The sequence below is a fragment of the Periplaneta americana genome, chromosome 14 (assembly GCF_040183065.1).
Source record: "Periplaneta americana isolate PAMFEO1 chromosome 14, P.americana_PAMFEO1_priV1, whole genome shotgun sequence".
Lineage (NCBI taxonomy): Eukaryota > Metazoa > Arthropoda > Insecta > Blattodea > Blattidae > Periplaneta > Periplaneta americana.
Window position 1 is genome coordinate 8,079,741 of NC_091130.1, and position 144,179 is coordinate 8,223,919.

Consider the following 144,179-nt stretch of genomic DNA (forward strand, 5'->3'; position numbering starts at 1 on the left):
GCCCATAGAAATTGTGGGGCTTCCCCACAAAATTTTGTCAGGGCCTTTTCCCCACCCCCTCGCCAGTATTTTAATGAATGTTGAAATTCTATAATTTAAATACTCATACAGTACTAAGGCAACAAGTTAAAAAAAACTGTATTACAAAGTCTGGCAGCCTTGCTTGTCACTGAAATTAAAATATCACTTGGTCAAGATAAAAAAACTTCAGTTTATGAACATATTTAATAATAATCAGTCTTACAGTCACTAAAAAAATAAAATGTTATTTTAACAATAAATCAGGCATACTTTACTGAAATTAAAAATTAATATGCAGATACAGTGAGGTTAGTTGGGGACGCTCGAGTTTTCGTCCAGAGCCGGCCCGGCTATCAATGTGTTGGTTACAGCGCGTCTCCGGCACGTTTAGGCCTTCAATGCTACTGTTACAATGCTTTAGTTACAGTGCTTACCAAGCTGACATTTGTTGCTCAAAATGTCCTCCTTTTACTGCAACACACATCTGATATCTTTTTATGAAATTTGTAGTCAATCTAACAAGTTCTTCAGCACTGATAGAATTTATTGCATCTCTTATATTCTGTTTAAGTTTACTGCAAACTCTCGATTAACTGGGATGTTTATTATCCAGGACGATATGTAGTAAAAAAAACTATATAGGTCTATAAATAGTATAGTCTGTGTATAAAATAGGAAAATTAGGGGAACCTTGACTCTAAAAATCCATTTCTTGAATAATGCCTTTAATGTACACTTAGCGGCAAAAAGAATGAGCCGCTGACAATTTCTAAGTTCCCGAGACATAACATTGCGCATGCTCGTCTCGTCAAAGCCGTAGTTCACTAAATAACACATAATTAAACTATTTAAATTTACTTATTCCAGTTTCCTGCACTAAACGTCTGAGGAATTTTTGAGGGGTGTGTTCCAATCTTTCACCAATCTTGTCTAATTTCTCTTCCGATAGGACACGGCATTCTCTTTTTGGTTTTTCGTTTACCGAACCTGTCTGCATGAACTTCTTAAGTCTTGTTATTGTACTAGTAGCTGGAACAGGTTGCTCTGGAAACTTTTCCCGAAATTTGCAATTTGTCGAAGCACAGGATTTTTGTTTCCATACGTATGTATTGTATAAATAAGTGTGTTCACGTAATGAATAAGTCATTACAACAGTAGCGTACAAGAAGCACTTTAAACTTAACTTGAAACTTTTAAGATTACAACTTTCACCACCAACTTACTTAACACAACACAGCTAAAGCGAAACTGCAATACTCATTGCTTGCACGCACCGAGAATGCAGATGCACTATTCCCGGTGATCTCGGCAGGAAATGACTCCTGCAAAACCCGAGCATCCCCCAATTAACCTTACTGTATAACAACTCAGTGTAGTCTTAACCTTTCAATACCAACTACTTCTTAAAACTTGTTGAAAATATACTGTTTCAATAATATATGAAGACTACAGGAAGAAAAGGGGGAATGTCAAGATTTTCAGGAGAGCTAATTTAAAGTTCAAAGCTAATTTATTCAAGAAGTGTGTTACAAATGATAAATGCCTGGCCGCGAAACCAGGTGGCTCGGGTTCGAATCCCGGTAGGGGCAAGTTACCTGGTTGAGGTTTTTTCTGGGGTTTTTCCTCAACCCAAAATGCTGGGTAACTTTCGGTGTCGGACCCAGGACTCATTTCACCGCCATTATCACCTTCATTTCATTCAGACGCTAAATAACCTGAGATGTTGATACAGTGTCGTAAAATAACCCCAAAAAAAATCGTCTAACCATAAACTTCCAATTTTTACCATTACCTCAATTTTCACAAAAAAGTGACATTCCCCCTTTTATTCCTGTGGTCTTCATATGATTTAATAGAATTCTTTTTGCATGTACGAAAAATAACGTTTTATGAATATTTTGTGTCTCCTCTTCCTGTAAAATATCTCAAAACTGGACTGTCCCCCTTCCTCATCTCGCTCTACTGAAGGTCCTGCTAGGCAAATGATCTTCGGCATGTATGTTCTATTTATCGAACACAGTATATCAATTTATTACCACTTTAAAATTTAGAAATTTAGTTAGCATTATCTCAATAAATGGAGATTACTGAAAGGGGGAGATTTTATTTCAGAAACATTTAAAAATAAACCGGCTTTTGGTAAATTTTGTGCGATACTTATTTTATTTACAATTTTTTCAAGTAGTATTTTTACAGTGCCAAAGGTGTAACACAGTACATAAAAATATCTGAATAACTGAGATCTGAACAAGAACAGATGTTACAAGACTTAAAATACTCTTTCATTGCAATCTTTATAGAAATTTGAAGGTAATCACGACAGTAAACAAGAACTTGGAAAAAGAGCTGTATCAAAATCTGCTGTCTGACATTTCAGGGTTGCAAAATAGCTTACCTATTCGTAATATTTCGTTTACAAAGAAACAACTCATGTTCAGTTTTTCACACTCTGACAGCATGACAAGAATTAATAATTCGCTGCTTGCCCACAATGCACTGCTGTGTTCCTGCAGCTCCAGTAATCACGTACTGAAATGAAACAAAGAATCAAATCAATCTTCTTAATGTATCCAGCTGTTTGCCGACAACATAAAGTCCACTATAGTCCACTGTAGTCTATTCAGTTGTTGTTTTTCAAGAGAAATGAGGGGCATTTTGATCGGTGTTCATTATAGATGCCTGTTGCTAGTAGCCAGAGTTGGGGTGTAGTCAATATATACTGCAGGGCTGTGTCTTCTGCAACTGTACTGATGATTTTTATTTACTTCTTTTGTGGTTTATGGATGGACAGTATAGAAGAATGTGTTCCAGATCTTCATCAACCTCTCGTGGGTACTCACCCTGTCGTGGTGAGGGGGCTTAAACTTGTTGTTCAAGCTAACAAGTAACAAAGAGGAACCCACATAAGCTGCATTACCACCAACACAGTCCCACTATATTTTTCACTGTTTATATTCATGGAGTCCCTCAGTGTAAAATTCTCCGGAGGTAAAATAGTCCCTCAATTGGATCTCCGGGTAGGGGCTGCTCTGAGAGGTGCCAAGAACCGTACTAAAGTACTTATTTGGAACACCGAAAGTCACACCGTCCAGTCAGTCAGAGCCAAGTTTAATATTGAAACAAAGAATGAAAACTATACAGAATACTTTCATCTTTTCAAAATATTTCCTTCTTCTCTAATAAGTATCTTATTGAATTATTTTTATTAATAATACGATTAATGAATTAAGATATCTTTATAATGTTCAAGACATTATTAATATTTAGTTTCTTGTAGTTTGAAGGTCATTATGACCCTGGAAAAACCTGTTTCAACCAGGACTAGATCTCGGGCCTGCAAGTTTTGCAGTCAGCACTGGACTCCAGAATTTAATTAAAATACTTAAAAATATTTTTTATTGTGATTCTTTGAAAACATCACATCGTGTGTTTGCTTACTCCTGGGGTCTACGACCAAGTTAAAAATGCACTGAGACAGTAAAATTCAAAACATCACCAACTTCATTAAAGACAGAAGAAATTAATGGAAGAAACATATAGACAGAATGGAGGCAGACCGGATAGTTAGAAAAATCAAAGACAGACCGACCCTCAGATGAGAAGAGAGGAAGATCTCATAAAAGATGGACAGAGAGTGCATGCACATCTTCAGATTAAGGAGGAAACAAACAGGGCAAATCCCAACATCAGAAAAATAAAAAGTACGTTTACAGTAGGTTCTTGTTGATATATTTTTGCTCATAATAAATTTAAGGGAGGAGACGGGTGAAATTTTGGTTATTTTCAGTCAAAAATCGCTTCTTCGTTTTCTTGTGGAAAATGAATCAGCATTCTCTTATTTATGTGTATTCCCTGTGGCGTTCAAAAGCATAAAAATTACGCAGTGTATAAATGGCTGCACCCTTGAACTTAATTCCATGCAAATTTTACAAGCTGTTTTCTCACACTTTGTTTTTCAGCACATTTCCTCAGGTTCGAAGTGTAAAGTTTCTTACAATTTTGATGCTAGAAACATGAACTTTTTATTCAATGTTCTGTATACTATGGTTAACAAAATAGTGCATGGGTTCTATGATTAAATGAATACTTTTTGAAATAAAAAATGAAATATTTATAGTGGCAACAGAAAATTTTTATTTTTAGGTGTGCAGAGGTTATAAAAAATTGTTTCTCCTTTTGTAGTAAAAGATATAGAGAAACTAATGCGTGATGTTTTTCTAAATATGCCACTGGTCTTGCAAAAACAATTTCAGACATTTTACTGAAAAATGGAGCGACCCATTTCATTTTGAACTAGCTGTATCCATGCGCTCCGTTGCACCTGTTAGAAATATATTATTATGTATTATATTGTTATTTTAGAAGTCTTGTATATCCTTTAATCGATATTACTTCATACAAACACAGAAACACTCTCTGTAGGCTATGTTTAATAGCTTTCTTTTGTTGTTGTCCAAGGCCCCTTATAGACGTAGTCATTTGTTTTTTATTTCATTACAGTGCCTTAGATGGCGTTGTTATATAAATTTTAAAACTCATTTATCTCATTAAATATCAGTCCTATCAAAATTATGCATAGAATAAAACTTATCGGAAATAATTAAAAAAAAAAAACTTTTGTTATGTAACATTTTTCACGAAAATTAATAATAAGGGAGATATTTTTATTTATATAATTCAAGTTCCCTTATAACCCCCCTTTTAAATAAAGTATTTTGAATGTCATATAGCCTAAAATCTTAGTTACAACGAACTTAATTTATATTCCAATTTTCATATAAATCAGTTCAGCCATTATCGCGTGAAAAGGTAACAAACATCCAGACAGACAGACAGACATACAAACAAAAATTTTAAAAAAGCGATTTTCGGTTTCAGGATGGTTAATTATATACGTTAACACCAATTATTTTTGGAAAATCGAACATTACCAGAAAAATTAGGCTACGCATTTATTATTAGTATAGATTATGCAAATTTTTCAAAATATTTTTGTTAATAACTCGAAAACTAATTCACTCATAGAAATAAAACTTCACCACATCATTATCTATCACACCGTGATTATGTGTACAAAAATCAAGGACATAGCTTGAAAAATGTAGGAAGTAGAAATTTAACTCATTACCTCCCTTAATGGGTATTAAAAATATGTAAATATACCGGTAATATACACTGGTCAAAAAAAGTTAAGCATATTTAGGCATATAAAAGGTAAAGGTATCCCCGTAACATGCCATGAAGGCACTTGGGGGGCATGGAGGTAGAGCCCCATGCTTTCCATGACCTCAGCACTAGAATAAGGTGGTGTGGTCGGCACCACGCTCTGACCGCCTTTAACCCCCGGGAAAAACCCGGTACTCAATTTTATAGGAGGCTGAGTGAACCTCGGGGCCGTTCTGAAAGTTTGGCAACGAGAAAAAATCCTGCCACCACCTGGGATCGAACCCCGGACCTTCCAGTCCGTAGCCAGCTGCTCTACCAACTGAGCCACCCGGCCACCCATGCATATAACGGTTTTTATTAATTAAAATAAAATAGATAAATTATAATCGGGTTTCTTGGTTCCACAGAATGAACTTAACAGTAGAAATACACTATTTGTTAACAATGGACTCAATATGAAATGAAAAAGTTGCATTGTTTGGAAACAACGGAAAAGATAAGGGAAGTTGAAATTCGTACATCATCAAAGAAAAGCAAATGGTGCTTTCAGTACCCTGTTTAATAACGTGTTGGTCCTCTACGAACCCTGAGGCACTCTTGTATGTGACGGGGCATACTCAGTACCAACGCATCTAAGCTCTCCTGAGGCAAATTATCCCATTCTTCCAAGGCAGCATTCCTGAGTTCTTGAATCGTTAATGGGTGATGTGGACGATTGGAAATGGCTCTCCTGAGAAAGCTCCATGCATGCTCTATGCAGTTCATATCCGGTGAGCATGCTGGCCAATCCATTCTTCGGATCCCATGTTCTACCAGATACCGCTGCACACTATGAGCACGATGAGGCCGAGCATTATCGTCCTGTAGAGTGAACCCTTCTCCTACAGTCTCTGCAAAACCACTTACTATGGGTTGGAGGATGTCGTTCTCATACACGGCAGCAGTCATGTTTCCCTCTATTGAAACCAGTGGTGTGCGGCGGCCAAACATGACACCTGCCCAAAACAAGATTGAACCACCAAACTGTTGGTGACGTTCCACGGTCATTGAGGGATGATTTTGTTCCCCTGTTCGTCTCCATACGCGAATAGAGTTGTTGTCAGGGTGTAGGCCCATTCTCACTTCGTCTGAGAATAAAGTTCTGGTCCATTGGCCACGTGTCCAATTCTCATGTGCTCTAGCCCATCTTGCACGAGCACCCCTGTGATGTGGACGGAGTGCTGGAGTCTTGAGTGGTCTTCGAGCATACAACCCTATGTCATGAAGTCTATTGCGCACAGTTTGGCTACTTACAACAACACAGTGGCTTCGCGCAGGTCATGGCGCAGAGTTGTAGCTAAGGCTATAGGGTTCCCACGTGCAGATAACCTTACATACCGGTCCTGACCTGGTGTTGTTTTGCGTGGACGGCCTTCGCGAGGTCGATCTGCTATTGACTGGGTTTCCTGGAACTTTCTCCACAGTCTGGAGACAATACTCTGATTCACATGAAGGATGTTAGCAACATCAACTTGTCTCATATTTTGTTCTATCAAAGTGATGATTTTGATGCGGTCTGCCATTGTAAGGGTGTTCCGAGCCATTGTACTGCACTATGAAGCACTATGAAGCAAAACGACACTGATTGAACTTTGCTCGAATTACAGGCTTTTCTTTACTAGCCGTGATTTGGACGTTACCTAGTGATGCAGACTAAAACAAATGAAAGAGTTTGAATTGGTAAACATAACACATGCCACATAAAACCAAAAGAAACATAAATATCAGGTATTATTGGGTAAACTGGAAATATGCTTAACTTTTTTTGACCAGTGTATAATTAGTCCCCCAGAGATTCGTTAAAAAGGGATTTTACTGAATTTTTTAATAATTCAATGTGACTGAAATCAAGAGTTCAGAGATAAAAATGTTCATAAACCAAATGGGCACAAATTAATGTACAGTCAGATGTTTAAGAGAGAGATCAAGAGTGGGAATGCAAATTGGCAAGTTATCTTTAGTGCAATTTTATTTCTCAAGCGCAGAGTCTGTCAAAGAACTGCTACAGTCCACAATGAGATACATATAATCACAGTTGACAGATTGTTATGCATTCTACTTACTTCGCTGTGACTTCCTATGACTGTCATTTTTCAGAATCTCTCTGCATGGCTGCTGTGACTCTTTTCTCTTGTGCTCGTTTCTGCTGTGTCAGGAAATTGTGGAAGGATTCCCGTTCTTTTTCCTCTTCAATTTCTGGAACAAGAATAAAATTAAATGAAGACTAGCGATTAAATAATCGCGTGATTAATAAGTTGCCCTGGACCTCTAGCACAACACATCACTTTTTAATTGTTTACCTATGATTCACATACTTATATAAGGGCTACTGAGGCATTCTCTGGAACAAGAACTTCACTACAAAATCTCGAATTTGAGATACAGAGAATCAAGCATTTTAGATCAGGTATTACATAACTGGATAGATTTCAAAAAGGCATATGACTCGGTTAAGAGAGGTTTTATATAATATTCTTATTGAATTTGGTATTCCCAAGAAACTAGTTCGATTAATTAAAATGTGTCTCAGTGAAATGTACAGCAGAGTTCGTATAGGCCAGTTTCCATCTGATGTGTTTCCAATTCACTGCGGGCTAAAGCAGGGAGATGCACTATCACCTTTACTTTTTAACTTTGCTCCAGAATATGCCATTAGGAAAGTCCAGGATAACAGACAGGGTTCAGAATTGAACGGGTTATATCAGCTGCTTGTCTATGCGGATGACGTGAATATGTTACGAGAAATCCACAAACACCAGATCACATATAGATTGCTCGTTCCTTTGTTAAAATCGTTTGCACTTTGAAGAGAACAACCGCCAGGATTGCCACCCATCCGCCATAAACGAACATGAGATGGCAGTACAGTCACTAATGCAATTCAAATGGAAGTTATGATGTGACTCCTTATGTAACAATTAGATGGCAGCATAGTAAACCTGACAAAAGTTGTTAACTTCAAAACCTATAATGCGAAGCAACCTGGGTATATATGATCTAGGCACAAAGTATTAGGGAAAAGATGGAAATTTTACTTGAAGCAAGTAAAGAGATAGGTTTGGAAGTAAACTCCGAAAAACTTTAAGCAAGTAAAGAGATAGGTTCTGAAGTAAACCCCGAAAAACTTTAAGCAAGTAAAGAGATAGGTTTGAAAGTAAACCCCGAAAAACTTTAAGCAATTAAAAAGAGATAGGTTCTGAAGTAAACCCCGAAAAACTTTAAGCAAGTAAAGAGATAGGTTTATAAGTAAACCCCGAAAAAACAAAGTATATGATTATGTCTCATGATCAGAATATTGTATGAAATGGAAATATAAAAATTGAAAATTTATCCTTTGAAGAGGTGGAAAAATTCGAAAATTTTGGAGCAACACTAACAATATAAATCACACTTGGGAGGAGATTAAACTCAGAATAAATATGGGAAATGCGTGTATTCTCAACCAACAGAGTTAACTAAAATATTAAACAGAGTACATGCAACATGTTTACATTAAAAAACTTTGCAAGAAGAAGTAACGTTTTTCCACTTGAATTGAATTGAAAGAGGAGAATTGGGAGGACAAATTTAAAAGGTACGCAAAACATGTCCTGGCAAGGGGTTTGGGGCTGTAAGGAACTAAATATGTGAGCTCCAAGCCTGTTGGCCACTAGTCTCACTCCGGATTACGCTGCTCCACTGAAGGAGCTCTAGAAAATTTTGAAGGGGAAAACCGAAAATGGACGTAACCTCTTAGGTACCACACACACGAGGGGACGGAAATGTGATCACAGTGATCACGGGACAGGACGAGGAGGAGATGGCTGGTTTTCCATTTAGCTAGTCAATTACATATACAGTGCTGTCATACCTTCCTCTGTGAGGTGTGGCACATTTTCTTCGCCCTCTTCATCATCACTGCTCTCGTTGGCTGGGTGCTTCAGGTAGATGTCAGCCAGCTCTTGTCCCATAGATGCCTCTGTGATCAAGGACACAGGCTTACCCTCTCCCTCGACCAACAAATTCTGCATCTTTTCCTGCTGCTGTTTCTTCACATTGGCTTCCTTCTCTTTCTTAAGTTGTTCCCATTCTGTTCGGTAGTCTCTGCATGTGGGCAACAAATAAGCTGTTGTTTTCAGTAGGTTTGTTCCAGCACGATTCACAATCGATTCTGAACTGCCTGCTCGTGCACAGTACTCAATGTGCGTTCCAACAAGACTAGAACTGATTCTGAATCGATACTGAACTCCTAGTTCCCTGTTCCAACATGCTTTAGAATTCGTTCGGAATGAGTGAAATTAATTCTACATTAAAAGCAGGACCTGGAAATTCTGAACTGCTGACACATGCGCAGATGGTTTAATCTGAAGTTATGATTAAAATGCTGCGAGAGTAGGCAGGTTAAAATAATAATAATAATAATAATAATAATAATAATAATGGCTTTATTTAACCTGGCAGAGTTAAGGCCGTAAGGCCTTCTCTTACACTCAACCAGGATTAAAACTTGCTTACACAGTTGAAAATAAAACTGGATCGGAATTAAGTAATTACATACTGATACAATTTAGGTACATAATGAGATCAAAAGAGGTAGTTACATAAAAATTTACCTCATAAAATAAAAATAAACATAGTGGAATACATATTAATGTTGTTAGAATCAAATACGAATCACATAAAAACAGAAGCCGATAATTCAATAAAAAAATGTACACAGTAGAAATAAAAATAAACACATTAGTATACATATTAGTAATAGGTTACAATTAAGTAGGATTTACGTAATTAAACCAGAAACCGACAACTGAATAAAATGTACACAAAAAATAGATTAATAATAAAAAACAACAACATAGTGGGATACATATTGGCGTTAAGTGATAAATTACGGTTAAAATTTATAAGAGTGGGCAGGTTGAAATAAAAAGGTAGTCCATCATGAGTGATTTGGAAGGCGACAGCGATGTATTTTACTAATAATTAAGTTCGGAAGATAAATATAATTTTAATACGAGAAGAAATTCCGAAGGCCGTGAAAGAACAGTTCAGGAAATGTTCCAACGACGTAAAATCCCAAACTAGTTCTGACACCGTACTCAACTAGTGCATGCGTCAAAAGAATTTTGATATTTTGAACATATTCTGAATTGCTTGCTGGACCAAAGCTAGTATCTTGAGATGTAATAATTTATTTTATAATCAAATATACTTTAGGTTTCACAATTCTTGTAAAAGAAGAAAACACAAGACATTAAATGTTTGAAAACTAAAAGAATTTGTTGTTTCAGGCTACAGTCATTCACAAAATATGAATGCATGCAGATAGCCTCTACAAGAGAATTTTTTTTTTAATCCAATGCCACCAGGTTGTCTTTCGACATTTCTGGTCTTCTCTCCTGGCCGTGGCTTAGTTGTAACCCACTTCTGAGGTTGGGGCGCCTGGAAGGCGGAGTTACATTATCCCGATGATGTGATAGGATGATTATGATAATGTGGTGCTAGGAGAGGTCTTAAATCTAAACTTAACCTAAATTCCAGACCATGGACGAACACAGGAATAATCCCCTTTAAGGAAAAATTCCTGTGCTCTAACCGGGAATCGAACCTGGGACCTCATGAACTATAGCCAGAAGCTCTGACCACTAGACCATGAGGCTGGTCACAAGAGAAATTTAATGTGTGACAAATGTAAGTATTTGTAGTTTTGTGCTGCATATATTTAGAAAAGAGTGATGCATACAGATGGTCTCTATACAAAAACTTAATGTTTGGTAACTGAAGTATTTGTATATTTGGGCTCCATTTATGATGTACACAGATGGCCTCTACAAGGAAGTTAATATTTGACAACTACAAGTATCTGCAGTTGTTTAGAAAATAAGAATGCAGACAGATGGCCTCGTCGCAAGGAAGTTAATATTTGGCTATTATGAAGTGAATAATTTCAAGGTAAAAATTGTTTGAGGGCCGGGTATCGAACCCGGGTCCTTTGACTGAGTGCATCAATGCTCTACCAACTGATACGATGAAAGGGCGAGTAATGGAACGGAGAAAAAATTCTCTCCGGCACCGAGATTTGAACCCGGGTTTTCAGCTGTACGCGCTTATTCCATCGGACCCCGGCACATGTGCACCTCAGCACATGTGTGGACTTCAGTCCTATGTTCATAGACATCTATGACTAGTGCAGAGGGCGGCCACTAGAGGGAACCCAAGAGTTGGAACTTAAACTGAGACGATTCTGTCCGACACTGGGATGGGTATCCGGTGTGGCTTAGTGGATAAAGCATCAGCACGTAGAGCTGAAACCCCGGGTTCAAATCCCAGTGCTGGAGAGAATTTTTCTCCGTTCCATTACTCTTTCATCGTATGATGACGCAGAATATCTGCATGGAAATATCATATGTACTTCGGTACATTAAAATAATCTACCGACTGAGCTACCCAGGAACTGTACCCACCCCGGCTCAATTATTCCCCTTATATCCACATACCTCAAGTGAGTTGACAGAAAGTCAAGAGCCGCACATGTCACTTAAATTTGTGGTTTTCTGTTAATGAACAGTAAAATGTATATTATACAAATCTGGCTTTCAGGTCACGCAGAAAGTGTGCACTCAATGCTGGGCTGTCATTCCTTCAACCCACTTGAGGTATGTGGATATAAGGGGAATAATTGAGCTGAGATTGGATACAGTTCCTGGGTAGCTCAGTCGGTAGAGCGTTGGCGCGCTCAACCAAAGGTCCCAGGTTCGATACCCGGCCCTGGAACAATGTTTCCCTTCAAATTATTCACGTCAGTTTACGGGAGCTATACCTGAAAGCCAGATTTGTATACCATGAAGCGGTTCAAACAAATATCAAAGAAATAAATGAACACACAGAACTCCTACTTTTCATATTCGTCAGCTGCTTCATCAACCAGCTCAAGAAACTCCGGTATGCCGGTACCGGTCAGTGCTGACACACCAACGCAGCGCAAGTTGCTGTAGAACTCGTCCAGAGCGAGAGACATCGATCTCGTCAGGTTTGAGATGTACGATGTCTCTGATTCAAGTGCATCCTGGAATGCTTCAAAGTCGTGCATCCATTCGAGAGCATAGGTGTGTTCCACTACATCCACCTGACAACAAAATGCACGGCTAAAATAAGCACATCAGATAATGACGTCAACATGGGGATAGAGATTCCTTATTCTTCGGTGCCACAGCATAAACAGTTCAGTGGTAATCATGCTCCAGGTACATTTTAACCTCAAAGAGAGAACATCTTCCTATTCATTTTTAATTGCAAAGTGAAAAAAAAAAATCTTTGTTGATAAGGATTGAATCTCCATCCTCCTAGTCCAAAATTATCTCACAAGGAGAGGACACGCTCTGTGTATCACTGAATTATATCAGATTTTGTGACATGAAAGTACAAGACACACTGTTTAAAGTCATACCTGGTATGGGTGGCCAATGACCCCTCGTTTTGGAAATATTGGCTATTGTTTATGACATACTTCCGTTAGGTGCTTAATAAGGAAGCATTAGACTGTGTAACAGCGTAGCTCATGTGGTTGGATGCTGAGTTGTCATCCAGGCAACCCGACTTCGAATCCTAATGTCTTCTCATTTTTTTAAAGCTTGATATTATTATTATTATTATTATTATTATTATTATTATTATTATTATTATTTTAATTCACTTTCAGTTGTCAGCTCCTATATTCAAAGCCATGTTGAAATACGCGTGGTATGCATCAAAATTGATAAACGAACGAGAAGTGTTTGTGAATGTGAAGGATATCTGTTTCGAAGCAGAAGTGCGGAAAAATGTGTGTGACTGTGGACAACCTTCTTTCATTTGCTGTGCATGGTGCAAGAAATATGTATGTTTTGTGTGTTTTTATGACATCATAATGAACCGGGTACAAAATGAAATGGAATAGCTGCTACAGAAACAGAATAGACGCCAGTGACATATCTTACCTTCCTACGTGAGCAGTATTTCATTATTTATCCTTTAAAATACAATGTTAGTTAATTAGTAATTTGTTTAAAACATGATGAAGCATTCAATACATTGAGAAATATGATATAGGTATGTAAATAGATAACTGTGATTACAATATTAATCATTATTAAAAGAAAAAAATATAGGATCAGTTAAGATTCGAACTCAGGTTGCCTGGATAACAACTCAGCATTCAACCATACGGGCTACGCTGATATACAGTCTAATGCTTCCCTATTGAACACCTAACGGAAGTATGTCATAAACAATAGCCAATATTTCCAAAACGAGGGGTCATTGGCCACCCATACCAGGTATGACTTTAAACAGTACGTCTTGTACTTTCATCTCACACAATCTGATTTAATTCGGTGATATACATAGCGTGTCCTCTCCTTGTTAGCTCTGATAATAGATATTACTGTAGAGTTTTGACACAATCTGTGCATTCCAAAACTGTTATTGTGCGGGAGGGAAGGAGTATGAAAGATTGGGATGGAAGACTGTGGCTGTGTGAAAGTCCTCATTTCTATCCATTATGCACAAACAGCAGCAGTCAAAAGCACTAAGTGTCCTCACTGAACTTGCCCTAAGCCAACCAACATGTGATACCGCATACTCCCACGCCACTGACCGTTCAAAAACCATCCAACTCTGTATATTTTTAGTTAATACTCCTTTTCTTTTTTAATAAAGTGCACAATTAAGTACACACTCACCTTGTTGTTGTTTTCTAATGCCAGGGATTTGACAATAAAGTCATTTGACCTCTTGCACTCCAATATTTTTCAAAGATATTATCATGGCCAGCCACTGAAGCACAGATTTTGAGGTGTTCCGAATCCATTTCTTGGTTTGAGTTGCACAATGGGCAGTTAGGGGACTGATATATTCCAATTCTATGCAGGTGTTTGGCCAAACAATCATGGCCTGTTGCCAATCTAAATGCAGCTACAGACGATTTTCGTGGTAAATCGGGAATTAACTGTGGATTTTGATGCAGAGAGTTCCAACACAGAGTTTGGCTGCAAAAGGGTATCTGTCGGATACAGGGGGGAGAGCCATTAATCCTTCCCATTGAAGGCTTTAAGGAACCAACCTGGACAAATACCCAATATCCCATCCCTACCTTCCCGTGGTGCAGCTGTTAGTAAGCATAATTTTACGAGCTGAACTAAAGGGTGGGGCTACTCATCCATTAGCACTGGTCAGCTTGATGAGTTAATGACTGAATTTGGTATAATTTTCCTCTATCCAATACCTAATTCCCTCTTTACCCTTTCCTATCCAGTCCTCTGACTGAACTCTTACTTTCTTCGATCCCAACGGCATTAGAGCATTCGAGGCCTAGGGGTTCATTTCCCTTTCCTTCCTCCCCTTTCTACTTTTCTGTTCCTAGTGCTGACCTGCTATGGCACTAAAATCGTCCTCCAGTGGCTTAAGGAGGGAAAGCTGTTGATCAACAAGATCTCCCAGCTAGGTTCAATGGACCCGTCGACCAACAGAAGGTGTGGTCCTCCAGACATTCTGGGGGTTGTGTGTGAATGAAGTAGCCACCAAAACGTTAAAATATGGTGTTCACTTAAATCGGGTACAACTTGCCATTTAACTCCAATATGAATTATCCGGAGGTAAAATAGTCCCCCAATCGGATCTCCGGGCGGGAACTACTCTAATGGTACAGAATCAACTAAACATCTTACAATGGAATGCTGGTGGTATAACATCAGCCAAGAAGACTGAACTAGCCAATATACTCTCAGATAATAATATAGATATCTTCCTTATCCAAGAAGCAAATCTTAATATTGACCAATTAACATATTTTAATTTTAAAGGTTTTAATATGAAACTGTTACCCAAAGGTAGACAGATCAGTAGTGGAATTCTCGCAGGTACATCAAAGAAATTAATTACACTCACCTTGTTCATGACCACAATGAAGGGCAGCTTGGTCTTGTAGAGAATGGAACACGCATACAGCATATTGGACATGAAGGTGATGGGGCTGACACTGCGGACTGTGTCCATAACGTACACCACGACGGTGGGGAATGTGGAGGCCAGCGTCTCTGTCACAATGTTCCCCGATGCAGACCATGTGAATACCTCGATCTGGCCTGGAGTGTCAATGACAGCCAGCTTGTGTGTGGCGGAGGCCTTCTCCAGAAGTGCTATCACCTTGTCGAACTTGGTGGCGAACAGATTCAGTGACGTAACAATGGCGCCATTAGGGCCCAGTCCATACTGCTTCATCACCTCCTTGTAGTTCACTGTATCTCGTATGTCTGCAACATCAGTTGCCATTCATTTGGTGAGAAATTTACTTTCATCTGGTTGCATAGATGATGATGTCAAACATCTTTATCAGAAAAAAACGAGTCTAAAGATGATCAGCAGGAATATTATCACAATCTAATGGATTTATTTTAGTGGGTTATTTTACGATGCTTTATCAACATCTTTGGTTATTTCGCATCTGAATGAGATGGTGATAATGCCGGTGAAATGAGTCCGGGGTCCAGCACCGAAAGTTACCCAGCATTTGCTCATATTGGGTTGAGGGAAAACCCCGGAAAACACCTCAACCAGGTAACTTGCCCTGACCGGGAATCGAACCCGGGCCACCTGGTTTCGCGGCCAGACGCGCTGACCGTTACTCCACAGGTGTGGACAGTCTAATGGATTTTCTTAAACAAATGGATTGGTGGGAAATGAGGAAACTCATCACTTACAGTATCCAAAGAGAAGGAAAATTCCTACAAACAACCAAAATTGTATACATTAATAATAATGATGTGTGCACAATGTGCAAGTAAGTTAAATTAGACTTCCAAACTGTATGTGATCAATGACGCAGTTCTTTTGCTGCATTACATTAAGAATTTGGGTCTATATGACTATAGGATATCGGTAGTATGTTCATGAGGATATATGTTGGCTAGATTGGAGAATGGGGTGATGTCACAGTCTGGTATATACAGTCGCGAAGCTCAATACGTAGTAAATATGCAAACATTAGGTAGTTGCTCACCACTAGGATCGCTAATATCGCCTCATTACAGCCAATGCAAAATAGCACCGTCACAGTCTATTGTTTCTAGCACACTCAAAACTCAAGCTTCGTGACTGTATATAGTAGACTGTGATGATGTCATGTGGTCGACGTATGTGAGAAGGTTAGTGGGTTAGTTGAGGTGATATCTCAGTGACATGAGGTCGACGTATGTAAGAAGGTTAGTGGGTTAGTTGAGGTGATATCTCAGTGACATGAGGTCGACGTATGTAAGAAGGTTAGTGGGTTAGTTGAGGTGATATCTCAGTGACATGAGGTCGACTTATGTAAGAAGGTTAGTGGGTTAGTTGAGGTGATATCTCAGTGACATGAGGTCGACGTATGTAAGAAGGTTAGTGGGTTAGTTGAGGTGATATCTCAGTGACATGAGGTCGACGTATGTAAGAAGGTTAGTGGGTTAGTTGAGGTGATATCTCAGTGACATGAGGTCGACGTATGTAAGAAGGTTAGTGGGTTAGTTGAGGTGATATCTCAGTGAGTTTTATTTACCCGTCGTGTTGGTTTACGTCGGTCATGTTGTGACGTCAAAATCGTTTGTCAAACTTGACGAAAATTAAGCGATATTCTATAATAAAAGAATCCCAAGAATTTTATATATAGGCTTTTTATATATATAGGAAAGGAAAGAAAAGAAAAAATTGGAACTGATATAGGTCCACAAAACCACACTAACAACAAATCTGCAGTGCTCGGAAAAAGTGACGTAAGTCAGTTTCCACAAACCTTTTTTGATAATTTATTGACAACTTACACTGGTTTATGTCGATTTGATTTTTTCTGTATGAATTATTGTAATGGGAGAAATACTTATGTATTTTTTTCCAAGCGAGCAGATGTTCCGTAAGTTGTCAATAAAAAGGTTTGTGGAAACTGACTTATGTCACTTTTCCCGAGCACTTCAGAAATAACCTGGAACATCTGAGGAAGTCCCCAACAGAGCTGGAAAAATCGTCAAACAAATTAAAGAAAGAAGCTATTGTTGTAGCTATACTTCGTCATTTAAGAAGAAAACGAGAGAAGAGAAACAAAATAAAGAATGTAAAAAGATTTGCCTGACCATCTGATAAAAGTACATTTTCAAATACCTTCTAGATGTACTTCGAAAATACAAGCTACATATATTTGCAGACAGTAACGGAACATGGCAAATAAAAAAATACTTGCCTATATTTGCTGGATACGGAACTTCTAAGCATGCTGGATCCAAGTTAATCGAATATGGAAGGTTCTTTTGTCCATACAGATGTGACATTAATCTCTGAACAAAAGTAGTTTTCCCTGAACCAGCCATTCCCAGCACTATAAGGCAGACGGGATGTCGCTCTTCTTTCTTTGCTGCAGAGTCCGATGGACCCTCAGCAATCGTTCCTTCACTAGAAGACATATTCTGTAATATCCCAAAAGAAACATTTTCAAACCATCCAACTTATCTGAAGATATGCTGGTAGAGTCACAATTTATCATATTCAACGTCTTCACAAATAGTGACCAATGAAAACTGTCACAGGATTCAACCTGACCAACAGATTGGCGTTCATGGGCAGTGAATTTTGGGCGAAACTAGTGCACGAAAAGTTCAGGAAGTAAATATCGTTGAATTTAAGGAGTTATATTTCAGCGAACTACGGTAAAGAGTAAGGTATATCACTTGGGCCAAAAATACGATTTCAATCACCAAAATAACCTGAATTTCCCGTGCGTTTTCTCCCAAATTTGCTGAAAGCACCAATATATTATTGAAGGATCATGACAATTAACGTTTTTCAAAGGATTTGCTATACCTAACCTATACGTACGTTTGCCGATGTGAAAAACTCTCAATACTTCTACATAGCAGCGTAAGCCACAAATGTTTTTTGCTTAAAAAGCGTTACATATTAAGTGGCATAATATTAAAATCTCGTATGTAGCAGAATTCCTTGCCAACAATGTGCTTGATACACTTCAATCCAAACTTACATTCGTACCCAACAACCATTAAAGCACAGTTGCACCACTTGCAGGGTTTGCGCGGCTCGCATACTACCAACTGTAGAAATCAGGCACTAAATATCTTTCGCTTCCAAGAACAACGGTGTCAATTTTTGTTCCGATTACACAATATTACCGGTTATTACAAATAAGCACTGTATTGAAAATGAACTTAAATAAATAAATTTAAGGGTATTCTATAAGAAATTTAACGACGTCATTGCCCTCTGATGGCAAAAATTTTAATCGAGATTTTACTAGAAATATCTGGATTTTCCTTACCTGTAGTACGTACAATTCTTGAAGCTGAAAACCAATTGGCTAGAAAAAAAAACCCACATTTCTAGTCTAACTCATACATTAATGTTATGTAATCACTTATCTGTTAAAATTAATTTATTCACATTCAGGAGAATTACGCATGAAGAAAAATACAAATTGATACAATTAAATATACCAGCAAAATTGCAAAACAAATGATTAAATATTATCACCACCCGGTTTCATTTTAACAGCACTGCAAAGTATCCTTTGCTAAAGGCAAATTATGAAAGGAATTGTGTTCATACAATCACTGAACTAAGAGACAATGAATGAAAGAAAAATTAACATTCATAAACAATTGTTACGCTGGCTGTGTGAGTTGTTCAGCGCACAACATTCGACGTTAACAGTGCACAACTTGTGATGATGTTCAACAATTAAGTGTGCAACAAACAATGCATGTTTCCAGTTCTAAGTAAATAAACTCCCATGCATGTGACTGTTAATGTATCACACAACAAACTACAGTGCTCCATAGGTGAACTGAGCCTCACAACTTATCTCACTTCGAGTCGGCCGAATCTTGCTGGTAGTTCTATCATATAAATGCACATATTGGGAATTTATTTTGGGATTAAAATTAGTTCACAGGGCACGTCAAACCTCCTGAGTTGAAAAAACTCCCACGAAAAAAAAAATAGGAGTTCATTCATTCAAAATTTCCAAGCCCACAGTTTCCATTCATTAGGTTACGCCTGCTGGTATACTAAAACATTCTCCTCAGTATTAAAAATGCTGCGGTGAAAGTGATCGGTAGGTCCTTAGCTTTGACCCAGGCAGAATTAACTCTTGAGAAACGTATTTTCTTGCATCTTGATATCACAGTGCTACACGAGATCTTTTAGTCAGAAGGTCGTTTTTCGCTGTGTTTCTTCGTGAACTCTTCCGCATTTTTAACAAATTTCTTCCTGTCCTTAAGATATTCTTCTGCTAGATCGGCTCGTAGCGGATGTTCTGGTTCAGGATCATTGACTAGTGCCACTAAAGCTTGAATGACTGAAGGGGGAAAAAGTAAAACACATGTTAACAATGAAAGGAACAATCCCATCATACTAATTTTAATGCTAAACAACATTTTAAAAAATACCCAAATACCTTGGTCAGTCTTAGTTGCTGGCTTCCAGTTTTCTGCACTGATAATTGGTAAGCAGACTTGGCCTTTTTCATCAATGTTAGGATGGTAAATTTTAGTTTTGAAATTTATCTTTGGAGGTTTAAACGGATATTCAGCTGGAAAATTTATCTCGATACGAAAGGCACCTTTATTATATGGTGGATTATCCTGAAATATAAACAAAGTCATATTTTACGAATTGACCTATTACATAATAAAACTACTTAATATAATTAATTTCCTTTTCCTAACAATGGATCTGAAAATACTCACCGGAACAATGAGTCCTTGCCATGTCAAAATGTTGGACTCATCTACTTGAATATCTCGGAATGATTTCATCCCCGAAGTACGGATATCACCAAGCTCCTGAAAAACCGAAATTAATTCATTACTGGAAATTTCTGTGCAACAAGAACGAAATTTATCCAATACGGGGTCAAATTTATACGTGAGAAATGCAATAATTATGTTCTATTAAAATTTAATTCTTGAATTTAAATTTATAATCACGTGTGTGTTGGTGTGTTCAACTAATTTCACAATTTTTCACATTTATGGAATGTCATGGGTAGTAGTAGATCATCCAAATCAAATTACATAACATGCGGTACCATTTCTTTACACTGCGATAATTAATAAATCATATTTCGTATCTATTTGGTAAAACTAGTGCAATTTGAAATTCACATGCTATAAAAACACAAGAATATTATTTAAAAATATCTCGTCATACCTTCTGCAACCTCCGTGTAGCTGCCATTCTTACCAATTTCCGATTAGCGGAAGAACCATTCACAACGTAATACAATTGTATATCAAATTCTATTCCTGCTAAGATAATGGTGATTTATTTACATACAAAGAAAGTAATGTAATAAATAAAAGCTAAATAAATATAACATGTACGTATCAATAACCATAATTTAATATTGTAACATTAATTTGACTATGTTATACGAGGGAGAATCGAGATGTAATACGAAGATGGCGCGAAGATCGGTTGTTACGTGGTTTGCGTTATTAAAATATAACTCGAAAGATGTAAATAATGTCGGCATAGATTTTGCTTTGTAAAATTGACAAAAATAGATATATAATATAACGATCGACTATTATTCATACAAATCATTTATGAAGACTAAGCAATGATTTACGTCGCCTAAAGTGTCTCTACATATGAACTCTTGAGTCACGGTTTGCTACATTCTGTGCCGTGGTTGAGATCATTGAATATTTATAATAGCGTATTTACCCTGAAGTTTAATGTGCTAGATCAGCGATCATCAGCACACTGTACCCTCGGGCTAGCGTCTCTTACCCGCGAATAGGACATTGCACTATCGTGCATACGTGGCTACTGGCGGATATGCTTCTTGTCTCTCCCTTCTGCACGATGGTGCATATTCCGAGACACTCCTTACCTTTTACCCATTTCAGCGCATTCATTTCATAGAATTTTAAATGCAATGAGCAGGCAGATATTTATATGTAAACCCTGAACATTACAACTATAAAACAAAATTCTGGTAGATAATTGTAACTTATATCGTACTAAGTTAAAAATTATTACCGTATATCAACTATAATTTCCAAATAATTTTTAGAAGGTTATTGATTGGTATGTATGCATAGCTCTATTCCCATCAGATTTGTCTCATGACCACCTTATTCTGTGATACATAGTTTGCTTTTTGTTATACTTTTAAAAGGCGGAAGCAATAATTATGATTTGTCATTAATATTTCGACTAAACCTATCATTGTCTTCATAAGTCAAAGCGTTTTGTCGAGTTTTGGGTACTTAGATTTCTTTCGTTATGGTACCAAATTTTAAGTACAATTTCTTTGTGTGTTAAGGCAGACACAAAACTTTTCATTAAACAGCAGTAAAAAGATTTTAGAGTATATATTCATTGTATTTACTTTTTTTGCACGATCATGCTTCCCCCCCCCCCACTTACCATTGTTGTTTACATGTTTCGTAAGTTGACAATACCGTAGGTTCTGGTTGCTATGCAAACAAAAAAAAATTACAGTGCTGTTATAACTACTTACCTACTACACTTGTATGCTATAAGTAGAAACAAATGGAGCCTTTATTAAGAAACATACACATTTTCTTATCTTCTTTTAGACTTTTCTGGTATTAACTTAGCACAACCGATCCTCCGTGCTTCTTCAATCTATTTTCATTAAATCCTCAACTAATTCTTCTGCCATAATCATTAAATGATTACAAAACTTCTAATTAAACTCAAATATTGATCAAATTCATACAAATTTCATATTTATTTAAATGACGATCGTCCAAAAAATAGTATGCAATACACATGCGTTAAGTGCATAACAGAATTTCAGAAAAAAAAAAAAACTCTCTTTTCCTCCTTCCTTTGTCTATGCTTATGATCCACATACCTTAATGCTCTCTATCATCTGATATGTTCTTCTGTCCGGAACTTTTACCCTATTAACTATTCCTTTCAATGCATCCTTCAGTCAGTGACCCAGACAATATTTCTTTTTCTCTTCCTGATAGTTTCAGCATTATTCCTTCTTCACCCACTCTTTCTAGAACAGTTTCATTTCTAATAATGTACATTTCACATGCTCCATTCTTCTCCCTATCCACATCTCAAATGCTTCTATGCTTCTCTTCACTTCGTTGTTAATGTCCATGTTTGTGCCCCATATAATGCCACACTCCACACAGAGCACTTCAGTAGTTTCTTTGTTACTTTACCAAAGGTCTCAGAAAATGTCCCTTTTTCTATTAAAGCGTCCTCTTGAGTTCGAACCCGTGAATCTCCAACCTAATATATCAAGTATGGTAACTGCTTGAGCATCAAGGACGATTTATAAACATTATTAATCTTACCACTTCGCAGTATCGTCCAGCACAATAAGCTTTCTGGCTGTAATGTACCCAGAAAAGAAAGAAACAATATTGTCACATTTTTTCACCCAGTTCAGGCAAGGAACAATACTCTCAGGTGTGAAGCAGTCTTGAAAGGAATGGAAAAGTTTTGCACAATGGGGAGGGGGGGGGGGAAGTTGTATAATATTGCACAAGAGGTTAAATAGCAGATTCGACGCCAGTTAATGAATTATGTAATATTGCTATTTATTTTATTTATGATATGTTTCAGTAAGGTCAACTAACTGCCTCTGAGATACATAAATGATAATGATAATAATTTACAATATTTACATTATGAATATGCAGCGAGCACAGCCCAAGCTTTCCCCAGTACCAATATTAACAATAAAACTTTCTCTAAAAATGCAGGGTGCATCACAAAAAATTCTCTCACACTAATCAAAGCCTGCTGGCAATTTCTTTCAATATAAATCATATTGGAATTATTCGTATTAAAATAGAGAACATGTGTTCTGGCAATCAGCTTTATCACCTTCCCTACAATATACTGCCTTCTTATGGCATAGTCACATATGTATGCACAAAGAGATTTTTTTATAAAACTGCTTACCTCAGCATTAAATTGCGTAATTATAAAAATTATACAAAGATGGATTTATCAAGGTCGACCAAAATTATTCTACTTACAACTTCAGTTCGTAAATTCTTATGAACATCATGCCATAGCAAAGGAAAGCATACATTTTTCTCAATTTTCTTTTCCGTGAAATGTGATTAACTTATGTTATCAGCTACTGGAATATCGAACCAACCAACTTCTTTTCTTGTTACTATACAGAGTAAATGGTAACCTCTGCACCAAAATTTAAGGGGAGAGGATGGTATTTTTTAAAACTTTTTTCCTATTTGGTGTAAAATATTAATTTTTTGTATATAGAGAGCTCATAGCTGTAGGAACTCAACTAAAAATAAATATTTTGAAAAAAAAAAAATTATTTGGGGGGCCCAGATTTGAAAAAAAAATATACCCAATGCAGGATTTTACTAAAACTGATATATCTAAACCATTTTTAAAGATAGATTCAAACAGTTTTTTTTGCAATGTACTTGCAAAAGCATGTTCTACAAACTGTCTGTAACAGAATTTTGATATTAGTCCCTACGTTTGTAAAATAAACAATTAAAATTTAATAACACTTTTCTGAATTTCTTTCTTGCAAACAAACGGACGTATTTTTAAAACGAAATCAATTAACAAAATTCTGTTACAGAGAAAAGCTTCCTAATAGTCTAAAGAATGTGTATTCTAAATTTCATGCATGTATCTTTAATAGTTCAGAAATTATATCCATTTTTGTCTGGCAATGTAACAAAAAAATGAAGTTACTGGAAACCGATAAAAGGGGGGGGGGAGCGATTTAAAAACCCATAGCGCAGGAAGTTTAAAAATGGCGTCTCAACATCCGATAAGGGCACAAATACCCACTAAATGTTATGAAATGCATTCCACACATACCAAAGAGTATTTTAAGGGGAGAGGATGGTATTTTTTTTAACTTTTTTCCTATTTGGTGTAAAATGTTAATTTTTTGTATGTAGAGAGCTCATAGCTGTGGCAACTCAACCAAATAAAAAAATTTTGAAAAAAATTATTTGGCGGCCCAAATTTGAAAAAAAAAATACACCCAATGCAGGATTGTACTAAAACCGATATATCTAAACTGTTTTTAAAGATAGATTCAAACAGTGTTTTGCAATGTATTTACAAAATAAAGTTTTACAAACAGTCTGCAACAGAATTGTGATATTAGTCCCTACGTATGTAAAATAAACAATTAAAATTTAATAACAATTTTCTTAATTTCTTTCTTGCAAACAAACGGACGTATTTTTTAAATGAAATCAATTACCAAATTCTGTTAAAGAGAAAAATTTCCTAATAGTCTAAAGAATGCGTGTTCTAAATTTCATGCATGTATCTTTAATAGTTCAGAAATTATTTCCATTTTTGTCTGGCAATGTAGCAAAAAAAATGAAGTTACTGGAAACCGATAAAAGCGGGCGTGTGATTTAAAAATCCATAGCGCAGGAAGTTTAAAAATGACGTCTCAACATCCGATAAGGGCACAAATACCCACAAAATGTTATGCAATGCATTCCACACATATCAAAGGGTATTTTAAAGGAAAAAAATTATTTTCTTTGAAAATTTAATTTACCGGAAACAGCAATAAAATTGGGCGAGTGATTTAAAAATCCATAACGCAGGAAGTTTAAAAATGGCGACTCAACATCTCATAGGGACACAAATACCCACAAAATGTTATGCTATGCATTCCACACATATCACAGAGTATTTTAAAGAATTTTTTTTTTTTTTTGTTTTTGAAAATTTACTCATTTTTCACCAAAAAATACCATCCTCTCCCCTTAAAGAAAAAATTTTTTTTTTTGAAAATTCAATTTACCGGAAACAACAATAAAAGTGGGTGAGTGATTTAAAAACTCTAAACGCAGGAAGTTTAAAAATGGTGTCTCAACATCTGATAAGGGCACAAATATCCACAAAATATTATGCTATGCATTCCACATATATCACAGAGTATTTAAAAAACATTTTTTTTTTAATTTACTCATTTTTCACCAAAAAATATCATCCTCTCCCCTTAAGAGGTGATTCTACATGTTAAATATAACAAAATTTTTATTACTCTTTTCCTTTGGTGAAGCACGTTAAGCAGGAAAAAAAATAGTCTTTGCCCAATGTTTGCAGTGCTCTATTACAGCAATGACCCAAAAGAAATGGCTGATTGCGATACAAGCAGATATGTAAAAATAATCTGAAAGTTAATGTCTTGAATCTTTTTTTTTTTTGCAAATTAAACCGTTTAGCCATGAATTTAAATTCAACAATAGCAAAAATCATTTAAATAAATCCTGCAACACAGCGCTTGTCGCGTGTTACCAACCGAGTACAGCAGAGGGGGAGGGGAAGGTAAGGAGTGCAGGCCGCGCTTGCTTAGAGTTATTGCAGTAGCCGTGATGTTGCCAAATGTTTCATAGAAACATAACAATTTTCTCTAAAACGGTGGTTTTGTTCTCTTTATCAGCCGATGAATTTATTATCATAGCCTTTTTATTGTGAATTTTATTTAATATTCGTATTTCTTTTTTTTATTATTATTATTTTATTACATTCCATTTTGTTATATTCTACCTTACGTTTTCCATATTAACCATTTGTACTAAATGAATTGCTTTTACTATATTCCAATGTATTTTACTTTCTTTTTTCTATTATTGTATTATTTTCATGTTGTTTATTGTCGATTTTATTATGCTATTATTATTATTTTTTATATGTTAATATTTAAGGGTGTTTGAGAATAGGGTTCTTAGGAAAATATTTGGGGCTAAGAGGGATGAAGTTACAGGAAAATGGAGAAAGTTACACAACGCAGAGCTGCACGCATTGTATTCTTCACCTGACATAATTAGGAACCTTAAATCCAGACTTTTGAGATGGGCAGGGCATGTAGCATGTATGGGCGAATCCAGAAATGCATATAGTGTTAGTTAGGAGGCCGGCGGGAAAAAGACCTTTGGGGAGGCTGAGACGTAGATGGGAAGATAATATTAAAATGGACTTGAGGGAGGTGGGATATGATGGTAGAGACTGGATTAATCTTGCTCAGGATAGGGACCAATGGCGGGCTTATGTGAGGGCGGCAATGAATCTCCGGGTTCCTTAAAAGCCAGTAAGTAAGTATATGTTAGTATTCTGTTCTTTAACTTTTTGTTAAATTTTAACTGCTTGTATACTTTGTGACCTGGTAGAATGTAAGAGAAGGCCCTATGGCCTTAATTCTGCCAGTATAAATAAAGAATTATTATTATTACTATTATTATTATTATTATTATTATTATTATTACAGAAAAAACTTATTTCGATTTTTCAGATCTCTTCTCATGATCTATTACCTGTTTCATTTTGGTGCAGAGGTTCCATCTACCCTGACTATATTTGTCTGTGGATAAATCAGTAGGTTTTCAACACCAAATTTAAATTATTTTATTTGTTTATGAGCATGTCTCACTATAGCCTATATAATTTACTCGTGTTCTTGAATTACCAGTAATAATAACACATCAATCACACTTATTAATGCACAAAAATAAACATATATATTTTCATACAAATGATTTCCTGTTACATAAATATAACAGGGTTCAATAAGCTTCATGAGCTGAACACATGTTAAGAAAAAGAGAAATACTACAATTATTTCAATGCACTGAACCTCAAAAGCTGATCTGTGAGTTTAGTTCTCAATGATCACTTTATTATTATTATTATTGTTATTATTATTATTATTATAATTATAATATTATATTATTATTATTATTATCATCATCATCATCATCTGCTTTTCTTCTCGAGAAAAAGGTAATAGACCTCGGTGTAGAATTTAAAGCTCCAACTTTAAGACTTTCGAAGCCTAAGCAGAATTAAAAGAAAAATTATGTTAAAACATAATTATTAATACATTTCTCGGTTCCATGATGAAAAATATAACAATGGTGCAGGAACATCACTCCGGCGTGTTTCACCAGAAAAAAAGCACTGATTATTATTATTATTATTATTATTATTATTATTATTATTATTATTGCTTAGTCAGTGAACAAAATAAAGGATAAGAAATATTCCGATTTTATTGGCTCCAGCATCATTCGAATGAAAACTGAAAAGATTTGCTCATCATCTAAGTTTTCCTACAGTACTCGTAAATTCATAACATTTTTGAGATACTGTTTTTTTTAACTTTAATTCAATAATGAGAGGATCTTTGGAAGCACCTCTGCATCAGAGTCGTACATAATACATTCCAACATACTGTGACTACATAACAGGTGTGATAACAGTAATGTGTTGTGTGGACTTACAAGAGCTTGCCACAGTATTGTTCAGGTTTTACACTCGTGTACAAAAAAATATTCAGAAAGTGCAATATAAACTGCCGAAACAATACAGCATTATAATGAAGGTAGTATTGTATAAAAATGATCGTATTTTATATGTAGGCCTTTCAACATTTTAAGAAAATCAAGACAGAATTCCTTGATGTAAAGGGCAATAATTTGAAAGCACAAAGCATTATATTGCCTTTAAATGATATAGAAACCCACTTTGCTGTATTTAACATGCCAGTAAACTCCCTTTCATTGTAAGCTGGAACAATAAATCTCTGAAACGCAGGAACAACAAGATAAAGTGTAAACGTAAGCACTTCTCTTGTAGATAAAATGTTTCCTGTCTAGTTTTGTTTCTGCAGGAAGTTTTGAATCGTATTATTAGCGCTAACCCCACAACTTTATCACTTATCTGAGGAAAATGATGTGCCTTCTAGCGCATATACCAGTGATCATACGACTATATAGTATTAACTTTATAATTATTATATAACTTCATACCCCTCTATTTGTTTTGTGCCTATAATTAATGTTGATGGACAAAAAAATTTCGGATGTATTTTCTGAAAAATACTGCCACTTCTCTTACCGTTATTTCCCCAATCTTCATTGTATCATACATATCGATCCGTAAGGTCATTGATTGGCAGCCATAGCAGCAATACATAATGGGGCTTTGTGTTTGATGAAGTACTAGATTTGGATAGAGATTAATAGGTAATAAAGCTCACAAGCAAATGTTCTGATGGGGGCAGATAAAAAAGTTAATTTTTTTTCTTCCACCATGTTAATAATGTCAAAAGAAGTGCTTACACAAATTTTGGCCACTCGACTGCAATTACGAGGGTCGTAAAAAAATAAGTTCGCCAGGGGCCGCTAACAGAAAAAAAACACAACTTCATCGGACAAATTTATTGGAATGGATACAGCAATTGTTGAGCTGTTTCTCAACATATTTTCCATCGGAATTGAGACATCCTCATATCATTGGATCGACAGAGAGAGATGCAGACACAGTCAAACGCTGGTTCCAATCTGAGGCGGATGACTTCGACACAAAAATTGACCCCATGGCATGACAAATGTTTCAGTTCCAGTGGGGGATATGTTGACAAATAGCGCAACAATTGCTGTATCTGTTTCAATAAATATTTCCATGCAATTGTGCTTTTTTTTCTATAAACGGCCCCAGGGAAAATCACTTTCTGGACGGCCTCGTAATTGCGGTTGAGTGGCCAAAATTTGTACAAGCACTTCTTTTGACATTATTAACATGGTGGAAGAAAAAAAATTAACTTTTTATCTGCCCCCATCAAAACGTTTGCTTGTCAGTCTTTCTGAAGATGTATATCTTAGGGCAGAAAAAATTTTCACAATTTAATATCTATCAGCAGAGGGGAGAAATTAACACTTAACTTTTGTTCTTCAGTGTATAAAGCACAAACATTTATTCTCAGTTATATCCATGTGAAATTATGATTCCATACCTTACCAATTCTCAAATTTTACGAAGAAAGAAGTATCATATTCATTCTATGTCTTTACTGTTTGTTCCTGGTCAGTGTCGATTTCCTATTCATTTGATCTTCAGCTCATACAATGAACAAAGTTCAAAAACTGGCGCAAGAGGTAGTATAGTCCATTTCAGGCGTTATAAATATTGCCTTGTTTAAATGACACAAATGATTAGAAGATGGCATTTCAACATAATAACTATTAAAATAAATTTATGTTTCAGTTCTATAGACCAGAGTAAGCCTTGAAGTAATTTCATATCTGGAATTTTTCTCGACTTCACACAGCAGTAACAATAATTACACACTAGAAAGAAACATTTTTTTTAGTTTCATTTTCTTGAGAATTTTTCCAAGCTATTAATACAGATACATCTTCTATCCAATGAGATAAAGCAGTAAGCATACCTGCATTATAAGATTTAACACTGAGATGCATATCTTGTTGGTCAGTTTAATTCTGTTCGCTCATACAATACAAACGTTATAAACGCTTTTATTTTCATTATAACCAAATCACATTATATTTAATTGTACTGAAGAACTGAAAGCGAGTTCATAGCAATATATGTTTTGAGCAAAAATAAGACACTGCCACTCTTTCTGTTCGCATACAAAAATAATCTTGTGTAAGTTATCAAAACTAAAATACCATATATACATAAAACGTCTATAAAAATTAAAAACACCCACACATGTAACAGAGAGCAGCACAGGTCTTATAAGTTTTGAGCAATAAGTTGAGAAGCAGTAAGAAAAACACTTTCATACCTCTCTGTTTTAGCTTAATGTAATATTTTCTTTGTCCATTTTTGTATCAGCAAACAGAATAAAATTAAATCTGTAAATCACAAAGCAGTCCATATAAAACTTGGCACAGACTTATAAAAGAATCAAACGTATACTTTTCGACTACTAAATTGGGTGTGACTAAAATAAACACATTAGCTTTCAGAAGTGATTTCACTTTCTGCTGAAAGAAAGAGAAGATGTTAATATCAATTCTAATTAACAAGCTGAAAAACGAAATTGTACGCAATATCTAAATTCTACGAGCTCAGACAATTTAAAAACGGGACTGGTTTAAAAAATGTGGTTAATTTCCAAAAACTTGCAATTTAACTCTTGTCCCCTTCAATATACAGACGTAGACAAATTATTAGCAAAATTGAAGATTTGTATTATATATTTTTACAAAACATGATTCTTCAATTCAGACTACAGTTGACATTTTTGCGTATTTCCAAATTATTAGCAAAATTGAAAATTTGTATTCTATATTTTTAGAAAATTTGACTCTTCAATTTGGACTACATTTGATATTTTTGCATATTTACAAATTATTAGCAAAACTGAAGATTTTTATTATATATTTTTACCAAATTCAACTCTTCAATTTGAACTACAGTTCACATTTTGGATATTTCCAAATTATTAGCAAAACTGAAGATTTTTATTTTATATTTTTACAAAATTTGACTCTTCAATTTTGACTGCAGTTGACATTTTTGCATATTTATAAATTTTTAGCAAAATTAAAGATTTTTATTATGTATTTTTACAAAATTTGGCTCTTCAATTTAAACTACAGTTGACATTTTTGCATATTTCTGTCTACTATAATGATGGAAATATGCAAAATTGTCAACTGTAGTCTAAATCGAAAAGTCAAATTTTGTAAACAGAATTATCATAAAAATCTGTCTACACAGCGCTAAATACATGTCTTCCATTGTTCATAACAATGCTGCAGCTCATCAACCTCCAGCCCTTCCAGTAGTTGTGCTATTTTTGTCTTCGCCTCTTTGATGGATGGAAAATGGGTTGCCTTCAGGGCACTTTTCACTCTGGGGAAGAGGGGGCTAAATCTGGCGAGTATGGAGGATGTTCAATCACTGGAATGTGTTTATTGGCTAGAAACTTCTTCACCGAAAGAGCGTTGTGTGTGGGTGCATTGTCCTGAAGCAGCATCCATGTGTTGTTCTTCCAAAGATCCGATCGCTTCTCCTTCACTCGTTCTCTCAGCCTTGTCAAAACCTCAAAATAATAATGCTGGTTTACAGTCTGAACCTCAGTCACATGTTCAACCATGACATTATTGAATAAAACAATTAGCACTGCCTTGAATTTTGACTCCGATGTTCATCTTTCACTTCCTCCCGACCCTCACTAGAACTTTTGTGTCATTCGTGAATGTGACATTAAATTAGCCCCATACATCTGCTTTAATAAATAACTGAATGCACTTCGTTGGGGATTTTCCCGGTTTCACAAGAAATTTGAGTCTAACACGTTGTTCAAACTTTTCACTAGACATCATTCCGGCAAGTTAACAATGCAGCGTCCACTTCAAACAACTCTCAAAGAAAAACTAAGTTGAATAGTGAGGTGAACCAACCCCTGCTGCATTGCAGAACCTTCAAGGTTCACAACTTTCACTAGCAATTCGCACCCCTCCTTTCACCCTCGATGGGAGTGGAGCAGTCCCGTTTTTAAATTGTCTGACCTTGTATTACGAAATAGTCATTGAGAAACTGTGATTATATTTGAGAAAATGTTATCTGAAGCTTATAACATCAATATATTTGTTATATTCTCATAAATAGGGTCATTTTCACGTATTTTAATTACAATTAGTCGTAAATGTACTATTTATTTAATAAAAATAGAGGAAAGACTTTCCAAAAGGACATGATAGGAGGAAAAGATGATGATGATGATAAAACAGCCTTCGTAAAACAGTGTCTGCAATACGAATTCTGTTACAGTGATTCTGCATTAACAGGGAAGCAAAACAGATGACTCCAATAGGTTATATCGATAATCATGCAACTGCATTTCACTACTATAGTCGCGACGCTGTTATTCCCGGCGTGACTCCTCCTCTTTGCTTACTCTTAGGAAGTGAAGGCTCTATAAAGTCTAGGTAGGTATTATCGTTCGCCATTTTTGTTCTTTCATTGCCGAGCTACCATACGAGGAATCTATTTGCCACACCATTAAACATTATCATGTCGTAACTTCTATGATCATAAATCAAACGCACTGTAATTCAGCAAATAATTGAGCGGCAAATAACGTCTTCGTGTGCTTTCTGCGAACGCCAACGAAAGAGCCAAAATGGCGGGCGATTATATTAAGTATTTATCGAGCCTTAAGAAATGAATAACGTCTTCCTCAGCGAATCACAAGACGCACATGTTTAAATGTAGCCGACCTGCAACGCGATTGGCTGCCGGAAATTAGAGCGATGGGACTATAATTGGCAGTGTTATGAGAGTGGGCAATAGAATTCTTAAAAAATTACATTCAAGAGTTACCCAATAGTGTAGGAAAACAATTTTTTTTTTTAGCCAGTGGTGTGTACTTAATGTCAATTGCCCAGGTGTCCTGATCTATGAGCGATGTATCAAAGCTTTACTTATTTTTGTCGCTATAGGCATTGTTCTTGGTGCACCATGGCAGGCGAATTACGCATCACCACATGATGATGACTGAATGCCAGTTGAGGAAATGGGAGTAACCCGCAAGAACCTATTACCAGGCACTATGTTTATCCATTACAAATTAAACTTGGACCTGCTGGGATTCGAATTTGGATTATCAGAATAGAAAGCCGAGCTCATTCAGATAAGTATGCCATAGGAAAAGAATTTTTATAGTTATTTTTGTCTGTTAAAACAGAAATTTATTATTACATTCTAAAATAAAAGCACTAATATTCCCTTTCACTGTGGACTTGGTAGGCGTACATCACGTTTGTAATATATATAAAGGCGTACTTAGTAAAATTCCAACATATGTCAGTCTTTCAGAGTTATTCAACAAATTCTAAATTCTGAAATATGTCTACATTAACGAAAGAAAAAAAAAATGAATGCCTCTTCCTTTAATAAGAGGGTTGTTACTGCTAGGAGCAAAAGAGCGAAATCAATATACATACAGGATTTCTTGAACTGATTACTGAAAATGAAGTATGTTAGTTACTCCAAACTAAAAGAAGTTAATACACCTCATTAACAGAGTTAAAATACTGATTAGCTTCTTGCCGCAGATATTAGAGCCTTTATCTACAGGGTCACGTTCACAAGTACGGAAAAACGAAGTGCATAAATTATTATTCATTCCCTTAGCTCAGGGTCTACTTGGCTGATTCTATTTGTTGTCAACATTTGTCAGACTTTCAAAGCGAATGCAGTCAAGCAGTGTTATATGCAGTATAACAGAAATATCACTGTGCCAAATCAGATGAAATAACATTGGCAAATTCGCTCGCAACTGTAATCACTGCTACTATGATCGTCACGTTTTCAAATGTTGTTTTATAAACAATCCAACAGGCGTTGATTAAAAATTAAATCGTTTCGTCATATTCTCCAGTCTTCTGAAAACTATTGTTACACAAACATATGACAGTTTAAGAAACTAGTTACATGTATAGCTATACTAGTGGCTTGTGCAGCAAATGCTGCAAACTGAGTTCATTAGAAGTTCAAATTTATTTCCAATGAAGAATACCAGACATTTTGGAAGTTATTTGCTTCCATAATATTGAAACATACTCCCTCTGAATGCTTTTTATGCCAAATACTTTTTCTTGAACCTATCCATCTTCAGTTCTTGAGTTTCAATGCGAAAACGCAAGTAACAATATTAGGACGAACAGAGAATTTTTCACGTGGGAGTAATGCAGTAGCTATTTCAGGTCACTGCGGATTATAGGTGACAGTTAAGAAAATTTCATGTTCGATTAAACCAAAGAAATACGAAATTAATTTTGATTTAGTTTCAAGACGCAGCTAAAATAGGAAACATGAATCATTACTACCTAGGAAAATTAGAGAATCACACATATAAATATGTACATCACACTGCCATTAAATATATGACAAAGACCCACATCACTTGACTGATAATTATAAAAATATTTCATTTTTAATAACAATATTGTTACCTTACGTAAGTTTTATAGTTTTCAGTAACATTATATATAGCTGTTATTCAGTAAATTATAGAAATGAAGATCTAATTTAAAATATTCTTTCTCTGCGTCTACTTAGGCCTACATAAAACCTCAAAAGGTTTCACTTTCATATCATCAATATAGCATTAATGTATGTAATTAGTGGCAAATAGGTATACTCACATAATTGCATTCACTATAATAATATTTCATTTTTAATGGTAATAATCTCATTAAACATTCTTAAGTTTTGTAGTTCTTAATATCCAATACACAGCTGTACTCGGAAAACTACCTACAGACCAGAGAATCAGACCTATAAATTATTTTTTATACGCCATCTGAACTCTAAATATATCAGCAATCCTGCAGGCCATGGCCTTCATGTAATATTGTTTATTGTAGTGTGTGTTTTGTTTTATTCTAAAAGCCATTATTTCTCAAAACTGACAGATGGATTTTGGAAAATAGGGAAACAATGTAGGAAAATTGACATTTCACTGAAAACTACTATTTTTCTGAAAAACTTTGGGTTCCAAGCTTCAAAATGAGGAGTCACTTATTAAAATCTGTTCAGCCGTTTTCCCGTAATTTTCATTACCAGTTCAAATTATATATATAGATAATTCACAGTCTGGTTCTGAATTCTATGTTCTCCTCCTGCAGAGCTGGAATGTTTATAAAATTTAATTTCTTCACAATGAATATTTCGATTAATTATTTCGAGGTAATGTGAAACATTACTTACTAGGTATCAGAGGCAATATATATTTAAGGCATTTTTTACTGGATATTAAACTAATGATGTTGAATACTGGTATCTACAGCAAGGTTATCAAACATCCCTGTTTCCCGGGGACAGTCCCTGAATTTTGCTTTCTGTCCCTGGACAAAATTCATCCCCAGAATGTCTCCGGAGTTAATAATTTTTTCCCAGATATCCCCAGATTTTCTTTGTAATTATTAATATGGTTTAATGATTCTTGCACAGTGCTGTAATAAATTTTGCTAATGCAACTTTGCTACTTTTTCATGATGTCATAATTAAAACTGAAGTTGAGGACATAACTGCAGCTGAGTCTTCTGTTGTTATCGAAGATAATAGCAAAACTGAACTCGAGGAAAGAGGTTACATTATTTTATTTCACAATTAATTAAGTTACTTTTGTGCATCTTCAGGAGAATTGGCTCTTATTTCACAACAAAACCCTCAGTGTCTCTCATGAAATGCATGAAAATGCGGTTGAATATCCCAGTGATATCTACGAAATGTACTTATATTGCTGAGATCCCCTTTAGAAAGAGAAAAATTTGAAGAGACAATCCATTATTTTTCTTCAAAATATGTGAATGGATTTCACCTCAATGAAGATAATTTATTTGATGAAATTTATTGACACTTAATATTTATAATTCATTAATATTTATTTATATAAAATTTATTGCTTGAAGAATTATGACTTCAGAAAAAATGGCAAAGTGGAATGAAGAAAATGCTATTCATTGCTCAAAATGGAGTGGAATTTAAAATTTTTTCTGAGAAAATGTTTCCCTGTGCACAACTTCAAAGGTTCCTCAAATCTGTGCTTCAGTGGCTGACCATGACAATATCTTTGAAAAATATTGGAGTGCAAGAGGTCAAATGACTTTCTTGTCAAATGCCTGGCATTAGAAAACAACAACTTCAGAGGTTAATTGAACTGTGTCCTGCAAGTATTATTATTAATGGCTTTATTTTGCCATGAATTGAAAGTTGCAAGTACAATGCTGTGAATAAGATTACTGCTAATTAAGTGTGTGTATAACAATAATAATCACTAAATTTTCATGAAGTTAATGTCACATTTTTAGACAAAAATGCGATATTGCATTTATTTTTCACGAAACATTTGAAAAAGTTTCACAAAAAAAAAAAAACCCGCACCTAGATGATGATGGTGATGATAAAAAACGCAAAAACTGTTTACTGCATTTACAATAAGGGACAATGGCACAGATCACTAACTCCCACAAATAGCTGTTCACTGAGTCTGAAGCTGCATACTGATCAAATAAAGGATGCCATAAAGACAGCCATGTTTAAACACTCCACAATTAAGAAGTATCTGTGAATTATAACCTCAATAAAGGAACAAAACAATGGTTTGTAATTTTTCAAGAGCAAAAAGGAAATGGTTACTGAATCACAGTGCCAGTTTCGATTATTTCAAAAAATACTTATCATACTTAAAAGAATTAACATATTAGGTGCGAAGTTGCTGCAAACACAAATCAGAATGATAACTAAAAATGCGTTTCATAGATGGATTTTCCATATTATTTACAATACATTATATTATGAAATATTTTTATAATTATTATTCATCGTCATGAACTTCTTTGTTTTACACTATGTAATCTGTAACGATCTAAGAAAGATGGCCTTGATCCCTCCATCGATGTCTTGGTCTTCCTTGATCTCCTTGTTCTCTTGGTCTATATAGGCCTACTGAGGCTAATCTTGGAAGTCTCTCTTTTTCCATTCTTTGTACATGGTTCTTCCACTGTTACTGATATTGTTTAATTTATTCGGTTATACAAGGAACTTGTAATGTTTTTCGTATATCTATGTTTCTTTTATGGTCCAACCTTGTTATACCCAGTAACGGTCTTAAAAAACGCATCTCAGCTGCTTCAAGTTTCTGTGAAATTCGTTTATTCAATATCCAAATTTCACTTCCATAATTGAGTGCCGGTTTTGATGTTATGTTGTAGTCTTAACTTTGTATCCAAAATGTCTTCTAATAACTCCATTTTATTATGGTATATTTTTGTAATTTGATGTCTAGATCTGTCTTATGTTCTGCAAATTAATTTCCTAAGTATGTAAATTCAGAAACTTGTTCTATTATTTCCTCATTCATTTTAATTTTCACACGTTGGATGTTGCCACTGCCTTTGTCTTTGAGGTGGAAATTTTCATGTCATATTCGCTTGTTATTTTATATAATTGATGTGCTGCAATCTGCAGTCTATCTTCAGAATTTGATAAAAGTACCTCATCATTGGCATAGAGTATTATTGCAATGTACCAAAGTACATATGATATTTCCGTACAGGAATTCTGCATTATATTATGAAGAAAACAGTATTGTTTGGACTGATTTGTTCCTTGTTAGTTATATACCATTATTGACAATTTTATTCCATTCTTGAATTACTCTGACAATATATATTTTGAATAAAAGGGGAGATAAACCACAATCTTGTTGGACACCTTTTACTGGTGTAAATGGGTTCTGATATTTGACCATTTGTTAATTGTATTTGAACTTCTGAATTCTGATATAAGCTTTGTATTGCCTATATTAAATACTGATCTACATATTCTTCCTTTAATATGTTCTAAAGTTTGTCTCGATTTGAACTGTCATATGCCTTTTCAAAATCAATTATTATTATCCCTAAATACTGTAAAATTACTAGATATTTAATCAGAAAAATTTATTTAACAATTAATGAAAATAATGTCAAAATTCTCTCTTCACTGTAGTTCCTTTTGTCAGTAGCGCTCACAAAATCCAATACATAGAGAACCTTTAGTCGCATTTATAGGAATGACAAATGCTGGTTTGGCTAACATCACTTCTACTACATTATGGAGACCACAGACAATGGATATAATATTATAATACAAGTGTCTTTCTCAAATGCACAACAGCTGGTTTTGTTTACGTTATGTGGTAGTACTCCTATGTAAATTTCTGCTGTCACAACTGAAGTTAATTTAATGACACAGTAAAACGTTATGTTTTGTTATCGTATCACAAATTTGAAGTGATGTCCCCCCCCCCCTTTTCAAAAGAGGGCTCGCAGCCTTAGGCTTATTGTACAACCTCCCCGGTCACCTACAGTCTGCTTATTAAAGCCACTGCAGCTTCACTGGATATGTGCAGCTCCCGCAGACAGATGCCACTATAGGCAGACAATGGAACCACGTCTGCCATGCCCTTGTGGTCGATCTGTAAACTCTTGAGATGATTAATGGAAATGATACTAATGAAGGCAAAATGAGTCTGAGGTCCAATGCCAAAAGTTACCCAGCAATTCTGCTTCAAGTAGTTACGAAAAACATCAGAAAAACCCCAACCAGGATTTGAACCTAAGCCTGCTCGTTTCACAGCCAAGAAGGTTAACTGTTATGTTACTCCACAGCAGTGGACCCGAAGTGCTGTTAATATCATCTCTATTGTTGTTGTGAAGTTTTCTGTTTCTTTCTTCATAAGCATTGTTCCTTCTCAATTCTGCTTTTCTTTACAGATACTATAGTACAATGTAGTTTGGGAAAAATTTTACACTTCAGCTCAAAGAAACAGGAAACTTTCATCTGACATAAAAACCAAAACTTTTAATTTACCAAATCTCTTTCGTGTATTAGAATAAAAAACGTGACCAAGATAAAATCACTGATATTTTTTTTAACTTTTTCAAACTGTACTTGACAACTATGCGAGAAAAATTACCAACGACTTTTCATCAAGACTCAGGAAAAAAAACCTCTTGGTAACAAAATGCTGAAATTGTGACATACACGTTCGTTTTATGACTAGTACGAGGGGTAGTCATAAAGTTTTAATTATCACCTCGAAAAAATGAAGCTGCGACCATGAAACTTGGTGATGGTGTTAGTCCTTTTCTACATATTCACCCTTCATTGCGACACATTTTTCCCAATGATGGATGACTTGACGGAGGCCTTGGTTGTAGAAGTCTGCATTTTGGCTGTTCAGGAAACGTTCCACCTCAAAAATCACCTCGTCGTCATTCTGGAAATGCCTACCACGCAATGGTTTCTTCATCCGAGGAAAGAGGAAGAAGTCACTGGGTGCCATATCAGGAGAGGCAAAATTTGATAGCCTAAAGAAGCAGTATGTGTGACTGTGTCCTGTGCAGAATGAGCTGGAGCGTTGTCATAAAGCAAAAGGACCCCCTTGGACAGCTTCCCACGACGCTTCGTCTTGATAGCCTCCCGTAACCTCGTCAGAAGATTTCGGTAGTATGATCCTGTGATGGTTTGCCCCTTCTGAGCATAATCTGTCAGCACACCACCTTGGATGTCCCAAAAAACACTCAGCATCACCTTGCCCGATGATGGTTGGGTCTTCACCTTTTTCGGTGGTGGTGAATCCACGTGAATCAACCCTAATATTCTCCTGATATGGCACCCAGTGAATTCTTCCTCTTTCCTCGGATGAAGAAATCATTGTGTGGCAGGCATTTCCAGAATGACGACGAGGTGATTTTTGAGGTGGAACGTTTCCTGAACAGCCAAAATGCAGACTTCTACAACCAAGGCGTCCATCAAGTCATCCATCGTTGGGAAAATGTGTCGCGTTGAAGAGTGAATATGTAGAAAAGGACTAACACCATCACCAAATTTCATGGTCGCAGCTTCATTTTTTCGAGGTGATAATTAAAACTTTATGACTACCCCTCGTACTGCTAACCTCAAATGTCATAACTAGCAAAATCACAAGATCATGAAAGAAAATTCTGTCGAACAGATTTTAAAATTCGTGAACATACTTTCACTGAATGTGAAGTTTATGTATATCAAAGACAGAAATTAATTTTATGCGTTTTCAATGTATAGTCGATAAATAGACTGCAATTCGAAAGAAAGAATACCACAGAATACTAGTTTGCCTTTGCTTTTGCATGACTGTTCTAGCATTCAATATTTCGTAAAGATGGAAAAAACTGGCTATAAAACATAAATTACTCCTTATATTTACAATTAGCACCAAATAACCATATAAAAAATTTAAAACATGAACCGATAATAAACTTACAAAAATATTCATTTCTCAGCGTTAAATGATGAAAATCTTGAAATAACTACTGAAGCTTTCCTGGCGACGTGATAATTCGAAATTTTCTCGGGCTTCCAGCCAGGTCATAAGTTGGTGATCCACCGACGTTTCGAGGATGTTCATCTTCCTCATCTTCAGGGTTAAGTGATATCTGAGGGTACCTAGCTCCTTAATTTATAGTGCCAGAGGGAGTCAGCCGAGGAGCTGTGCGCCGATTGGCTGTTATTAGTGCGGACCGCGGCGAGAACGTTGCCAACGTGTCGTCTTGCTTTGTGCTTTCCGGCTGAATGACCTTGGGTCTCACGGTGGGCTCGGCGGACGAGTTCTCCGCTGATGACGGCCCGTCGTCCAGGCAGTGAGAAATTTAATAGCCGGTGACCAAGCCGCGCTTAGTTGGAGACCCGAGTCCCGGTTCAGGTTACCGCGTTCCGCCGCTATGGCCAGGGTTTCTTTTACTCTTCTATCCCAATAGCCCGCACACTTTACCAGGACCTCGGTGTTATTGAAATTAGCCCTATGGCTTTTTTCAATGCAATGTTCAGCCAATCCGGATTTTTCGGGCTGCATTAATCTGATGCTTCTTTGATGTTACGAAAGACGCGTCGCTATTGTGCCTCCAGTCTGTCCAATGTAAGCCGCATCACATTCACACGGGATGCGGTAGACCCCTGGTACTCTGAGGTCTAGATCGTCTGGCCATAGGGGGGGAATGCGGTAACCTGAACAGGGACTCGGGTCTCCAACTAAGCGCGGCTTGGTCACCGGCTATTAAATTTCTCACCGCCCGGACGACGGGCCGTCATCAGCGGAGAACTCGTCCGCCGAGCCCACCGTGAGACCCAAGGTCATTCAGCCGGAAAGCACAAAGCAAGACGACACGTCGGCAACGTTCTCGCCGCGGTCCGCACTAATAACAGCCAATCGGTGCACAGCTCCTCGGCTGACTCCCTCTGGCACTATAAATTAAGGAGCTAGGTACCCTCAGATATCACTTAACCCTGAAGATGAGGAAGATGAACATCCTCGATACGTCGGTGGATCACCAACTTATGACCTGGCGGGAAGCCCGAGAAAATTTCGAATGATGAAAATCTTATTTAACTTACTACCTCTCACGACTGAAACAATAATGACTGTGGCGGCGATTATTAACTATGAAAATATTAATATTCAGAATAGCCTTACGGTCTTTGTTCCTTCATTAATATCAAAGTGATAATAATCTTGTTCTCTGTAAGCCCACAGCAACTAGCACCAGATGAACATGAGGTAGAGTATTTGGGAAATTGGATTCATAAAATCACGTACAGAGTGTCCATTACCAATAAAAATACCTTTGTGCGAGATCGTGCATATTTGCTTGGTTTCTGCACAAAACCAATCCGCGGTAAGTCTAAAATTCCACATTCAGTATTCCCAACCTAACACACACAACAATTTCCCTCTTCTTACCGCTTAAGTGACATATTGATTTTACTGCTTTAGGCTTTTAACATATTATTTTTAGAGACGTTCAATATAGTAATAATTATAAATTGGAAACTCACCACTGCAATTTCACCTAAATTGCAATGTTAATTATTGTTTTTAAATATTTGCAAAAATTAAGTAAACTCTACAACTCCACTAAAGTTACTGCATTCGTGATGCAAGTAACATTAAGGAAGCCGTGAAAAAATCAACAAGATTCCAGACTCATCATAGACTGGGGGGAAAAAAAAGACAGACGTATATCACGGCCTGCTGGAGTATAGTAAACACAGAAAACATTTGTTGAAGATAGATATTTTTGTTTTGCAAATTTGCCATCATTGAACAGAAACCAAGATGGAGATTTCATTGCAACTAATTAGAAATTCCTTTTTCAGGTATGTAATAAACGATCTTCGCACAAAATAATGTACGATACACGAGCGGTATGTTTTCTTTCAATTCTCGGAAATTAAAAAAGCTCAACTACGTTTCGCTTTTTCAAACTTTTCCTCGAACATGAAAACTTCAACATACTGCTCTTGTAACCCATATTACTACCTCAATTACAGTAGATAATCCTGAAGAAAGCACTGTCTGGAATCTCTTATCTGAATGTAAAAGTTCAGTCCTTACACGAAACTATACTGGTATGGTTTTATGGACACTGTGTCTTGAACCAACTTTGCAAATAGGCACACTGAAATCACTAGAAAACTCTCTCAATTAACATACCCGATCAATAATATGGAATTCAGTAATTCTGAACACACCATGAAATTAACTTCGTTGTTAATTTAATTTAATCTTTAATTTCACAAGTGTTTCCATTTCTTTCTAAAGTAGAATAAAGAGGATAAATGGTAATAAATTAATTTCTAAACCTAGTCATGTCCCTATCATAAAATTGAGGATATTTAATAATTACTAGTTACAGTTAATCATACGTTAGTACAACATTCCCCTTTTTTTCATGTCAAATGGACGTATAAAATATTACGGCAAAATGGGACTTACATGAATTTATTAAAATGAAATAGTAAGAAGGACCCAAAGCTTTGATCATTCCCATTATCACATTGATTAAAAATATATTAACAAAAGTCGTGTATATTTTGTACGACTACGTACGTAATATAACATGTACGGCATTTAAAATTATGTAATTACAAATATAAATCCCCTCCCTTTGTGTGTATAAATCCCAAGTAGGACAACTTAAATTTCAGTAACTGTCTGAAGGGTTTGTGGGAAAATCAATTTTATACTATAATAAATACACAACAAACCACAACACTGAATTACAAGACATCTAAAATTTCTATGTAAATGAATTAAAATTGGCACATTATGTTTTAATTTACATAAATAATTCTTTTTGTATTACTGATTTACTATGGACCCAAATGGGTGAATTTACAACTACGTCGTAACAAATATTTACAGGAGAAATTGTAATAAATGCTGTCTTTGGTGGTCAAGTGGTTGTACTTTCCATTAATGCCACAGTCAGTGTCATTTTTTTCTACAGAGGGACCCGAAGGCTAGCACTGCAGTCTCTAGTGGACTTATTGTGCCTTACCTCTTCTATACTGGAAAGGATTTTTGACGTCCGAACAGTCGCACTTCTGTAGTTATTGTAACTCAGCTGTCGATTCAGCCTGGATGTCTTAAGTTTCCAATAGAGTGCCACTATGTACCCCTCTATCCCTACCACATCCCCAAAAACTGCCGTTAAAGATGCCGATTACAACACCTTTGAAGAAGTACATGGTCTCTCCGTCACTGGCAGTACACGGCGCATAGATATAATAGCTTTCAAGGAATCTACAAGATCTGGATTCATAATTGATCCCACTGTGCGTTTCGAAATGAATGAGGCACAGCCAGCAGAAGTGAATAAGGAAGAAAAGAATATCTACAATCCTACCATTCCATATTACCTCCAAAAGTACCAGCTAGAAGAGCTTGAAGTAATCGGACTTCTGATTGGAGCAAGAGGTACCGCTACTCTCTTCATGAAAGATGTGTTTAAGAGGCTTGGAATACCTACATCTATTATTCCAATTGTAACCTTAGCTGCATTGAAAGGATCAATTGCTCTCCTGAAGAATCACCTATATTCGAAATGAAACCAAGTTCATTAGCATTCTTTACTTTTTTGTAACACTTGCCTCTCTAAAACTAGGTATATTTCCACCAATCACAAAATGTATTTGCAGCTATGTACTTGCAGGAGTTTCATTGTCAAAACAAAATTAATGGTTCACTGAACTTGTAAATATTTATATGGTTAAGTACTCTTTGTCCCTTGTGGCAGCTCAGAATAGTGAGAAGATTTCTAAATTAAAATCTCTTCAGACTGATGCCATCTGTAGCCAATCACAATACTACATCACGTCACACCGTTTTGGGTAAATATTATGGAATTGCTGATAATGTATATAGAAATAAAGAGTGACAGTGGAATGATGGAGGCAGAAACCCTCAGAAAAAAACCTCAGGAACCTTGGCTCTGTCCATCCCAAATACGACTCTGCCACTGTCGGGATCTGAACCCACATTGCCATCATTGTAAGCCAGTGCTCTGCGAACTGCACTACCAAGTTGGCTAGAATTACGACACTTATAAAACCTTGTCTTTGAACGAAAAGATTCAAGTAAAAATTTACCAACCATTTCATCTCAGGTTATAATTCAACTGTGTTAATCATCAGCTTCACTCCTTGTCCCTTAATCAGAGATAATGAATTCTACCTCACTGGCATCTACAAGAAATGGAATTCAGCTTTCAGGCTAAGAGTCCAGCGTCTTATCCCATAAAAATATGGTATAATACACTACAAGTAAATTAACCTATAATTTGTTCAAATTTTAAAGACTATTTTCCAAAAAAATACGATGTACAATTGTACTTCAGTACTACATACTCACAAACTACAAGTGGAACTACTACTGTTCTGTTCCATAAAAGTATTAATATTAGTTTATATATTGTAACTGAAAAGTGCTTTTCTGCAAGTGTGATGATGTGCATTCGACAGAAACAGATAAATGTTTTTTTTTAAAGATAAATTGTTGGCAGTGAGTAAACCGTACATTAAAATTCTCCCTAATTTTATTAGCATTATATCAACATATTGATGGCTAAGAAGTGATACCTCGAATCTACAAAAACGTTCATCTAAGGACAATCCTTGGTGATATCTAAGACAACAGGAATTAGAAGTCCATGAAGAAGCGCATTGTGTCTCGGAAGATGATTCAACAAGACAAGCAGATAGTGTTGTAATTAATAAAAAAAAACCACACAGGAATGACACTAGACCCACTATCAGGTTTGAAAGAGATGCACAACAGCCAAAACTTACTGATGATGAAAAGAGAATCATCTATGAACCTTGCATTCCTTATTTTAGCAAGCAGTATAACATTATGGCTAATCGTTGGTCAGTACACGGACTTCTTTTTGGAGTTCGTGGTACCATCTCCAAATACACCTATAACCTTTTAAAATCAATGGGATTCACATTTAATAATATTGAACAAATCCTTAGAGAAATTTTGAAGGATTCAATTCAAATTTTGCAATTTCATCTCTATTTCAAGTAATATAATTTCACCTTCACTTTAATTTTCTTTTGAAATATATTGTATGTATTTTCATTGTAAACTTCTATATAATGTATTTGTTTTCTGGATGTTGAAGGGCAGATGGTTTTATTTTATAAATCCGATATTAAGTAGGTAGTTTATAGCTACAAACGTTCCTTATTAAAAGGTTACCACAAGGTCGAAGTATTATAATACAATCAAATTTTGAATAATTTCAAGGAAATAATTTTTCCTTGAAATTATTCAAACCTGCTTTACAGGGAGCTACTACCTGAAAGCCAGATTTGCACAATTAAATTTTGTTTGCAAACTAAAATAAGAGGTTTACAATTTTTAAATTATAACTACATTATTATTTAGAATAACTACGTTGTTATTATGTTCACAAAACTGTACAGTTAACTAATATTTTGTCATCGAGTAGAAAATCTTGCAAAGCAGAGAAATTGATTTTTAAAACAATTTTCTGAATGACCTGCAAATTCACAGACACGAGGAATCACTTCTTAGCCATCGATATAATTTATGAAATATGGGGTCTAGCAGCAGTGAAAGTGATGAGAATAATAATGAAAATCATACAATTTATAAAGGAAGAATAAATTTCCTATTTAAAACAAAATCTGAGTATGCAGAAAGTTTTAAGTTAAATGCTATAAAGGTAGAAGAACTAAAGACAGTTTCTGGAGCAATCTGTTGACTAAACTTGGTACTACTGCAACTCATATGGAGCCAAAAACTAGAATTGACATTATATTATTAAAAATGCATTATAAACTATTAGAATTGCAAGGTAATAATTGAGTCGTTCAGAGCTACAGTGGGTCAAGTCCATGAGACGTAGTTTTGAGATAACAGGACTTAAAGTTATCTCGCTCTAGTGGATTATCTAATTTCACTAGCAATAATTTCATTGCTCCATTCTCAAATTCTAGATTTATAAAATATAAACAATTGTGATGTTAATTGATCCAACACTTTGGTGACTTGATCCACTATGGCTCAGAACATCGTGAACAAATAATCTGAGCCAAAAGTGACTGGTGTCACCTACCGGTGAATGCTTGGAATTAAGACTTGATCCATTACTGCTAGGAAAAGATCCAACTTCAGATAATCAGAAAACGAATTAAACTCAATTTATGAAAATTTGTGACTTGATCCACTTTAGCTCTGAATGCCTCATATGATAGTTTAGAAAAGTACCTTAGTAGATAATATTAATTTTTGCCACAGTTCCTTAAATACGATATTAAAAGTAAGGGAGATGATCGTAAGCTTATTATGTGCATAAGACACTAATGCAAGCAACCTGTAGGCTTATATAAATTATTATTATGACATCACTTGTAAACATTTACTAAATTTATTGTTCTTTTCTTTTTTTTTTTTTTTTAAATTATGTTTTATTTAACTACGCTCACAAATCCTGAGGTTATATCAGAGTCGCTGGCGTGTGTCGAAATTTTGTTCCACAGGAGTTCTTTTGCATGCCAGTAAATTTACTGATATGAGCCTGTCGCATTAAGCACAGACCAGCACTATACCAACTGCGCCACCCAGGCCACACTTACTAATGATATAGACATAGTGTTATACTAGTACATTATGCAACGAACCTATAATGGTAGTAATTAAGTCGCAAACTCGTTTCATAATTTTCATACGAGCGTCTTAATTACCATTATAGTCAAGTTTCATACGACTTTTTATGCTCGACTATATTTCTAACTTGAAATTATTCAGAAGTATTCATTTTATTCTTATGTGACTGAAGAGCGGAACTGACCTTGTGCAATACCTCGTAAATTGTGAGATGTGCGCAGACGCGAAAGTATTGATTTTTTCCAAGGAACAGATGTCCACATTGACCTTGATATAATCTAGAGAGTAAACTAAATATTAATATTGATATAACATTGAAATTAAATTAGACATTGAAAAACGAGATGACAAATTGAATTTATTTGAATATTATTTACAATTAACGCTAATTATTATAGTAACAGAACATAACCTTCTGCGACAGTATTGGACTTCCAGCCTCCGTGACTTTTCGCTAATTGTCTTTCGATTGCATATCCGAGAATAATCGATACTAGCGGTTTTATAATGGTACAATCAGTACAATGGAGATTTCTCATTGGCTGAACAACTGAATTATAATGAATAGGTGTACTTTAATGAGGTCCATTAAAGGGCTACTACCAGGTGTATAATTACTACATTTCGGCATGGTCGAGCATAAATAATTTTATGGAACAGACAGATACAACTCCATACATTACAATAACTTTCATTTGTAATTTGTTATACCATGCTTTTGTGAAAGGGGACCCAGGAAGGTCTTTGTTGGAGGCAATGGAAACGAACCAACCAATGAACCACCAATTTCCCTAAATATCGTGTCTACGTTCATATAGCTGAATAAGTAAGTCACACTGAAATGGGCTAATCTTTTCAACTACCGAGTCATTTGAATTCAAGTAAACAGTCTACTTTAACTTCCTAATGGCAAAATATTATTTTTTCCCCGAAATTACAGGTAATGCCTACACATAAAACTAGTTAAACAGAGATTTTTCTGTAAGCTAATTAAAAGATTCAAACATTGACTGTTGTCTCATAATTCAGGTGCCTTATGCAAGATTCATAAAATGCACTCAAGCAGACCAACTAGCAATATAATCTCACCTGCAATAGGAACATATGCAACTACTATCAGTTATTGTCTGTTTATAAAATTAAAATTTTACTATATAAAAAGCAGAGGATATAAATGAAGCGTCATGGTTTGCTACTTGCTGGATGTAAGTGCATTTTAAGTGACTTCAATCAATCCAATTTCCCTGAATCTCCCCCTCTTTTCCACGGTTACAATCGAACTAAAGCTGTCGAAGTTTGAACTGCCTTAACTGAGTTATACACCTCTGTGTAAAGACAAAGCGTTGAGTGACTGTCTTCCACAAAGTTACCTATCGTAAGCGTCAAATGAACAGTCCTCTCTCGTTCAAGCACCGGGGCATGTCTTGTGCGACTTCACAGTTCCTCAAAGAAGGCAACGCGAGCCTTTGTAGAGCCAGATTTCACCTGAAAATACAAAGCAGATCACTTGTAAATGAAATGTCAGTACAATTAGGTCTAGCAAATTAACAAATACAGAGTGTGCCAAAAAAATGTATACTCTCTTTCAATGATTACAACGTTAAGAATTATTATGATACAGAAAAGTTTCAAAAATAAAAATAATGTTGTTGTTGTTGTTTTCTAATGCCAGGCATTTGACAATAAAGTCATTTGACCTCTTGCACTCCAATATTTTTCAAAGATATTATCATGGTTAGCCACTGACGCACAGATTTTGAGATGTTCTGAATCCATTTCTTGATTTGAGTTGCACAAGTTGATTCTGTACCATTAAAGTAGTCCCCACCCGGAGATCCGATTGGGGGACTATTTTATCTCTGGATAGTTTTACCTTAATGGTACTCATTTCACATTGGAGTGAAAATGGCAAGTTGTAGCCGATTTAAGTAAACACCATATTTTAATGTTTTGGTGGCTACTTCATTCACACACAACCCCCAGAATGTCTGGAGGACCACACCTGCTGTTGGTCGACGGGTCCATTGGACCTAGCTGGGAGATCTTGTTGATCACCAGCTTTCCCTCCTTAAGCCACTGGAGGACGATTTTAGTGCCATAGCAGGTCAGCATTAGGAACAGAAAAGTAGAAAGAGGAGGAAGGAAAGGGAAATGAACCCCTAGGCCTCGAATGCTCTAATGCCGTCGGGGTCGAAGAAAGTAAGAGTTCAGTCAGAGGACTGGATAGGAAAGGGTAAGGAGGGAATTAGGTATTGAATAGAGGAAAATTATATCAAATTCAGTCATTAACTCATCAAGCTGACCAGTGCTAATTGATGAGTAGCCCCTCCCTTTAGTTCAGCTTGTAAAATTATGCTTACTAACAGCTGCACCACGGGAAGGTAGGGATGGGACATTGGGTATTTGTCCAGGTTGGTTCCTTAAAGCCTTCAATGGGAAGGATTAATGGCTCTCCCCCCCGTATTCGACAAATGCCGTTTTGCAGCCATAAAAATAATGTTAATTAATGTAGAAACCAGTCATTTATTGAAAGTGTTCAAATTGTTGGCCATTGTGGTCCAGGCACAGCTGATAACGCTGACCAATGGAATCCAAAATGTTCCTAAACATTTCAATTGATATTTGGGCACATTCTTCTTTCAATGGAAGCTCTCAACTCATCGATTGTAACTGGTTTTGTGCTATAAACATGTGCTTGATATGTCCCCACAGAAAACAATCCATCGGAGTCAAATCCGGTAAGCAAGGGGAGTACTCGGTACTACCTCTTCGTCCTATCCATCTGTTCTGCAAGTGGCCGTTAAGATAGGCCCTCACGTCGCGTGGTAGTGGGGAGGTGCTCCATCCTGCTGGAAGTACCATTCTTCATTCCTAAACATCTCTTGGATGCATGGCACGGTGGATTTCTTTCGCAAGTTGAGGTAAATTGCACCAGTCACAGTACATCAAAAAAGAAAGGTCCAATTAAACCAAATGCTGACAAACCACACTACACTGTAACTCCTGGTAAGTTCACAGGGTGTTCCACTGTCACATGAGTATTGTTAGCTGCCCAGTAGGTGCAATTGTGACGATTATTAGAGCCATTTAACTTAAACGTGGCCTCATCACTCCAAACAATCTTGTACAGAAATTGATTGTCCTGCGCACATTTTGCTTGGTACCACTCACAACATTCAATTCTTTGGTCATGATAATCTTCATTGAGAGCGTGGACTAATCAAACTTTTCCATTGAGCACGTTTCAAAATGCGATGGACATTCGATTTTGAAAGTCCTGTCTCACGAGCTGCTTGCCAAACAGATTTGCTAGGAGATTGCTGAAACGTTTCGATGACTTCTCTTTCCTTGTGGGGCTGGTGGATCTCGTGGTCTTTTGGAATTGTTCTTATGGATATTCTGAACAGTTCCTTCATCTTCAAGCTTATCTCGCAAACGAGCAATTGTGAGTCGCGTTGGTGCATCTCGTTGAAACTCCATTCTAAACCGTCTTCGCACTTCACTTATGTTCTCAGTCTTCCAGTAGCACTTTAGAATGAATTTTCTTTCCTCAAAGTTTAGTCTGACTTCAGCTATTATTTTAAGGAGTCACACTTGAAAAAATGTTAAAAAGTGAGTTAGTTATGAGCTATTAAAGAGTGTATACATTTTTTTGGCACCCTCTGTATAAGAGGAAAAGAGGAGCAAAGCAGATTGACAGTTGGCTGTTCAACATTGGGTCGCATTTTCACAGTACAAGCAAATTTTAGAAATTATTGTTCATATTTTATGATTTGGAGAAAGCATATGATATTGTGCCGAGAATATTGTTATGACAAGCATTAGAAACAGCAAATGTTGATATATCAACAATACGTCTTATCAAGATACATGGATGGGGTTCTGGATTTTCTCCTGTGATCTAATATTCCCGCCACAGTATTGCTCTAGGATTTACTCAGCCTTTAAGGGGTTAGGTACGGCTTACAGCAGTAAAATTTTTTTGAAATATTCAACATTTTTTCCTCCATCACTGTATCTTGTACAATAATGAAAATTGGTATGTGTAAAACACTGTCTTTCTGCTATATGAAAAAATATTTTTACGATTAAAAAAAATTATTTACATTTTTTTTTTTCAAAATTCAAAATGGTGGCAGTTTACTGTGCAGTGATGAAACGTTTTCCTCATAACTTATAAATTTGTTAACTTCTTCATGTTCTCTCTCTCTTTTATTTTATTGCTGAAACTCATGTTTACAATATCATGCTCTTTCAACATTTCTTAATAAATAATATTTTTTAAATTTTGTGTTAGAAACAAATACTGATATTTGGCAATGAATTTATTTTTTATCAGACAATCTATCAAAGGTAAAGTGAGTTTGCATCATATTGTAGCTATGACATGCATAAATACACACAAAAAATTTCATCACATAATGTTGTATAGTTTTTGAGTTATGTGGGAAATTCTTCATCATTGCACAGTGAACTGAATTTTGAAAAAAAAAAAAAAAAAAAAAATGTAAATGTAAATAATTTTTTTAAATCGTAAACATATTTTTTTCATATAGCCGAAGGACAGTGTTTTACACATACTAATTTTCATTGTCGTACAAGATACAGTAATGGAGGAAAAAAATGTTGAATATTTACAAAATTTTACTGCTGTAAGCTGTATCTAACTCCTTAACAGAAATTAAGTACCAGGGATATTTTCTTTGAGGTAAAGGCAGTGAGCTCGTAGGACTGACATCCCTACTGCCATTAGTGCAGACTGTTTTTATAGATCTTAACCTTCCGCCACCTGTGACTTCACCATCAATAACAACCACAAGAGGGCAGGACTCACCTTGCGCAACGTGGAGTACTTGGTCTCGCCAAGACGCACTTGCTCTTCGTGCAGTTGATCCAGTTCACTTTGCTTCTCGCCCACTTTGAGCACTTCAATTTCAGAACGCAGCTCGCGCAACTGGTCCTGCAGGTGCTTGCTCTTCTCCAGGTACTCCACTCTGCCACAGCAAGATTTATTTATTTATTCTGGTGTAGTTAAGGCAATCAGGCCTTCTCTTCCACAACATCAGGAATACAAATACAATAATAGAAATAAACAGAAAAAAAATACACTATATACAAAGTAAAGCTACACAAGAAATAAAGAGAGAGAGAAAAAAACACTATAAACAAAGTAAAGCTACACAAAAATGTACACAGGTTGCAGTCACACAAACTTTAAATGAGTGATTAAGTATCATAGTTAATTGTATCCTAACTAATTAACTAACATAAACAAAAAACTTGCAATTTAAAAAAGAAAAAAAAAACACAAATCAATACTTCTAGCAATACCTAAAAAAAAACATTAACTAAGACAAAATTTTCCAATTTAATTTTGAATTGTGATAAAGTCCGGCAGTCCCTGACGTCATTAGGTAACGAATTCCAGAGGCGAGGTATTTCTACAGCATAGGAAGATGAGTATAAAGACGTTCTATGATGAGGGATAGAAAGAAGTGGTTGATGTTGGTTTCGAAGATTCGTAAGAAATTGAAAGCGCGATAACAGATAATTCGGAGTAGAAGTATGCATGATTCTAACAGAAGAGACAGTGAATGTATTGTTCTTCGTTCCTTCAGACGCACCCATGAAAGTAACTGGGGGGAAGGTGTTATATGGTCAAATTTACGAGTATTGCAGATGAATCGTATGCACACATTATGAACACATTGCAGTCTCTCAGCTAAGAGTGAACTTACATTAGTTAGCAAGGAATCACAATAATCAAAATGGGGCATTACAAGCATCTGAATAAGATTCTGTAAGATTAGTTGTACACAAATGAGACTGAGTCTCACATAAAGAAAAGAGAGCAGAATTCTAACGAGATCAAACAAACAGAGAGAGAGAGAGAGAGAGAGAGAGAGAGTGTGTGTGTGTGTGTGTGTGTGTGTGTGTGTGTGTGTGTGTGTGTGTGTGTGTAAGAACACACACTTATGCATGTATGAAGACCTGTTCGAATTTTCTTGATCCAATGGAAGCCTAAGAAAATAGAGTAGAATGGATAAGGATTCAATGTACAAAAAAAATACCTTTCTTTCTCTATCTCGAGTGACAACTGCTCCATGTCGCCATCAGTTATGAGGTCGTAGGATGTGAGGTCAGCTGGCAGGGGTTCAGAGTCCAGCTGTAGAGAGCGCAGGTCAGCCTGCAGTTCGGATGCAAGAACTTGTCCTGATGGGTAGAGATTTGGCACAGGCTGTAAAGAAAGGAGTACCTATTTATTCAATAATATTTATAATTAATAGCATTTATAATAATTTAATATTCTATAATATAAATTAATTTGTTCTGTGATGAACCCTAGAATTTTGGGGAAGTCGAAAAGAACACAAGAAAGAATGAGGAATACAAAATAATCATTTAAGTAAAATTTTGTTAGGGTCGAATTCATAGTCGTCACTTATAAAATGAGGAAACGCTTAAGTAATGAGCATTTCCTTAGCACTTATTTCAGATCGTATTGCAGAGACGCTACTCATTCATATGCCCTGAGCATTCCCTCGACATCGAAAGAAATATGGCAACATGGCTAGACGTGAGCGCTTTCCTACATTCAATTGTTTTCCAGCACCTTCAAATTGTGAAATCGGCACTATTGTCATACACAAATATAGAAGTAAATATTATAAAGCTAAAAATTATACAAGATGTCCAGAAAGCATTTTACAGAAAAGAAAGAAATGAGCTAAGATAACTAGTTATGAAATATGGAGATATCATCGAAAGTAAAAAAACAATTGATAATAATTGTTCTCTCCAAAAGAAGAAATTGACATGGAACGAAATTGCAGTTGAGTTTAATTTAATGCAAACTCCGAAAATATTCCTGTAAGTAACTCATTTTCATTTATTTTTCAGTTATTTTTATGCTAAACAAAGTGGAAATGATATAATTACGCAAATTTTAACAGCTTATTCTTTGGGTAAAATACAAACAAAAATGCAAATTACACTTTGTTGGGATGTGAATACTTTTCGAAAAAAAATGCCACTTAAATCCACCTGAAATGCTGCTGTATCATAAAATCTCAAAGCAACCAGTACTTTCAGCAGTGGCGAAATCGGTAAGCCTGATGGTTGTATTGTGAATTGAAATGAGAGACACCAGAATATCCACAACAGTGTTCTTGTCGAAACGGTATCTCCTCTTAAATTGTTGGTCATTATACATCTCTAAAGAGTTTTCCATATCTCTGATATATCTTTTGCTTGCCGAAACTCATTTTCATTTAATTACAGAACTCAATAAATGAAATTAAATCATAATCATCATCCATTGTATACCGAATCAGCTGATTACAATGCATATGAGGAAACACTTGAGTAAGCTGACAAGCTGCCTTATTTGAATAAGTGTTCACTTCAGTGGGATTTATGAACTGGAAATTATTATAAGCAACTGCTTAAGTGTTTCCTTACGATAAGTGTTGACTATGAATTCGGCCTTTAAGCATTGTAAATTCTTCATGAAAAGCCAATAAGAATAACAGTTTCTTCGACTTTACATTTCACATTTTAACATTCTGTTTGTTAACTCTGTTAGGACCAGAGATTCTAGAGTTTAACCATAACCTATAACCAAGTATAGGCTCACTTCTGTTTTCTGAACTCTGACAATTGCGATTCTCGCTTGTTTCCGTTGTTTGATTCAGAGAGGATAGAAGTCTTTCTATTCTCTCAGGTTTGATTTCTGCTTCTTTCCTCGTCTGTATCACAATAGCGTGCAGCGGCATATTGGTATTGCTGTTGTGAAATGGAAAACACTGGAACAAAAAGAAATCTTGGGACTAATTTCTCTTCGTTCGAAAGAAACCTTCTGCTGGAAATTATTTCGCAGTATAAACCAATTAATGAGAATAAACAAACAAACGGATCTAAGTTGAAAGCGAAAAGTGAGGCTTTGCAGAAAATAGCCTATACCTTTGTATGAACTTCTGTTCTGTCAAATCACAGAAATCATCCGCTCTGTTTATGTATTCATGGATATCATTTTCTAAATAATCAAGATATATAAATTCAGCATCTAACGCACCAGCCATATTGAATACTACTATGCTAACAGAGAATTAAATGATTTAACTGCATGAAATTGGGCAGTTAAATTAACATAGGTTTTAACAGCCTGTTAGTACTAACAGTAGGTGAAGAAATACTTCAACTGTTAAGTTTACAGTTAAAATGGAATAACACACTGTTATAATTTAACAAAGGTTGAAGAAACCGGGCCAGAGTAAAGAATTAACAGAGGAAGGCACGGAGAGCAGGCAAAAATCTCAACTGGATTGGCTCGACAATTGAGAGTAATTGAGCTAGCGCTGTAACAGGTGTTACAGGAGACCCTTGTCCTAATGGGATTTCATGGGCTGTTCTTATGTGAGCAAACTAATTTAAAACTGAACATAAGAAACCACTTTAATGTGTGAGTCACACTTCACTGCTGAGTGGTAGCCTCTACCAGTCACTGCCAGTGTTAAAAGTCAAGCTAAGAAGCAACGATATTTGTATAGGCTTGTAGCGGAGTTTCACATTTGAGTTGCTTTTGTTGCCAGAAACAATTCATGTTACAAAATTAAAACTGCATCTCATCCGCCACCTGGACTGTTTTATTAATTGGTTTATTTTAATACCCTCTATCAACTGCTATGGTTACTTAGCATCTGAGTGAAATGAGGTGATAATGGCAGCGAAATCAGTCCAGGATCCAGTGTTGGAAGTTACCCAGCACTTGCTCTTAATGGGCTAAGTTATCTCAACCAAGATTTGAACCCAGACTCGCTCGTTTCAAGTCACATATGCTATTCATTACTCCACAGTGGTGGAGACCTGGACTCTTAAAGGAATGCAAATTATCTCTTTCCATGCCAATAATTTTATTATTTTTGTCCTTTTCATATATTTTTATTTTTTTCCACTATTTCTTAAAATAACACAAATACAGTCAACTCCGGATATAAAGAACCTGTGCAGACTTGCATATTTCATTCACTATATCCGAAGTGTCTCTCCCCTAACCTCAAACGACAGAAATGAATGAAATTGTGAACAAGAAAATAAAATGTTTCATTAATTGTGGAATGGATTACACTGTATACTGTATACTGTTACTCACAGTTGATTTACTTAAACTATGCTGTCGACCCACGTCCACTTGCAAAAGACCACGTTCAATGTCATTTATAATATTTGCCTTATCTTCCAAAGAAAACATTTTACGCTTCGACATTTTTATACAGTACGTTCACTGTTGGAACGCAGATCAATAGAAATGACAAACGCTGTTATGGTGTGACTGCATACTCAGCCTTGGAATTTCCCGGGTCACTTAATGGAAACTGGGAGGGGGTTGATGGAGTTTGAAAGCCATCGAAATCTTACCTTCATTTATGCTCTGGACATAATGTCCGTCCCCTTTTAATAAGAGAAGACAATTTCATTTTCCGTTGTTTCAATGCTATCAGTCATAATGGAAATGTTTCTGAGAACAAAAGGCAACCCTTTGACTGTGGAGGATTAGAAATAACAGTAGGGTAGTGTGCCTGAGAACAGAATGTCAACCCTTCGACGGTGGAGTGAGGCAAGATCGTCACGCGTTGCCTGGATTTACAGTACAGCTCATTGTCTAGGAATCACTAATCCTACGTTTTTCCTTTAACTAAAGGAGTAAGAAACTTAGAATGTTGTTCTCAAACCGTTCTTTCAATTTTATAGAAGAAGGTCTGACTTCAAATAAGAATTTGTCAGGATACAAGGTTCACTATAACCGAAGCGAGGGTTCACTATAAACAGAAATATTAATGTACTTTTTTAATACACTGTGTCTGGGACAAAATTTACCAATAAGAAAGTTTAATAACTCGCGTAATAATGGAGATAGGAAAATGAAATTTGCGGCAAATGAAAGAGGGACATTTTAAGTTTTATGTGTGATGTTGGCAACATTTGGTCATTGTTGTTGACATAGCTGTAATTAAAATGGCGTTCACAGTGCAACAAAAAGTTCAATGCTGCTATTGGCTTGCCGAATTCAAGTATCCGAAGATAGTGGAGAGAAGATTTAGACAACAGTGGCCTGAGAAGCAACCACCAGATAGGCACACAATAACAACTTGGCATAGAAAGCTTCTTGAGACCGGTTCTCTTGTAGAGAAAACACCACACGGGAAGAAAGTGACAGAAGCGCAAGTCGACAGAATTCAGCAAGCTTTTCAACGGAGCCCGTGTAAGTCTGTTCGCCATGCCAGCAGGGAACTTGCTATTCCAAAGTCAACTATCCACGATGTTCTGCACAAGAGGTTACGTCTGCATGCATACAAGATTCAATTGGTTCCAACAAGACGGACTTACACATGAAACTGTGATTGGACCGTCTTTTTTGTGGAAAACACTATCAATGGAAATGTGTATCTTGATATGCTGCAAAATTACGTCATTCCTCAAATTCCACAGGGATATGTTTTCCAACAAGACGGAGCTCCGCCTCATTATACATTACATGTTACAGATCACTTGAATGAATGCTTTCCTCAGCGATGGATTGGTCGAGGTGGACCTACAGCATGGCCTCCCAGATCCCCAGACCTAACCCCACTGGACTTCTTTTTTTGGGGATACATAAAAGACATTGTGTACAAGACTGTAGTGGCAGATTTGGAGGATCTGCGTCGGAGAATTGTCGCTGCTTGTGCAACTGTCACTCCAGAGATGTTACGAAACACATGGCAAGAACTTGAATATTGCCTGGACATCTGTCGTGCTACAAGAGGTGCACACATAGAAGTTTATTAGTGGTCATTCGAAACTTTGGAAGTCCCTTTGTCAATTTCCGCAAACAGCATTTTCATCCATCAATTATTTGGCGAGTTATTAAACTTTCTTATAGGTAAATTTTGTCCCGGACACCCTGTATATGTGGGTCGGGATCAATGATTTAGGTTCACTATAGCCAAATGTTCACTATATCCAGAGCTGACTGTACAAGGAATTCAACTACTTAAATTTTGAGCATAATGTCACTGCATATTTTTAATTATAAAATCTCTTCATAGAAACTTGACGATTTTAGCACTCTTTCAGCATGTCATGAGTTGCAAAATGTTGAATGCAACAGATCTACAGCTAAGTATGAAACTGCATACATGTAATCTTTAAGGACCAATAAGGACTCCATTATTTAATGACTTTTAGGCCCGGTTGCAGAAACACTGATCAAAACATGATTGGCAATCAAGGAGGGTTTGATTGGCCATCAGTTCTATTTCTGTTGCAGAAAGAACAATCAGTGTTTGATCGGAGATCAGTCTTCCATCAGATCTGATCAACAGATTTTTGCTGGTTAAGTCACTGATCATCGATCAAGTAGGATATTTATGTTGTTCTGTTTATAATGCAGTTACTGTAATGTATATAGTAAATAGTTATAGCGTAACAATATTGTTTTCGACATAATGAATTCTTCTGACGAAGAAATTTTAGAATGAAAAAAATATTATTAAGAAGAAGGCGTTTCCGTGATAGACATGAATTGTTTTTATGTATAATGACAGAGAATTTGAGCAAAGATTTAGGTTAAGTAAGGATTCATGTGTTTTGTTACTTTCAAAAATTGAAACAAATATATGCAGACAGACAAATCGAAACCTTCCACTTTCTCCTATGAACCAAGTTCTAATAATGATGAGATTTTATGCTGTTGGAATTTTTCAGGCGGTCTTGGGTTATCTTGTTAGGGTCCACAAATCAACTATTTGCCGAGTAGTTAGGAATGTTACGTATGAAATTGCTTTGTTATGGCAGGGTCTCATAAATCCCCAAACTTCAAACAGGGAATGATTTGAAATCCAGAGAGAATTTTCAGCCATGTCAGGATTTCCAAGAGCAGCCTAATATTGGTTGTATAGACTGCTTACATCCCCATCCAATCACCTGGTTGAAATGATGCCGAACTTTATCGAAATAGAAAAGGTTTCTATTCTGTGAATATACAGGCAATATGTAGTCTACACCATCATTGAAATTCTGGAATGTTGTAGCCCGTTGGCAGGGTTCTACACATGACAACACAATATTTTTAAAGAGTAGGTTACGAGCTCCATTTATAAACAGAGAGATGGGAAATGGAATTATTTTGCGTTATGGAGGCTATGCATATTCCAATTTCTTGTCGACTCCCCTAGCAAATCCCACAACAGAAGCCCCCTCACGTTTATTTTTGTTTCACTATATTGTAGTCTATATACAAATAGAATCCGCCTGTTTCCTTTCTACAAAAAGCAACAAAACAGCAAAACATTCACTTGAACATTCATTTGTTTTCCCAGTCACCGCCACTTTATGCATTCGTTTCGCGACTTTTAAAGAGCATCAAATTGGCTATGGTTGCTAAATAGTGCTGTTGTCAAATGTATTTCTTCCTCAAATCAGCAATTAGTAAATTGAGACAAGTTGATTGGAGATTCACGTTTGTGCAACGCAATGAATAATCAAATAAATCAGACATCAACTGATTGGCGGTCAGGGACTGATTTGATTTGTGTTTCTGCAACCGGGCCTTAATCTGGAGGAGCAGGATATGGTGGATAAAATGGTAGGTTTTCTCTGAATACTTCCTGAATTTAAAAGAACCATTAAATAAATCTACCTGCTATCTGACATCACACAGGCTGGTGTACTTACTGTTATGTTATTGTAAGCGTTGCGTGATAGGAACTCGAGTAACTTTTCCTTGGCCTGCTTCTCGGCTAACCTTGCCTTGAGCAGCTCATCTTTGAGCCTGTCTGCTTCTGCTGCCCTCCTCTCTGACTCATCCACGAGGCGAGCGGTGAGCATCTCTGCTTCCCGTGTCTTACGCTCCAGATGTACCTTCTCCTCCTCAGTCTATGCAACAAACAAGTTTTTAAGGCAATCTTGCTATGCAACACTGCAGTCTACTGCCTTATTGTACTCACCCTCAGTATTTTTTATGCTCGACCATGCCGAAATGTAGTAATTATACACCTGGTAGCAGTCCTTTAATGGACTTCATTAAAGTACACCTATTCATTAAAGTTCAGGTGTTCCGCCAATCAGAAAGCAATATGAAAGCACAAGTATCGATTATTCTCGGATATGCAATCGAAAGACAACTAGTGAAATGTCACGGAGGCTGGAAATCCAATACTGTCGCAGAAGGTTATGTTCTGTTACTATAATAATTAGCGTTAATTGTAAATAATATTCAAATAAATTCAATTCGTCTCGTTTTTCAATGTCTAAACCAATTTCAAGGTTATATCAAGGTTAATGTTTATTTTACTCTCTAGATTATATCAAGGTCAATGACATTCGTTTCTCGGAAAAAATCAATACTTTCGCGTCTGCGCACATCGCACAATTTACGAGATATTGCACAAGGTCAGTTCCGCTCCCCAGTCAGATAAGAATAATATGAATACTTATGAATAATTTCAAGTTAGAAATATGGTCGAGCATAAAAAGTCGTATGAAACTTGCCTATAATGGTAATTAAGATGCTCGTATGAAAATTATGAAACTCGCTTGTGCTCGTTTCATAAACATACTCACGTCTTAATTAATACCATTATAGGCTCGTTGCATAATGTACTATTAAATATTTCTTGCTTTGGTCATAATAGAACTCTGCAGTTGCATAATATTGCAGAATCCTGTCTCCAAAGCAAGAAATTTTGACAAAAAATTATATAGGGAAAGGATTACTTTACATGTCACAAATCTACAAAGTGTGGTTTCAGACTTATTTTGCTTCTGAAAGAAGCAGTGCTAAGCAGGGCTCGAAATGGGCCAGAGTGGACTGGATTCGTGAATTTCAGGAACCTTTCTGTTCTGTCTCGTAAGAAATGGCTATTTCCATTCTGAATCCTTTTAATTTGGCATTAATTAGAGGCCTATATGATACTCGAATACATTTTTCAGTTAAGGGGTGTTGTACTTCAGTCAACTGTCCGAAGACCAACAAGGCATCACTTATGAGGCAACTAGGCCAAGAGATAATGGGGTTAGGGTAGCCTGTTCCTTTCCTACTTCATTGCATACATCACTGACAAGCTACATATTACACTAATCAGACTTCAGATGCATACAAACAATTGTTCCTCCTCTGACACATATCGTCAGGTGAGATGTACTGCTTGATAATAGAGGTACAATCAGCCAGTGCCTCAATCAGAGAAACTTAAGGGGGGTGATGAGTGAATTTTTTTTTTTCAAGCTACGTCCTTGAATTTTTGTACACATAATCATGATGTGGTGAAGTTTCATTTTTTGTGAGTCAATTAGTTTCTGAGTTAGCAAAAATATTTTGAAAAATTTGCATATTTCAAAATTAAATGTGTCACTCATTTTTTAGTAAAATGTCTGACATTTTTTTTTTTTTTGCAAGATCAGTGACATATTTAGAAAAACATCACACATTAATTTTCCTATATTTTTACTACAAAAGGGGAAAGAAATTTTTATAACCACTACATACCTAATAATTGAAATTTTCCATTGCCATTATAAATATTCCATTTTTTTATTTAAGAAAGCATTAATTTAATCATAAAACCCATGCTCTATTTTGTTAACCATAGTGTATAGAATGGGCAGTAAAAATTTCATGTTCCTAGCATCAAACTTGTAATAGTATTTATACTTCGAACCTGATGAAATGTGCTGAAAAAAAAAAAAGTGTGAGAAAACAGCTTGTAAAATCTGCATGGAATTAAAATTCAAGGGTGCAGTCATTTATATATTGCGTAATTTTTATGCTTTTGAGTGCCGAAGAACATTGAAAATTTTGCTCAACATATGAATAAGAGATTGCTGATTCATTTTTCACAAGAAAACGAAAATGCGATTTTTGACTGAAAATGACCAAATTTTCACCCGTCTCCCTCTTAAGTGAGAATTAAATTCTTAAAAATACTGACAACACTGTCAGTGCTGATTTATTGCATTTGTATTAGATTACGGAAAGAAAAGAAACATGTACTGGACACCAGGGATTTACAAGATTCCATGTGAGTGCGGCGAAGTATACATAGGGCAAACTGGCCGCACAAAAGAAGACAGAATCAAAGAACATAAGAGGAACCTGAGGCTGTATTACCCGGAAAAATCTGCAGTGGCGCAACACAGCATAGAAAAGGAGCATAAAATATAGGGTGTCCACCATGAACCTGACACATTTGAAATTGCTGTATAATTCATACTGCTTGGTGCAAAAAGAAAAGAATGTATGCAATATCAAGAGCAACTCACCAAGTTTTATTAAAAAAATCAGTACACCTCAACATGAGATCCTCTCGTTGCACAAAGAACATCTAGCCTGAATTCAATTTCCTGCTAGGTCTTCTGAAGCATCTCGGCCGTAACGGAATTGATGGCATCTCTTATGCGGCCGCGTAGCTGTTGAAGATCACGAATTTTGTGGCCTGTATACACTTTGTTCTTGACATATCCCCACAAGAAAAAGTCTAGAGGGGTAATATCCGGTGATCGAGGTGGCCAACTTGCGGTCCATCACGCCCAATCCAGCGACCGGGAAATTGTGTGTCGAGAAATTCTCGAACGATCAGGCTCCAATGTGGTGGGGCGCCGTCCTGTTGAAAGATGACGTTCAGCTACAAATGCATTAACTGAGGCACAACAAATTGATCCAACATGTCGAGGTAGGTATTGCGTGTAACTGTTTGTTCTGCAAAGAAAAAGGGGCCGATGATCAAATTGTGCATCAATCCACACCACACATTTAATTTCACTTGCGTGGACTTCGTTCATACGCCTGTCTCACTGCTGCTACACGCTCCTCTGATACGCGCACATTACTGCCACCATGCAATTTCACCACACTTCCCGTTGCTGTTTCCATGTCTTAATGGTGTTCCGTGTTGGTGGGTCCTTCTGGAACACGCGCCGAAAGTTGCGTTGCACTTGAATCACCGAATTTGTTTCAGCATACCACCAGATCGCTTGTGCTCGCTCTTGCGCTGTCGCCATTTTGACTTAAGCTACCACAGCGCCATGTACAACCTCTCGCGCAGGTTTTTAAAAATAGCCAACGAAATTTCCACAGTTTCTCTACATATTGCAATGCATGTTACCAAGTTATTTCCATTCATTGATTTTTGGCAGCCAAATGAAATGTGTCAGGTTCATGGTGGACACAGTGTACTATTTGACCACACCAAGGTCATTAACATATCAAGCCACTACTGGGAACGTACAATCAAGGAGGCCATAGAGATTAAGCTGGAGAAAAACAACTTTAACAGGGACAGTGGACTACAGCTCAGTCAGGCATGGACACCGGCCTTGGACCAGCTTAGGCCCCCTTACAATCAAGGTCACGAAGATCACGGACCGAGGACGGCAACCGATTCCAACCGGCGGAACAGGGCTCGCCGCCCGCTTAACTTCACACAGGAATCCCGGGAGGGGTGGAGCTTATGAGGAATGACAATTCCCGGCCCCGGACTGACCGATCCGCCAACCAATCCCGTTTCACCTGAGACAGCCTAACATCTATATAACCTTCGACTTTCTGTTTGGACATCACTTCCCTGAAGATGGCTGCAGAGATAGCAGTCGAAAGCTTGGAGCATTCCAAAATCCTAACTCGGCTGATATCCCGTGAAAACATATTAGCGGATGTACTGGAAAGCAAGATGGGAACAACTACAGAAAACATCAGAGACAGTGTTGGACTGTTACCTTCATGGCCCCTAGCCTGAGCCGCGTTATTTCCTGCTCTGCCTCAGCAGCCTTCTGGCTCAACAACATGGCTTCCTCCTCTGCTACTCGAGATTTCTCTGCCAGCAGATCAGCTGTTTCCTCCGATCGTCTCTGCAAACAATTTCATAACTTGGTTATGTCATCTAAATCCAGAGGCAGCTTTTAAATAAAGTCAGATATATGGCTCTATGCATCTTGTATGAAGTTCAAGAATTCTTTTGCAGTAGTTTAAGAAATACCTTATTTTATCCCATGTGCATATCTCTACACTGTCTATACTAGAAACAAAATCCACAAATGTCACGAAAACACGAATATCATCAGAGATTTCACTTCCATCATGTCACCTTATAGCTAGTCCATATGCACCACAAAATTTGGTATGATCAATTCTTTGGTCGGCGGGAAAAGGATTTTTCTGTTGTACCTAATCACATAAGTCTTAATATTTTTTATCCATGACCATAACGAAAAACATGCCTTTACTAAATACTTTTGCGTTTGTAAAGTAGACTTTTATTCAACATTACTTTATTTCACTAGTGAGATAAAGACTTTACCTCACAGTTTGAACTTTATCTCACAGTTCATTAGTATTTTCCTAGTACCCGGGCACACACGTATACTTTTCCATTCAACTATTACTCAAGAAGTTAATATATTAGTTACTAGATGTCACTACCTCTACTTCTTTATTACCATTTCTTAAATATACATACACTCAATCTCCTTCTCTTTTCTCTATCTGCTACGTCGTAATTTGTACATTACATCCATATCTAATATGCATCTTTTTTAAATTTCGTAATAATTTACCTTTTGGGATGCGAGGAGACTTGAACATACGAAGTTGGGTTTATAGGATTTTAAAACAACACGCGTTAGCCAAATGAGCTAATCAGACACGATGATTAATTAAGTTTTAATATTCCTCTTAAGTTTACAGAAGTAAAATGTGAAATTATTTTAATCACATTAGTTCCGTGAACACTTCTAAATAATCCCTGAAACTTCAAAAAGACGAAAATACACGTTTAAAGTGAAAAAATATATATTAAAATTATATAATTAATTATAATTTGTTATTTATCCAACGCCTTAGATACCATTCTTTACTAATCATGGCCTCCTACATCCTGACCTACCTAGTACACATATTGATTCTAAAATCCATGCCATGGTATGTGATTACATGAGGACTTATTTTCAACATATTTTCTTTTATAAAACATAATTTTTCGTTATGGTCATGGATAAAATTACGTATGGTACTTGTGAGCGTGATCTTTATTGCACTCATGTAATTTAAGCACGAGGCTGACGCCTCGTGCTTAAATCTTTCCACACGTGCAATAAAGATGCACTTACCTCACAAGTACCATAAATAACTATTTTCTAATTTTTTAAATAAATTTTCCTGTATTCTAAATTGAAAAAGGTCTTACTTTAACATACATGAATTTCATTATTATACTTATATTCAGTTAAAAATAAATTAAAAAGAAAGTCTCTCCTGAAAAATTATTATTTTTTGACCTAAGTGCCTTTTCCCGCCGACCAAAGAATTATTCTAGAAAGTGCATGCTTATTTCTTACTACTTGGTTGTGTTTTAAATTTTCATCATTATAGGGAAGACGGTGGACAAAGACTAATTGAGATTTCCCAGTCTCTGATCAGGTCAAAAACCCTGATAGAACTGATATTTAACTCTTGCGGTGAATTTCGGTGAAGTCCGGAGAGCCTAATTAGTCAAATCCACTCTCCTCACCTCAAAGCTGAGGTCCCCTGGGATCTTTTAAGATGCAAAAAAGAGAGTGGTGTGTGAAAAGCAACGGGACGCTACTGCATTTACCCTTCCCAAGAAAAACTGCAAATATGGCATAATGAGTGTTCAGGTCAGATGAAGATATCAGATGATAGACGACATTAAGATATGTGGATCATATGCGGAGACTAAGAGGAAGGCAGAAAATAGGAAAGATTGGAGAAAGCTGGGTTTGCAGTGAAAGACCTGCCCTTGGGCAGAACAAATATGTATGTATGTATGTATGTTTAGGGATGGCTGCATAATATTGCATTGTCGGCCTGGGTAGCGCAGTCAGTATAGCACTGGCCTTCTGTGCTCGAGGTTCCAGGTTCGATCCCAGCCCAGGTCGATGGCATTTAAGTGTGCTTAAATGCGACAGGCTCATGTCAGTAATTAACTGCTAATCTTTCCTATTTTCTGCCTTCCTCTTTGTCTCCGCATATTATCCATATATTTTAATTTTGTCTATCATTTCATATCTTCTTCTGCCCCAAACATATACATGTATTTGTAGTTAAATGTTATGTTTTATTTAATGATGCTCGCAACTGCAGAGATTATATCAGCGTCGCCGAATGTGCCGGAATTTTGTCCCGCAGGAGTTCTTTTACATGCCAGTAAATCTACTGACATGAGCCTGTCGCATTTAAGCATACTTATATGCCATCAACTTGGCCCGGGATCGAACCCGCAACCTTGGGCATAGAAGGCCAGCGCTATAGCAACTTGCCAACCAGATCGACTGTATTTGTAGTTATTTAGTATTAAACACTAATTTGATTAGTAGATGAATTGTTCCATATTATGACCAGATTCTTCTCGATATTTTGTAATCTCTCTCTTCTCCTCGATTTTTGCCACTGAATTTTTGGAAAAAGGAGAGTGGAGATATTATGCGAGTAAATAGGGTGTTAATAAAGTTGAACATAATGCAACTAGTATTGACAGAAAGGAAAACTCACTCAGTTTCTTTGGCTGTCCTATCCTGGCGGACGACAGTGTAACCAATGCAGAGTGAGTTTACTTTCCAAAGCAAACATCTCACAAGATACATTCAGTAGATTTTGCACAATAAATTACTTAAATCGGAAATATCATTTTCAAGTCCTCTGTATTTCTATATGTATCAAAACAGTAAAAATTTACCTTATGGAGTGGTTTCATTTATTTATTTATTTTATTGGGTTATTTTACGACGCTGTATCAACATCCAGGTTATTTAGTGTCTGAATGAAATGAAGGTGATAATGCCGGTGAAATGAGTCCGGGGTCCAGCACCGAAAGTTACCCAGCATTTCCTCGTATTGGGTTGAGGGAAAACCCGGAAAAAGCCTCAACCAGGTAACTTGCCCTGACCGGGATTCGAACCCGAGCCAACTGGTTTCGCGGCCAGACACGCTGACCGTTACTCCACAGGTGTGGACAGTTTCATTTATGGCTAAGCTAAAATCAAAAGGAGAAGACAGGTATTAATCCATTCTTAGACAAACTAGAATACCTACACTTTCCAAAATGCTGCCCAGTCTACTCACCAGAGCTTCGTTGGCCAATCGGATCTCCTCCTGATACTGCATCAGTCTCTGCTCCATGGCTGCCTTCTCCCGCTCCGCAGTCTCCCGTAGCTGCTTTTCTCTTGCCAACTTGTTCCGCTCAATCTGACGTCTTACACATGATTGAAATTAAAATATATTAATATAAACCACTCAAGAAAATATAGGTATGAATCTAAGTGGAAAAAAAGTGAACTGAGAATAGATAAAAATTACATTGTTGTAAATTTCATATTTAAAATCATATGAAATTTACAATAATGTAATTATTAAAATCATGGCTGCAAAAGGGTATCTGTCGGATACAGGGGGGAGAACCATTAATCCTTCCCATTGAAGGCTTTAAGGAACCAACCTGGACAAATACCCAATGTCCCATCCCTACCTTCCCGTGGTGCAGCTGTTAGTAAGCACAATTTTACAAACTGAACTAAAGGGAGGGGCTACTCATCAATTAGCACTGGTCAGCTTGATGAGTTAATGACTGAATCTGGTATAATTTTCCTCTATTCAATACCTAATTCCCTCTTTACCCTTCCTATCCAGTCCTCTGACTGAACTCTTACTTTCTTCGACCCTGACGGCATTAGAGCATTCGAGGCCTAGGGGTTCATTTCCCTTTCCTTCCTCCCCTTTCTACTTTTCTGTTCCTAGTGCTGACCTGCTATGGCACTAAAATCGTCCTCCAGTGGCTTAAGGAGGGAAAGCTGGTGATCAACAAGATCTCCCAGCTAGGTCCAATGGACCCTCGACCAGCAGCAGGTGTGGTCCTCCAGACATTCTGGGGGTTGTGTGTGAATGAAGTAGCCACCAAAACGTTAAAATATGGTGTTCACTTAAATCGGCTACAACTTGCCATTTTCACAGAAATGTATTCTGAACACCTCAAAATCTGTGCTTCAGTGGCTGGCCATGATAATATCTTTGAAAAATATTGGAGTGCAAGAGGTCAAATGACTTTATTGTCAAATGCCTGGCATTAGAAAACAACAACAACATATTCAAAATCATTTAAAAGCATAATTATGACTAAAAGCCAGATGAATGAGACAAAGAAAAATATTAATATAGCGTACTCAAGCGACTGCAAAGGAAAGGCAGTTTTATTTTATTTTTTTTATTTTACTCGGTTATTTTACGACACTGTATCAACATCTACGTTATTTAGCGTCTGAATGAAATGAAGGTGATAATGCCGGTGAAATGAGTCCGGGGTCCAGCACCGAAAGTTACTCAGCATTTGCTCGTATTGGGTTGAGGGAAAACCCTGGAAAAAAACCTCAACCAGGTAACTTGCCCTGATCGGGATTCGAACCCGGGCCACCTGGTTTCGCGGCCAGACGCGAAAGGCAGTTCAGGAGAGCGAAACAGAAATGGGAAGATAAGATCAGAAGGTAACTGGGGGGCTGTAAGTGAAGATGTAAATGAATATAATGCATTCAGAATAGGGTCCAGTAGTGAGCTTACGTGAGGGTGACTTGGCTTGGCTGTCTGAAAGTCAGACCCAATACAGATCCATATAATTAGACTTACAGTGCCCATTATTCACCCGGTACAGAATCAACCATAAGTAATATCAATTTCAGGGGGTTATTCTTTGAGATATTTCAAACAAAAAAAAAAAGGCGTACTCAAACCAAGAAATGGATTCGGAACACCTCAAAATCTGTGCTTCAGTGGCTGACCATGATAATATCTTTGAAAAATATTGGAGTGCAAGAGGTCAAATGACTTTGTTGTCAAACGCCTGGCATTAGAAAACAACAACAACAACAAAAAAGGCGTAATGCAATTTTACTCGTTTTTGCTTCCTTTTCGAGAAAAAATGATTTTATATGAAACATTTCATGGCGTATTTTGGAAAACTACCATACTGAATTAATTCCCAATATGCTCAGCTAATTTAAGAGAGCAGTGTATTATGATAATAATAATCTGTATAGGAAAAACGAGATTTAATTTTAGAAAATAAATAGTTTCATATTAAAAGTCAGGAGTTACGTATTTAAATACAGGGTTGCCAGATTCTCTCGTCAGGGCTCTTGGACAGCTGGTGTTACTGCATATCTTAACGTGACTAGCCTACACATTTGAATTAATTCAACTTATAATACTTACTTACTGGCTTTTAAGGAACCCGGAGGATCATTGCCGCCCTCACATAAGCCCGCCACTGGTCCCTATCCTGAGCAAGATTAATCCAGTCTCTATCATCATATCCCACCTCCCTCAAATCCATTTTAATATTATCTTCCCATCTACGTCTCGGCCTCCCTAAAGGCCTTTTTCCCTCCGGCCTCCCAACTAACACTCTATATGCATTTCTGGATTCGCCCATAAGTGCTACATGCCCTGCCCATCTCAAACGTCTGGATTGATTTAATGTTCCTAATTATGTCAGGTGAAGAATACAATGCGTGCAGTTCTGTGTTGTGTAACTTTCTCCATTCTCCTGTAACGTCATCCCTCTTAGTCCTAAATATTTTCCTAAGCACCTTATTCTCAAACACCCTTAACCTACATTCCTCTCTCAAAGTGAGAGTCCAAGTTTCACAACCATAAAGAACAACCGGTAATATAACTGTTTTATAAATTCTAACTTTCAGATTTTTTGACAACAGACTGGATGATAAAAGCTTCTCAACCGAATAATAACAGGCATTTCCCACATTTATTCTGTGTTTAATTTCCTCCTGTGTATCATTTATATTTGTTACTGTTGCTCCAAGATATTTGAACTTCTCCACCTCTTCAAAAGATAAATTCGTTTTATGTATTTCAAGTAGTTATATAGAACCTAAACTTTTAATCTTGTTACATTTTTGCTAGATTATGAAATTTCCTTTGAATTATTGATAAAGACCGAAAAACTAATGTCATATTACAGCCTGACCTATACAGAAAAAATGTATGATACAATATTTAAATACTATCAATAATAAGTCAACTTCCAAAGGGAGTAAAGAATAAAGATACTGAGTAGGAAGCACCAGGTGGCATTGACGACGATGTTGACCATAAGTTGGACAGGGTCTTGAAAAAAATGAATAAGGAATTTTAAAAATAATTTTATAGAAATAAAGAAAAAAATTGTATTCGTCTTTTTCACATTCCAGGAGAAATATAACTCAATTCAGGACACATGATAAACCATGAAAATCCAGAACAATCCTGGGAAATCTAGGACATCTGGCAACCCTGTTTAAATGGCTATTCAACGTATAAAAATCTCATTTTAAAATATATATATTATCTTGTTCTCACCTCGACTTCTCTTCCTTGGCCTGCGCTTTCATCTGCTGAACCTCCATGGAGTCTGGCTTGCGTCTTCTCATGAAAAGGTCGTGGTTACCAATGCATAAGTCCAAAATCTGTAACACAACAGTGTATACACACTAATCACCATGTGTTATATTACTCTTCTGTACTGTAACCAAATACTTTACTATAATAATACCGGACAGCTAGCAGTTTTACGTGCGAACGACGCTGGTGCTGCTACCTACCTGCCGGGATGGAGATACTCGCAAAACAAGCTGTAATCAACTGCAATGTATATTGTTGCTGGGCTAGTTAATTTGTTAATAGTTTTATGAATTAGTACTAGTGTTAAAATGTCAGGGTGTATATGTGCTGTTTATGTGACAATTGCAGCATTACAAATTGCTCCAAATCGTACTTTCGATTTCCGATAGTTCATAAAACACGAGTCAACAACATTCTTTAGTAGGCCTAATTCCTTCGTCTTTGTGTTGATAGAAAAATACAAATTAGTTTTTTTTATTTAGACCTAATAAATAAATAGAAGTTAAAATGTATTGGATTTTAAGGTTTTATCAAATTAAGTTATATTGTTGTCCACATGCCTTTACTAATTGTTACAAGCATCAGATTACTATCAATTTTATCTTTGCAGTTGTCAGCAATGCGTATATAAAACATTATTATAAATTCATTCCTAACATCAGATTGATTTTGTCTCGGTAAACCAAAGAAAAAATATGTAACAATTAATTACGGAAAGTAATATGAAGTATGCAATATTTCTCATAACATGCAGCTTTGATATCAGATAATAATTTTACATTAAATATTATTCAAATTTCTTAAGTGTTTCATATATAATTCCACATTAGTAACTCACGTTTTAAACAATAGTCCGAATCTCGCTATGTTAATATTTGTATATGTGGACGTAATTCCATCCCTCTGCGCTAGATGTCAGGTCCGCGATTTTTCGCACTCATGTCAATGCTGCTAGTATACAGCTGTCTGGTATTATTATAGTAAAGTATTTGCTAATATATCAATGTGCATGACTTGCTCAAAAAAAAAATGGGGTACTTCACTTTCAATACACTTTTCTGTTCCCTTTTTTAAATTTGTGCGGAATGGAATACAAATTCCGTTAAGCGTAACTTCACAATAAAATATTATATCACCCAAAATTTGTTAGTTGTGCTATATTGTAAAACTCAGTAACTTTGTATCTTTAATTCTACACATTCAAAAGGTGGCTGGTGACTATTCAGTCTGTTGTTATTCATAACTGTCACGTCAGACACCCCTAAAGCCATTTAAATAGAAAACGTATTATCAGATATTAGTATCCAATCAATAGACAGCCTTCATATTATAGCATTCAACCGCGTAATGGAATGAGCTGATGATAAGAATGAATTGCTTCTGAACAAAACAAAAAGAAGTAATGATGACATTTAAAAATGAAGGAAGACGGGACACCACAGTAAGAATTTTTTATGGGAATTGCTCCTGAACAAAACAAAAACAGTAAGATGACATTTAAAAATGAAGGAAGACAGGACACCACAGCAAGAATTTTTTATGGGAATTGTTCCTGAACAAAACAAAAACAGTAAGATGACATTTAAAAATGAAGGAAGACGGACACCACAGTAAGAATTTTTTATGGGAATTGCTCTTGAACAAAACAAAAACAGTAAGATGACATTTAAAAATGAAGGAAGACGGACACAAAAGGAAGAATTTTCTATGGGAATTGTTCCTGAACAAAACAAAAACAGTAAGATGACATTTAAAAATGAAGGAAGACAGGACACCACAGCAAGAATATTTTATGGGAATTGTTCCTGAACAAAACAAAAACAGTAAGATGACATTTAAAAATGAAGGAAGACGGACACCAGAGCAAGAATTTTTTATGGGAATTGCTCTTGAACAAAACAAAAACAGTATGATGACATTTAAAAATGAAGGAAGACGGGACACCACAGCAAGAATTTTTTATGGGAATTGTTCCTGAACAAAACAAAAACAGTAAGATGACATTTAAAAATGAAGGAAGACAGGACACCACAGCATGAATTTTTCATGGGAATTGCTCTTGAACAAAACAAAAACCGTAAGATGACATTTAAAAATGAAGGAAGACGGGACACCACAGCAAGAATTTTTTATGGGAATTGCTCTTGAACAAAACAAAAACAGTAAGATGACATTTAAAAATGAAGGAAGACGGGACACCACAGCAAGAATTTTTTATGGAAATTGTTCCTGAACAAAACAAAAACAGTAAGATGACATTTAAAAATGAAGGAAGACAGGACACCACAGCATGAATTTTTTATGGGAATTGCTCTTGAACAAAACAAAAACAGTAAGACGACATTTAAAAATGAAGGAAGACACACAGCATGAATTTTTTATGGGAATTGCTCTTGAACAAAACAAAAACAGTAAGATGACATTTAAAAATGAAGGAAGACAGGACACCACAGCATGAATTTTTTATGGGAATTGATCTTGAACAAAACAAAAACAGTAAGATGACATTTAAAAATGAAGGAAGACGGGACACCACAGCAAGATTTTTTTATGGGAATTGTTCCTGAACAAAACAAAAACAGTAAGATGACATTTAAAAATGAAGGAAGACAGGACACCACAGCATGAATTTTTCATGGGAATTGCTCTTGAACAAAACAAAAACAGTAAGATGACATTTAAAAATGAAGGAAGACGGGACACCACAGCAAGAATTTTTTATGGGAATTGTTCCTGAACAAAACAAAAACAGTAAGATGACATTTAAAAATGAAGGAAGACAGGACACCACAGTATGAATTTTTTATGGGAATTGCTCTTGAACAAAACAAAAACAGTAAGATGACATTTAAAAATGAAGGAAGACGGGACACCACAGCAAGAATTTTTTATGGGAATTGTTCCTGAACAAAACAAAAACAGTAAGATGACATTTAAAAATGAAGGAAGACAGGACACCACAGCATGAATTTTTTATGGGAATTGTTCCTGAACAAAACAAAAACAGTAAGATGACATTTAAAAATGAAGGAAGACAGGACACCACAGCATGAATTTTTTATGGGAATTGCTCTTGAACAAAACAAAAACAGTAAGATGACATTTAAAAATGAAGGAAGACAGGACACCAAAGAAAGAATTTCCTACAGGAAACCTATTTCACAGGTATCTAACTTGAGAAACAAATAGATGCACCTTCACATACCATATTAAAGAAAGCAGCATCAGCTGTAATAGCTTTGTATAAAATAAAGAATATCACCCAGATATCACTAATGACTGCTGTAAACCTTTTTAATCTGAATATCATGGCAATCTGGGCATATGGATTACAAATTATTAGGAACTACCTAACAAAAAGGAATTTCATGTATATAGAGAGGGTCAAGACTACACTTTTTAAAAGAGCAATGGGCCTATCTAAATATATCCCCTCACAAATGGCATACCTACTACTGAGAGAAGTATTTGCTACAGAAGGCATACACAAACACCTGTTACTTCCAACAACTGAAGCTTACCTGCATTTGCTAAGATAGCTACAAGCAAAGAGAGAAGAAATATGGCTAGAATTATGTAGTACTGACATGACTAATACAGAATGGATAAAGAGTAGTAAAAAAAGTATTCAATATTTTTGAGAGGCAGTAGTGTTCATTAAAGCAAGAAAATAAATTCTAATAAACAGGGTCCTGAAATTAATACCTTCCGAGATACGGGTACTTGTTCATCAACATCATGGGAGATGCTCAATGTGATTTCCATTTAAAAAAAACTCCAAATTCTGATAGGTGGTAGTATTCATTGAATAAAATCTAATAAATAAGGTTAAAAAATTAAATGTTGTTGTTTTCTAATGCCAGGTGTTTGACAATAAAGTCATTTGATCTCTTGCACTCCAATATTTTTCAAAGATATTATCATGGTCAGCCACTGAAGCACAGATTTTGAGGTGTTCCGAATACATTTCTTGGTTTGAGTTGCACAATGGGCAGTTAGGGGACTGATATATTCCAATTCTATGCAGGTGTTTGGCCAAACAATCATGGCCTGTTGCCAATCTAAATGCAGCTACAGACGATTTTCGTGGTAAATCAGGAATTAACTGTGGATTATGATGCAGAGAGTTCCATTTTTTCCCTTGGGATTGAGTTATCAAATTTTGTTTGTTGAAGTCTAAGTATGTAGATTTAATAAATCTCTTCATAGAGTAATACGCAGATTTAGTAACAGGTCTGTAAGTAGCAGTGCTGCCCTTCTTTGCTAAAGCATCCGCATTCTCGTTTCCCAGGATTCCACAATGGGATGGTATCCATTGGAATACAATTCTTTTATTGAGTGATATTAATTGAGAGAGCATTTTAGTTATTTCTGCTGTTTGAGATGAAGATGTGTATATTTTGTACGAAACAGGGGTTCTGAAATTGACAATGTAGGAACAGTATATCTGCTAATGTGAGCTCTTTGCTTTTTTTTTTTATTGGGTATACGGTATCCTATCAAAAATTGCAGTAAACAAAAGGGTAACAGGGTGTGCACCAATTTCAAAGCCATCACGTATAAAATTTTATTTTAGGACCCCTTCTTATTAGACTTTTTTTTTCTTGTTTTTGATGGAAATCACATGGAGCACCTCCTAGGATGTTGATGAACAAAAAATATATATATATATATATATTTTGAGAATATTGCATTTTAAAGCTTCACGTTGCTGTGAAAAATTCAATTCAACACAGTCTAATTTGAAACTTGTAGTATATAAAATATCATTAACAGAATTTGGAGTGATTTCAATGATCACATTGCTTTTTCACAGCAACATGCTTTAAAATGCAGTTTTCGTAAAACTTTAAATTTTGAGTTGGTTTTCTCTTCAACTGGCAAAAAATTAGGGGGAAGGGTCTTGTATGTGATAGGGTCATATTTGGAGTAAATACAGCAAGTAATTACTCTGTTCTCTCCTCAGAAAATTCTGATAATACATCAGTACAATTTCTGCAACTCATACGCATGCCAAACTAAACTCTTTTGAAATATATCAGTGCTAAAATTTCATAAAAATCCAAAAAAATGTTACTGTAAATTCTGTTTATAGGTCTGATGTATAAACTGCCTTCAAATTCTTCAAGATAAGGAGATTATAGCAACAGAAATGTAGTTTCTAAGGTGACGGAGAGATTATACCTGCTTCACCACAAACATTAAGAGTTGTGAAATACTGAAACCTGAAGAACATCACACTTATTATATGGGACAGAATGATTGTAACCAGTATTCCTTAAACACACTTTCACTTGCGTACTACATAGTAACAAGGAAGAAGTACACTGGAAGAATAATAGTACATTATGCAACGAGCCTATAATAGTAATAATTAAGACGCGAGTATGTTTATGAAATGAGTGCAAGCGAGTTTCACAATTTTCATACGAGCATCTTAATTACCATTATAGTCAAGTTTCATACGACTTTTTATGCTCGACCATATTTCTAACTTGAAATTATTCATAAGTATTCATGTTATTGTTATTATTGTTATCTAAGTGAGGAGCGGAACTGACCTTGTGAAATAGCTTACCTCGTGAATTGTGAGATGTGCGTAGACGCGAAAGTATTGATTTTTACCGAGAAACAGATGTCGACGACCTTGATATATTCTAGAGAGTAAAAGAAACATTAATCTTGATATAGCCTTGAAATTGAATTATACATTGGAAAACGAGATGACAAATTGAATTTATTTGAATATTATTTACAATTAACGCTAATTATTATAGTAACAGAACATAACCTTCTGTGACAGTATTGGATTTCCAGCCTCCGTGACGTTTTGCTAGTTGTCTTTTGATTGCATATCCGAGAATAATCGATACTTCCGCTTTCATATTGCTTTCTGATTGGTGGAAAACCTGAACTTTAATGAATAAGTGTACTTTAATGAGGTCCATTAAAAGGCTGCTACCAGGTGTATAATTACTACATTTCGGCATGGTCGAGCATAAAAAAGCTTATTTATTTATTTATTTATGTAATGAGACTAGCGTCAAATGCTGTACCTATTTCATTTATCAACAGACAGAAGTCCTGAACTAAGTTACAAGTACTCACCAGCTTGTTCATGCGAACTTTCTGCGAGAAGAAGACAAAGTTCGGTGATGATTTCTCCACTGGCTTGATGATGAACTTCTTGTCATCGAAGCTGATGTGTCTGATCTCAGACCATGTGAAGGTAGTTTTGGGCGTCAGTTTGTTTTCCTTCTCATAGATATTGAGTCCTAGCGCAGTGACACCTAGCCACAGCTCTGTGTCCTTTTTATTCTGTAATAAGCAAAACATTCTTTCTGAATCACAGATTCCTGTGTGTTCTGTTCTTAACATTCTATTACAGTGACATAGTCTACTGAATGACAATGCATTTTGTAACAACGCCAAGTAATCTCCACAATTAAACTTCCAAGTGTGTAAGTGAAATTTTCTTCCCTTTTCCTCCAGTCTCTACCGTGACTCTGACAATAGTTTCTATGCCAATGACTGTCTGTCTCTGTGAAGTATTATAAATATGGTTCTAAAAAGTTTGAAGTTCTGCAACTTCTTGCCAAGCAGTGAGTTGCAGTTGTAAACTCCTCTACCAATAAAATTACGCAACTACAGTGAAACTTCCCTTAACGGACACTTCCCAATAGTGAACTCCTCTCAATAGCGGACATTTTAAAATTCCCTGCAAAATAACATTGGCCCTTATGATAAAATTCTTCCAAATAGCGGACATTCTCAATAACGGACGCGCACACTGAAATGTATCTCCCAGCAACAATTAAAACTTCCAAATAACGGACAGCGTGAAAGAAAAAAAGAAAAAGACAGTTGTAAATTAAACGGAATTCTTTGCAACAATCATTATCGTGCATTTGAACGTTCTTTAAGGTAAGCAGCACAGTTGTTAGTTGTGATACTGTACGTGAGCAGTCCGTACTCTCTTAGTTTGTCAAGTTGAGTGTTCGGAAGTAGTCACATTAAAAATGTCACAAAAACATAAACGTTTGTCACTAAAAGATAAAGTGGAAATTGTAAAGCATAATGAGAAGGAGAAATTAAGTGTTCGTGAGCTGGCCACAAAGTTTAATGTGGGAAAAACTCAGGTTAGTGAAATTTTGAAAAACAAGGATGTTATTTTAAAATCATACACTGAGAATGCAATTCTAGATTTCTTTGTGTGAGGTGGAGTGGTACAGTGACTGATGTTTATTTCATTTACAAAACATTTACTGGTACGATTTCTCTTTGGATGAATACTGTCTACTGTACTGTACTGTAAAATATAGTGTTGAATACGTATGAGAAATTTTAATGTACTGTATACATACTAACGATTTTCTAAATAGCGGACACTTCTCAATAATGGACATTTAATTTTTCCCCGGCGGTGTCCGCTATTGGGAAGTTTCACTGTACTACCAATTACACAGGCATTAAGTATCTGCCTACATTAGATTTTAAGCTTGCGTGCTAAATTAAAGTTTGCAATTGCACGTAGTTAAAATCCACAAAATATGGGTTGATGGACATAATATGAACTCATTCATTCTAATTATGCTGATGCCAGAACATGCAAAACACTGCAGATATTATTTATGTCCAATACAAGGTGTAAAACCTAAAACTTTTCTTCTAAATGTCCGTATAGTTTTTATGACAGTTCTGACTTACACAGAGCAGCTCTCTGCATTGCTTGACAGGCAAGTATAAGCAAGAAAAGCCCCACAAGCGACAAAAGCAAACTGATTACTCACGCTGATAGGGAAATAGTTAACACCGTACATGTCCAAATCTTGCGCAATCTTTAGATATTCCATCTCTGCCTCGTCTCGCGACATTCCTCTGTGATCTGCATACCAAATCTTGATGCGGTCTTCCCACATTTCGGGGGTCATCTGGTACTGATCAATCACCCTCTGTGGCAACAGGTCTTCACTCGCCAACATCCCTGGCTTGTACGTTGAATCATCATAGTCACCATACTAAAAGCATCAATTATACAGTGTAGCAGTCCTTCGAAAATAAAGTATGAAATACTTGAATTGTTCATTATGTAAACATTTTATACTAGTACAACTTTGTTAAATGGAGATTACAATGGTATAAAATCAAATTTTCACAATAAGCATGATGCATTCCACGTCTAATGTGCTTTCACTTCGAAAGATGTATCTGTTAATGTCAGTGTGCAGTGAAATGAACATTATACAGTGGAACAAACAATATTTACAAGCAATACTTTCGTGAAGTTCCCATTGTGGTGGGAGGGGGGGGGGGAACTAAAGAAGCATCTGCATAATAACAAAGAAATATATAGTGCACAAATTAGTGATGCGAGATCTTCTTACATGAAATGAAAATTGGACTTCATCCGTTGTGTAATCAATGCTCATATAATACTGAGCTCACTGTTTCAGAATAAACCAGAGAATTCTGAGAGATATGTTAATGATCTATTGACTCAGTAAACTAGCACAAAAACAGAAAACATACGATTATTTCATACACAACAATGCGATTATACATAGGGCCTACTTCAATTTTTCAACAATCAGATTACCAAGACATTTTATGATTGTGGTACTCACTAGAAATTAGAGAAGAGCCAAAATTGTGAAATAGTAATTTTATTATTATTATTATTATTATTATTATTATTATTATTATTATGACGACTCACTGGAACCGTAACAGGCCATGGGACTTATAGTTGTTTGGATGATGATATTCTTTTTCTTGTTCTTCTTCTTAATATTATTATTTCAATATAAAGTAACAGAACTAACACACTACTATTATTTTGAAGCTGAAGGGCGGACTCTGCTACTCTTCTGGAAAATGGTATCAATACAAGCAGGTTGATTTTTTTTATTTAACCTGTAATCCATTTTGAATTTGGAAATTTGTGAAATAAGACATCACTCACAGATAGAAGGCACTTTTTAATAATTTTTTAGTAGGTTATTTTACGACACTGTATCAATATCTCAGGTTATTTAGTGTCTGAATGAAATGGTGATAATGCTGATGAAATGGGTTCGGGGTCCAGAACCAATAGTTACTTATGATTTGCTCATATTGGGTTGAGGAAAAACCCCGGAAAAACCTCAACCAGGATTCGAACCCGGACCACCTGGTTTCGCTGCCAAACACGCTAACCGTTACTCCACAGGTGTGGACACTTCTTAATAAACTTTCATCTGTAAATAGCTTAATTTCTGTTACGTGGTACGATGCTTTTGATGTAAATTTTGTTTATGTACAGTAGAAGACATTACTGTTCTCCAACCAGGAGATAAACCGTGAAAGGAATGCGCTTACTATTGCGTCATCTATTGGAACGAAGTAGATAGATAATATTACCGTTATAACGCCAGTTTAAAAATCATGCGCTCTCCTGCATATGTTATTTCCTGTATGGAGAGATTAAAAGAACAGGAGATTGACCGTGATCTAATGTTGTAACTAGGGTAGTATAAATATGTGTGTATCAGTGTTGTTTGTGCTGTGAGAGCTAGCCAATAGAGATACGAGTACCCACCTGTGTGACCTTATGACATCAACATTCATTCACAGCATCACCCCGCTCCCTCTCATTCCCTGGAGACTTTCTCGTGGTTGGAGTACAGTACTTTCTTCAGATATAACAGGCATTTTTTACATTTTCAGTTTGTCAGTTTTTGATTGAGAATGTTTTGGATATTTATCAAAATGTGAATGCGAGCTATTGTAATGTCTATTAAGATAAAAAACGTTATAATCCATTATTACATCAAGACATAATAAGCACATGAGACAAAACACTGCCTTTTTAAAGAAAACGAATACATGTCATTGTTGAACACCTTCATTAGCAGTAATGATCAAGGGTGACCAAAGTTTCCTCCAGTTGCACATTATTACAGAAATTAAAAAATAATTCCCAGAAAAAGAACAGCAACAGTAATATCAGTTCAAGAGCCGCAATAAATATCTTTGAGAGCCTCATGCATATGAGTACCACTGATCTAAAACTAGACTTCAATCCATAGACTTTAATCCCTGTGATTCACATTTACAGAACAATACCCATACATTAAATGAAATAGAAGGCAATTTTAATAGAAATGTTCTATAGCATGACTTCCGAAATGAACAGAAACCTTAAATAGGCCTAGAGGACTAATTCGTTAAGGTAAAGACAGTGGGTATAGCAATACGCACAACAGTTGATTTAGTGCGTAATCATAAGGACTGTTAGAACGTATATAGCCTAAACATATTGTATTGCATTGTATTTATTAACATTCCATGGTATTCATACATGCTTACAGCTAGAATATGGAACAAGTAAAAAAACTTAATACTATTATAAAATCTTAATTTATAGTCACAGTCTAGATGAAATATATACAGACGAGATTTACAATATAGTCTACTAGTATAACACAAAGGTTTAGTATCAATTTCATGAAGTGTTATTGAATGTCATGAATTCACCTACAGAATAGAAGGCGTGAGAAATTAGGTACTTCTTTAATTTGGCCCTAAATAATTTTATGTTTTGAGTTTCATTTTTTATATCCATAGGGAGGCTATTAAAAATTTTTACTGCCATATAATGTACTCCTTTTTGATAGCACGATAGACTTGCCGATGGAGTATGAAAGTCATTTTTTTGACGTGTATTTATGCTATGAACTGTTGAATTAGTTACAAAGTTTTCACGATTACATATGAGGAAGACTATTAATGAAAAGATATACTGACAAGCCATGGGCATTATTTGTAGTTTTTTTAAAATAGTCCTACACGATTGCCTAGATTTGGCACCTACTATTATTCTAATTACTCTTTTTTGTAATAGAAATATATTGTTACTATCTGTGGAATTTCCCCAGAATATTATTCCAAAACTCATTACTGAGTGGAAGTATGCAAAGTATATTGTTTTTAAGGTACTGATATTTACTATCTTTTGCCTAGATCTAATAGCAAAACATGCTGAATTTAGTTTGGGGGTAATTTCTTTAATATGATTTTTCTAATTTAACACATTATCGATTTTTAAGCCAAGAAATTTGGTTGTTGTTGTTTCTAATAGGGATCTATTGTTAATTATTGCGCTAGAAATTTGCGACGTTGAATTTGGACAGGATTTAAATTGAATTATGTTAGTTTTGTTACAATTTAATACTAATTTATTGACTGAGAACCAGTCACATATTTTGAAGAGAATTTCCTCTGTTGAAGATTGGAATGTGTTGGAGTTATTGGCTGTAATTACTATACTTGTGTCATCTGCAAATAATATGGGATGACCTACATCTTTTATAAGGGGAGACCTAATATTGATCCTTGAGGAATTCCATTAGGTACTACCAATATAAAAATACTTCACTTCCATTGTTTTCAAATATTTTATTCTAGATTTCTTAAATATTTTTCGTCAATTTGCACTAAAACATGACATGAATGCAGTCTTTCCCAGAGTATGTACAAAAGTAAAAGTAAAATTATATGCCTAAATATAGGCCTACTATTTCCACATTCTTTGAAGAGAAATGTCTATTGCTTCTCTTTAAACTGATTTTTTCAACAACATTCTCGATATGAAAGTTGAGATTTCGATTACATAATAGGTTAAACAAATTCCAACACATAAAAGCCACATAAATGTGGCAGAAATATAATTTAGCCATTATTTGGATACGTATATATGCCTAAATATAAATGCCATGGGGCTGCAGAACTTCGAAGTTCATCATAATGCAATAAATGTCATGTAGCCTACGTGATATGAAAATAATAATTGTCAACTATGTAAAAGTGCCTTCACACTTATCACATTTTTCATTACGCATAATACCAATCTTAGGTCAGAATCTGTAAACCTAACCTACTTCAATTACCACAGAATAAATAAAGAATTCCATGAAATACCTTTGCTTGCACAGCATAGGAAGCTAGCAAAACAGATGCTTCTGGAGGGCAATAGATGTCCATAGAGAGAATAGCTTGTTTCACTTGTAGGAAGAACAAATGTTGGGTTACTTCCTGAACTAGCTCTTCAGCTACATCTTCTGGGTAGAACTTTCCGAGAAACATGAAAGATGTTGTAGGCTGTTGTGAGATTCCTTGATCCTGAACTGGAAAATCACCACATTTATAAGTACTGTCTTCACTTTTTGTAGTAACTTATTTTTTGTACTTAGTGATTATTTTCTGCCTAAATAACAGCCAAATAATTACCTTTCTTGTCTAACTTAAGCCATGAAATGAATCCTTTGGAATCTTCATACTGCAATCCAAAGTACCAAGTTTCTCTTAGACCGATTGTACGACATACCAAATCAAATAGGTCCCGTCCTGTCGCTCTCCACTGTAAATAAAAGTAAGCTCATAAAATACACTTCATTACAACTTTAAGGTATATACAAAGGCAATAATGTATTTCAACTAACCTCCAAATTGAATTCCAATTCAGCATCCAAAGTATACACTTTGACGGGAAACGACTTTCCCGATTTCTTTCGCCTAAATGGAGGCATTTTATCCTTCATTTTTGTCGACAAACATTACAAAATAAAATCAGAATCTCCAAAAATAGCTTTCGCAGGACACTGAAGAACTAGCACCATAAAACATGATTATTCAACCCGCTTATTTTGCTGTGACCCACCCTGTGTCGCCCTGCGCAATCTCCGCAATGGCGCACCAAACCTGTTGTGTGCGACTTGACGCACGATTCGTTTGTTTACAAACATGGCAACCTTCAAAGTTACAATGAGCGATATGGTGCAAAATATTTAAAGATTATCGCGTGATTGGAGTGCTAACATGCATAATGGCTGAACGAGGAGCATATTTAACAGCTACTTCACAAGCAAAACCTTCTATATTCGAAGTAGTTGCTCAAGATTCGCTGTCAGTGACATTTCATCCAGCTCTGAAGCGAGTTGCTACGGTAAAAGAAATCAGCTGATTCATGCAAGCTGACTGGTTTTTACAATAAATTATTAAAAACGTATGAAAGTAAATATTAATATGAATAAAACGTTATTAAGTCGTAGATTTTAACGTTAATTTTTCATAGTTAACGCTACATGACAGCGTTTTTCATTAAAGAAATAAACTCACTTCTTGTTTCAGTTCTTAGCAACTTGTAATCCTGATCGTTATGGATGGCTTGTGAATTGGTTTGAAGAAGTTTATTTTGCATTTAATACCATTCTTCAGTTTCACTACTTAAGGAACCATGGTAAGTTCGAAAAGTGGCTTTTGCTGCTTTTAAACAACCATTTTGTAAATACAGTTTTATTTAGTTAACGAAGTTTGTTTTCATTTCTTATATATTTCTCAATGAAGGAGCTTCATTTGCGGAAGCATTTTACGACTTGCAACGCATTCCCTTACGTGGCATCTCATCTACATTCCCTCGACTGCCTCCACGAGAGGAGGCTATGTCTCTGGTGTGTCTGTGCCTAGTGCCCTACTTGCGAGCCAAGTTGGAGGACAGAATAACACAGTACCAGCTCGAAGGAATTCCTCGGGGATGGGGTCAGGTGCTACTGCGACTACACTCTGCCCTTCATCTTGTCTGGGAGAGCAGCATTCTAGGGAATTACCTCTATTACATGAGTGGCAATACTTCAACTCATTCACCACTTCTACGGCTAGCAGGTGTTACTCTTCAGTATGCAGCCGACATGGAAGAGGAAACCAAGTGAGTGTCCAGAAAATTATATATTATCGAACTTAGGATCCTCAGCTTGGCGCGCTGAGTGCTCTTACCATCTGAGCTATGCTGAGACCTATTAATTCATTCAATTTTTATATAGACCTCTTGTAAATGACCACAAATATTCGGTATAGACAAATGGTTCTATAAAATTATGATCCCAATTTTCAAATTCCATTAAAGTGTGTATTGAAACATCTTTCCTTTTGGTTGGTGAGGATTGATTGTACTGGGTCTTGTATAGCGCATATTTTGGCGATTTTTAGAGCATAAAAATCCTAGCCCTGGTAATAAAGTATATAGTATAAAAAAAAAAAACTTGGGGCGTTTGGCTTTCCCTTACCTCCACTGTTGAGCCGTCACTGCCGATTTTTAATCTTTTCAATTAATATTATATTCGTAACACACATTCATATGTATTATGTAATTTATTAATTCTCATAGCTGTTTTCTTTTAATGGGTTATTTAAATAATACTGTATCAATTACGAGCTTATCCAGACATTCCCCTTTTAGTTGGGGGTGGGGGCAATCAAGATTCGAACCCACAACCTCAGATTAGGAGTTCCACTCATAACCTTGAGACTATGCTGGTGTCCTGTGCTGTCCTACCTATTACGTCATTTTTAATACTAGAGCTGTAGTGGCTAGTTTTCCAATATCACTAATTCTGAATATGGCTTGCATCATTAACTCATACTGTAAAGTGGGGTGACTTTGAACGCTGAGGTGACTTTGAACAGTAATTTAGCGCCTTTCTAAATTAAATGCTGCACCCAATTGCGAAAAAACTGTTTAAGTTGTCAATAAATTAGTTCAGTTTTTTTCGCAATAGGGTGCAGCATTTAATTTAGAAAGGAGCTAAATTACTGTTCAAAGTCACCTCGGAGTTCAAAGTCACCCCACTTTACGGTATACATGAATGGGTCGACCTGCTTGGCGAGTTGGTATAGCACTGGCCTTCTATGCCCAAGTTTGCGGGTTCGATCCCGGGCCAGGTCGATGGCATTTAAGTGTGCTTAAATGCGACAGGCTCATTTCAGTAGATTTACTGGCATGTAAAAGAACTCCTGCGGGACATAATTCCGGCACATCCGGCGACGCTGATATAACCTCTGCAGTTGCGAGCGTCGTTAAATAAAACATAACATTTAACACATGAATGGTTTCCGCCATTGGTGTAGCTCAGGTGATAGGAACATTTGTCTGATGATTCAATACTTTTCTTGGGCTTATTACCTGGTTGGGTTTTTTTCCGAGGTTTTCCGCAACTCTAATGTGAATTACATGGCGAATTTTCAGCCTCATCTCGCTATTACCAAGTTCATCGACGCTAAATAACCCAGTAGTTGATACAGCGTCGTTAAATAGCCAAGTTAAAAAGGCACTGTAAAAATGCTTCTTTTAATTCCAGTTGCTAGATTCTTTAGAGGTATTGTTCACTAATATCAATGTCAGTTTAACGAAATTTCGTTTTAACGAACTATGATATATATTTTGATGTACCGAAGTACATATGATATTTCCATGTGTGGCTTAGTGGATAAAGCATCAGCACGTAGAGCTGAAAACCTGGGTTCAAATCCCGGCGCCGGAGAGAATTTTTCTCCGTTCCATCACTCTTTCATCATATGATGACGCAGAATATCTGCATGGAAATATCATATGTACTTCGGTACATCAAAATATATATGATATGCGTAATAAAAAATCACTTTGTGATTTAAGACGGCGCCTATACTGTCGGATCCCGGCCAACCAGTCACTCATTCGAGTGCACCTCAACACATGTATGGACTTCGGTCCTGCGTTCATAGATATCTATGACGTAGTGCAGAGGGCGGCCACTAGAGGGAACTCAAGAGATGGAGCTTAATCTGAGACAATTCTGACCGACGTCGGGGTTGTATCCGGCGTGGCTTAGTGGATAAAGCATCAGCACGTAGAGCTGAAAACCCGGGTTCAAATCCCGGCGCCGGAGAGAATTTTTCTCCGTTCCATCACTCTTTCATCATACGAACTATGATATGTTTTGGATGTTCTTTTAAATTCGTTACGGTGACATTTTATTGTATATTACTGAAATGGCGAAATTGCTCAAATGCGTATAAATTTGGCTATGCAAACCTAGACTAAGGTAAAGAACTCTTATTTGCTTTGTACTCTTTTGTCTGTCAGCTATTAAAAGATTATGGGATATTTTTAAAAGTTTAAGTATTATATTAGATATATTTTTTTATGAACTGTGTCTTTCAGTTTAATGAAATATGTGTTTTAAATGTACTGCCTTAATACTCAGGTATCCATTGTGGTCGGCGAAGTCTTTGAAGTATGTCCTGATGCGTACAATGGAACTTGGTGCATTCTTCCTTCAGTTCTTGCAGTGGTGGCATGCAGAGGACAAGCTGCGCTCCAGTTTTACTGCCCTACCTCTGCCACCTGCTCCAGAGGTACTGTCACCATACTGAAACGAAGTAATAGCCTCATACACATGGCATTTTACATTTTAACACTTGCAGTTAACTGAATGGCTAGTCACTATTGCTCGTCTACTGAATACACATTGCTTGCCATTGGCAAAGGGCAATACAAATCGAAAGCATATTACACGTGAAGGCACACTTTTGAAAGAGAGGGCTTCTGGCAAAATTGCCTGCCATTTCCCTGTCTTGTAGGCAAATATGTCTATAGACTTTCGAAATATAGTAGTCACTGATTGTCGAATTAGGAAAATAGTGCACAAAGCTAACTTCATCCTTCTTCAAATGAAGATCGACTATGGGCCATAAACTCAATATGCAAATTTTGTGGGTTGGCCTATTTGTGCGCTGAGCACCTCAATTGACCTTGGCATTTGAATAAACTCATTCTTTGAATGTGTTTTTTCGAGTTAGTTCTGTAATTTTGAATGTGTGATGAAGTACAATTACTTACTTACTGGCTTTTAAGGAACCCGGAGGTTCATTGTCGCCCTCACATAAGCCCACCATTGGTCCATATCCTGAGCAAGATTAATCCAATCTCTACCATCATATCCCACCTCCCTCAAATCCATTTTAATATTATCTTCCCATCTATGTCTCGGCCTCCTTAAAGGTCTTTTTCCTTCTGGCCTCCCAACTAACACTCTATATGCATTTCTGGATTCGCCCATACGTGCTACATGCCCTGCCCATCTCAAACGTCTGGATTTAATGTTCCTAATTGCTGATTTTATTCTTTTATGTACAAAGAATCCCGTTCCTAATTGATGATTATTGTTTCCTTCCCCATAATACAACAAGTAATCGCCTATTTGTGATATGCCATTTCTATTTAACCTAACCTCTTGTACTCCCACGAAGTCTATTCTATATCTAGCTAGTTTTTTTGCTACTAATGTTATCCCTCCTGTTCTATAAAGACTAGTTACGTTCCATGTATCAAATCCTATAACCCTATTCCTTTGCTGTAGCCGTGCCGGAGTATCAGTCCCATTCCGAGGCTTATTGCTAGGTTTCGTAACAAGCTGTTTTTTTTACGGTGATGGGTTGTTAGCCCTTCGCCCAACCCCCAAGCTGGAGGACCACACCTTATCGGCTGTCCACGACTGCTTATTCAACATATTCGCAGCTACCCTCCATATCTGGAGGCCGTCTCCTCTATCCGCAACCTGAGGACGCGCCATGCCATGGTGATAGGGACCCACAATACATCGACTAAAGATTGACTATGGACCATAAATTTAATATGCAAATTTTGTGGGTTGGACTATTTGACCTTGGCATTTGGAAAGACTCATTCTTTGAACGTGTTTTTCGAGTTAGTTCTGTAATTTTGAATGTGTGATGAAGTACAATATTACATTTAAATCTTTCATTCGGTGTAAACTAATATAATATACTTTTACGAAGGAATTATACACAAAGCTCTTAATAATACATAATTTACACCAGAATTGAAAGGAGAGCAGCCGTTCTGATTGTCATAATAAATCAAGTGCCCCTACCAGATATAGGTTCGACAAAGAAATGTATTATTTTTGTCTGTCTAGGTGTCAGCTGAGGCCAAACAATATAGCGGCATCTGCCCCATCTGTCTACAAAACAGGAAGATAGAGACAGTGTTACCTGTGTCAGGGTAAGAGAATTTGGATTGCTGTTTTAACGACACATGCACATTTTTCACATATATTACTTTCTGTTTAAAGAGTATAGCATTTCATACAACTCGCATCTATCATGTTTTATTTTTCTTGTAACATAAAGTTAATTTTACACTCTTCACAAATTTTTACCTTAGCTACAACTTTTAAAATAATTTTAGGATATTTATGTTCCAAGGGGATCATCCAGTGAATGCGACCGATACAGGGAAGCAAGAGGTCGTATGGATTAATGGCGACTACGCCAAAATCTTGCTGTTGAAAAAAAAAAGTTCTAAGAGTGCATTTTTTTTATTTCATTGGGTTATTTTACGACACTATATCAACATCTCAGGTTATTTAGCATCTGAATGAAATGAAGGTGATAATGCCAGTGAAATGAGTCCGGGGTCCAGCACCGAAAGTTACCCAGCATTTACTCGTATTGGGTTGAGGGAAAACCCAGGAAAAAACCTCAACCAGGCAACTTGCCCCGACCGGGATTCGAACCCGGGCCACCTGGTTTCGCAGCCAGATGCGCTGACCATCCAAGAGTGCATGTTGTTAGCCAAATGATTAGAGTATGAGTAATAATAATAATAATAATAATAATAATAATAATAGTAATAATAATAATAATACTGGTAATAATAATAGGCCCAATTGTATATACTTTAACAAGAAATGATCAATTTTATTTACTTTGTATTTTAACTAAGAGACTTTGAGTATTTATTGTCTTTTGCCGTGATTTACAACTTAATTGTTGGATTTTTTTTTATTCTAGTAGGTTATTTTACGATGCTTTATCAACATCTTAGCATCTGAATGAGATGAAGGTGATAATGCTGGTGAAATGAGTCAGGGGTCCAACACCGAAAGTTACCCAGCACTTGCTCATATTGGGTTGAGGGAAAACTCCGGAAAAAACCTCAACCAGGTAACTTGCTCCGACCGGGAATCGAACCCGGGTAATTGTTGGATGTTAAACCCTAAGTGAATAACATAAATGATTTGTATCCAAAACATTTTTTAAACTTGTAATCTAATAGTGTCAAAAAAAAGTAATACTCGTAGCCTATGTGTAAAACTTGAAAACTATCAGAAGCCAGATATACGGTATACGAATGTTCAAAAATAACATTAACCTTTATATTGGGACCTGAAGATGCCATAATGGCAAAAACGTTTGTCCCCTTCTCCGCCAATTGCATTGCACAGTTATGTTATAACATGCATTATCTTATTAAACAGTAAGTTATATAACAAATAACATGAATTTACTTACAATCATCATAGTGACTTACCGGAACAGTATGTCTATAAACATGGGATCTTACGCTTACTGTATGGATTAGATTTTATGCCATACCTGCCTCCAGCTAAGTGCTGAGGGATAAAAAAAAGTGGCGCACATCAAAATAACAGTTCATGTATTTTTTTTTTTTTTTAATTCTTCTTAGATTTTGATGCAGTATCGGACTTCTTGGGTCCCTGACTGCATTATTGTGTTATTGTTCCTTGTGTTATTACTTCATAGAATCTCTTCTTCGAACAAATTCGAAGACGGTGATGTCCTTGAAAAAAAAAAAGTTTGAAAATTTGTGTGTGCTTTCTTACACTGTGTCACAAGATCACAAGTTAGATTATTACCTAATATCGAAAATAGCTATTTTGGCGTTCTATACAGTCTGAAGTCGTCTACATCATAGTCTCCAATTCTTTTAATGAAATAATTTGGGCTTCTTTGAAGTCGACTGTAAAACTTCCTCATAATTTTGACAAGAACTTCCTGTATATATGACATATTGAGATCTTCATGTATCTGAGATGTTCTAGTAAACCAGTCAGACCCATGGATCAGTCTAAGAGCCTTGTTTTGTGCAACCTGTAGTGGTTTGTAAGCATTGCTGTTCATATAGCCCCATATGTTATAATTGGCAGTACCAAAGCCTTATAGAGATGCAATTTCCATTTAATGCTTATGGTGCCTGATTTTAATAGTGGAAATATGTGCACTATGCGTCCAATGGCTTTTCCTTTAAGCAGATGGAGATGCTGATGCCAGGACAGCCTCTGGTCCAGAGTTACGCCAAGATATTCGACAGTTGGTTGATACTCCAGCTCTTTATCGCATATGATAAGTTTAGGGATTCTTTTCATCGTGCACTTCATGAAGCAAATAGCCTGTGTTTTATCAGCATTTAAGGTCAGGCGCCATTTTTAAAACCAGTTTTCATGTAATTTGTATAAAAGTTATTTTAATTGTATATCCTGTCACAAGATTACACCTCAACTCTGCCGACAATATTTTTAGAATCTGTCTGTTGTGTGATGGCCATATGGCATCTGCAGTTTATCGAGGAAGTAAAATGTCGTTTTCTCAGAAACAACTAATTTTCGTCAAAAATATCCTGAGTCTACAGTCTCTGATGGTAATCAGAATAATCAAGTGTTTTCGGGAATGTGGATCATTTGCAGATAGGAAGAGGTCTGGGAGTCCTGCTATTTTGAGCAATACTAAACTGCCCACAGATTTTTCCCTCCAGGAGTATATATATAAATTCATAGTGTTCTGCCCAAGGGCAGGTCTTTCACTGCAAACCCAGTATTCTCCAATCATTCCTTTTTTTTTTTCCTGCCGTCCACACCTGTGGAGTAACGGTCAGCGCGTCTGGCCTCAAAACCAGGTGGCCCAGGTTCGAATCCCGGTCGGGGCAAGTTACCTGGTTGAGGTTTTTTCCGAGGTTTTCCCTCAACCCAATACGAGCAAATGCTGGGTAACTTTCGGTGTTGGACTCCGGACTCATTTCACTGGCATTATCACCTTCATTTCATTCAGACACTAAATAACCTAGATGTTGATACAGCGTCGTAAAATAACCCAATAAAATAAAATAAAAATTTCTGCCTTCCTCTTAGTCTCCACATATGATCTATATATCTTAATGTCGTCTATCATCTGATATCTTCTTCTGTCATTATTCCTTCCAGTGCATCCTTCAGAAGGCAGTTTCTTTTCAGCCAATGACCCAGCCAATTCCTTTTTCTCTTTTTGATCAGTTTCAGCATCATTCTTTCTTTACCCACTCTTTACAACACAGCTTCATTTCTTATTCTGTCTGTCCACTTCACACGCTCCATTCTTCTCCATATCCACATTTCAAATGTGTGTATTCGTTTCTCTTCACTTCGTCGTAATGTCCATGTTTCTGCTCCATATAATGCCACACTCCACACAAAGGGGTATCTCAAAGGAAATGTCTATAAAAATAATCCCCACACAAGCTGATGTAATGAAGAACACTACAACAGCAGGTGTTTGACAATGTGGCATCAAAAATGGTAAAAAGAGCTAGCACATGCACAATAACGTTGCAATAACGTAATTTTATGCAAATCTGGCTTTCAGGTAATAGCTCCCTGTAAAGCAGGTTTGAATAATTTAAAGGTAAAATTGTTCTGGGGCCGGGTATATTTCCTTGAAATTATCCAAACCTGCTTTACAGGGAGCTACTGCCTGAAAGCCAGATTTGTATAACACATTCGTTACTGGAGGTACGTTAACAGAAAGCCACAATTTAAGTCACACAGTATTGTGTGCACTCATAGTTGAGTTCTGGCATCTTGTCAGCTCATGTGAGTTGTGTGTATATAAAAAGAAAAATTTGACGGTGTCGTGTATAGTTCCTGGGGTAGCTCAGTCGGAAGAGCATTTGCGCGCTAAGCAAAGGGTCCCGGGATCGATACCCGGCCGAACAATTTTTTCTTGAAATTATTCAAACCTGCTTTACAGGGAGCTACTACCTGAAAGCCAGATTTGTATAACACATTCCTTACTGGAGGTACGTTAACAGAAAGCCACAATTTAAGTCACACAAGTATTTGTGTGCACTCATAGTTGAGTTCTGGCATCTTGTCAGCTCATTTGAGTTGTGTGGATACAAAGAAAAATTGTGATGGTGTCGTATATAGTTCCTGGGGTAGCTCAGTCAGAAGAGTGTTTGTGCGCTAAGCGAAGGGTCCCGGGATCAATACCCGGCCCCAGAACAATTTTTCCTTGAAATTATTCAATAACGTAATTTGTTGGTCTTTTTGCTTTTCTGATACAGATATAAACTTTATTGGTAGCTGCTGTATTTTGTGCATTAACCTAACAAATATAATTATTTACTGTGATGTGCGCGACTTTTCGATCACTCAAGATTTCAGTGATTTCCTTACTGCCATAAATCTTTGGGTTTGATTGTTGTTCCAGTTACGTGTTCTGCTACCGATGCATCGTGCAGTATGTACAGGAACACCACTCTTGTCCTGTGACCAAGTACCCTGCAGATATGAGGGACTTGATCCGAGTCTATGCCAGTGATTCCTGATCTTTGTAGACAGTGTGAATAGAATATTGTATCTAATTTGTAAATCAGAAGGTTGTGGCATGCTAAGAAAGAAATACAAGATTGTATTATGTAACAGATTGATTCAAAGTTCGTAGCATTTTTTGTTTTTCATGGTAATTGGGACTTTGTAAGAAGTTTGTTCAGGATTTGTCGTTTTAATGTCATCACATTATGTTACTGAATACATCTTGAATTTTTCAGTTTTTAAGAAAGTTTGTGTTTTTATTTATTTTTTTATTTTATTGGGTTATTTTACGACGCTGTATCAACATCTAGGTTATTTAGCGTCTGAATGAAATGAAGGTGATAATGCCGGTGAAATGAGTCCGGAGTCCAGCACCGAAAGTTACCCAGCATTTGCTCGTATTGGGTTGAGAGAAAACCCCAGAAAAAACCTCAACCAGGTAACTTGCACCGACCGGGATTCTATCAATCAATCTTCTTAATGTATCCAGCTGACAACATAAAGTCCACTATAGTCCACTGTAGTCTATTCAGTTGTTGTTTTTCACGAGAAATGAGGGGTATTTTGATCGGTGTTCATTATAGATGCCTGTTGCTAGTAGCCAGAGTTGGGGTGTAGTCAGTATATACTGCAGGCGTACCTGGTTTCGCGGCCAGACGCGCTGACCATTACTCCACAGGTATGGACAAAGTTTGTGTTAATTATAGACTAAAGAAAATGGAGTGTCAGGTAGAAAAAAACGAGCATTTCCCAGCATATCCCTTTGAATTTAACTAAGGGGGCCGCTACAACTACTTTTGTCGTTTACTAGGAAACACTATTGGAGGAAATAGGCAACAAAAATGGTTTTCTCATATCAAAGAGGGCCATTTTGACATGAATTATTCTCCACGTTCAGAAAGACCATCCGACTTTTGTTTTGTAATCTATCACATAATTTTGTATTTCATGTATATTATTGAAACTTGGTTGAGTGGAAGAGAAGGCCTTATGGCCTTAACTCTGCCAGATAAAATAAAACTACTAGTACTGCTACTACTACTGTTATGAAAATTATTTGAACACTAACACTAATTATTCACGATGATCCACATCAATTAACTCAGGAATTGACCAATCAACCATCGTGCGACATTTGCATTCCATGAGTAAAGTTAAAAAAATTCTATCAATCAATCTTCTTAATGTATCCAGCTGTTTGCTGACAACATAAAGTCCACTATAGTCCACTGTAGCCTATTCAGTTGTTGTTTTACAGGAGAAATGAGGGGTATTTTGATCGGTGTTCATTATAGATGCCTGTTGCTAGTAGCCAGAGTTGGGGTGTAGTCAATATATACTGCAGGGCTGTGTCTTCTGCAACTGGTACTGATGATTTTAATTTACTTCTTTTGTGGTTTATGGATGGACAGTATAGAAGAATGTGTTCCAGATCTTCATCATGATTATTACACCACAGACAAGTAGGATTATCAGAAATGTGAAATTGGTGTAGGTACAATTGAGTGACAATGTGACCTGTTCTGGCTCTTGTTAAAAATGTTTGAACATGTCTGGGCAAGTTTTTGTACATTTCCAGGTCATTTGGTTTCTTTTGTACAGACTGTAAAATTTTTCCTTTGTCAGAAGAGAGCCAATTGTTGATCCATAGGTTTGTAAAATGAGACTTTACTGAAGCAAAAGTACTGGCTAGAGATATCTTGGTTGCAAATATGTTGCCTGTTTTGCAATATTATCGACTTTCTCGTTTCCAGGTATACCACAATGACTAGGTATCCATTGAAATGTTATTTCCTTTTGGAGTTCTTTTAGTTTACTTAGTTGTTTCTGAATTGGAATAATTCTATGTGCATATAGGTTTGGTACATATTTAATATATTAAATATAGCCCCCTTGGAGTCGGTAAGTATGCAAAAAATTCTATGCATGAGTGCAATATGTTTTGAGCGAAAACAACAAAAATCAGCATATTACCATTTGCACTTCAATAGTTGCTCGTCAACATCATCAATCATTTTTGTCCCAGATTGTTACTGGTGAAAATAAAATTGATGTTTTTACATCAACATCAGGACCAGAAAAGAATGACTGAACCCTAACAAAAATACAATTCTCTGTGCAAAAGCAGGTGTTCATCCATATAAGCTAATGTCGTGCATCTGGTGGAACAAGAATGCGTCATCAGCTATGAATTGCTTCCGAGGAATATAACCATTATTGCTGACATTTATTTCCAACAACTCAGTCGTCTTGAGGCCACAATTAAATAAAAACGGCTGGAAGACTGTTTCAATTGATTTTACAGCATGATAATGCTTATCTGCATAATGCAGACGTTACAAAAGTGGTTATCAGAGCTCAATTGGGAGGTTATTCATATCCACCCTATTTTCCTGATCTTGTTCCATCAGATTTTCATCTTTTCTGTTCTTCAAAATTGGCTTGATGATTTCTTTAACTCCAAGCCACCGGATTTCTTCAGACATAGAATATAAAAACTGCCAGAATGTTCGGAGTCAGTCATAAACAATGCAGGAGAATATGTTATTGATTAGTTTATGTATTTTTTTATATAAAATGAATCATTATGGATTTAATAAAAACTTTACAATACGAATTTATGCATCAGCCTATATTGTGCTTACCTAACTATAAGTTACAATGTCATGTGCCCAAAATTCTTACTTCGTAAACAATGTAACAGTTCCACTAAAATAGTGCTTCCAATAATCGAATACTATGAGTATTGATCTTCATTGTTCAGAGCACTGAAGAATTTAGGTGTATATCTTGATTATGTCACACTAAGCCCTATCATTTACCCTTCTGAGGATCAAGAATTGTATGTGAAGCTAAGAATCACAAGAAGTGTTAATTCAGTCCTTTTATGAATCAGGAAAATATTCGAGACTATAGTAAGAGAAGAGATATTGAAGTTCCTTAGCCAAAGGCCATACTAATAATGAATATCTGCTCTGTTAAGGTCCAAAAAATAATTATGCAGAACTGTGGAAGATTAAACATTACGAAATTATTAAACCACAAACACATTGAAAAATCAGTAACAGCCCTTTTGAGGTCAAAGAAAAATGGAAATACGGGAGAAAATAAGAAAAAACCAAGACCACTGTTAATTTTCAAGGAACCGTAACAGCACTTTTTGAAGCCAAACAATTGAGTGACTTAAGAAAGGTAGATGTACGAGTATAAAAGCAGTCATTGACAAATCAATCATAGTGATCTTGAAAATATCGAATCTTATGACAGTCAAAGAAACATGCTGAGGTTATGAGGGAAAAAAACTATGAAGAAAGTTTTTACTTACTTGTTGATTGGAACTGGAGAGGATTGAATGGGAATATTGGATGTGACTTGAAATATGTTAACAGTTGGTGGGTTGCTGGAAACAGGAAAAAAAAGCATGTAATGCTCGTTATTTTATTCTAAGCAGGATATTACAGCTGGTTAGACATACATAAGTGACTGGTTAAATACAATTATACATCATCTATACAAGTGAACTTTCCAGATTAAGAGTACTGCCATTTACATATAGTATCAGTTAGAATTGTTTTATTTTGCAGTGCCAACTATTGTAGGCAATCATTAACAGACATACTAGGATTTATACAGACTCGACAGACTGAATTAGGAAATTACGCAACTGAATGTCATTTTAGCATAGCATGAAACAGTATTACTTTTTTCTTATTAAACAAGTTCTTGAGAAAATATCTGTACTATTATAATTACTGATTCATGACTGTTAAAACAGTATGAGGAGGTGAAATAAAATATATTGTTAAATATTTTATTCCGTACTAACTCATATGTAAAGGGTTATATATTTCTTGATTACATTAGTTCAAACTTTCAGCTTCTTAATTAGAAAGATATTTCTGTACGATTCTTACATTCTTTTGTACTCTTTTGGCTACATTTCACTGCAAAAACCTTTATTATCTTTTCTTTACAAGACATGACATGCATATCGGTATATGCAAGTAAAAAAACTATTTCATCAACATCACTACACTATAATACATCCCATCACCTAACATTGAAGTCAATTCAAAGGGAGAAATCATGCTTTTATATCACCATAATCCACATTCTGATTTACTAAACCATGTAGAAGCATTTACCTGATAGACAAGTCTTTCATTTACATCTAACATCATCTGCAACTTTGTAGAACATATTTAATTGAAATAAGCATTGTCTTTGAATTTAAATACTGACTAAAATACAGTAGAACCTCTATTATCCGTGGTAATGGAGGTGTTGGACTGAATGGTTAATCGAAAAATCGGATAATCCGTGCCATAAAATATTTTCATAAATTAAGCATATAATACTTGGTTTCATAATTTGAAATTCCTTCCATACTGCAACTATTGGTGTCTTCATACTACACACTATACAATGTTATGCTGGTTATAACTAATGAAAACAGTGAAATACAATAATACGTACTACTGTGTTTTAGTCCATTAACTTGCGCATGTTTCTAATGCCAATCTTGTATTCTGATGTGCTATGAGCCACAGTTTTTTCTTTCCCAAACAACTCAACACATTTTCTTTGGACATTTTGCACAGAATGACTAAATGATGCATAGGTTTGCAGTTGTGTGAAAGTTCTTGGGGTCATTTCTTTCAAAGCTGATAGTGACTATTTTACAAGTTGTGAAAAAACCTCCTCCCAAAAGTGTTCCTACTACATACTGTGTAACGGTAAAGGCTGGTAATAACTTTCCGTAGAAAAAATGCGTGTTAACATATTGTACAGTACAATATTTTTCTGCAGCAAAAATAAAAAATGGCGAGAGAGAGAGAGAGATAATCGGATAATCCACCAATCGGTTAATAGGGTGACAGATAATCGAGGTTCTACTGTATTAATAGTTTTCCTAATATGGAAATCACATTTTCTCCACAAAAATCCTGACCATTTTCTCGTGAAGAGCAATACATTTGATGAGTTTTATTTTAAAACCCAAAATAGTTTAAAACTTGGTAAGTGTATTATAACTACATACTCCAGTAAAATATAGTTTCATAACGAATTCATTTCGTCATTCATACTGAAATGTTATTCTACTGCTGTCCTCTTCTCTTATGCAGTACCTGATTTGCGACAGTATAGCCTTCCTACTGGATACCTACTTCCAAAGGCACGTAAACCTAAGATATGCAGCGGTCAAGATCAGTTAGCAGCAGCTCAAGTGAGCCGGTTCGGCTCCTCACGTCCCTGCACCCCAATTATTTTATCCGTGAATCGGATGGTCACATCTTTCACGAACATATTGGGGGTGAGGAAGTCCTGCAGAGTGCTGACGCCATCACGTGGTGTGCGGTCGAATGGGTAACCCATTGAACGCTTGTCGGGGTACTTCTTATCTCGGATACCACAGTAACTGGCAGCATCAGCACAGGCTCCTTCTATGGACTGATCAATCTGAAATAAAACAGTTTTGTTGTTGCTGTATTGTATTAATACCAATGTTGGAGCATAAGTCATGGCAATTATTTTTCTTTCAAACTTAAGCGATGGTATCACAACCTGTTGCATGTTGTATAGCATTTATAGTATGACAGTGTGATTGTATGGTTATTGCACAGAGAGAAATGTGAATTCATTGTTAGTCGACTGCCATGCCATATATCCACGAGTATGTGGTCGCATTGCTACAGGGATGGCAGTGTGATATGTTATGGTGAGTCAAATGCCGTGCAAAATGGATGTGTGCTATGAATAGGGAACAGATTTCTAGTTCCGTACCTATTTTGTTTGCTGCGTTCTAGATGTATGTTATTCAGATATCTCTACGTTTTTAATGTACACAGGATTCTTCTATAAAAATTCTATAGGACCTAAAACGCTCAAAAGAATCATAAAATTCTATAAATGTCTAAAAAGTGCCTTTTAGTATTTTTCGTATATGTCAAATAAAGATACCAGTAAAAATGCAGGAATACCCCAAAAAAAAAAAACTACAAAAATGCTATTTAAAAAAAAAATTGGTGAAACGAGCGTTGAGTGACTTCCGCTGAGTTTGGAATAGACACCGACTGACTTGAACTGCCAACATAGAAAACAAAAAATCACTACCTGGTCAAGAGTGCCACACTCAATTGCTTTCACCTTCATCTTGACAATATTCCATGATGGCTAAGAATAATATTACAATAACCTATTACCTACAGGCTAATTATATTAAATTGCTGTTTTTTTTTTTTCAAGGGTTATGTACACTACAGCCTGTGATATATTGTCCTGATATTTTATACCTTACGGCCCCTTTGTCAGAAAACTTTGCAGGCTGACATGTTATCTTTCACAGATATCTAGTCTTAATCCAAACATTGATCTATTTATATGCAAACAGGAGGTTGTGTGGATAAGAAGAAGTGGCCAATAATTTTGCCTGAAGTCCTCTATATTGGGGAAAGAATTCTTTTACGTTTTGAGACTTCCAGTATTACTCTTTCAAAAGTAAACCGTGCTAAGGATTGTGGTCATACCTTAAATAGTCATCTGGCAGGCAAATAGGACTGTCATCCATATTGCCATTAGTGCCAATTGTCTGTACAGGTTGGAGTATTAACCTTGCGGTACCCTGTAAGCCTCCATCCATCGGGCCCGGACCTCCCCCTCAAAGTGCTAAGTTGTAACATTTTTACTGAATTTTTAAGCACTGATATCATATAATTCCGTTATTTATAATCTCACCTAAATTATTCATGTACATGTACATAACATTTTTTATTTGACATCCATAGTGATATCAAGATTCTCCACAAACAACAAACTAAACAAAAAAGCAAGAAGACTGGACTTTGTTTTGTAAAAAAATAGAAGATGGTACGTTTGTATGTTTGTGTGTGTGCATTTATGTAACTTAACATCCTTTTATTGGACCACCCCCAAGAGAAATTCCTGGATGCGCCACTGATGGGATGACTGACTAAATACCATCGCATGTTAACCACTAGACCACAATGGCGTGTGTGCCCTGAGTAAGAACTACAACTTAAAAACCAAACTATTATTTTCGAAGTGAATGAACAGATCTTCCTCAATACATCAAGTAAGGTGTAAGAATTATTACTTAATGTTAAAATCTGGGAATTACCTTGTCACCGTCAAAGTTGGAGACCATGACAAATAGCTCACAGGGCATGCCTTCCGGACTGCCCTTGGGAATGAGCATGTGCTGGGGCCAACCACAGCCGCAGAAGTTGAACTCCTCCAGTGCATTTCCTCCAGAAGGTCTGTTTGTCTGCAAGTCGCGGAATGTCCTTTCAAACGGAATTGTCACTGAAGATTCACTTGACTTGCGTTCGATGTTGTTTGTCTTGGGTTTCACTGCAATACGAACAGAGATCATTTCCTATGTGATGTACAGTAAAAACGTATCTCTGACTAGAACAAGAGTGTGATCGTGTGAACTGTCTGAAGTAGAAAGAGCAGAGAGGCAGCTAGTGTTGAAGATATGTAGGTAATAAATAAGGAGCGGATTTTTATATGCTAAAAAATTTAAATATATTTATTTTTTATGTTCCAAAAAGTACGAAAATATATGCTAAAAATAAAAAAAATATTTCTTTTAAATATGACAAAAATACCTTGCTTAGCTTGGGAAAAAAAAATGTTACTAGGTACATACCCACCACACTTGAGTGCTAGTAGTTGGCCGAGAATTGCAGTGAACAACAAAGATCATTTCCAAATTCTCCATCACAAATGCATGCCGATTATCTCTGAACAACGACTTACACTGTGAAAACGATCTTTCCATATCACAGGACGTCAGACATGCATATTTAAAGAGAGGAATGTCACAAACACCTACACCGTCAATTTCACCTACAGGCGCATCCTCCAATACTTGAGCAACTTTATACATTTTTTTTATATCCACTGTTTTTCCCAAACACATTCTGGAATTTGTCCCTTAGTACTTGTACTTCTGAACCTGGTAGCGAGTCTAGTTTAATTTTCACGGCACGGACCTCCTTGTTTCAGACAACAGGTTTTGGGATGTTTCGTGTTTTTTATGGTGTCTCACAAAAAGCTTAGATTTGCTAATAGGAAAGCCAAATCGTATTTTAAACAACTGTCTTTCAGTATATCTTGAAGGATATCGATTGACGCGAGAGGCGAGAGATTTGTTTAAATTAAATAATGTTCATACCCGAGCTCTTATCTGTTGTGTTTCACAAACAAAGCGTGGAATGAAATCATCTTCAGCAACAATAAACATTCCTAATTATGTGTTGCAAGATCTCTCCTCCTTGTCCATGTTAATTTATTCTCTAATAATAACACTGATATGCTGCCTAGCAGTTCTCAGAACTTGAGGCGATACTATTACAAAAATGGATCACGGATACACCACACAGCACTTAGAAACACGAAGAGACCAAGAATTCTTAAAAAGATAACGTACTTCTGAGTGACATAATTGATTTAGTTTTAAAATGTTTAAAAGTTCTTGCAAAAAATTATTTAAGTAAAAAAACTCCGAGATTTATGTGTTTATAATAGATTTCCTGAAAATATGTATTTACATAATTTTTTTGTGAAAATATGTTTTTATATGAAATAAAATTCGGGTTTTAAACTTGAAACTTCATGTTCGGAATTTTTTACTTTGTTAATTGTATTATTTTAATGTACCGAAGTACATATGATATTTCCATGCAGATATTCTGCGTCATCATATGATGAAAGAGTAATGGAACGGAGAAAAATTCTCTCCGGCGCCGGGATTAGACATCTATGACGCAGTGCAGAGGGTGGCCACCAGAGGGAACCCAAAAGTTGGAGCTTAATCTGAGACGATTCTAACCGGCGTCGGGGTTGTATCCGGTGTGGCTTAGTGGATAAAGCATCAGCACGTATAACTGAAAACCCGGGTTCAAATCCCCGCGCCGGAGAGAATTTTTCTCTGTTGCATTACTCTTTCATCGCTTGTTAATTGTGTTTTATCACACGCAAAAATAATATTTAATTACATAGGAATCCGCTCCTTAGTAATAAAGCATGTCTCAACTTACGTGTGACAGTGAACTTATCCAGTTCTACGAACAGCAATCTCTGGTCACGGAACAACATGTTTACTCCTCTTTCATCATACTTGGGGGCTAAGAACAGTCTTACAGTACCCATCTTCGGACCGTTTGTGCTGTTTTCAACCTAGAAGGGAACACAGCATTCAGTCAGTAATCTCTACGAATTCATCTAGACAGCAGATCAGATAACAGGGCTGATCACAAACCTGGATCTTATATGTGAAGTCAGTATGCTGAAGATGTGTGAAGCGAGCATATACGTTTCCTCGTGGAGTGAAGTCGATACCACGGGACAAGTCCACGTCATCCTTCTTCCAGAAGGTCCTGAATTCGTTGTTGGGTGCACCAGGAGTGACGACATCCAGTGAACGAACTGTAATTCCGTTATACCCAAGCTGCAAAGACGAAGATTGTCAGTTTCTGAACACAGTTTCCACTTAGACATATATTTCAGTTCAACATAAATATTTTGACAGGTTTAAATGTGTTTATTATGGCAACAGCGATATTTCAGGTCATGAATAGCAAATTACAGAAGGTAAACCAATAAATAATTTATCATAATTTCCGTATTATTATTATTATTATTATGATCATCATCATCATTATTACTATTATTATAACTGGACTTATTAATATTCAGGAAAAGATGTGATCAGTAATTGATAGGCTAAGAATTGTATGCCATTACATTGCACTTCATGCGCCTCTGGGTTTAGGTATCAATACGTAATGGTGTTGGGGTGGGGGATTTCAGTGTGTTTCGTTCAGCAGTGAACTTCAGTTGATCGGTTACATTACGACTGAATACTGCTATTCATAACAGGCAACATTCAACGTCCTGTAAAGAAGAAGAATAATAGCAAGATGCCATGGACGAAATTTGTGACAATTTCAAATGAGGAAATTTGTAATAATGATACAGATTTTGAGATAGATAATGACTGTGTAAAATATTTCAAATATGTCCTCATTGTTTCTGCAGAAGTGGAACGACGTTTTTCTAGTTGTAAGACGTGTTTTCTAGCAACAGGCAATCATTCTCCTTTGAAAATTTGAAAATGTGGTTTGTTATTCACTGCAACAATATATGAAATGAAAAATTATTCAAAACAAAAACATAATACTCCATCATTTTAATAAAATCAAATAAAAAGGTTGATACTTGTCAATGTTATATTAGGTGTATTTTCTAAGGACAGAAAATAAAATGTCTTCAAAATAGTGAAATTTTTCTTTAACAAAGAAAATTATGTCTTTAAATTTTTCTTTAGCAGATAGTTGTGTTTCGAAGTCAAAGGAGTGGCTTTCAACCGCCCAAATGCTGAGGACTAACTTACCGTGATGAGTTCAAACGAACGAAAAACTCTGTGTTAACTCACCCCAACTCTGAGACGTAAGTTGCTCAAAGTCAGAGGTGCACGAAGCGCACTGGTAGTATAACGGCATAAATATTTCTCAGGCCTAGTAATTAGTATACAAAACATATTATGCAGTAGTTTCGTAACTTTATATAGCTATAAGCAGCAAAATGCATACAGTATAAACATGCAGTACTAGAAAGGTATTGAGCTGTATAGACCCAGAAACAAAATTCAGGTGGCCCAAATTTTGTTTCTGAGTCTGTACAAATAAGTGACAAGTTTTAAGTGAATTTGAGACTAGCTTGTAAACATTATCCTCTTGTATACCAGATCAGAAGGAGAAAAAGGCGAATATTCGCATAGCCTAACATGTTAGTAGAATGCTCACTCACCCTGTCCACGTTGTAACGAGGCAGAGTGGCCTTGTGTTCCTGGAAGACGTCATCAACGAAAGAATGCAAGCGGTAGAATATGGGATCCCTCATTGCTGTTGCAGGATCACCAATGACGCTGAATGTTTCCTAAGAAAATAAAAACAAAATACACTTAGTCACTGCACTTCTTCACTCTGTTTAATGGGCCTCCTGCTGTTTGAAAGAACTCTTGACTTTACTTTCCGTAATTAATTATTTTTATTTTATTTCGAAAAAAATGGTATTTTAAAACGAAATAGCATATACAATCCACAAATGCACTGATATAAAAAACACATTAAAACCAAAATTAGCAATTTTGTGTTGTATCAGATGTTGATTTCAGTTTACAAAAGGTGCTCAAAATGGCCCCCATTTACTACCAAACACAGCATAAATCTGTCTTTGAAATTGTTTAATGTTCAACCATTGTTATTCAATTGTTTTTTATTAGCTTTATTCACTTGTTTCTATTAGCTTTTGTCTGCAATTGTTTAATCCAAAGCCTCCTCAAATTGGTGTACTGAAGCATTAAAATTTCCCTTTATTCAGTACATATAGTACATTGTCATCAAAAGAGGTAATTTTTACAAAACAATAGTTTATAAATGGCAAAAAGAATATGATTTTGTACGTACTGAGACCTGAAGAATCTAAAAATGGGGAAATAAGTACATGGTGCCATTTAAAAAAACAGACTCATAGGCACACCCTTTTATGAATGAAAAGTATAGTGCTTGAAAACATGTACAAAATATTCCTTTTTAGATACCATACAACTTTCGTATAAACAGTTTCTTCATAAAATTATTAATAAGAAAGTTACAATGCCCTGACAGATGTTTATAAGTGGGCCCACAAATCCTATGGAAGAATAAACACACAAATATTAGTAATCAAGTACCGGTATTATATTACCATTGTGATAATTGCCTCGTCATACTCAAAGTGATTGCAAACTAATTGAGAGGGCAGACAGAGACAATGAGGGCTGGTAGTAGGAGCTCTGACTTAAAATAGTTGATGAGGAAAGTATGTTTAAAACACCCTGTCTGGCCAGGTCTAAGGAAATTTATTCCAAGAATTTATGGCATTGTAACTGAATGGAAACTTGGCAAGAAACTTACCTCTATATAAAACAACAACATAATTATAATTCCTACTTTTAGTTGTAGATAGCTCTACCAGCTAATTCCCCATAATGCTCGGGTACAAAAGTTAGAATAATGTGAAATTCCCTTGCAACAACCCGGTATCGTAAATACAGCTGAGATTCACAGTCCAGCGAATATCTGTCTGTATCGTACAACTGTTTAAATAATGGAACACACGAATTAAAAAAGAAATAAGTATTCCACTCTGATAGAAGAAATATTTACCAGATTTCTGCCATCTGGATCGTGGCAAAGCCCAATTATGAGATGCACCATGTTGTGCAGGTCACCATACACGTTCATGTTCTTGGAAAGGATGCTGGCCTCCATGAGGTTCCCCAGCACGTCGATACCTTGGTCCTCTGTCAGAGCCTCGCGTTTTCCATCAGGCTAAAATGAATAGCAGGCATGCGCAATTAATAACAATTAGGAAATTAATACATACGGAAATACATCAATGGCAAGATGGAGCAATACATATGATCCTAGAGACAGTACACAAACAGAAATAAGCTGCTAACAAAATATTATCAATAATACTACGGCCTACTCAACATGATTTTACATACATGTTTGTCTCAAGTTTAAAGTCCACGAAACAAGTTTAATAATTAATATTTAAAAGACATGAAATGGGTGAATGAGTAGAATTTCTACACATTCATACGTAAAATTTAATGGAGATTCGGAATATGTAAATTTTAATATAGGTACCCTTTAAAAAAATAAAGTTTACTCTCACACCCTGTATGCCTGAATAACTTTTTTTGAACACTGGTATCATCAGTTGTTGTATATATATATATATATATTTTTTTTTGTGAAATTAAAATTTAATATGTTACGAGTAATATTCCATACTTTTTGAACATTTTGTATAAAAATTAATACAATAATCATCTCTCGAAACATTTCTTGGTAATCCAAACTAGAGTGAATTTCATTTATGATACATTTTCCATGTAATTTATTATGATCTGAATTACAGTGTAAAGGTACGGTCACACGTCGCTACTTTTGCAGCGCTGCAGTACAAAAAACTGCGCAACTCTCATACTGCGACGTGTGAACAACGGTGCAACCTGAAAAGTAGCGGCTGCCGAACCTGCTGCTCGCTACTTTTCCATGCAGCGCGCAACTTAGAAGTAGCGACGTGTGAACAGGGTTCTCAGAGTTGCAGCCGCAGCATTTTTGATATCGGTTTTGTTGAAACTTTTGCTGCGGTTGCAACCAGTGTTACCACCCAAATGTGCCAATGATACTTTTATTGTTTGGATATATTTTAATGTTAAATATGATGAAAATAAATTATTTGTAACAGTTATTAAATGCACAACACAGTCTGAGCATAATAGCTGACGATATAATTCATTTTTTAAATTTTCCGTAGCGTAGTTCCAAACAGGAGGGTTGCCAACATTCATTACATAAATATATTGTTGGTTATCATTTAAGTATATAGGCGTTTTTAAAAGCTTTATAGTAAAAATAATGCCAATTTCTGAATACTAGATACGGCAGAAAAGCAAATAATAGATAAGGAAGCTTTCGCATGAGTTTCTTAATAATGCGAACATAACCACAAAATGTATATTGAGAAGTCAACACGCAGATGGAAACCTGCAGCATGACTGCGGCTGCAAAAGTAGCGCCTTGTGTGTGAACAGACTCGCAACCTCCAGTTGCAACTTTTGCAGCACTCGGGTTGCGCAGCACGAAAAGTAGCGTGCAGCTCACTACATTTGGCTTACGTGTGAACACGACACGCAACTTTTGCAGCTGCAAAAGTAGCGACGTGTGACCGTACCTTAAGTACTCTTTTTCTGTGATTAACTTCTTATAATTTAAATGAATTTATTTGCTTCTGTATAACATGTTACAGATGGAATTATTTTTATTGAGGCTTTTTTACATGTTGTATTTATATGAAAAGTCCAAAAATCGACTACTAGCAACTGCAAGAGACTAACAGGTACGAGCGACTTTCCAACTACTCACAAGTATTATGCTGCCTTGGTGGATGGCATCAAAAAGACGATCCCTCCATCTTTCACAATCTGCAATGTCCACTTGCAGCTGGTCTACTTCTCTGTTCACGTCCTACAACGAAAAAAGAAAAAAAACAAACATTTTTAAGAATTCTCCTTCTTCTTCTGCCAATACACAGTTTTGGGTTGTTTCCCGTCTGTGAACTACAAATGGAATTGGTCCGTCCAACGTCGGTGAGGTCTGCCTAAATCTCTTCGTCCTCGTGAATGGCAATACAATAGTCTCTTTGGTAAACGATGTTCAGGCATCCTAAGAAGGTGGTTTCTCCATTTACGTTGATAATGCTGGACGTCTGCGGTCATCTCCTCAACTTCCCACTGATTTCTTATGTCTTCGCTCCTAATGCAGTCCCGCAAGGTAACTCCTGTCAGTGATCATAGAAATCTCATTTGTGATGCGTTGATTCTATTTATTTCCTTTTGCCGCAGTGTCCAACATTCACTGCCATATAACAGAGCTGGTTTTGATATTATATTGTGAAATCGGATTTCGACCTCTTTTCGTATTTGTTTTCCAAAGTTCCTTCTCAAGATACTATTTAATTGATTATATTTCAATATATTTTCTGATTTTAAAAATTACAATATCCTACAAAATTTCCATAAAATATTTGAGAAATTGATTGTAATTCCGAAAATATCAGTGTTTACTTGAAGAAAAGTTTAAGTTTAATAAACACTAATCCTTTCGGCTATACTATGATCCTAGGGTCGATTCAATCTCTAACAGAAATAAGTACCAGGAAGTTTCCTTTGGGGTCTACATGGCCTGTAATAGGGATAACTGTAAAACCTTACAGTTAATCTTTATCCAAATACTGTTGCTGATATCCTGAAAATGTTAATTCCAAAGTTGTTGTTGTTGTTTTCTAATGCCAGGCGTTTGACAATAAAGTCATTTGACCTCTTGCACTCCAATATTTTTCAAAGGTATTATCATGACCAGCCACTGAAGCACAAATTTTGAGGTGTTCCGAATCCATTTCTTGGTTTGAGTTGCACAATGGGCAGTTAGGGGACTGATATATTCCAATTCTATGCAGGTGTTTGGCCAAACAATCATGGCCTGTTGCCAATCTAAATGCAGCTACAGACGATTTTCGTGGTAAATCGAGAATTAACTGTGGATTTTGATGCAGAGAGTTCCATTTTTTCCCTTGGGATTGTGTTATCAAATTTTGTTTGTTGAAGTCTAAGTATGTAGATTTAATAAATCTCTTCACAGAGTAATACGTAGATTTAGTAACAGGTCTGTAAGTAGCAGTGCTGCCCTTCTTTGCTAAAGCATCCGCATTCTCGTTTCCCAGGATTCCACAATGGGATGGTATCCATTGGAATACAATTCTTTTATTGAGTGATATTAATTGAGAGAGCATTTTAGTTATTTCTGCTGTTTTAGATGAAGGTGTGTGTTTAGAGACGATTGATAGAATAGCTGCTTTGGAGTCTGACAATATAACTGCATTTTTAAATTTATTGATGTGGCATAGAAGATTCCTGAGACTTTCACTTATTGCAATGATTTCACCATCAAAACTTGTTGTTCCATATCCAAGAGATCTATAAAGTGAGAAGAGACAGCACGTAACACCTGCACCGGCACCTTGTTCTCTGGAGATCAAGGATCCGTCGGTGTATAAATGAAGCCAGTTTTGTGGAGGGTACCTAATATTAATTGTCTCTAAAGACAATTGTTTCAATATTTCAGTGTTTACTTCTGATTTCAGTATTTCTTCTGTTAAATTTAGATTATATTCTATATTTAATAGAGTTAAAGGGTTTGGTTTAATTTGTAAGTTTTCTTTTAATTCCAAAGTAAAAGTATGGGTATCCCTAATACAGGCCATGAAGGTGTACAGGGTAAAAGGACATTAAGGCTTCCACCTTTTCTAGACAATAAGCATTAGAAGCAGTAAGGATGATGTAAGTCTCTTATGTGCTTACTGCCTTTACCCTTTTCTGTTAAAAGCTGAGTAAAGCCAAGGCCATAGTGTAGCCGAACGAATTAGATCAATGGAGAAAATCCATGAGCCCATTAAGAGTCAGCCCGTGACCTTCTAATTTGCAGCACAATACCTTAACAGTGCATGTCCCTGTTGAAACTGTAATGATATTAATCATGACCAAACTTCAATTTAGTATAATAATTAAAGGATGTAATTAAGTCTAAAAGATTAAGGTAATAGAAACAAATGATACTTACACTCAAAATAGCATTGGAATGGCGTGGGGGCCAGACACGACTCGACACGAGACTGTCCAGTTTGGAGAAGTAGCCTTCTGGGACTGGGTCTCTCCAGTTGAGAAATCGAGTAACACGTGCCAATTTATTGCTCAGTCTCGCAAAATTGTATCTGTTAACAACAAACAATATAATCCCTTAGACTGGTGTAAGGACTTTTTTGTACCAGGGACAATAAATTACATACAAAAGCATTTTATTTGTAATTATTTAGTATTATGGTCAAAGGTGCTTGCAAGGCTGGGAACTCCACCATCCATCTGCAGCTTAGTCAGTCAGTCAGTTGACCACTTATGTGAGATTTCTGGTAGATGATGGGAATTTGAGACAAAGTTTCTCACTTTTTCCTGTCATTCTGCTTGCATCATTGTCATATTATTGCTGTGTCATCACCGCACTGACCAGACGTCTGCATCGGACGTTTTTGTTCGAGCGCCAAGTAGTTCATAGCATAATCCGATAGGTAGTGCACATGCATGATGGGTAAAATTGTCACGAGTGATAAATCCTCGAACGGTATAAGCCGAGCGTTAGACATTCGTTCTTGTTACAGTGATGAACTGTGTAGTAACATCATAGATGTTTATCATTTCAAAACTTTGCAGTGTTTAACTAACCTCTCCATAGTACAACTACAAAACTTGCTTTAAAATATAATATAAATGTTGTAGGTAAAAGTTCCCCCCCCCCCCACAGGAGTGATTTTGTTTTTGCCACATCTGATAGATGTTATTGGATGTAAATGTAATTATTATAAACGGAGAACACAATCACGATAATGCAAGAACTGTATCAAGTTTTCTAGTAATGATAATAATAATAATAATAATAATAATCTCTAATAATTAGTGTATCAATCTTTGCGTCTGTAACAGTTGTGCAGCATGATTATTCGTTTTACTATATTTTCTATGACGTTATCTCTGTACTAATATTGTTATTAATCTACTGCTATATCAATAATATTTTGTAAAACGTTTCTACATTGTCGCAGTATATAGGCAGAACACTATGTATGGACCTATCATTTTATATATGTGGTAAATCAAATATTGAATAATTATTAAGTAGCAATAATAAATGTATATCGAAGTTTTTTCATACTATTTTATTTATAACTTCATGTTCCTGTTTCGGTACGTTCCATTGACTGTTCCATTAAACGTTTGTCATAAACGCAGAAAATGAAGCCTTATTTGTACCGTGTGAGCAAAACATATGTGTATCTTATCTGTCGCCTTCCATACAAGATAAGACACGTCGGTGAGATGACCTTGTACTGTGCTTCTATTTATTACGAGCGTATCACGACCGATCGTATCTCACTCGAGGGTGCGACACTCGACCGAGTTCAAGCAAGCGATTTAACTGCAATGCAGCACTCTGGCACTGGCTCTTTACGATTTTACTCTTCCCTAACGATTATTTTTATTTTATGTTTCATAGAATAATACACAAAATCTTGTACATTACTGTTAAATAAGTCATTGGTTAATAATTATAAGTGACGTCACACTTACCTTGCAATGATTTGCTGGTGCATGTAATAGAAAAGTTCTCCACGACGATCTTTGTTCACCAGATTCTGGGGACCAGTAAAGGGGTACACCAGATGCCAGTGCCAGTGATGCAGGTTGATACCAAGATCTTCCCTGAAGTATGCTAACCGATGTTCGATGTCCAGGTCCGATGCAGTGTAGTCCATTGGAATTTCTAACGGTTGCTGTAGAGAAGCAAAAAGCCATCAGTATCAGAAAGTGTGATTTTAATGACATTTGGTGCTCTCTTGATGTGAGTAAAAATGTGCTCGCGAGCACGAACGCTCCTGAGATCCTTTTTTTCAAATCAGACTTTGTCGTACGAACAAAATATGAATAATAATTTCGTCTTCAACTTATCCTTCAAGTAAAATCCGGAACAAATAGTGTTCCTATCCATCAATTATAATATCTTGCAGATCTGATAGGTGCTTCTCATATTTCAATTTAGTATGGACTTAAACATATAGAAATCAAGGTTATTCAAGAGAATAATATGGCTGCACATGAGGAACTTGAATTCATAGATCTCCAGTTCTTTTCAGCTCTGAAATATTTGTTTTAAAAGGAGAAATCATAGTCTTTGGAGAGCAGAAGATATAAAATGCTCCAAATACTGCCTATGTCTGACTATGTTCGAGACAACCAACCTATACGGGGAGAGAAAAAAAAAAGAAGAAAACTTTCTCACTTATGAAATACCTCAAGAACAAACCACAATCATGGTTAAATGATTTACATCTGCAGGACTATTTATGTGTAGCTACAAGAGATTTCTTCGACATCACTGAAATCATGTTGAATCTTTCGTACACTACTTTTAACACTTGAATAGAAATAATTGATTAAATGGCGATATTACTCGTGTTAATTGTGTAAGTATGTGCGGCTTACAGCTGTTTCGGTGCTATTCGACATCATCCTCAGAGCCTACTAGATCTCGGCGCTATCTCAACTTCGCTGCCTGGTGTGTGGGTGCGTTCGTGTGATGAAGAGTTGTGTCAAATAGTGTGTGTGTTCTGAAATTGATCTGTGTGTTGAGAATTTGATGAGGATGTGTTTTAGTGTGTCTGTATATTTCATATTGTTCTAGTGTGTTGAGTTTTTGGTTTTTGGGTTGTATGTGTAGGATTTCCATGTCTGTATTTATGTTATTGTATGTGTGGTTAGCATTAGTTATGTGTTCGGCATATGTAGATGTATTGTGTCCTCTGGTTATTGCTTTAATGTGTTCTTTGTATCGAGTTTGGAATAATCTGCCTGTCTGTCCAATGTAGAAACTGTCGCAACTATTGCATGTGAGTTTGTATACGTCTGTGTGGTTGTATTTATTTGTTTGTGTTGAGATGTCTTTGTAGTGTGTTTTCTGTTCTGTATGCTATGTTGTATTTCTGTTTTCTGAATGAGGATGCGATCTTGTGTGTGTTTTTGTTTTCGTATGTTAGTGTGATGTATTTCTTGTGTTCTTGTGTTTGTGTTGTGTTTTGTGTTTTTGTGTTTGTTGAGTTTTTGTTTTGTCTTCCTTCACTGAAATTCTGAGTAACATTCAATTTCAAGGATATCATTGTCTGGTGAGTCTTTAAAAAATTTATTTCTTTGTTTGTTTATTTTATTTATGTATTCGCCTATTGAAGCTATTCCATTCCATGGTGCCCGCTCACTTGATATTACATGTAGCGGCACTCACAATCTTCAAAAGGTTGAGAATCCCTGTCTTAGACAACCATGCAGCTTGGCGCAGAATTATTATTATTATTATTATTATTATTATTATTATTGTTGTTGTTATTGTTATTGTTGCTGAATTTCGTGCTACTCTCTACACTTACCCTGGAACCAGCAAGGAAGAGCTCAGACTCTTGTCTGGCTCTGCCAAAGATAGCTCCGTCCACAAACTTGTCAGGAAAGGCTTCAAACAAAGGCGGCACTTGCAAATTTCGTGTGTCAGCACGGTGCAGTAACGTCACTGACAGGGCGTAGTTGAACAGGTACGGGTTCACACGTTCACGACATGCCGTACACATCGACACAAGATCATCAACAGTGCGCATGCCTGAAATAAACAGTTAAAAAGGAAAAAGGAGTTATTTTTGACATCTTATTTCTGAATCTCAGTTTGGAACAGAATCACAATGATGTTCCTCAATACAGTTACTTTTGTAACTATTACTCCTCCAATAAATAGACTTCTAGCTGAAGATGATCAAGAATTTCATGCTATGTCGAGAATTATTTTTAAATAGTTAAATTATTTTTGTAACTCATAAATACCATTTTGACTACACTATGGTTATTAATACATTATACAAATTTTAAAAGATTAGGTAAATGAAACATAAGATTCATTACCCTAACGTTATGGGGAGGCAGAGGTGAAATTTTCGAACAAAACTGAAGAAAAAATGAAAATTTGGTTTTTTCCATTTTTATTATCTTTATTTTGATATTCCGTAGTTTTTTATTTTGTGTCCTTAAAAGTATGAAATTAAAACCAAGATAACTGTATTGCTATATTATTCCCATAATAAACTAATACTTATCGTTATTTATATACCTTCTCTGAACATATAAATAAAAAGAAATATTGAAAATTTCTTACAATATGGTGCATGGAGCATTTTATATCAAACGATATAAAGTTTTATAAAATTATTAATATTTACAGAACTATTGTACTTAGAAGATTGAAACTTAGTATGTCCATTACTAATAACATACTTAGTATCCATGATCAATTTCAAACAAATCGGATAAATTTAGTGGATTTTTAAATATTCACCTCTGCCTCCCCTTAACAGGTACGGTTATGGAAAAATTTCCCACACCTGACAAAAGAAGACGTTAAGAGTAAATGACCTTGTTTGCTGCGGTGAAAGAAATTGAAATGTTCAAATTACATTGCTAAAATTACTCCTAATCGGTCTTAACATTTACATCCAAAATTACATTTCAGTTACTGTAAAAAATACAGAGATATTTTTATTTCTGATAAGTAATTAGGGTTCTCATTTATTTGCGAATTTAAAACCAATAAATTCTTTGCCTGATAGCGACACTGTAAACATTTCGTTTAGTTTTTGTTTCGTTTCATTGATTCATAGAAACTCTCTGTCTTTAGTCTAAAGAAATTACATTTTTTTTTTAATTTATTTATTGGTCGACCAGCAAACTTGCTATACAGACCACTGTTAAATTGTGGAATATCACATGCAGAATATCATGATGAGGTTGGCTCTAAAGGCTCCTCTAATTAAATTTATTTTTAAATTAATTAATTAATCATTTTTGTGAACTATGAGAATAAAAATATGATGATTTTCTGTGTTAAATGTATGAAGAGTCGTCTGTATTGCTAAGAAAGATGTCCTGAGGTAGTTTCCTTTTAAGTCTAGATGGCTGACAAGATCTTGCTCCAATGTTATATGTCACAGCTCCAGGAACGCCAGGAAGTTTGTTGAAGAAAGATTTTGACATTGAATGGATGTACTGTTCTAGTGGAATAATTCCCAATTCTTGATGCTAAAGAAATTACTATAATACCGGTACTATATAATTCTAAATGAGTAATTATGATTATAGAATTTTTAACGCTACATATTTCGAGGGGGTTTCCTGTATAAGAATTCTAATTCTACTTCTTACGAGTTTCTTATTCTTAACTAGCTGTACCCGTGCGCTCCGCTGCACTTGTTAGAAATAAATATAAAGTAATTACATAATTAAACTAGGACATTTGATCCAGGGAACATTCGTGTTTGATAGAAGGATAAATCGTTTATTATGTTACTTAATTTTAATTGTATTAAAAAATTAAAATGCGATCATTTTGATCCAGAGACCACTCATTTGGTCATAAAAATTATTTTAGGAAATACAGGAAACGAATGTACAGAATAGTCTATCAAGTGTTCTGTGCATAAGAAGCTATTTTAATCTTACCTGTCCTCGATTCACTCAGGAGTTACTGTAATAACATTATAGCATTATGTTCATCTAGAGAAACTACACTTTCCAATGGTGAACTAATAAAATTAATTATACAAATTGGTTAATTTAGCTTCCGATATTATTTCATACAAACACAGAAACATTCTCTGTAGGCTATGTTTCATAGTTTTCGATTGTTGTTGTCCAAGGCCCCTTATAGACGAAGTCATTTGTTTTTTATTTCATTACACCGCCTTAGATGGCATTGTTATTGTAATTTTGAAACTCATTTATCTCATTAAATATCAGTCCTATCAAAATTTTGTATAGAATAAAACTTATCGGAAATTATTTTTAAAGAAACTTTTGTCATGTAATATTTTTCATGAAAATTAATAGTAAGGGAGATATTTCGATTTATTTAATTCAAGCCCCCTTATAACCCCCCTTTTAGATAAAATATTTTGAATGCTATATAGCCTAAATTCTAAGTTACAACGAACTTAATTTATATTCCAATTTTCATATAAATCGGTTCAGCCATTATCGCGTGAAAAGGTAACAAACATCCAGACAGACAGACAAAAATTTCAAAAAAGCGATTTTCGGTTTCAGGGCGGTTAATTATATATGTTAGGACCAATTATTTTTGGAAAATCGAAAATTACCAGAAAAATTTCGGCTACAGATTTATTATTAGTATAGATAAATAATATACAGTTCAGATCAGATATTACAGGAAGTGCTACCGGTACCTTTTTATTGGTAATGAACTAACCCATAAGAATCTCGATAAGTCGGCCTGCAGCCCTGCGATGCAGGGGAATGAACAGGGAGAAGTTCTGCTCTCGTTTCACAAGTTGCGGGATGGACAGGTCGGGAAGCGCAATTGTTCTAACTTGCACATGTTCGTCTGCCTCTGTGGCACCAAGCCTGTTTACCAGACCGACGTCTGCAGTGATTCTCTGGTCCTGGAAACAGCAAGAGAATAACGAGTAGTAACAATTCCAGAGAAAATTAAATGAAAAGAGTGAAGAAGATAAAACAGTAAACATATCGACATTGTAATTTCTGCAGGATTTCCTTCACATGAACATACTCATAAAATTCTGTCTCTTTTATAAAGAAGCAGATAAAAATTTGTTTGTTTTGCAAATGAAATCTACACAAGTTTAAACAGTAAATCAATTAGTTTAACTCTCATAAAATATTTGACATTTTAATTTTTTTTTCACTTCATACAAGTATGATTCATTCTGCTTAATTTTTGGTGTTTGATTTTTTTTTTTTTTAATATTCGAATATTTACCATTTTAAATATATTTTTAAAAATATTAGTGTATTTATATTTTATCCATTTTCAATTTATCATGGAACACCTCAATTCCTGCAGCTTGGAAAAAAAGCAATCATTGTACCAATTCACAAAAAAGGGAAACCTGCTCATGATGTTAATAGTTACCGACCAATAGCACTATTAAGCATGATAGCAAAAACCATGGAGTCCATGATCTCCAACAGATTAACTTGGTATTTAGAATCCCAAAATCTTTTATCACCAAGACAAGCCGGCTTTCGACAACTACACTCTACCAATGAACAAGTCATATGCCTCGGCCAAGAAATAAAAGACAGTTTTAACAAGAAAGAAGATACCTTGGCAATATTTATTGACTTTCAGCTAACATATGACTCTGTTTGGAGAAATAAATTATTACTAAAACTCCAGAAATTAGGTATCACTAGCAATATGTTCAGTTGGATATCAGAATTCCTTAGTCAAAGATTCATTGCCACTAAATTCAATAATTCACTTTCTAGTTACAGACAAACATATCGAGGTCTACCTCAGGGCACTGTCCTCAGCACAACTTTATTCAATATTTATATAAATGACTTACCCTCCCTGGTAGAGGAATCAAACATGAAAACAGCACTATTTGCAGATGATATAGTTTTGTGGACTTCCGGATCTTACAGACATAGAGACAAAATTCAAAATTCTGCTCTTAAAGCTCTAAATCAACTACATGAATGGAATACATCAAATTTGATGACACTCAATTTAAGCAAAAGTAACTACCAAATATTTTCACTCGGTAAAAAAGAAAGAGAATTCAATATCCAATACAATGGCCAACCCCTTCCTAGGACTTATGAATCCAAATATCTTGGAGTTATTTTCGATAGTAAGTTAACATGGAGCAACCATTTGAAATACATTTCTGAAAAGCTCGTAAAAGATTCTCCCTTCTAAAAAGACTAGCAGGAAAGAAATGGGGATGCTCTAGGAATACTTTGAACACTACATACAAAATGTTTATACAGCCAGTGCTGACATACTGCGGGGAAATTTTAATTACTTCACCTTTCATAAACGACATAGAATATGTTCAAAACCAAGCTCTCAGACTCATTACTGGTGGAATCAAAACAACTCCAATAGATTCTATGAAGTTCCTCACTAATATTAACAATATCAAAATGACAATAGAAGAAAAAGCACTGATTCAATATGAAAAACTTATCAGATTACCAGAAAACAATTGGCATTCATACAATCCTCTCTGGAGATTAAAAACTCAAAAACGTTTCATATCCATGGTTCAAGAATTAAAACAGAAAATCAATATCCCGAATTTGAAAGAAAACTTACAAATTAAACCAAACCCTTTAACTCAAATATAGAGTATAATCTAAATTTAACAGAAGACATACTGAAATCAGAAGTAAACACTGACATAATGAAACAATTGTCTTTAGAGACAATTAATATTAGGTACCCTCCACAAAACTCGCTTCATTTATACACCAACGGATCCTTGATCTCCAGGTGTTACGTTTTAGGTCCTATGTCCTCCCACATTAACATTAGAACTAATTGATTTCAGTTCATCTTTTGCACGAAGACCAACAATTTATACAAATGGTCAAGTTGCCATGACTCAGAAGCAAAATAAAACCTAATACAAAATAATTTGCTTTTATTACTTAAAAGAGTAATTTATTCAAACACTATTTTCATGAGCTTGAAGTCCTTTTTGAGAGCAGTGCCAAATCAAAATATGCTAAGTCCATTTATGAACCAATTTTACGTTGAGATGAACTTCCCCTATTTTAATAACACTGAATCGATGTGCTTTGTTTGCTTTGAAAAGACCTTCTTCCATATCTACATGAGACTCAAAATATGCCATCTCGTTCAAAAGCCTGATTAATTAATACTGATGTCTTGTTCTTTTTCTGAAAAGTATTTTATTACGGACTAAGTATTTTAATGCAATGTCCTACAAGTGTTTTATTTTTCTGTATACTATGCCATAGAAAATATTTATAAAAGTAAATAAAAAAGACTATTTCAAGTTCACTGAAAAAGTTATATTTTTTCCTCCAAATGATGTATGAAACAGAAAAATGTGAAAACAACTAATCTCAAATGAAAAGTGTAGCAATCGCTAGTAGTTTATATATATATATATATATATATATATATATATATATATATATATAATATATAAAACACTGTTACATACTTCTTTCAGGTACCATGAAACATAATTTCCTTCAGTGAAACTAAAATCTATTTATAATTCTGCTTTAAACATGTCAATCCTATCTACCTACATACATATAATACTCTGCACTTTCCACATGTCAGCAATATTATAACATAGAATTACACTCACCAGAAGTTCAGGAGGAACATCAAAAGCAACACTGTTGTTGTCTCCTTTCGGCATGAAGATCGGCTCAGTTGGCCGATCAAACATGAGCAGGAGATCCTTTGATTGTGCTGGTCGCGACATTTTGAAGCTTGATCTCTAAACCTAAGAGAAAATAAATACATTAGTAGTTTCATACAGTTCATTTCTCTGTCATTGTTATCCACATTACCATAATGGTACTCATATAACATACATTATCAAACCAGTATAGCATGCATATCTTGATGATGAGAAGGGGGCAAAAAAAATTGTTTTCTTACTATGTTTTTTATACTCTGAGAAAGAACAACAAGCCAATAATGTTAACAATGAAAAGAAGTCTATTTACAACCCATGTATTCCTCACTTCAGTGAGAGATACAAAATTAATATTAATACATGGGAAGTAAAAGGACTTCTTTTTGGCGCTAGGGGAACTTCATTTAAGTTAACCAAAACCATTCTTTCTCTTAAATTTTCTAATGAGGACATTAACAAAATTTGTCTAATGGTATTGAGAGATTCATTATCCATTTTACACAATCACTTGTATAATACTATGCAATTTTTTTTTTTTACTTCATTTCATTACTCTTCAATGTATTTTCATCTCATGTTTCTCCGAAATCAAATTGTATTTTATTTTTAAAATGTATCATTGTTCCGTATTCTCTCCGCAATCATATTGTATTTTTAATTTAACCTCTGCTTTGTATTCTGGATCCTAGTGGTCAGCTGTAGATTTCGGCCAGATGTCCCAAATTGTGGAATTTGTGTGCGTGTGCCATATTTTCCTTGAAATCAAACCTAAATTCTTATAACTTACTTTATTTACAAAGGTATGATATTGTATATTATACAGTATTTAATGACTTAGCTAATTCGGTAGTAGCAGAAGGGTAAGAAACGCTATTTTTTATCCTTGAAGATATATTTACAACTCAACAATTTTTATTTCAAATAGATCAATTATTAATTTTCTAAATTAGAGCAAAATTCTGGTATTAATAGCATTAAAAACTTATCACTATATTGAGCTTAAAGCTACAAAATATCCTACAACACGAGCATTGAATTATTAAACTGCATAAAATAAGCAAATTAATATTACCGGTACTGATACTTGAGAATTTGTAAATATTTTAAAAGACGCCAGTAATGAGGTACCTAGACACTATAAGAACTGAAGTATCAGAGCTATTTGTAGGATTTGTGTCCTATGTTATTTTGAAAGAGCTTTGTTGATTGAATAACTCACCTGTGAAGATTCAGAAGAACTGAAGTTCATCTCGTGTCTGAAGAATCTTTTAACTGGTGGTAAGATGCAAATGACAGGATGTGGCAACATCACAGGAAAAAACAAGATGAAGTTTGTTTGCTTCACAAACGTGCGGTCACTGGACTTCCCAGGTATCAGTCAATCCTCAAGTGTTTGAGAAAGGAAGTGGTAATCCAAACTTCGGTTTAGCAAGAGATGGGAGTGTTATAGCAAGAAAACGATTAGATTATACCGTATTTACAACTCATAAAACTCTATTTTATTTTCTGATATTTCAGAATGATAATGCAGATACCTGGCATATGTTGGGTAAATCTAGTTTTTAGTTGGTTATTTAACATCACTGTACCAACTACTGGGTTATTTAGCACTGATGGAATTGGTGATAGTGACATGATATTTGCCGAGATGAGGCAGAGGATTCGCCATACATTACCTGACATTCGCCTCACAGTTGGCGAAAACCTCGGAAAAACCTAACCAGATAATAAGCCCAGGCAGAACTGAACCCACTCTCAAGTACAGCTCTGGATCAGCAAGAAAATGCTAGTGGCTAGACTAGTCTTAAATATGAATAATGAACGTAACTTTTACTTTCTCATTATAGGCATGCAAATTATTAAAAGAAAGGGTAATGCTTCGAAACCCGAATTTCGAGATTTTCAGAAAAATAAATGTTTTCAGTATCTCTGATAATGAGAAATTATTTCTTCCAACAACTACTTCACGATTTTGATTATATTCATTACCGAAGGGAAAGTTGCACATGTAATATGTAATATTTACAGAATTCAGGAATGCTTGAGAAAAAAAAAATACGTAAAATAATTTGTTATTCGCAATTTTATTCCATTTTTTTGACGTGAAATGTTTAAGGGTACACTATACTGAAATTACTACTTCCATGTTTTTAAAGCTAAATTCACAAAACTTTTATCACTGGTGTATTTGGTTAATAATAAGACATATACAAAATATCATCCCTCTATGGTAAGTGGTTTGCATTTTATTAATATCTTAATAAAATACTGTATGCCTTTATATAAAAAATTCCTTGCGCTACAATTTACATTATTTTTGACTGATATTCACTTATATGATTCTTTATTTACATTGGAACAAACATTACTATTGGGTTTTTCTGTACAGTGAATCGGTAAATTACTAGGAATATTTTAATTATTAGTAATATTTTTATTTTTATAACAAAAAAACTAGTAACTTGCTAATTTACAGCAAAACAATAATAATTTTGATCCCATGTATATAAGAATTCATGTAAGTGAATATCAGTTAATAATAATGTAAATTGTGAATATTTTTATTTTTTATAATAAAAAATTCTAATAATTTACTGATTAATTTTACAGCAAAACCGTATAATAAGTTTTGATCCCATATTGTATATAGGGATCCATATAAGTGCATATTAGTTAAGAATACCAGTAATGTAAATTGTGAATATTTTGAATTCTAATAATTTACTGATTAATTTTACAGCAAAATCCTATAGTAAGTTTTGATCTCATGTATGTAAGCTTAAAGATCCATTTAAGTGAATATCAGTTAATGATTTAAATTGCGGCGCAAGGGACCCCTTATATAAAGTGATCCAATATTTAAAAAAAAAAAAAATAAATAAAATAAATAATAATAATAAAATTCAAACCACTTATCATAGGCGGATGAAATGTTGTATGTCATTATTAACCGGATATACCAGTGGTCAAAATTTGGTGAATATAGCTTCATAAGTATGGTAGTTATTGATTTCACTATTGTGAACCCTTAAAAATATGCAACTTGAAAATTTCAGTAGTGTTCTCTGAAGTGTGCACCTAATTGGAAAAAATGTCCGTTACCATTTTTTGTATATTACTCTACACCAGCGGTTCCCAAAGTGTTAGTTGCAACCTCCTGGGTGAAGGGGAGGGGGGGGGAAGGAAATCGTATAAAGAGCTGAGGGGGTTGTGAGGCGATTTACAAAATAAAATGAAAGACACCTTATTAACATATATTTATTTTGTATTTGGAAACATAAACACTGTTCAACATAAAAATATGTTTTAGTAGTGTTACAAAGTAGAAAATTATAATTGTGCTGCTTTTCATTTCATATCTGGACTCCGATATTCGTCACACGCACCGTGATATCATTTTAATGTTCAAGGAGATTTATCACTTTTGTTTTCATGGCAATCATACTTTTTTTTTTGTTTGGTTATGTAACGTCACTGTAACAACTACTCGGTTATTTAGTGTCAATGGATTGGTAATAGCGAGATGAGACAGAGAACTCGCCATAGATTACCTGACATTTGCCTTACAGTTCGGGAAAAAACCAACCAGGTAATCAACCCAAGTGGGAATCGAACCAGCGCCCGAGCACAACTCCAGGTCGACAGGAAAGTTCCTCAGCCGACTGAGCTATATCAGTGGCTAATCATACATGGAAAACTTATTTCACATAAACACGAAGTTACACTGTTATAAAAATGTAAGCGCTCGAAATACAGTATTCTTGCATCCTTTTGATCCAAAACTTATTTTTTTTAGTTGGTCGTTTAATGACGCTGCATCAACTACTAGGTTATTTAGTGTCAATGGATTGGTGATGGTGAGCTGAGACCTAGGATTCGCCATAGATTACCTGACATTCACCTTACAGTTGGGGAAAACCCAACCAGGTAATCACCCTGTGTAATTAAAATATTTACTTTACCTGTCCTAACTCTTGTACAAGGGATATTCAATAACGACAGAGCATATCTTCAGCTGCTGAGACACTTCCAAATCCTGTCTCAGTTATAACTTTACTGATGTAAATTTCAAAACACCAAACTGGAGCATGATGAACATAAATGAATTTATAAAATCCTGAAACTATAATGATCTTACAGATATATGATCTATACATTTGGCACAATTTCTCCTGTAACAAAACATATCAAGAAGATTGTCAGAGCTTGCCTTCCAAGTTGTGCAGTTTTTGTATGAAATCTTAAAATAGGTGATTATTCTAGTAAAATTTATATTCCACGTGCAAACTTCCCCAATATATTCATTCCTATTAGTTTAGGAGAGAAGGCAATAAATCTGTTTCCCGGTAGGTAGGGAAATAGTAAGACGAATTTTGTAAAAATCTCGAATTGATATTTTCCACCATCATAATGTTTTGTTTTTAATGCGTATGAAAAATAATTACGCAATTTTAACAAAATAAATAAAGAATTCTTTCTGCACATTCTTATCAGGGCACTTAGTTAAATAACATGTAAGAAAACATAGGTTGGAAATCACTTAAGTGATAATAGAGATGATGTATTATCAGGCATGGACCTATTAGAGAACAGGGGTGGGCAAACTTTTTCAAGGTCAATAGTGAAGAATTTTGTCAAAAACAAGAAGTGTAGGTACATAATAATGACAGCAAGCATGTTGTCCTGCCAGTTTCGTACGCAAGGGGAATGAGAGTTTAATTCAGATTTTTCTCACTATTACCTCAATTCTGTGATAGTAAAAAAAAACCGCACACACATAGTTGACTGAACAATGACTTCCCATACTGGAAATTCTAACAAATCAATGTGAATTTGTAAGATGAAAGGTTTTCTCAAGTTACTCCCATTTCCCTGCCATTTAGAATAATTCATAATCATTCTATGGGGAACTTTGCAAATCTGGATTTCAGGTAAAGCTCCGTGTGAAGCAGACTTGAATAATTTCAAGGGAAAAACTGTTCCGGGGCCAGGTATCGATCCCAGGACCCTTCGCTTAGTGCATGAATGCTCTACCGACTGAGCTACCCAGGAACTACACCCAACACAGTCCCAATTTTTCCTTTTATATCCACACAATTGAAGTGGACTGACAAGATGCCAGAAATCCAACTTTGAGTGCACTCAAACTCTATGGGCCGTATTCATAGACATTCTTAACGGTGGCTTCCGGTGGATGATCAGCGAACTAACGTTTTTCGTATTCACAAACCAATGTTAGCAATATGATATGAATCCTGTAGAAGTAATCAGTCAATAGCCGGGGCTAGTTTAGCATGCTCGAAACGCAGACTAGCGAAATGTCTATGAATAGCACAGTATGTGACTTAAATTGTGGTTTTCTGTTAATGTATCTACAGTGACATATATATTATGCAAATCTGGCTTTCAGGTAAAAGTAAAAATTGGGATGGTTTTGGGTGCAGTTCCTGGGTAGCTCAGTCGGTAGAGCATTCGTGCGCTAAGCAAAGAGTTCCGAGATCAATACCCGGCCCCAGAACAAATTTTCCCTTGAAATTATTTAAGTCTGCTTCACAGGGAGCTCACCTAAAAGCCAGATTTGCGTAATATATACATTACTGTAGGTACGTTAACAGAAAACCACAATTTAAGTAACAAAGAGTTTGTGTACACTCAAAGCTGGGTTTCTGGCACCTTGTCAGCCCACTTGAGTTGTGTGGATATAAAAGGAAAAATTGGGACGGTGTTGGGTGTAGTTCCTAGGTAGCTCAGTCGGTAGAGCATTCGTGCACTAAGCGAAGGGTCCCAGGATTGATACCTGGCCCCGGAACAATTTTTCCCTTGAAATTATTCAACTATTACAATCTTTCTCAGGGGACCAACTCCACAGGATCCCTTTGGTTATCGGCCAAATTCAGAACAATCAACATCTCTTCAAGCATGGCACCATACAAGCAACAAGCAAATCTGAACAGTTTGCACAAAATTCTATGTAATATACAGTAAACCTAAGGAATCTAATCTCAAATCTGCATTCAAAGCCATTTCTCGTAATTTGGCAAACAGAATCGCACAACTTCAATAAAACATATTACAGACCAGTCAGGTCCACTGAAGGGACAAAATTAATCCACCCCTGCACAGTAAGTGGACAGAGAGGAAGCTGAGCTTCCTCCAGGAAGATAACCTTCACTCACCTCTAGCTGGGCTTCCCGTCTGCCCAAGCCACGTCCTGTTGCCGCTTCCCGTGTGCATGACATATGGTTGGTATCTGTTTATTTGCGTCCTGTGGTTGAAGAGCATTCAAATGATCCTGTCAGGTTGAGATTCTTTGCATCCGTGATAAGCAATACCTATATATAATATTCCTGTCAGCTTTACATTTTTTAAATATAGTAATAGCTCAGGGGAGTATAAGGGTACAGTACATCAGTTATTCATAGATTTCAAAAAGGCATATGACTCGGTTAAGAGAGAAGTTTTATATAATATTCTTATTGAATTTGGTATTTCCAAGAAACTACTTCGATTAATTAAAATGTGTCTTAGTGAAACTTACAGCAGAGTTCGTATAGGCCAATTTCTGTCTGATGCTTTTCCAATTCACTGCGGGCTAAAGCAGGGAGATGCACTATCACCTTTACTTTTTAACTTTGCTCTAGAGTATGCCATCAGGAAAGTCCAGGATAACAGAGAGGGTTTGGAATTGAACGGTTTACATCAGCTGCTTGTCTATGCGGATGACGTGAATATGTTAGGAGAAAATCCGCAAACGATTAGGGAAAACGCGGAAATTCTAGTTGAAGCAAGTAAAGCAATAGGGTTGGAAGTAAATCCCGAAAAGACTAAGTATATGATTATGTCTCGTGACCAGAATATTGTACGAAATGGAACTATAAAAATTGGAGACTTATCCTTCGAAGAGGTGGAAAAATTCAAATATCTTGGAGCAACAGTAACAAATATAAATGACACTTGGGAGGAAATTAAACACAGAATAAATATGGGAAATGCGTGTTATTATTCGGTTGAGAAGCTTTTGTCATCTAGTCTTCTGTCAAAAAATCTGAAAGTTAGAATTTATAAAACCGTTATATTACCGGTTGTTCTGTATGGTTGTGAAACTTGGACTCTCACTTTGAAAGAGGAACAGAGATTAAGGGTGTTTGAGAATAAGGTTCTTAGAAAAATATTTGGGGCTAAGAGGGATGAAGTTACAGGAGAATGGAGAAAGTTACACAATACAGAGCTGCACGCATTGTATACTTCACCTGACATAATTAGGAACATAAAATCCAGACGTTTGAGATGGGCAGGAAATATAGCACATATGGGCAAATCCATAAATGCATATAGAGTGTTAGTTGGGAGGCCGGAGGAAAAAAGACCTTTGGGGAGGCCGAGACGTAGATGGGAAGATAATATTAAAATGGATTTGAGGGAGGTGGGATATGATGGTAGAGACTGGATTAATCTTGCTCAGGATAGGGACCAATGGCGGGCTTATGTGAGGGCGGAAATGAACCTCCGGGTTCCTTAAAAGCCAGTAAGTAATAGCTCAGAGTTTCTAAGCAATATAACCTTCTCTGTTGACGTTATTTACTTAAATTACACGTTCACATCATTTTATGCTGATCAGCACAATAATGGAGTCATGGTGGAATGAGGTCGACAGAAAAACCAAAATTAGAGAACATGTAGGCATACTTTAAACCAATTTTTTTTATTGGGTTATTTTACGACGCTGTATCAACATCTAGGTTATTTAGCGTCTGAATGATATGAAGGTGATAATGCCGGTGAAATGAGTCCCGGGTCCAGCACCGAAAGTTACCCAGCATTTGCTCCTATTGGGTTGAGGGAAAACCCCGGAAAAAACCTCAACCAGGTAACTTGCCCCGACCGGGATTCGAACCTGGGCCACCTGGTTTCGCGGCCAGACGCGCTGACCGTTACTCCACAGGTGTGGACTAAATCAATTTTGCTCAGTATAATTCACACAACCGATCTTTCAAGATTCCAATTATGATCTCTTTAGTGAGAAGTTAATTATGAGATAATGCTGAATTAACGTAATTTTAAAATAGGCTACTAATTACCTTCTTTAATGCTGAACAAATTAGATCATGATTCTTTTGCAGGTCATAACAAAACATAAATTTCTATTCTATGTTTTATTATTTCAATGCAGAGTCCACAAGTATTTTTAAAATCAGATCCTTATTTCTTTTATTAATCTGTGCTATTAGTCGTTGCTAAGTTTCATTAATTTATTGACTTTTGTTGTATCTAGCACATTTTTTTCTTAAAGAATTTCCTCACGTTTCCTTTTTTTATACAATAACTTTACCATTTCAAGTGGAATCTTTAATATTGCTCTGAAAATATGGTTGTATTTACATTTTACTTGTAATCATTTCTCACACACAATGTTGTCCTTAAAACACTATAAATCGTGTGTTCATATTCCTTGTGTAATCCTCTTCATTTAATCCTCAACAAGAAATCACAGAAGGAAATTTGTTCTGTAGTTTTTTCATGCATAGGATAATTGAATGGAATAAGGGCAATTGCAAGGTTATTTTATAACGACTATTTCTTCTTTACTGTATACACTTTTATATCAATTAAAATGTTTTTCAATTAATAAAATATTGAATATTAGTGTGAACCTCCATTGTTTACTATGACTAAAAATGTGTTATTTATACAGCTACACAAATAATTCAAAGACCTTTTCCTCAAAACTTCAATTTCTGAGTTATGCCCATTTTCGATTCAACTCCTCAATTACGAAAACTGTATTTATATTCTTATTAATTCTTGTAAAAAAAATAAATAAAACGATATTGAATGCATTCCCAGATTATCACCACAATGTTTTATGGTAGCAGTATTTGACAGCAAACAGGATCTGACCACACACCATTTCCTTTCATTTTATGAATGAGTTAAAAAGGACTTAGGAATTCTTTGGATGCTAAATTCCATATGAAATGATTAAAACAAGACACATAATAATATAAATCCTTTATTTTATTATCAGGTTTTCAGTTGAGTTACCTAAGGAAAAATAATGAAGAAAGTAATCATGAATACCATCTGAAACTAAGAGCTAAGATGTGAAGAAAAAGGTCACGAAAATTATATGTAGAATGTAACTTATGGTCTGTGGAATTTTAAGGAGAAAGAATGGATCAGTGTACTGCATTACATTGAATCAAACTTGAAACTCAACTTCTGATCATTAATAATTGTAATAATACATGAATGGTAAGAACTCTGTAGCCAAACAGCCTACAGAATCTAGAAATATTACACATTGTGTTTACTATTTACAAATCAAAGAATCTGAAAAGCACGCGAAAATAATTCAATGTAATTTGTTATCTTAAAACAATTAACAAGTCATATGGCTGTCCACAGGAGATGACGATAAAGTATTACTGTATTTTCCAATATACAAGGCACAATTTTGATGTGAAACTATGAAACCAAGGATTTTGTTGAGAGGTTGTTGTTGTGTGTGACATGACAAATCTCCAGGTTGCCCACGAGTTTCTCACGCTGTTGTTCAACAAGTCAGAAAGAGCTTTACCCGTAGCCCCACAAAATCGATCTGCCCATCTTGCTGAGCTGAGAAATCGAATTAATGCCGCAGTTGCAGAAGGGACTCCTGATCTAATGGCTTGTGTTACAAGAAATTGACTTTAGGTTGGATGTCTGCCATTATCACAAACAATAGTAACATCGAAAATAACTGATTGGTAGAAACTTGGTAACATCTTAACCATTTCAATAAGATATGTGAACAAATTTCCATAGGCTTCTAAAGTTAATAATAATCCGTGGCGCTACAGCCCGTGAAGGGCCTAGACCGACCAGCCGGCTGCTGGCCTCACGCCCACATGTCGAAGCAGAGGTGGACGATCATCCAACCAGAATGGAGGTATCGTGTGGTTAGCACGATGATCCCCCCAGCCGTTATAGCTGGCATTCACAACCGGATTTCGCTACCTATCATAGCTCCCCAAGTGCATCACGATGCTGGGTGGGCACCGGTTCCATACACTGGCCGAAATTTCATGAGAAAATTTCTTCCCCCATGAGGACTCGAACCAGCGTGCATTCTGTAACGCGAGTACTAGGCAGGATGCCTTGGACCGCGATGCCACGGTGCAGGCTTCTAAAGTTGTAAAGTCCTTTTTTGAAACACCCTGTACAATGGGGTGTCTTTTTTTTTATACATCAGAAAATACAGTAGTTTTTTTTTCTCCCCAGTTCTTTTCGTATAGCTTCATTCAATCAATGCTAATAATCTATATCCAATAGTTATAACTAGGGAGCGGATTTTTATGTGCTAAAAGATTTAAATATATATATTTTTTATGTGCTAAAAAGTACGAAAATATTTGCTAAAAATGAAAAAAATATTTTTTTTAATATGACAAAAACACCTTATCTTGAAAAAAAAAAATGTTATTAGGTACTCACCAACCACACTTCAGTATCAGTTACTAGTAGTTGGCCGAGAATTGCGTGAACAACAAAGGTCATCTCCAAATTCTCCATCACAAATGCATGCCGATTATTTCTGAACGACGACTTATACTGTAAAAACAAATGTTGGGTTATCTGAGAGCGCTGATTTGCACTTAATTGATTTACCACACGGTTGGCAAAATAACACTTTTCCGTCGGTAGTAAAAATGTTTTTAAATTTATCTACATATTGCTGAAGACGCGATCTTAAACTCGATTTCATTTTAGGCATCTTAAGGGATAATAGACACACGTCTTCACGTAAATGTTTCTAGTATAGCTACTGACTGACAATGTCGGAGAGAAGCTTCCTATAGTGGCGTCACTACATCTATAATACGCAGCTTATGCTTATGGCCCGATAACAGGGAATCACAAGAAGATGTAGGCCTATTGTCTTACTTGATAGGTATGAGCGAGAGATTTGTTTAAATTAAATAATGTTTATACCCGAGCTCTTATCTGTTGTGTTTCACAAACAAAGCGTGGAATGAAATCCTCTTCAGCAAAAATAAACTGTTATGTGTCGCAAGATCTCTCCTCCTTGTCCATGTTAATTTATTCTCTAATTATAACATTGATATGCTGCCTAGCACTTCTCAGAACTTGAGACGATACTATTACGAAAATGGATCCCGGATGCATCACACAGCGCTCAGAAACACGAAGCAACCAAGAATTCTTAAAAAAAGATAACGTACTTCTGAGTGATATAATTGATTTAGTTTTAAAATATTTAAAAGTTCTTGTAAAAAAATTATTTAAGTTAAAAAACTCAAAGATTTATGTGCTTATAATAGATTTCCTGAAAATATGTATTTACATAATTTTTTTGTGAAATAAAGTTCGGGTTTTAAACTTGAAATTTCATATTCGGAATTCTTAACTCTGTTAATTGTGTTTTATCACACGCAAAAAGAATATTTAATTACATAGGAATCCGCTCCCTAGTTATAACTCTCAATACAGGAATGGATACATGTTAAAGAATACACAATTTTAATCCGTAAAGCTAAATTTAGCAGACCACTGATTCAATCTCACCTTATCAATACACCAGAACGTAAGCTGCACTACACAATGACAAGAGTAATCCACAATAATGATCTCCTAAATGTAGCTGTATGCTATTAAGAAATAAAAACAAAAACTGTATACTAAGACAAATCCCAAAGTATGTCAAGATTCATACAGTAATAAAAAATAATAAAAAAGAGAAGAACTTTGCACTATCCCAATAAAAAGACTAGAAATATTCGAAAACTCAAAACTGGGAAATGAAGTAGCAGCCTTAGTACGGTTTCCTTACCACTAGGAATTTTAGCTTACAATCTCCATCACTCCTGTTTCTTCCGTAAATTTTGTTTACAATCGATATTGTATGATGTTGGTTCAAGTTCAGCATACAAAGGGTGCGGCAAAACATCCTCCCTAATTTAAAGTTTAAATAAAAAACAGATGTAACAAAATAAGGAAACTTTATTAATACGGATGGTATCTTAACATTGGGAATTTTTCATTTTTTGAATAACGTGTCTTTCAAGTGGTGTTCTTCACTGTCAATGCATTGCTGAATGCGACTTCGGAAATTCTGAATCACTCTAACTAGCATTTCTTGAGGAATAAGACCAATTTCTTCCTGTATTGCATTCTTAGGTCTGGCAAAGTCCTCGGCCGATGTTTGAACACCTCAGCCCATAGAAAAAAATCGCATGGTGCAAGGCCTTGTGATCGTGCTGGCCAGGGGACGTCGCCACGTGAAGAAATTAAGCGTCCGGGAAACATCTGAGCAGCAACAACGGAATTACCACTTACCAGAAACGATACCACAGCGTAAGCACGTTCTTCACACGTCCACGGCATAGTTGGAATTCGTTACAGATTACAATTTGCACTAATTGAATGTTAATTCCGTGTATTCATTGTCCTATTCAATTCTTGTTGTTTTGCGCATGTCATCTGATATCGCTATGGCAACGCATGTAAACCTAAATTTCCCACTGTTTAGATGCAGTTCATATTAATACAGTTTCATTATTTTGATCCATCTGTTCTTTATTTAAACTTTAAATTAGGGAGGATGTTTTGCCGTACCCTTTACATATCAACCACACTTTTACATAAAGCATTCTTGCTTACAAATACAAAGTGCATAAAAAAACCATGACAGTTTACAGGGAAATCTGCAGATGTTTCAAAGCAGTCATTCAGAGGAAAAGGGAAATTCAAGCAAAGGAGGATATTTGCAATGGTGCAGAGGAAACCGGGTAGTGAGAGTGAAAGACGACGTTAACTAGTTTTAGACTACAATGATCTCTTGAACTGCAGATATAGAATTCACGACAAACAAATGCCTCGACAGTAATGGCAACAAGAATATAATATAAAAGTTTGGCCATTGCTGCAATTACCTGAAAGTTACCAACACTAAAGTGCTCTCAACGGAGACAATTTAATTTCAGATATCAGCTCTATGGATTTCAATTTTGATTTGGCATTAATTATGGAAAGCAATACTAACATTGCTTGAAATCTCAACATATTATAAACCAAAATATTAAAATCTTGAAATTTAAAGTATAAAGATACATATCCTATTTCAAAAACCACAAGGATAGCAAAGTTACTTTCGTAGTATAATCGTAGAGGAAATTGGGAAAATCCAACACCTGAATCCCAAGAATAAGCACTAATATCAGACATCTTGCAAACTGAAACTTGGTGAAGTCAAGGGACTTAGCAGTCCCTTTTTGAATTTCACTCTACCTTGTCTCATGCATACAATTTTATTGTTCGAAGTCACAGTTATAAATGTGCCAGAGAGTTATACACAAATTTCACCTATACTTGAAAAGATGTACAACATTTAGATTTTCATGTAATGCCAGAGCGCATGCACAAAATGGCGAGACTGGCTTGGGAAGAATAAAATACTAAGAGGGGAATCTCGCTACGCAATTCAACTAATCTATCATGTAGCAAATGTAAATAAATTCCAAATGTTAAAAACCTAAATTCAACTTCATATATGAGGGACTTAGATGCAAAACCCCAATATTTCCACTTTTCATTAAAAATGTTACAATGTAATATGCAATAACCTTATACAGGGTTAGTTAAAAGTCCCGCACCACCTAAATAACTTCTGAAGCATACGGTTCAGTGACATGAAACTTGGTATGTGAGGATAACCATATACTAAGAACTCAATAATGGCATTACCGAGTTTTTTTTACTTCCAGTTTAACTGGAAGTAACTCCAAATCTCTTATTTTAAATGGAATACCCAATATATTATTTTACTTTTGAATAGTACTCATTAAGAGCTTTTCAAAAAGTACCCACACTTGATACTTCTGTACAAATTCAGTGTTGCTAAGTCAAGAAAACAGAAAAGTGTATCGAATATTAAAATAATAAATGCACCACCTAAATAACTTTTGAAGCATACGGTTCAGTGACATGAAACTTCGTATGTGAGGATAACCATATGCTAAGAACTCAATAATGGTATTACCGAGTTCTTTCTACTTTCGGTTTAACAGGAAGTAACTCTAACTCTATTATTTTAAATGGAACACCCAATATATATATATATATATATATATTTTTAATAGTGCTCATTAAGAGCTTTTCAAAAAGTACCCACACTTGATACTTCTGTACAAATTCAGTGTTGCTAAGTCAAGAAAACAGAAAAGTGTATCGAATATTAAAATAATAAACACACCACCTAAATAACTTTTGATGCATACGGTTCAGTGACATGAAACTTCGTATGTGAGGATAACCATATGCTAAGAACTCAATAATGGTATTACCGAGTTCCTTCTACTTTCGGTTTAACAGGAAGTAACTCTAACTCTATTATTTTAAATGGAACACCCAATATATATGTATATATATATATATATATATATATATATATTTTTTTTTTAATAGTGCTCATTAAGCGCTTTTCAAAAAGTACCCACACTTGATCATTCTGTACAAATTCAGTGTTGCTAAGTCAAGAAAACAGAAAAGTGTATCGAATATTAAAATAATAAAATACTCCTTCCTTACCAAAAACAAAACAAAGCTAGCTCACTTTCTAAATTATGTGTCCAAATTGGTAGCCCTCAGCTGCTTTACAATGTGTCACTCGATCATAGAAACCATTTAAGGAATGATTTAACCAGGCTTTAGGAATATCTTGCACCACTTCCATTTTTATTTTGTAAAGAAAGTAAGTCATGAAGCTCTATTCAAAGAAAACATTCATCTCACTATATCTCAAAGTGGAGATTCTAGAATCACTTTCTTCTGGCTTCTGAGAAAAGATATTATCATTACACCTAATATTTTCCGGTGGACTGTCACCTGGATGGCAGTATTAATATTTTTCGGACATCTTATTTTATCATTACCATATATCAGAAAATCCACATCACTGCCAGAACGTCCTACATGCAATCACAAGCAACAACGAAATTCTACTTTTTGCTGTCAATTGCTAACAATGAAGGAAATTTCCGAATAAGAAACCTCAATCTGTTGTTATAAAATTTAAAGCGTTTAGTGTTTCTACACAGTGATTCCTGTTGCAGAGGTACATTTGTTAAATATTGTAGGTGTAAATAAAATAATGTGGCAGTTCACTATATTAAATAAAATGCCTCGAGAAAACAGGGATGGGGGACAGTGTTTAAAAAAATGGAAACACACCTACTCATATTAAAATCTACATTCAGAGTTTCAGGCTGTAAAACTGGGCATCGTTGCTGGTCAAAGAGTAACTTGCGTTACATTTAGATTCAGAGTTAAATGTAAGAAATATGTAGCGTATGTATATTGGCATAGTTGATGCCACAATGATAGTAAGACAGTGCTTTTACCGTAACATTTTTTGCAGCTATTATCACACTGGCTTTGAAAGTCCCACTTCAGATGTGTGTTCCATCTGTCTACAGTTGAATGAAAAATTTTAAGAGAAACTGATGTTGATATAAAGATGATCTTGTGTGAAAAACGTGCTAACTCTCCCTGAACGCATTTTTTATTTACTAAGGGCAAATTGTACCAGTATAGAAATATTTAGCTACAATTGTAAAAAAAAAAAAAAAAGCTGTCAACAAAAATATCAGATCAGGCTTGTTCATTTAACAACATATTTAAATGGGTGAATTCTTGAATCTGAATAGCATGCAGACTTTAAAAGCTGTTTTCTCACCTTTTCTTTCAGCACATTTCGTAATGTTCAAATTGTACAGGCTCTCATAATTTTGATGCCAGAAACATAAAATTTTTACATGTTCTATGTATTGTGGTTAACAAAACACAATACCATTTTTTATAAACAATACTTCCAAAATTAAAAATTAAAATATATTTAGTCGACACAAAAAATTTAAGTTTTGAAGTTGCATAGGCCTATATTAAAAAAAAAAATTCTCTGATTTCCTTGTTTCCTGAAAATTTACTAAAAGTGAAAATATCTGGGTTTGCATACATTGCCTCACATATACATTCTTGGTTTCTTTTATAGAATCTAAACTCGTTACCTCGGGCACAACTCAACATATATTATACATAAGATAACATTTGTATTATTGTTTTTCTTCTTGTGCTTGGTAGGTACACTAATTTAATTACCCATTACTAAATTGACAATTACTATACTAACCATTAAATTTCTTTTAGAGAAACGTATTTTCGAAAATGTACTTAGAATTTTACTTTTTAATGGTTCACACTAACAGTTTTCTTCTTGCAAGTTACACTCACTATTTAAAGAATCACTGCAATGAGACAGCCTTAAATATACTTCAAAATGCCTTCTCCAGAACAGTCGTATTTACTGAGAAACATATCATATGAAAGAATTTCAATTTACAAAAAGGCATGTTCTTAATTACAATGTACAAAAAAAACTCTAGATTAGAGATGGTGGCATAGTGAACCCCCAATCTTGTTAAAAGCCAAGTTCTTGATGTTAAACCTATGTAAAAATATACTTCGAAATGACATTCAAACAAAAAGGTTGTAAAGCAAGAAAATCAAACTGAAATATCAGGTATTTTATGGCATATAATGAATTGGAAATGCTGAGAAAATAATATCAACATTGAAATCCAAAGGCATTCTGAATGCACCCAGCACAAGAGACAGAACAGAAAATGCCAAAATTTTCACTAATTATCAAGTGGAATTTCTGTATCTTTTGTTGTATTAGGGTCCAAAAAATTGTCTTAAGCGTAACTCAATAATCAAAATATGGAAACTCTGACAATGTCTTACAATGAAATCTTTGTATGTCTACATGTCTTTACTTAAAACGACGTAATGTTCATAGTTTACTGGTTATTAATGGTGATTATACACTTACGTATTTCCCAATTCTGTATTTACACGTAAGCAAAAACTGTTCACATTACGTTCTGAAGAATTCAATACATATTAAATATTGATGGACTAAGGATTTAAATCCTATGGAATATACTACTGCATCAAACACCATAGCAAAGTAAAACATCTGGATAGCAACTGAAGTTGGGCAGACATGTTTTGTTCGTAAAATTTCAAATTTCACCCAAGAAAAATACTTTAAGCTAATAGCATACACCTGCCAAAAGATATACATGCGATAGACATCTTCTAAAATTATATTCCTCAGAAGCAAATTCTCGTATGTGTAGAGCATCAGTATTTCATTGAAATACATCTAACTTCAATGTTTAGTTTCTTCCTTCTTTAATTTATGCTGAATGTTCACATTTAAATCTATCAACTTCTATTGTAACTAACCTGGTAACTTAAAACTTGTAAAATCTAGCTATGCATTGATAAACAATAATTCTCACTAATAGAAACTATAGCCAAAACACAAATTACAGTAAAACCTCGATAAGACATGCCTGCTTATTACGCTATCCCGTGTAATACGCTTTTCCTGTATGGTCCCTACACATTTCATATATAACGTCTTTATAAAATACCCCGTTTGTTGTGCTCAAGTCCCGCATAATACGCTGTTTTTGTGAAATATTTTCGATGTGATTTTCAGCAATGTACTGTAACAGCAATGAAATATTTTGGTCACTGAACTCACTGGTGCCATTAACCTGAAAAGTGTTGGTATTCGACCCTTTATGTGCACATTTAAACCTTCATACTTCATACCTCAGTATACCCCACCCTCTTGTTACGCTCTCTTATTCGACTCCTTATCTGCGTGGTTAAAGCCTACACACAGTTACAATACCTCACCCTCTTGCTAACCCTCTCTCTCAAACAGCATTCCTCACTCGGCCGTAATAAAATTCTGGAAATTTTTGCTGGGCAGTTTGTTGTCCTTTAGTGCATTGAAGTGTCTGTGAATGTCATTACAATGAGTGTTAAACGAAAAGCGCTTTCTGTGTCGGAAAAATTCGATTCTTGTAAAAGTACGATGAGAACAGTACTCTTACTCAGAAACAACTCTCTGATTCATTATGAATTCCATCATCAATACTAAGAACGATAATAAAAAATCTCGACTCAATCACTACAATTGCGACGTCGTCGGGAGGATGTAATCGCAGAAACTGAAGTGTGGTGAACATGAGGACTTGGAGAACATGCACATGGCAAACAACTATAAATGGCTTTTTTTTTTTTCGAAAGAATTAAGTACAGTACATATTGTAAATAATAATAATAATAATAATAATAATGATTTATTTAACCTGGCAGAGTTAAGGCCATACGGCCTTCTCTAACACTCAACCAGGAGTAAAGACTGCGTTACAAAAACACTACAAATTTACAAATTACACTACAATTTTACACACAAAATTGAATAAGATAATAATAATAATAAAAAATAAACAACAAATAAGAAGAAATCGGACATAATATATAACATACAGAAAGAAAGAAAAAAGCATAATAATATGTGAACAGCAGGTCAAAATAAATGAGGCATACAAAAAAAGACAATTATTCATAATAATAATAATAATAATAATAATAATAATAATAATAATAATAAAATAAGAATAGTAATAATGATGATGATGATAATAATAATAATAATAATAATAATAATAATAATAATAATAATAATAATAATAGTAATATTAGTAATAAAATAGTGCAGTACAAAGTATACAGTGAATACAATATTTCTAAGTACACACAATAAGGAAAATTAAGATTATATATAGCTCAACTTATCACATTAGAGATATAACATTATCGGAAAATATGAAAACAAAAATATAAAATAAGTTGAATATCATTAGAACATAAAAAAAAAAATGTGAAAACGTGGAAACATGCAATACAACACTTGTCATAATAGTAAGTTAGTTTGGCAACTCGTCATAAGATAATTTTCTAACTTTGATTTGAAAGAATTCAATGTTCGGCAGCCCTTGACTTCAGGCGGCAGAGAGTTCCAGTGACGAGAGGTAGCAACAGTGAAGGATGAGGAATACAGAGACTTTGATGTACAGTACAGTAATTACATAATGGAGTAATACTATATTACCTTCCATTAATCATGTATTTCAATAAAGAAAAATGCTAATAGATACTGTGTAAAAGTCAAAATTAATATACCTGCCTGATATGCGGTCCTGGTTAATACGCGGTTTACAACCGGTCCCTTGAACAGCGTCTTATCGGGTTTTACTGTATACTCAAACTTTCCATGTATTTCCTATTTCTGAAGGTCACTGAGATAATAAAAGTCAATGTTATGTGAAAAAGTTACGAAGAGTCCTTATGAAAAGTGCCTTTTTGAGTAACTGAAATTTAAAAAAGGCGTGTGGTGGGAATAACGACACCCAAAACAAATAGCATTTGTATTATTTTCAAGGAAACATTAACGGAGAACGATGAAAGAGTAATGGAACGGAGAAAAATTCTCTCCGGCGCCGGGATTTGAACTCGGGTTTTCAGCTCTACGTGCTGATGCTTTATCCACTAAGCCACACCGGATACAACCCCGACGCCGAACAGAATCGTCTCTGATTGAGTTCCAACTCTTGGGTTCCCTCTATTGGCCGCCCTTTGCACTACGTCATAGATGTCTATGAACATAGGACCGAAGTCCACACATGTGCTGAGGTGCACTCGTTATGAGTGACTAGTTGGCCGGGATCCGACGGAATAAGCGCCGTCTTAAATCACTTCGTGATTTACGCATATCATATATTATTTCAATGTACCGAAGTACATATGATATTTCCATGCAGATATTCTGCGTCATCATACGATGAAAGAGTAATGGAACGGACTTCGGTCCTATGTTCATAGACATCTATGACGTAGTGCAAAGGGCGGCCAATAGAGGGAACCCAAGAGTTGGAACTCAATCAGAGACGATTCTGTTCGGCGTCGGGGTTGTATCCGGTGTGGCTTAGTGGATAAAGCATCAGCACGTAGAGCTGAAAACCCGGGTTCAAATCCCGGCGCCGGAGAGAATTTTTCTCCGTTCCATTACTCTTTCATCGTATGATGACGCAGAATATCTGCATGGAAATATCATATGTACTTCGGTACATTGAAATAATATATTAACGGAGAAATCTTTAATCTATTTAGCAGAAAACCATTCATGTTAGAGACACAGTGGACCAAAAAATATCCAAGTTTTCTGAAATGCCAAAATTCAAACTCACTGTAACACGTAGTTTATGATAGCATAACAGCCCAAAAAGTTCAATTAAGTAAAAAACCAAAGTACAGTAATATAATTTTAAGGTAGGAAGCAATGAACAATGGTGACTCAATTTTGTTAAGGATTTTTCCGTTACCGGTACTATAAATCAGGATCAACACCAACAAGGGAGTATTGGTTGGCCAGTGCTTATCCGAATTGAATCCCAAATGACCATTCCTCTCTCCTACCACATAACATATTATATTGTCCATATCTATACTAATAATAAATCTGTAGCCGAAATTTTTCTGGTAATTTTCGATTTTCCAAAAATAATTGGTCCTAACATATATAATTAATCACCCTGAAACCGAAAATCGCTTTTTTGAAATTTTTGTTTATATGTCTGTCTGTCTAGTTGTTTGTTACCTTTTCACGTGATAATGGCTGAACCGATTTATATGAAAATTGGAATATAAATTATGTTTGTTGTAACTTAGAATTTAGGCTATATGGCATTCAAAATATTTTACTTAAAAGGGGGGTTATAAGGGGGCTCGAATTAAATAAATCGAAATATCTCCCTTATTATTAATTATCATGAAAAATATTACATAACAAAAGCTTCTTTAAAATAATTTCCGATAAGTTTTATTCCATGCAAAATTTTGATAGGACTGATATTTAATGAGATAAATGCATTTCAAAATTACAATAACAACGCCATCTAAGGCCGTGTAATGAATTAAAAAACAAATGATTTCGTCTATAAGGGGCCTTGGACAACAATCGAAAGCTATGAAACATATGGTTGCCTACAGAGAATGTTTCTGAGTTTGTATGAAGTAATATTGGAAGCTAAATTAACCGATTTGTATAATTAATTATTAATTCACCATTGGAAAGTGTAGTTTCTCTAGATGGACATAATGCTATATGTTATTACAGTAACTTCTGAGTGAATCGAGGACAGGTAAGATTGAAATAGCTTCTTATGCACAGAAAACTTGATAGGCATTCGTTTCCTGTATTTCCTAAAATAATTTTTATGACTGGATCAAAATGATCGCATTTTAATTTTTTTTAATACAATTTAAATTAAGTAACATAATAAACGATTTATCCTTCTATCAAACACGAATGTTCCCTGGATCAAATGTCTTATTTTAATTATGTAATTACTTTATATTTATTTCTAATGGGTGCAGCAGAGCGCAAGGGTATGGCTAGTTGAAAATATAATTACAAGTTCCAAATTTATTACTTTAATTACTGTTATGATTAATTATCCCACAGTTTTTTCTTAACTATTAATTCACAATTCCTGTTATCACTGCAGTATATAAAGAATAATGCCCATGTTTTTAATCATTGTAGGGGTGTGATTTTTTTTGTATTAATGATATATGCGAAATGTGTTAAAACCTTAATTTTATGTATGAAAAATATAAATCTCTTAATGAAAGTACAACATGCGAATTTGATATAAATTCATGAAATTGCTTTATAATCACGACATTATTAAAAAAAAACACAAGTTTTGTGGAGAATTCACACGAAAAATGATTCTTCCAAATACAAAGTGAATATTTTCTTCATTATAAAATATACATCAACATTTCTACATATCTGATCGTTCAGCATTACACAAGTAGAAAAGTCATTTCTCTTTTCCGCAACAGCTTCCTTCACGTGATCAAGAAGACAGTGCCATCACCTCTTCACAGCTGAACAAAATTGAATTATGAATTTAATTAATGATGCGAACAATTTTCTGTTATGAAGTATGGGTGGAGCAGAGAAAGATTCTCTCTGGCACCGAAACTTGAACCCGGGTTTTCAGCTCTATGTGCTGACGCTTTATCCACTAAGCCACACTGGATTCCAGCTCCGATGCCGGATTGAATCCTCTCAGTTTCCCTTTAGTAGCCAACCCTCATGTCAAAAGATATGTGACAGTGGCACAATGTCCAACACACTATGTACTTCGGTACATCATAATAATATATGCGTAAATAATCACTTAGTGATTTAAGACGGTGCTTATTCTGTTGGTTCCTGGCCACTTAGTCACTTGTAATGAGTGCATCTCTGCACATAGTGTGTTGGACATTGTGCCACTGTCACACATCTGTGACAGTGCATGAGGGTTGGCCATTAAAAAAGGAAACCAAGAGGTGGAAATCAAGCTTTCAGATATAACTCCCTGTAAAGTTGATTTGAATAATTTCGAGGGAAAAATTGTTCCTGGGCCGGGCATCGAACCCGGGACCTTTGGTTAAACGTACCAACGCTCCACCAACTGAGCTACCCAGGAACTCTACCAGACATCGATCCAATTTTTCCCTCACTTTGAGGTCTGTGGATATAGAGGGAAAAATTGGATCGGTGTCTGGTACCTGAAAGCTTGATTTGCATAATACATGTCACTGTACATTACAGAAAACCACAATTTAAGTTACACAGAGTTAGTGTGCACTCAATGTTGGATGCTTGACAGTTGTCATCCCACTTTGAGGTCTGTGGATATAAAGGGAAAAATTGGATCCGTGTCTGGTAGAGTTGCCAGGTAGCTCAGTTGGTGGAGTGTTGGCATGTTTAACCAAAGGTCCTGGGTTCGATACCCGGCCCAGGAACAATTTTTCCCTCAAAATTATTTAAGAGGTGGAACTGAAACTGAGAGGATTCAATTCGGCATCAGAACTGGAATCCGGTGTGGTTTAGTGGATAAAGTGTGATCACGTAGAGCTGAAAACCCGAGTTCGAGTCCCGCTGCCAGAAAGAATTTTTCTCCACTCCACCCACCCTACATCATATGGTAATGCACAATTCCTGCATGGAAATATCATATGTATTTCGATTATTACAATAATTTTCTGTTAGTTTCAAAGATACTGTTTCAATAATAATTTAAAAAAATGTTATTTTATTATTTTTTCAGTTTTTTTTTAAGGGTGCAAAATATGCACGAAATTCCTTGATTTTTTTTTAAAGACAAATTCCCGAAATCAAACCATTTTAATCACCGAAATCAGGATAAAATGATTACAATAAAATCACACCCCTAATCATTAGATATTGTTTAAATTTTATCATCAGCTAGTTGATTTTTATTTAATGTGTAAATGCTGCACAACTGAAAAATGCACACCAATCCCTACTTGTACTGTATTCAATATTATAAATAATTATCCTGTCCTGCAATAATTTACTCCCAAGACAATTTCAATGCTATGAGGCAGAGAGGAGGAAGGTTTCCCAAATTCAATAAATTCTACTCCCTCAAATAAAAAATGCTGGTGTTATCATAGCTGTACAGTGAAACCTCTCCTTACGGACATCCCCAAGATACAGACACTCCTTATATATGGACAGATTTTTATGTCCCAACTGAAATAACATAGAAATAATAATAACCCTCGTTTACGGACACTCTCAGACATGGACATGGACAGCTGTTTCACAATCCTAAAGATTGCTTTACCTCCTGATTGAAGACAGAACTTGGATTTCAAGACCTAATGTGTTACAAAAATCAACAATGTAGTTTTGAGAACTGTACAGAAATTCCTTAACATGAAGGAAGATGATAAGGGTCTCGTAGGCTACCACTAGCCCAGCTGGCTACCCCTTGTTAGCTGGAAGAAGGTGGATAAACGAAGTCATGAAATTTAACCTGTCTGGTAAGCCCAAGGTTTCCGCAATCTTGGAATTGCATTTGACACATGATAGAGTTAATAGGATTATTCTCTCTTCAATCAGTTGTTCAGTTTTGAGAGACATGGCACCTGAACGTAAAGGTTAAGTTGAAAACTGTAAATTACAGTACTGCATAACTGTAGACCTAGAATAAAATTGCATGGCACAGTACTGTATTTTCCTTTTTCGGTCTTATCTACTGTAGTTCAAAGTTGCAAAGAATTTACTGTAGTACAGTAGACTGTATTTAGAATTAAACTACAGTAGTACATTTCATTCAAAGCATGAAGGGATACATAATGCATATTATAAATTTACTGTTAGATTGTGGAGCCTCCATCCCAATAAAGGACATCTCCCAAATGCGGACAGATTGTTACGTCCTTTCGATGTCCGTAAATGAGAGGTTTCACTGCAAGTACATCTAAAAAGAAGGTCCAATTTACTGGTCAATAATGGAACCATGTTAGCTATCATAAAGAATACCACGTCTTTCTGGCAGGAAGTGATACAAATTCAGGAAATCCCCTTCTAACCATGTAATGTTTCACATATTCTACATGAGACTAAATAGTAATTACAAGACAAGAGTCCAAAAGACCATTACCCGGCACTTTGGTAGACTCTTCAACTTGTAATGCCAATTTCTTACCTTCTTTCCCCCAACTTATCCCGCTTCTATCCAACATAAAATTATGTAGAATTAATGTTTTCCATTACTCTAATTGCAGAAATGGAAAATCACTATGCTCTTTCTGCATACCCCAAGGAAAACAAAAAGTGTTAAATCCTACCCCTCATGTATAAAATTTCCTAATGACCAGCTACAAAAGGAAGAAAATCACCAATAAGTCTGCATTCTTAGAACAAAGATCATGCACAAATGAAATCCATCTCTTTATAGTCTTCAAGCATGCAACAAACAAAATTTATAGGCAGAATTTCAAAACCATTTGAACATGTGAAACACACTATAATTATAGAATGCAGTCACCCCTTGATCGAAATTAAAAATAAAATACTTATCTCACAAATAAATAATGAAGCTCGAAATGCATGACTTAACAACTTTTGAGAGTTATCACTGCATTAATTCTGTGGTGTTTGGGTAAAGGGGGATGTCATTTTTTGTGCATATGAAATTTTATTCCTCAGATGAACACACAAGTTAAATTATACGAGTGTGCAAAAATCAAAAGAATACTAGCAGTTGATGTGTTTTATTTGTGTAGCAAATTATTTGCAGTAAGGGTCCACAGTCTAATTTTCATTTATCTCCAAACTCATTTTTATGACTTATCTTCCTTTACCCAAACAACATAGAATTTATGTATATCAACATAAGCCTCCAATTTATTCTCCATCATTACTTATCACAGATTTCACAACACAGTACTATAAAATTCCACATTGTTGAAGTAGACTGAAAATAAAAGGTCATTTGTCATACATTTTCAACGTCCTGCTCAGATACAAACACCAAGTACCAGTACAACAACTATCCATAACGACATTTGGTAACAGACACAAGCCAATCTGTAGGTTCAGAAGAAACATTTTAGTTTGATAAAATTATATTACCAGTTGTTCTGCATGGTTGTGAAACTTGGACTTTCACTTTGAGAAACAGAGGTTAAGGGTATTTGAGAATAAAGTGCTTAGGAAAATATTTGGGGCTAAGACGGAAGAAGTTACAGGAGAAAAGAGAAAGTTACACAACGCAGAACTGCATGCATTGTATTCTTCACCTGACATAATTAGGAACATTAAATCCAGACGTTTGAGATGGGCAGGGCATGTAGCACGAATGGGCGAATCCAGAAATGCATACAGAGTGTTAGTTGAGAGGCCGAAGGGAAAAAGACCTTTAGGGAGGCCAAGACGTAGATGGGAAGATATTAAGGGAAGTTGGATATGATGGTAGAGACTGGATTAATCTTGCTCAGGATAGGGACCAATGGCGGGCTTATGTGAGGGCGGCAATGAACCTCCGGGTTCCTTAAAAGCTGTAAGTAAGTAGGTAGAATTTTGACTTACTTTGTAGTTTTAGTGATTATTACAATTTTACTTTTTTTACTCAATAACTTTTAGTACTTTACTGCAAAATACAAGACAGAATGCAAACATCAATTACACATTAAATGCAGGACAAATATAATGTGCCTGGCTTTGTAAGTCAATAAAACAAAAATTGTCTGAGCCCACTATTCCACTCCTATCAGTCAAGTAAAACATTGAAAAACAGTTATTGGTTTCTTCTTTGGTGTGAGAGGCACCATTCCGAAAACCTTTGTAAAGTGGAGGCGTATATACAAGCTGAAGAGAGAACTTTAAGATGCAATTGTCACCACCATAATAAAATTTTCTGCAATGATATTTCGCCAACCTCTTCATGCTGTACACTCAATTTAAATAAAATTGTACTAGATCTTCTTTCCGATATGTATTTATTTCTTTTGTTTGAAACCTGTTCATATTTTCATTAATATTTTGTGAGGTATTGTGTGTGTCAAGGCAAACCCACTATACTGAGTCAGACTAAAATAAAATAGCTTTAAATAAAGTTAACAGAAATAAATT

The 144,179-nt window shown here is 35.7% G+C and overlaps 5 protein-coding genes across 6 annotated transcripts; 1 reads left to right on the plus strand and 4 right to left on the minus strand.

Moving 5' to 3' along the window:
• Window positions 1–1,910: 1,910 nt before the first annotated feature.
• Window positions 1,911–18,586, minus strand: LOC138713104 (GPN-loop GTPase 1). Of its 2 annotated transcripts, none has more exons than XM_069844880.1 (7): window positions 18,079–18,586; window positions 17,447–17,669; window positions 15,130–15,494; window positions 12,102–12,331; window positions 9,077–9,309; window positions 7,290–7,422; window positions 1,911–2,550 (listed from the first exon to the last, which is right to left on the minus strand). In XM_069844880.1, the coding sequence occupies exons 2-6, from the start codon at window positions 17,664–17,666 to the stop codon at window positions 7,313–7,315; spliced, it is 1,158 nt and encodes a 385-aa protein (XP_069700981.1). In that variant the 5' UTR covers window positions 17,667–17,669; window positions 18,079–18,586; the 3' UTR covers window positions 1,911–2,550; window positions 7,290–7,312. The 2 variants fall into 2 exon arrangements, with proteins under 2 accessions (XP_069700981.1, XP_069700983.1); XM_069844882.1 differs by having other exon boundaries at window positions 18,242–18,344.
• A 45-nt stretch (window positions 18,587–18,631) lies between these two features.
• On the minus strand, window positions 18,632–20,561 carry LOC138713105 (ubiquitin-conjugating enzyme E2 L3). The gene is made up of 4 exons (XM_069844883.1): window positions 20,428–20,561; window positions 19,965–20,060; window positions 19,673–19,859; window positions 18,632–19,573 (listed from the first exon to the last, which is right to left on the minus strand). The coding sequence occupies exons 1-4, from the start codon at window positions 20,452–20,454 to the stop codon at window positions 19,419–19,421; spliced, it is 465 nt and encodes a 154-aa protein (XP_069700984.1). The 5' UTR covers window positions 20,455–20,561; the 3' UTR covers window positions 18,632–19,418.
• A 26,571-nt stretch (window positions 20,562–47,132) lies between these two features.
• On the minus strand, window positions 47,133–82,712 carry Mer (ezrin/radixin/moesin family protein merlin). The gene is made up of 12 exons (XM_069844884.1): window positions 82,481–82,712; window positions 82,269–82,398; window positions 81,960–82,165; window positions 77,792–78,019; window positions 76,110–76,319; window positions 69,960–70,066; window positions 66,678–66,807; window positions 63,317–63,448; window positions 59,279–59,479; window positions 52,636–52,802; window positions 51,399–51,558; window positions 47,133–48,049 (listed from the first exon to the last, which is right to left on the minus strand). The coding sequence occupies exons 1-12, from the start codon at window positions 82,577–82,579 to the stop codon at window positions 47,999–48,001; spliced, it is 1,821 nt and encodes a 606-aa protein (XP_069700985.1). The 5' UTR covers window positions 82,580–82,712; the 3' UTR covers window positions 47,133–47,998.
• Window positions 82,713–82,728: 16 nt separating this feature from the next.
• Window positions 82,729–92,489, plus strand: Pex12 (peroxin 12). Its single transcript, XM_069844885.1, has 6 exons — window positions 82,729–82,983; window positions 83,169–83,277; window positions 83,385–83,742; window positions 86,057–86,207; window positions 87,791–87,876; window positions 92,139–92,489. Exons 1-6 carry the CDS (start codon window positions 82,864–82,866, stop codon window positions 92,254–92,256), a joined length of 942 nt encoding a protein of 313 aa, XP_069700986.1. The 5' UTR covers window positions 82,729–82,863; the 3' UTR covers window positions 92,257–92,489.
• Window positions 92,490–95,666: 3,177 nt separating this feature from the next.
• Window positions 95,667–118,844, minus strand: PPO2 (Prophenoloxidase 2). Its single transcript, XM_069844886.1, has 13 exons — window positions 118,824–118,844; window positions 117,695–117,835; window positions 114,787–114,979; window positions 111,911–112,134; window positions 110,064–110,266; window positions 108,505–108,655; window positions 106,252–106,353; window positions 104,479–104,643; window positions 103,079–103,207; window positions 101,529–101,717; window positions 101,308–101,446; window positions 99,381–99,613; window positions 95,667–97,702 (listed from the first exon to the last, which is right to left on the minus strand). The coding sequence occupies exons 2-13, from the start codon at window positions 117,812–117,814 to the stop codon at window positions 97,466–97,468; spliced, it is 2,085 nt and encodes a 694-aa protein (XP_069700987.1). The 5' UTR covers window positions 117,815–117,835; window positions 118,824–118,844; the 3' UTR covers window positions 95,667–97,465.
• Between the last annotated feature and the right edge of the window lie 25,335 nt (window positions 118,845–144,179).

Bases quoted from the DNA above. Each gene is read 5' to 3' on its own strand.
- LOC138713105 (XM_069844883.1), bottom strand. From the start codon at position 20,454: ATGGCAGCTACACGGAGGTTGCAGAAG. The intron at 20,061-20,427 runs GTATGACGAGAT...TCGGTTTTTCAG, and splicing joins CTACACGGAGGTTGCAGAAG to GAGCTTGGTGATATCCGTAC. The intron at 19,860-19,964 runs GTGAGTATTTTC...TTTATATTTCAG, and splicing joins GGCAAGGACTCATTGTTCCG to GATAATCCACCATATAATAA.
- LOC138713104 (XM_069844880.1), bottom strand. From the start codon at position 17,666: ATGTCTTCTAGTGAAGGAACGATTGCTGAGGGTCCATCGGACTCTGCA. The intron at 15,495-17,446 runs GCAAGTATTTTT...CTGATGTTGCAG, and splicing joins TCCGTATCCAGCAAATATAG to ACATACGAGATACAGTGAAC. The intron at 9,310-12,101 runs GTAGGAGTTCTG...GCCCACATGCAG, and splicing joins GCAGCTGACGAATATGAAAA to AGACTACCGAACAGAATGGG.
- Mer (XM_069844884.1), bottom strand. From the start codon at position 82,579: ATGAAGGATAAAATGCCTCCATTTAGGCGAAAGAAATCGGGAAAGTCG. The intron at 82,399-82,480 runs GTTAGTTGAAAT...TTTTATTTACAG, and splicing joins AATTGGAATTCAATTTGGAG to TGGAGAGCGACAGGACGGGA. The intron at 78,020-81,959 runs GTATTTCATGGA...TGATGCTTTTAG, and splicing joins CCTATGCTGTGCAAGCAAAG to TATGGTGACTATGATGATTC.
- Pex12 (XM_069844885.1), top strand. From the start codon at position 82,864: ATGGCTGAACGAGGAGCATATTTAACAGCTACTTCACAAGCAAAACCT. The intron at 83,278-83,384 runs GTAAGTTCGAAA...TTCTCAATGAAG, and splicing joins TCACTACTTAAGGAACCATG to GAGCTTCATTTGCGGAAGCA. The intron at 83,743-86,056 runs GTGAGTGTCCAG...CTTAATACTCAG, and splicing joins GACATGGAAGAGGAAACCAA to GTATCCATTGTGGTCGGCGA.
- PPO2 (XM_069844886.1), bottom strand. From the start codon at position 117,814: ATGTCGCGACCAGCACAATCAAAGGATCTCCTGCTCATGTTTGATCGG. The intron at 106,354-108,504 runs GTAAGTATCATT...TTTTCGTTGTAG, and splicing joins ATTCCAATGCTATTTTGAGT to GACGTGAACAGAGAAGTAGA. The intron at 101,718-103,078 runs GTGAGTGAGCAT...TCGTCTTTGCAG, and splicing joins CTCGTTACAACGTGGACAGG to CTTGGGTATAACGGAATTAC.